A 144,179-nucleotide genomic window follows, 5' to 3' on the forward strand; every position below is an offset into this window, starting at 1 on the left:
AACACCCAAAAGAAAGTATACCAAAATGTTAATGAAGGTATTCATGCACAAGTTCTCATGAGTGATCATTTCTTTTTTGTAAAAACAAAACAAAATATAGGTGGGGAAAAAAAGGAAAAACAGTCCTGCCTCCATGGGTTCCTTTAGGCCCCCACATCTGAATTTCAGAAAGATAAGACTTTTCCTTTTCTCATGTACTTGGATGCTGGCCAGAATATGAGCACGCCTTGTACTGTGTTGGACTTCCTTCCTCTTTCTCAAAAGCTCCTCCACTCCCTTCTGTACAGTGTGGCTGACACCCATGCCAGGTTAACTCAGGCAGCCTGGCTTTTATCTGCAGTGAGCCTTTGTTCCCCTCTCTTCTCTTCTCTCCTCCTCTGAATAGCTGTTATGGTTTACAGCTTGCCTGTCCTGGGGGTTTGGTTTCTGTTCCATTTGGTTTTTCTGTTTTTAACTCTGATAAAATTGTCCTCAAGTTTAAGATGATTGGCAGAATGAAGGAAGGAAGAACAGAAGGAAGGAAAGAAGGAGGGAGGGAGGGAGGGAGGGAGGAAGGGAGGGAGGGAGGGAGGAAGGGAGAGAGGGAGGGAGGAAGGGAGGAAAATAGTTCTTGACAGATCTAGAATTCTGGATGGCATGTCACTCAAAGGGGCTCAAAATTAGCAGAAGATTCTCGTTATACAAACCACTGAGCTCACAAAATCCCTCTGGCCTCTCCCCAGTGGTGCAGTGGTGGCTTAGGAGTCAATTCCAAGGATTCTCTTGTTTCTGTGGAGGTCCCTACCTGCCTTCTCTCTGCTAGCAGTGGTCCTTCATATTTTTCTCTTATACCCTGCGCAGAGCTGTCCCGCTGGCTGCCTCCTCCATTCATCAGAAGCGCTTCAGTGCTAATAGAGCATTTGGCTTGTTTTGTTTCACTTTCCCAACCCCACTGAACTACAGAAGCTAAAGATTTATAGGTAGCCAATGCACATTTAAAGCCTTGGTAAATGTCAAACGTGGTGCTAAGATTTGATTTTAAAAGCCACTTTTTATTTATGTTGTGACTCTTGTGGCTTTGGATGAGTGATCTTGAGCCAATGGGTCTTAACTGGAAAAGCATTCATTTTTGTGGCATATTGTGTGGGGTGACAGCAACGTTCTCTGACACCTGGTTTTGATCTTTGTTTGAGACTCGAAGTGGGTCCTGTTTTGTGTAGACTTTGTCGTGAGACATGCCCTAGTGATAACTTTTAGCCTGCAGTCTGTGCTACCACTGGACACTATGGCTTTGGGGATGAGACAGTGAAATGGTGATGAACTGTGCTCCAAATTCTCTTTAGCAACTGCATCATCAGAGGACCTAATGTTGAAAAGCACAGCTCCACAAGATGGAAGCAATCAGGAGTCCTGGGTCACCGCCTGGATGGGAGACATTGTAAAACTGCCGAGCCTGCAGCAGATAATACTTGAACAAGGAATGAATTCTTACACATGAAGCCACAGAGATAGGAGGATTTATTTGTTCCTACAGCACAGCCTGAGCATATCCAAATCCGCTTGCCATTCTTCAAATTGAATTTAATTGAAAGCTTTTTAAAATTCCACTGTCAAAACGCGTTTACTGGCATAACTCGGAGCACCTCTGTCTTTGCTTTTCTTCTGCATGTTACAGAAGTTGCTAAATTTATCTTTGGGGAACATAGCCTCTTTTATGCCAGCTGCTCAATCACCATAGCCAAGAGGTTGGAGAAAGCTTCTGAGCCGGGCTCTAGGCCTCCTGCCTCATTCCAATGCGGCAAAGCATTTCTGTCTTACTGCCAGTAGCAGCATTCTCCAGTCAGTTTGCGGCGCTGCACTAAATGCAGGGCATTCCTCCAACCCCTGGAAATAAAGAACGAGGCTTGGAGCATTAGTTTAAACAGAAAGAGAACGGACATAAACAAGTGCTTCAAAGGTACTTATACAATTATTGGGTCAATAACTGCAGGACTTAACGGCTAAGTATACACAGTCATTCATCAGTCCCCACAAGAGACTGGTTCTGGGAACCCTTGTGGATAACAAAGTCCACAATAGTCATAGCTCTTACATAGCATGATGTATAATATGTACATAGCCCCAGTGCATGGTTTTCTACCTATTTAATCATCTGAAATATAATCTAATAAAGACACTGTACAAATATTATTACAGTATATTGCTTAGCAAATAATGACAAGAGGAAAGTATATACATGTTCAATACACATAATCTTTTCTCTTGAATATGCTTGGTCTGTTACAGTTGAATTCACATATGTAAACATGAGGAGGGCAACTGTAAATATGTAAATACATAAAGCTGTATGAAGAGTATTCCTTTCATATAAAAACTGGCCTTAGTCATTAAACTGTGGTTTTGCCGTAGTAAGGTATAACAGATATCCACACACTTATAAACCTAAGCAATCACCAGTGTGTGAAAATATGTGCTTGAGAGCTGACAGGATGGACAACTCAGCTAAGGAAATCACCTGCCACAAAAGCCTAGTGACGTGAATCAGATCCCTGAAACATCACAGTGGAAGGAGAGAGCTGACTCTCAAAGGTTGATAGCTGATTTACACACCCACAGGCAATGGCACAAACTTGTCCACACCTATATATGTCACACACTAATAACAATAATAATAATCATCATTATTATTACTACTACTAATATTTGGTGTCTCTGTGTCTCAGCATGCTTGAAAACCCTTTTCTCTGGGACTCTGCATTTCTAACCTTACATAGACATTTGACCCTTTCTACTGCATTGGTGGATTTATACACCAATTACTAACTAGGTGACTATCTGAAATTAGTTTGCTAATTGATTCATTACCAGTTAATCTAGGCAAAATGATCAAACAACTTGTTCATTTCAGCCTTAGTGGCAATAAAAGTCTATTGCTTCTTTAGGAACACAGTGTCTATAAGCACCCTACATTTAGTAACTAAATTGGGTACAATTATATATTTCAGGGTCTGTCTCCAGCTGCCTCAGCATCTGTTCCAATTCCCTGCTTTTCCCTTTCCCCTCAATTCTGTGATTTTTTGGGGAAAAGGTAGGTTTTAGCAGTGCCAAATCCTATGTTCACTTTTAGAAACTGTAACAGCATGAGTTTGCTAAATTTCACCTTCAGGGGTGTCATAGATGCTTGCAGCATCTCAGGTCTGTTCATCATCTCCTCTGTGGTGCCCTCACTTAGGCTGCCTGCTAAGGTTTGACAAAGTAAGTGCTTAATCTTAGCACATGGCCAAAGGGATGAAAGCAGCTCCCTCTCATTTTTTAAATATCTAAGTGATTCACATTAGCACCACGGAAGGTCCAGCTACATTAACAGGTGTTGCAGCAGATTAATCTCAAATAGGGCAAAAGAGAGTTTAAAGAAACAGCTTCCTCCAAACCAAGTCTAAACCAGAATACAGACGGAAGCAGAACAATGACTTATGATTTCATGTTTTAAACTTCTCATATCCTCTTTGTGGATAGGGGTTTAAAACACAGGTTAAAAAAATTAAAGCCAAAAAAAAGGTCACAGTAAATGAAAAGAAAGAGAAAGGAGGCATTTGTATAAAGGTTAGAGACGTGTCCTTCCATCAGAGAAGTAGATGTGTGAATGCAGTGGTGATTGTGCTGGAACTTAAAGGGTCACTGTCCTTTTAACATGGCCCACTTTTAGAACTCTGTAGCCCAAAATACTCTGTGCTGTTTATCCACATAAATTCTACTCCCAAACTCACTACTTGGTCAAATGTAGAAACTTGCTAGTCTATTATTTGTTCTCCACAGATACGATCGAAAATGGTTGTATAAGACAATGACATCAGGGTCATGACATTACAATTCCAGTCTGGACATTAGCAACAAACCACAATATAGGTCTATAGGTCATTGCCAACAAGATTCATCTCCTGAAGGCTTGGTAAAAATACAGCATCTAGACAAAATCACCTCCGTTGAGTTTTGGGTTTTTTTTTCAGACTTTTCTTTATTAAGAAAATCTATTGGTCAAGATTGTACTGATGAGTAGAAATGCACAACTACTTCACCAACACCAAATACCTACCCTGCATCAGGTATGAAATCACAGTCAAATGTTACAAAACACTGCCACGGTTAAACCGTTCCTCACCAGCAGCATCCTTTGCTATTTTTCGGAGTCAACCTCCATCTCTGAGAGGCCATTTTCTTCACAAGTATAAGGGTGTATGGATTCAGTTGGCCATAGCTAGATTTTCACACTCATTCACCTAATTAGAATAAACAATCCACAGACAGGGAAAAAGAGAAGCTGGAAAGCTGAATGAAAATCATAATATCATGGCTGGGGAAATGGCTCAGTGGTTAAAGTCTTTGCTGCCCAAGGATGAGGACATGAGCTCAGATCACCAGAGCACATGTAAAGCCTAGAAAAGTGGTGTGTATGTGTGTAATGTCAATATTCCTATAGTGAGGCAAGTGGTAAAAACAAGAGTGGCCCAGAATCTCTCATGTCAGCTACCAAGGTGTATGCAGAGGTGATTAACCAAAAGAAAAGAGAGACTCTATCTCCAGTAAGATAAAAGGTACGGACCAGGCTTCAAGGTTGTACCCTCACCTTCACATGTACAATGCAAGACCCATACCTGTATTCAACACACGTGCACACACCTATACAAGTACTCATATATGAACATGTACACATCCATACAAGCAGATTAAAATATTAAATAATAAAATCACAAGACTACGTAGAATGTCCCTGATGGAAGTAGAAGATGCATTCAGTTTAAATGTTTGGTCCATGAGGACGCTTGCTTATTCAGTCTCTGTACTGTCAATCACCTTTGCCCAGACTTCCCTTCTCTTGTATCAAAGCAAAGCTTCCTCACAACTTCTGCAAAATCCCTGTATTTGCTTTCTTAAACACATGACCAAGCACAAGGATGGGCACCAAGTTACTCAGGAGTTATGCAATTGAAACCCACCCAGGTCTGACGCAATATGATCCATACCACTATGGTTGAATACCTAAACTCAGAGATCATGAAAAACAGTCCCCAAATGAATTATAGTAAAGTAGCGGGGATTTTGTGATACATTCTTTTTGACTTTTTTTTTTCCTGATGACTGATTTTGTTTTCAGAATTACTAATCTAACTTTCAGTTCCAAAATCAATTCAGTAGAAGGAAACCTATTTGGCATCATTCTGTAGATACAGTTAGCATCTTCTTTTTGTGGTTCACTATGACAGCTAGTGTATATAGGATATCTCCCAAGGGACTGAAATCTCCATACCATACACCAATGTACCTGGATCATGAGTTAAAAGGAGGTTTCTGCTTTATTTATTTTCAGAAGAAGACATGAACAGCTACTGTACCACTCTACCTGAGACTTAGAATGGATAGGTGGTTCAATTTGGTCCATCATATTCGCAGTCATGCCTGTACCTGGTTGAAGGACACAGTTCTGTAAGTCAGAAATCCAGGCAGGATTAGTTGGCTGTTTTTTACTAAGCAAAGGTATCAATCAGGTTGTTTTTCATGTCTATGGTTCTGGGGATGGGCATGCTTCCACAATTCAGTGTGTCCACTCTTAGAGCCCTACCTGTTGGCTGTCTCCTCTAATCAAGCAACACAGCCTCAATGTCCCACCATTGTGATTTTCTGTGATTTTTTGCTGTTGCCACCAGTTAGTGCGAGAGAATTGTCTATATTTTGTCAATCATGTTTTAAATAAATGCTGATTGGCCAGGCAGGAAGTATAGGTGGGTCAACCAGACAGGTGGGGCGATGAGAACAGGAGTATTCTGGAAAGCAGGAAGCTCCCTCCACTGTTCTGCTCAGATCACCGAAGAGGCAAGATGTGAGCTGCCCCACTGAGAAAAGTACCGAGCCATGTGACTAACATAGATAAGAATAATGGGTTAACATAAGTTACAAGAGCTAATACAAAGCCTGAACTAATGGACCAATCAGATCTATAACTTATAGAGACCTCTTTGTGATTTTCTCTGGGACAAAATGGCTTGGGGACTGGGCAGGACAAAAACCCCAGCAAGCAGCCTGGCCCTTCATGTTACAACCAGTAGAGTAAGTTCTTCTTTTAACATGTTCAGGTGATTTGATTGGACTGATCCAGGTAACCTGTCTTGCACATTCACTGGTACATGGTTCTGATCCAAAGCCCAAGACCACACCTCTCTGCAGTCTTCTTTTAAACAAAGCCCTCCCCATTATGTCTCTTTTGTCGGGATTCAGATATTTTCTATAAAAGATGACAACATAGACTTGATTTTATGACCTTATTCATTAAGAATGCTCAGGTCCTCATCCAATCAAAAACAAAAGACCTTTTTCCTTTCTACATTTCAACAGCTACATTTTCCTTTCTAAGTTAAAGGATGTAATATATACATACATCGTTTGTTTCACATCTCCTCTTCCCTTCCTTGTACCTGTTCCTTCTGGAAGATTTCTTTCCACTTCTGTTTGTGTCAACCTTCTTTTGTAGGGAGCTTTCTCAAGCAGACAACAGACAAGGAAGAATAATAAGACTTGGTCAAGAACATTTAATACTCCAGATGTCGGAGACGAGGTTGTGAGAACTGATATGGAACCAACCAGTTTTCCCCACCACCCTGGGACTTCTTCCCTGCCCCTCCATCTCAGGTTCATGAAACATTGCTTGAGTCACAAGAGTATATTGAGTGCTACATGCAATTAAACTATTTATTTCTGGCAGGGGAAGATGGCTCAGTGGATAAATCACTTGCCATGAAAGCATGCAGACTGGGGCTTAGAGTCTCCAAAGCCACACAAATGTTAGGTCAGTGTGGATACCTCTTTAATCTCAAGACTGTATGATAGAGGTGGTGGAAGGCAGAAACAGTGGAACCCTGGGACAATTAGGCAAATTCTGGATTTGATTGAAAGGCCTTTACTTGGTATAAGGAGGAAGAGGAGGAGGAGGAGGAGGAGGAGGAGGAGGAGGAGGAGGAGGAAGAGGAGGAGGAGGAGGAGGAAAGAAAACTCCCTATGTCAATCTCAGGGATCTACAAGCAAGTGCATATACATGCACACGTGCCACCACCACACACACATGCCAACAATCATGTGAACACTAATACACATGCACACACATACACCAAAAAGACGTTATTCTTCCTTCCCAAGCATCTACTTCAAAAAGTGTTTAGAAAAATAAGTTTCAATATACGACATATACACACTCAGACACAAAGGCACAAATACAAGTTCATTCTATGAGAGTTTGAATCCCAGCTATTCACACTGTCAGCGATTGGGCTTCAGTGTGTTAGGCTGTTTGGCAACAAATGAAGGACCTTGAAAATTAATTATGTTAGGTTTCTTAAAGAATCTTTTTTAATCAAGTTGAAAGGCAATTCATCCCCGAATGACCATTTTATTTCATATTTCATTGAGCTATAAGCTTTTTTGTAAGATTTTCTGTCAACAATGGCAGCTTCAAGAAGGCCCTGGCAATAATGGCAGTGTATGTTACAGGTCATCTCACTCTGTGGGCAAAGACAATCTTGTAGGAGATGAAACACAATATTGCAATTAGAAATAAATTGATTCAAAAATATCGAGCAGTGAAAATAAATATTATTCATTTAGTTCTTTCCTTCTCAGCAAAATTTGCAATTCGGGCTCATCCTAATATCTGACCCATGAAATTCAGATGATAAGCAGTTATTGAGAATAGATATAAAGCAGTTGCCAGGCACAGCTTTTTGAAATTCCAATCTATTTTTGCAACTGAGAGGTGTTGCTTCCCTCCTGCCTCTTGGTGGTAAGCAAGACAAGATAACTGGCAAGCAGAGGAGGCAACGTACATAGACCACTGGGCCCCATTTTTAATTCTACAATTTATCATTCATTATTTTGATACAATCAAGCATCAAAATCAATTGTTTCATATCATCTTAATAAGCACACACATTCTCACCCATGTTGCTTCTATTTCCTTATTACATCCAATCTATTTGACTGATTTGAATGTTGGATCTAATTGAATTGGCTAATTGGATTGGGTTACCATGAAGCGTTCTGACCACCCGACTGTTTTCTGCTAAAGAAGGCTTCCTTGCCTCTACCCCAACCACAGAAATTTCAATATGTTCTATCTTTAATCAAGCCCATCTAGACATCCACCAGTCTCAGTTTCGCCTCCAGGCAGCCCTGAGCAGCAGGCACTGAGCCCAAGTAGCTCTCTGCTAGCTAATCTGATAAATTAATCTGACAGATGAGTACATTTTAGGGAGGTTACTGTTCACATTTTGGAAAATAGTTACTAAAGGCAGCCTTGGGGTATCCAGATTATTTGATCCCTTTTCACTGAAAAGTTGATCTTGCATGGTTCTTAAGAGCCATTCTTCAAATGCTTTCCGGCAAAAAAAAAAAAAAAAAATAGCAGTGATAACCATAACATCTAACTGCTTCTTTGTTATTATTTTACCACACACATACACATAAAGGAACCCAAGGCATTGTATATATTTCTTAACCTAGTTGTGAAAGTCTCATTCAATTTTTCAGAATTCTGCTGATAGATAGATACTGTTATGAAGCTGATAAATCACCAGATATTTTTTTTTAAGGCTTGGTTAGGGAATTGCTCTCCTCTGTGAGTGGCACACTTATCCCTCATTGGAAACTGCTCTCTTCCCAAACACTAAAAGCATCCCATGAGTATGTCCCAAACAGACAGCTAGCCTCTGGGCTTCTGATGTCTTTTTATGTCTAAAGCAACTCTGCTCTAGAGGCTTTCAACCAGGCCTGCCCTTGAGCCTCGGTTGCTGGTTGCTGTTCCACCTCTCCAACTCGAAGTACAAGGTCTTTCTGGCCTGGCTAAGAAGAAATGCTGGTCCCCTTAGTTTTAAGACCTTGGGATGCAGGTTTTCAAGATAACAGTTTTTGGATGCAATCACACTCCCAGTATCCAACAAAACTCGAAATGCAGAAGAGAAAAACATCAGATAAAGTTATGTATTAGGTAAACTGAGCCAAATTCAGCCTCAATAGGAAAAGATGAGTCAGGGAACATACAAGACTCTACCCTGAGTCTGGATGAATCAGGAGTCAAAACTGGACACATAGAAGCAACCCCAGGAAACTGGAGGTATGGGTAAATTAAATTAAAAGACCCACATTGGAACACTGGACTGAGCCCCCAAGGTCCAAATGAGGAGCAGAAGGAGGGAGAACATGAACAAGGAAGTCATGACCGCGAGGGGAGCCTTCAACCACTTATACAAGGGGACTGATCTAAGGAGAACTCACCAAGACCAGCTGGACTGGGATTGAACGAGCATGTAATCTAAACAGATTCTATGAATGTGGCTGACATGGGGGCTGACTGAGAAGTCATTGACAATGGCACTGGGACTTGTTACGTCTGCATGTACTGGTTTTTTGGGATCCTGGTCTGTTTGGATTCTCACCTTCCTGGACCTGGAGGGAGGGGGGAGGAACTTGGACTTCCCACAGGGCGGGAAACCCTGACTGCTCTTAGGACTGGTGACAGAGGAGGAGAGGGAGTGGTGGGAGTTGGAGGGTATTGGGAGAAGGGGAGGAAGTGGAAATTTTTATAAATAAATAAATAATTTTTTGTGTTTTTTTATTTTATTTATTGCTCCAGTCCCAAGAGCAGTCAGGGTTTCCCGTCCTGTGGGAAGTCCAAGTTCCTCCCCCCTCCCTCCAGGTCCAGGAAGGTGAGAATCCAAACAGACCAGGATCCCAAAAAACCAGTACAAGCAGACGAAACAAGACCCAGTGCCATTGTCAATGACTTCTCAGTCAGCCCCCATGTCAGCCACATTCATAGAATCTGTTTTGATTACATGCTCTTTCAATCCCAGTCCAGCTGGCCTTGGTGAGTTCTCCTTAGATCAGTCCCCTTGTATAAGTGGTTGAAGGCTCCCCTCGCGGTCATGACTTCCTTGTTCATGTTCTCCCTCCTTCTGCTCTTCATTTGGACCTTGGGGGCTCAGTCCAGTGCTCCAATGTGGGTTTCCGTCTCTATCTCCATCCATCGTCAGATGAAGGTTCCCTCTGGTTCTGCCTTCCTTGCTCACGTTCTCCCTCCCTCTGCTTCTCATTTGGACCTAGGGAGTTAAGTCCAGTGTTCCAATATGTGTCTCTGTCTCTATCTCCATCCATTGCCAGATGAAGGTTCTGTGGTGACATGCAAAATATTCATCAGTATGGTTATGGGCCAAGGCCAGTTCAGGCACCCTCTCCTCTGCTGCCCAAGGAATAATCAAGGGACCTCTCCTTGGGCCTGGGAACCCCTCCAGAATCAAGTCTCTTGCAAACCCTAAAATGGCTCCCTTAGTTGAGATATATACTTCCCTGCTCCCATAACCATCCTTCCTCCCTTCCCCTCCCATTCCCCCAAGTCATCCCCAATCCTCCCCCTCTCCCTTCTCCCTAACCATCTCCCCTTACTTCCACCCTCCCACTCCCCCGTGCACCCAAGTTTGCCTGGCAATCTTGTCTACTTCTAATATCCAGGAGGATAACTATATGATTTTCTTCAGGTTCACCTTCTTATTTAGCTTCTCTAGGATCACAAATTATAGGCTCAAAGACCTTGAACTATGGCTAGAACTCATTTATGAGTGAGTACATACCATATTCCTCTTTTTGGGTCTGGGTTACCTCACTCAGTAAAGCGTTTTCTATTTCCACCCATTTGCATGCAAAATTCAAGATGTCATTGTTTATTACCGCTGAGTAAAACTCTAATGTGTGTATGTTCCACACCTTTTTTAATCATTCTTCTATTGAGGGGCACCTAGGTTGTTTCCATGTTCTGGCTATTACAAATAGTGCTGCTATGAACATAGTTGAACAAATACTTTTGTAGTATGATAGGGCATCTCTTGGGTATATTCCCAAGAGTGGAATTGTTGGGTCCTGAGGAAGATTGACTCCCAGTTTCCTGAGAAACCGCCACACTGATTTCCACAGTGGCTGCACAAGTTTGCATTCCCACCAACAATGGATGAGTGTTCCCCTCACTATACATCCTCTCCAGCATAGGCTATCATTGGTGTTTTTGAGTTTACTATTCTGACAGGTGTAAGATGGTATCTCAAAGTGGTTTTGATTTTTTTTTAAAAAAAATAATTTTTTTTAAAAAAGGTCTGAGGAAAGATGAGTGTGACGGGGGTTAGGAAACCTGGACCTATTCAGGACCTCAGTTTCTTTATTTGTAAAGTGAAGTCTTGAAATCACATTATTCAAACACTGTGAGTCTTTGGAGACATGAATCGTGTACAGTCAGGCACTCCAGATAAATAAAACCAAATTAAGAGATCAAGCTTGCTAGCTGCATATATGTGTGTGTGCAGGGGAGGAGTTTTAATGTTTGTGTTCATACATGTTTCTGCATGTGAGTGTGGTCTTAAGTATGCCACAGCCTGATTACAGAAGTCAGAAAATAACCGTGATATCAATGTTCCCTTTTTGCCTAGTTTGAAATAGGGTGACTTGTTTGCCTCTTCATATGGTAGGTTACCTGTCCCACAAGCTTCTGGGAATTCTCCTATCTCCCCTCTGACATAACTGTAGGAATGGTGGGATCACACATGCAAATGCACACAACCATGACTCGTTTTATGTGGGCCCCAGTGACCTAACTCAGATCATCACGCTTGTGTGACAAGCAGTGTACCCACTGAGTCGTCTTTCCAGTCCCAAGAAACAGATTTATTACAAAGATGAGCTCACATGAAATGATGGAGTCTGGAAAGTCCCGCAGTCGATTCGGTCAGCATCTGTAAAACGGAACCCTAGAAAGTCAGAGGACCAAAGGCCTGAGAAAGGTTGAGGGAAAGAGACAACAGTATAAGCCCTAGTAAGAGTCTGAAAGTACAAGTTAGTTCACTGTGATGATCTTATCGGCCACACTGTAAATTACTCAAAACAATTTACTTAAGAGAAACAAATAATAAATAATGAAATGTAGGCTGAGATCCAATGCAAAATGCAAGAGATAGAGAAATCGACATTAAATGAATCCCTGATTTTGACGCTTGTTACACAATCCTGGGAAGCTACATTCATTTTACTTCATTCTCTTAGGAGGTAAGTTAATAGCAGCTTTACCCTAACACATATTTTTTAGGTCACTGAAAGGAGAAAATGTAAGGTATAAAAGTATTCATTGTTTCTAGTTTCCACCCCAAAGTGACAATGTCACATCTGTTTGTGTTACGCTAGGAACAGCAAGTCAGAAGGTTGTGACTTCATCAACTGAGAAGTGAAATCTTACCTGCTATGTACCTACATGGTAGGACAGTGAGGGGGGGATGAGTGTCATGCCCCATTTGGGATCTTTACCTTCAAAGTATAAAAATTGAAAATTTTTTGCACCTTCCAAAGTTACATACACACACTCCACAAACACATAAGCAAAAAGTTCAAACCAAATTCCGGCAAACCCTTTCCCCAACTCTTCCACATACAAACTTCTTGAACGAATTATCTGTCCTTGTTATCAGTGCTTTTTCCTCACAAACATCATTTATGAACTTCCCACTCTTCTTTGAAACTGTTTTGCTATTCATTAATGACCTATGTGCTGTCAAATCCAATTAACACTTCTGTGCTTGTATTATCCCTCCCCCCGCCCCGCCTTTGTTCTCTCTGCTTGTTTCTATGAAACCTTCTCTAACCTCCCCATTTTCTCATTTCAACTTTCGCCCCGGCAAGCACCATGGCTTCCCTCTGATCTCTTTATCCACTCTTATTTCCTCCCCTCTTAGGTTCACCCATCTGAACTTACCCTGACTCATTTCACCTGCTTCCTTGACTTCACAATTTTCTATATTCTGAGGAATCCCCAGTAGCATCTCTACCCTAGTTCCCCTCCCAATCTGAACATCAATGCATACTAGAGATGTCCACAGAAAAACCCTATAAGACCAGTAACTGATGGAAACAGATGCAGAAATCCAAGGCTAAGCACTGGGTTGAGTTCTGTTGGGTCCAGTAGAGGAGAGGGAGCAGGGATTACATGAGCAGGGGGTCAAGATCATGACATGATGGGGAAAACCACAGAGACAGCTGACCTTAGCCAGTAGGAGCTCAGGAATTCTGGACTGATAGTTGGGGAGCCTGCATGGGCCTGAACTAGGACCTCTGCATGTGGGTGACAGTTGTAAGACTTGGTCTGTTTGTGAGAACCTTGGTAGTGGGACCAGGATCTATCCCTGACACATAAGCTGACATTTTGGAGGCCATTCCCTATGAAGGGATGCCTTGCTCAGCCTTGATGCAGGGGGGAGGGGCTTGGTCCTGCTATAACCTGCTGTGTCTGGCTTTGTTGACTCCCCATATAGGTGGCCTTACCCTTTCTGAGGGGTGGAGTGAAGGATGTGGGGGGAGTGGGAGGAAAGAAGGAATGGAGAACTTTGGTTGGTATGTAAATGAATAAAAAAATTTTAAAAAAGTAGTTCATTGAGAGGAACACGCAGATGTGTGTATAGACGTAGGCTAATGCATGTATGATGGCTCTACCAGAAGTCTGACTCATGAGTAGGGGCTCCTTCTAATGGATCTCTGAATATCTCCCACTACACTTTTTACCTTGACCCCTCCCTCTTAGCTTTCTTTCATCTTATATTTTTTACATTTGAATAATCATTAACTTATTTTAAAGTGCTCCTATTCTTTATAAAGGTACCAACTTGTTACAAAATAAATGCAAATCTGTTTTAGACCCTACTTTAGTTTCTCTGGAGACACAAATATCCCATCTAAGTGGAATTACAGCCTCTGCAAAGAACTACGTTCCAGGCTGAACTTATCACTTCTGTGTACAAATGTGTAAAGCAAAAGCATTACAGAGGCAGGCACAAAGACCTTGAATATTGAAGTTTGTACTTCTCAGCCTGAGACCTATCTCTCTAATACCACAGGGAAAGCGACAAACATTGACAGAATATAGCTTTTTTTTGTAGTTTTAATTTTCTCACCAAAAAAATGTATAAAAGGGTAAGGTAATTTAAAATAAAAAGTGATAGCAATTGTAATTATGCATACAAGGTTTAACTGATATAAAATCATTTCATAATAATAGCTATTAAATAGATAGAACATAAACTTTATATTCATATCTTTATTTCATTCTCACAACAAGTCAGGAGAGCATTATCGTGTCCAAAACACAGGTGGAGAAAGTGATTGAGAAAAACTAAGTAATTTATGCACCACATAACCAGGGAGGAATAGAACCACTGGTTAAAGTTATATTGATATCACGCAAAGGCAAACACTGTTAGCAACTAAGCTGTCTGCTTACATCACATAAATGTACTTGCTAATTCAGTTGTTTATATTAAACAACTACAGTGAGACAATAAGAAAAAGTTTCCAGTTGACCAAACTGTCAGATTTTTTTCACCTGTAAAGAGTAAGAGGTATCAAATGACATTGTAAATCAAACATTCTGTATAGTCTATGATGCAAAGCATATCCAAAGATGCTGCATATCATGATTGCGACTCAGCTATTGCTAAGTTCTTCTCTCTAGAAATTTTCTATAATTCAATACTTCATACATAATTTTATTCAAAGGGCTAAAGCAACACAGTGGGAGATCTATATAGGGAGATAACACAAATATAGATTGGGCAGTTATTTATGGATTCTTTGAAAACAGAGGTAACTTTCAGGAACAGTAGGGCACTCATGTTCAGACAAGCCATTACAATGATTTGGGAAAGTACTTACTATTTTGTACCATTTTGCAGATCCTAAGGGTCTGCTGCACTTCTTTTAAATAGTTTAGGATTCGATTTCATTCTCTAGTCAATTAGGAGCCCAATACGCTCATGTATTTCTCACTAGAGTTAATGGTACCCAGGTAATTGCACATTCTGCTTTATCTTGTGGGAAGATGGCTATGGAATTGGCCCAATGAAGCCAAGCTAGCTCACAATTACCAGAGTACTTTGAAAAGCACAAGCCTCAAAATTCTCATTCTCTGTAAGGTCACTGACACCACTGTTCTTAGTGAATCCAGCTTGGATTCTGTAACAAAGCCAGGGGAACTGGATATTGCTCTGTACTTGGGATGCAAACATGACAAAAACACAAGGAATAAGAAAAGTGTTAGGGGGGATGAACTTGAACTTCCCACAGGGCTGGAAACCCTGACTGCCCTTAGGGACAAAGAGGGAGGAGGAGAGGGAGGGGGGGGGAGGGGGAGGGTGTTGGGAAGAGGGGCGTAAATGGAAACTTTTATAATTTAATAAAATTACTTTCAAAAAAAAAGAAAGGTGTTAGGGTTTTCTATACAATAAAATCTAGGGCACACGGGGTAAATCATTATGAACGCTGAGGCAATAAAGATAAAATCTGGAAATAGAGGAATTAAAACACCATGCTTCATTAATACTACAACCTTGGGGGCAAAAGTATGATTGACATCATTTAATAGATGAAGAAACTGGCCTTGATAAAATTCAAACGGTACATTAGAGGCTGCAAAGTTATACATTTCAGAAGGGAGACAGATAGCGAAGAGTAGAAAAATGAAATATTTAACTTAATAAATGTTTAATCTCAGTAAAATGACAGCGCAGTTGCGTTGAGGGTAATAGTGAGTAGATAGTGACAATTACTTATATTCATTTTAAAGCTCCCACAAATTTAGCAACTTACAAAACACACTTATAATTTCTATGACCCAGATACCTACACATAGAGTATATGGGTTTTAAGATTGTACAATAGGAACCATGCCATCAGCTGAGTTATATATAGTCTCATCAAGAGGTTTAGCTGGGAGCTAGCCCTGTTGCCCTGCTGAGCAGTTCTTCCCAGAGAGGTGAGTCGGTGCTAGCCTGGGCAGCCTGCCTGCCTGTCTGGGAAGGGAGCACAGCCCTCCCCGCCTCAGCTTCTGCGGCAGGGTCTTCGGTGTTCCAAGGGACCCCTCCCCTCCCCCAATGCTGCGGGCCCTTTGTCTCCTGAGTCCTGGGAAGACCAGCTAGCCCTGTTGCCCTGCTGAGCAGTTCTTCCCAGAGAGGGCTGAGGAGCTCTATCCAGAGAGTGCTGTGAAGTCCTACCCAGAGAGTGCTGAGGAGTTCTATCCAGAAAGTGCTGAGGAGTTTCATCCAGAGTGGAAGAGATGGGCAGGCGCCAATGCAAGAATTCCTCCAACAACCTGAAAGGCAACATGACACCGCCAGAATCCAGGGAGCTCGAAACTAGAAGAATTGAACACCCTACGCCAGAAGAAATAGAAGAAATTGACTCTAAGCGCTTCTTTATGAAAATAATAGAGGAAATTAAACAGGAGGTGAAAATCTGCCGTAAAGAAATGGAAGATAAGTATAACAAAAAAATTGAGGAAATGAGTAAAGAAATGGAAGAGAAATATACCAAAAAGTTTGAAGAAATGAGTAAATCCGTAAATGAAATTCTGGGAAACCAAGAAAAAACAATCAAACAGGTAATAGAAACAGTTCAAGATTTGAAAACTGAAATGGAGTCAATGAAGAAATCACAAACCGAGGGCCGGCTGGCTATGGAAAATCTGGGTAAACGAACAGAGACTTCAGAAACAAGCTTAACCAATAGAATACAAGAGATAGAAGAAAGAATCTCAGACTCTGAGGACACCATAGAGAAATTAAACACTCTGTCCAAAGAAAACAGCAAATCCAACAAATTCTCATCACAAAACATTCAGGAACTGTGGGACACAATAAAAAAACCAAATCTAAGAATAATAGGAGTAGAAGAAGGAGAAGAATTGCATTTCAAGGGTCCAGAAAATATACTCAACAAAATTATAGAAGAAAACTTTCCCATCCTAAAGAACGATATTCCTATGAAGGTTCAAGAAGCATACAGAACACCGAATAGACTGGATCAGAAAAAAACATCCCCTCGTCATATAATAATCAAAACACAAAGCATTCAGACTAAAGAAAGGATATTGAAAGCTGCAAAGGAAAAAGGTCAAGTAACATATAAAGGTAAACCTATCAGACTTACACCAGACTTCTCTATGGAAACCATGAAAGCCAGAAGGTCCTGGACAGAGGTACTGCAGAAACTAAGAGACAATGGATGCAAACCCAGACTACTTTACCCAGCCAAGCTATTGTTCACTATCAACGGAGAAAACAAAATATTCCAGGATAAAAACAAATTTAAACAATACGTAGCTACTAATCCAGCCTTACAGAGAATACTAGAAGGAAAATCACAACCCAAGGAATCCAACATTCCTAACACTGCCTACATTAACTCAGACATTTAGCGACCCTCCACAAGCACAACTCAAAGAAGGAAAACACATACACGCTACTACCCAAAAAAATGACCGGAGTCATCAATCACTGGTCATTAATATCACTTAATATCAATGGTCTCAACTCACCTATAAAGAGGCACAGACTTAGAGATTGGACACGAAAACAGGATCCAACATTCTGCTGTCTACAAGAAACACACCTCAACCACAAAGACAGACACCTACTCAGAGTAAAGGGTTGGGAAAAGGTTTTCCAAGCAAATGGACCTAAGAAACAAGCGGGTGTGGCCATTCTAATATCTAACAAAATCGACTTCAAACTAAAATCAATCAGAAGAGATGGAGATGGACATTTCATACTCATAACAGGAACAATTCATCAGGAAGAAGTCTCAATCTTGAATATCTAGGCCCCTAATATAAAGGCACCCACATATGTAAAAGAAACTCTTCTAGAACTCAAGGCAGTCATCAAACCACACACACTAATAGTAGGAGACTTCAACACTCCTCTCTCACCAATGGACAGGTCAATCAGACAGAAACCTAACAGAGAAATAAGAGATTTATTGGAGGTACTGAATCAAATGGACTTAACAGACATCTATAGAACACTCCACCCAAATAGGAAAGAGTATACCTTCTTCTCTGCAGCTCATGGAACCTTCTCGAAAATTGACCACATACTTGGTAACAAAGCAAACTTCCACAGATACAAAAAAATATTAGTGACCACCTGTGTCTTGTCAGATCACCATGGATTAAAATTAGAATTCAATAACAATGGTACCCCCATGAAGCCAACAAACTCATGGAAGTTGAACAGTCAACTACTAAATCACCCCTGGGTCAAGGAAGAAATAAAGAAAGAAATTAAAGCCTTCCTTGAATATAATGAAAACAAAGACACAACGTATTCAAACCTATGGGACACAATGAAAGCAGTGCTAAGAGGAAAGTTCATAGCACTAAGTGCCCACCTAAAGAAAACAGAGAAAGCACACATTGGAGACTTAACAACACACTTGAAAGCTCTAGAAAAAAAAGAAGCTGATTTACCCAGGAGGAGTAGAAGACTGGAAATAATCAAACTGAGGGCTGAAATCAACAAAATAGAAACACAGAAAACAATTCAAAGAATCAATGAAGCAAAAAGCTGGTTCTTGGAGAAAATTAACAAGATTGACAAACCCCTATCCAAACTAATCAAACGGCAGAGAGAGAACTTGCAAATTAATAGGATCAGAAATGAAAAGGGGGACATAACCACAGACACAGAGGAAATTCAGAGAATCATTAGATCTTACTACGAAAGTTTATATGCCACAAAGTTGGAAAATGTAAAAGAAATGGACATTTTTTTAGATAAGTACCATATACCAAAGTTGAACCAAGACCAGGTGAACAATCTAAATAGACCTGTTAGTCATGAAGAACTAGAAGCTGTTATCAAAAATCTCCCTACCAAAAAAAGTCCAGGACCAGATGGTTTCAATGCAGAATTCTACCAGAACTTCCAGGAAGAGCTAATACCTATACTCCTTAATGTATTCCACAATAGAGAAAAAGAAAAGTCACTGCCAAACTCCTTTTATGAAGCTACAGTTACCCTAATACCAAAACCACACAAAGACACAACCAAGAAAGAGAATTACAGGCCAATCTCACTCATGAACATCGATGCGAAAATTCTCAATAAAATACTGGCAAACCGAATCCAAGAACACATTAGAAAAATCATCCATTATGATCAAGTAGGCTTCATCCCAGAGATGCAGGGATGGTTCAACATACGCAAATCTATCAATGTAATCCATCATATAAATAAACTGAAAGAAAAAAATCATATGATCATTTCATTGGATGCTGAAAAAGCGTTTGACAAAATTCAACACCCTTTTATGATAAAGGTGTTGGAGAGACTGGGGATACAAGGATCATACCTAAATATAATAAAAGCAATATACAGCAAGCCGACAGCTAACATCAAATTGAATGGAGAGAAACTCAAAGCCTTTCCACTAAAATCAGGAACACGACAAGGCTGTCCACTCTCTCCATACCTCTTCAATATAGTGCTTGAAGTTCTAGCAATAGCAATAAGACAACATAAGGGGATCAAGGGGATTCGAATTGGAAAGGATGAAGTGAAACTTTCATTATTTGCAGACGATATGATAGTGTACATAAGCGACCCCAAAAACTCTACCAAAGAACTCCTACAGCTGATAAACACCTTTAGTAACGTGGCAGGATACAAGATCAACTCCAAAAAATCAGTGGCACTCCTATACACAAAGGATAAAGAAACGGAGAGGGAAATCAGAGAAACATCACCTTTCACGATAGCCACAAACACCATAAAATATCTTGGGGTTACTCTAACCAAGGATGTGAAAGACCTATTTGACAAGAACTTTAAGCCTTTGAAAAGAGAAATTGAGGAGGATACCAGAAAATGGAAAGACCTCCCCTGCTCTTGGATTGGGAGAATCAACATAGTAAAAATGGCAATTCTACCAAAAGCAATCTACAGATTCAATGCAATCCCCATCAAAATCCCATCAAACTTCTTCACAGACCTTGAGAGAACAATAATTAAGTTTATATGGAAAAACAAAAAACCCAGGATAGCCAAAACAATCTTATACAATAAAGGAACTTCTGGAGGCATTACTATCCCTGACTTCAAACTCTGGTGCGGGAGAATTATCTGTATTCTGTCAATCATATTTTAATAAAACGCTGATTGGCCAGGCAGGCAGTATAGGCGGGAAAGCCAGACAGGAAGTAGGGGTGGAGCAAAGAGACTGGGAGTATTCTGGAAGCAGAAGCTCTCTCTCAGCCATTCCTGCGCAGACCACCAAAGAGGCAACATGTAAGCTGTCACACTGAGAAAGGTACTGAGCCCATGTGGCTAACATAGATAAGGATAATGGGGTAATATATGTTATAAGGACTAACAAGAAGCCTGACCTAATGGACCAATCAGTTTATAACCTTATGGAGTCCTGTGTGTGATTTTCTTTGTTGCTTGCCGGCTGTTGGGGTACTGGGCTGGACAGAAACCCCAACAAGCCGGCCCTCATGTTACATATGGCGCCCAGACGTGGATAACTGAATCCACAAAAAGACTGAGAAAGCTTGGAAAAGAATAGAGTAAAGCATGGCTTCTTGGTGGCAGCAATTTCTCAGGTCTACTTTGCTTGCTAGAGGCAAGCAAGCGCTCTCATCTGAGAGAGGCTTCCTGACTCAGCTTTAGCTGCAAAACCTTGCAGCTCTTTAAAGAGGTCCTGCCACAAAACACTTAAATGTTGTTGATGACAAGCTGAACGCATTCTTTTCAGTTTTCAGCTGTAACAGGAGAAAAGCTGTGCTGTTTTAAAATGCCGGCTATCTGGGCTGTCCTGCCAGAGCAAACTCTGACTCTTTCAGGCAGGAAGTCCAACTGAGTGTGGTCTGTGAGCAGAATGCTGCAGCTTGCTTGCTAGCAAGGACCTTGAAACACCATAGAGTTGTGGCAGTGAACACAGCTCTGGCTGGTACATCAGCCTTGAGGCTGAAAAGCTAAGGAATGAGCTGAATCTAGCCGTCAAAGCCACGGCTCTCCATATTGCTTAGTAAATTAATGGCTCATGTGGTCAGAAAAAGAAAAATATACAGTAAAGAGAGATTCAAAGAGGAAGAAAACCTCTAAATGGTTTACAGTGTGTATATGCAGGCTAAAAGTTAAAGTTCTTAAAGTTAAAAGGAAAGAAAGAGAGTAGTTGGGTGTGGTGGTACACACCTTTAATCCCAATGCCTGGGAGGCAGAGGCATATTGACCTCTGTGACTTCAAGGGGTAGAGGTAGATTGACCTCTGTGACCTCAAGGTGTGGTAGTACACGCCTTTAATCCCAATGCCTGGGAGGCAGAGACAGAGCTCTGTGAGTTCAAGGTGTGGTAGCATACACCTTTAATCCCAGCACTGGGGAGGCAGAGACAGGAGGATCTCTGTGAGTTCAAAGACAGCCTGGTCTACAGTGTTATTCCAGGACAAAGATATACAAAGATCCTGTCTCAAAAAGTAAAAGTAAAAATAAAAGAAATAGAGGTTAAAATAAAGCCACATAAAGATGGAAAATGCACCGAGAATCTTCATACTGTATGCTATTATACTCTCTTTAAATTGTTTGATTGCTGAGGAAGGAGCAACAACTGCTAAAAGACTTTTGTTTATAAATGCTGCTGAACTAACCCAAGATAGGAATTTTGAAAATACCTTGGCTTCAAAACTGAAGTCAAAAGGTATGTTACTTTGGAGAAGAGATTTTGCTTTTGTTTCCACAGAAAACGAGAGACTCTGGATTTATTCAGAGTTAAGAATAATTACCTTTGACCAAGGGAGGCCACCTGAAAAATCTCCGATAGGAACAGATGGCCCAGATGACAGAGGTCTACATCCAGAACTGATCCAAGACTGCTGCCTGAGATGATCGAGACTCACAGGATACTCCAGTCATGACTTGATTATAACTCTAAATTTTCTTTAGGTCCCCTTAAGACTATCAGCGCCCCCAACCAGCAGGAAGTAGCCTGAAATACTACGCCCACATTCCCAACAAATGGATTATGGGTATTTTCCTTTGTTTAAAAAAAAAAAGAGGGAAATGGTGCGGGAGAATTATCTGTATTCTGTCAATCATATTTTAATAAAACGCTGATTGGCCAGGCAGGCAGTATAGGCGGGAAAGCCAGACAGGAAGTAGGGGTGGAGCAAAGAGACTGGGAGTATTCTGGAAGCAGAAGCTCTCTCTCAGCCATTCCTGCGCAGACCACCAAAGAGGCAACATGTAAGCTGTCACACTGAGAAAGGTACTGAGCCCATGTGGCTAACATAGATAAGGATAATGGGGTAATATATGTTATAAGGACTAACAAGAAGCCTGACCTAATGGGCCAATCAGTTTATAACCTTATGGAGTCCTGTGTGTGATTTTCTTTGTTGCTTGCCGGCTGTTGGGATACTGGGCTGGACAGAAACCCCAACAAGCCGGCCCTCATGTTACAAAACTCTATTACAGAGCTACAGTATTGAAAACAGCTTGGTATTGGCATAAGAACAGAGAAGTCGACCTATGGAATCGAATAGAAGACCCAGATACTAACCCTCAAACCTACGAACACCTAATTTTTGACAAGGGAGCTAAAGGTATACAATGGAAGAAGGAAAGCATCTTTAACAAATGGTGCTGGCATAACTGGATGTCAACCTGTAGAAGAATGAAAATAGATCCATATCTATCACCATGCACAAAACTCAAGTCCAAATGGATTAAAGACATCAACATCAATCTGTCCACTTTGAACCTGATAGAAGAGAAAGTGGGAAGTAGTCTACAAGATATAGGCACAGGAGGCCACTTCCTAAGTAGGACCCCAGCAGCACAGACAATAAGAGAAACAATGAATAAATGGGACCTGCTGAAACTGAGAAGCTTCTGTAAAGCAAAGGACACTGTCAGTAAGACAAAAAGGCGGCCTTCTGACTGGGAGAAGATCTTCACCAACCCCTCATCAGACAAAGGTCTGATCTCCAGAATATACAAAGAACTCAAGAAACTAGACACTAAAACTCTAATTAACCCAATTAAAAAATGGGGTACTGATCTGAACAGAGAATTCACAACAGATGAACTTCGAATGGCCAGAAGACACTTAAGGTCATGCTCAACCTCCTTAGCGATCAGGGAAATGCAAATCAAAACCACTTTGAGATACCATCTTACACCTGTCAGACTAGCTAAAGTTAAAAACACCAATGATAACCTATGCTGGAGGGGATGTGGAATGAGGGGAACACTCATCCATTGTTGGTGGGAATGCAAACTTGTGCAGCCACTTTGGAAATCAGTGTGGAGGTTTCTCAGGAAACTGGGAGTCAACCTCCCTCAGGACCCAGCAATTCCTCTCTTGGGAATATACCCTAGAGATGCCCAAACATACTACAAAAGCGTTTGTTCAACTATGTTCATAGCAGCACTATTTGTAATAGCCAGAACCTGGAAACAGCCTAGGTGCCCCTCAATAGAAGAATGGTTAAAAAAAGGTGTGGAACATATACACATTAGAGTTTTACTCAGCGGTAAAAAATAATGACATCTTGAATTTTGCATGCAAATGGATGGACATAGAAAACGCTTTACTGAGTGAGGTAAGCCAGACCCAAAAAGAGGAATATGGTATGTATTCACTCATAAGTGGATTCTAACCATAATTAAAGGTCTTTGAGCCTATTATTCGTGATCCTAGAGAAGCTAAATAAGAAGACGAACCTGATGAAGATTATTTACCTATCCGCCAGGAGGTAGGAAATAGTCAAGAGTCCCAGGTAACCTTGGGTGCATGGGGGGGGGGGGGTGGGAGGGTTGATGGAAGGGGAGAGGGTTAGAGAGAAGGGAGTAGGGGAGGAATGGAGAAAGCTTGGTTGACCGGGATGGGGGGAAGGGAGGAAGGATGAATGTGGGATCAGGGAAGAATATATTTCAACTAAGGGAGTCATATTAGAGTTTACAGGAAACTTGATTATATATGGGATCCCAGGTCCAAGGAGAGATCCCCAGATTGTTCTCTGGACAGAGGAGGGGGTGCCTGAACCGGCCTTGGCCCGTGACCATACTGATGAATATTTTGCTTATCACCATAGATCCCTCATCTGGCGTTGGATGACGATACAGATGGAGGCCCGCGTTGGAGCACCGAACTGAGCCCCCCAAGATCCAAACGAGGAGCAAAAGGAGGAAGAAAATGACGAAGGACTGCCAGGGATACTATCACCCACTGATACAAGGGGTCGGATCTAATGAGAGTTTACCAAGGCCAGATGGACCGTGACTGAACGAGCATGTGATCCAACCAGATTCTCTGAATGTGGCCGGATTTTCTGAATGTGGCTGGCCTGCAGTCTTTCCGAGAAGCCATTGACAATGACACTGGGACTGGTTTCCTCTGCATATACTGGATTTTTGGGATCCAGTCTGTTTGGATGCTCACCTTCCTGGACCTGGAGTGAGGGGGGAGGAACTTGGACTTCCCACAGGGCAGGAGACCCTGACTTCCCTAGGGGACAAAGAGGGAGGAGGAGAGGGAGGGGGGAGTGGGAGGGCGTTGGGAGGAGGGGCGTAAATGGAAACTTTTTATAATTTAATAAAATTACAAAAAAAAAGAGGTTTAGCTGGGAAGGGACTCTATTTCCTAGGCTGTTGGCAGAATTCGTCTTCTGACAGCTATAGATTAGAACATGAGGTTTTCTACTGACCATTGTCAGAAAGCTGCCTTTGATCTTAGAGCTGACCACCCTTCCCTGACAAAAGGCCTCATGAGTTCGTGTTTAGAGTTTGATGCCATGTAATACAGCCATGGTACACACATTCCATTACTTCAAGTGTATTCTACTGATTACAAGCAAGTCATGCCCACTCACGGTGGGAGATGGGATAAATTAGGCAAAGATATGTACATCAGTCGGCAACGATCTTGGAGGCCACTTAAGAATCTGTGTGCCACATTGTGTCAGTGAGGACTTATTCAAAAAGAACATTATCTACAAAGGAAGCTGCACCAACCAAGTGAAATTCTCCCTTTCCATGGGATCCCTGCCACCAGTATCCTTAGAGTGCTCAGTAAGGGTTCTCTAGCAAATTAAGAGGAGTCAGACATTGCTCTCCACTTGCTGGAGCAGGAAGAGCAATGGGAAGGGAGCCTGGATTTATGCTGCATAGGAGTAAACAAGAAGGATGCAGGCTGCATGAGAAAAGGTGAGAGAACTAACTGAAAGACTAATCCTGTGTGTGAGTTCATCCGTAGGTACCCAAGTCATATTCCTAACAATCTGTCGATATTTTTCTGTGTTTTAGTTTGAATCTTTCCATAAACCCACATGTATTAGGAGTATTTCCATCAACCAACGTTGTCTATTATGGAAAGGCACTTTTCTTAATCCTACTGAAGCATGTATCCCACACAAGGCAGAAGAGTGGTATTTGTGTGAGCTAATCATTAGCAATAGGAAAGGGTGTCTACATTCAGGGAAACGTGAAGTATACCCTGCCCTCAAAGTGTGAGAGTTAGTAGTAACAGACCACATGACACATGCCTTCTGTCCATTGTGAACTATGACCCTTGGAAGTAAAAACCTGACTTTAAAACAACAAAATGTTTATCACAATGAATATAGAATTCAATGATTATAGGCTTTATCCTACTTTCCACTAAAAATTTTGTTGTGGGATTCCCCTCTGTATGCTGTGAATACCATTGGTTAATAAAGAAACTGCCCTGACCTGTTGATAGGAAAGAACTTAGATAGGCAGTGAAAACTAAACTGAATGCTGGGAGAAAGTAGGTGGAGTCAGAGAGAAGCCATGTAGCCCCCAACAGAAACACGCTGATGGAACTTTACCCCGTAAGCTACAGCTACGTGGAAACACACAGATTAATAGAGATGGGTTAGTTTAGGATATGAGTTAGCCAGAAATATGCTTAAGCTACTGGCCAAACAGTATTACAAATAATATGGTTTCTATGCTATTATTTCAGGGCTGAGCATCTGGGAACCAACAAGCTGCTCCTTATAACAAAATTTATAGACACAGGAAGCATGATTAGTTCATTTCTGATTCATTTTAGAATGTTTATAAACTAAGTCACATATTTCTATCTTTTCAGTTGCACAAATAGTATGACCCACACAAGCAACTGATTAAATATTTTTGACTATTTCATCAGCATGTTTCTATTATTTTATATATAATACATTATAGATATTTATATTACATTATAGCAGGTACTAGCTTCTAAGACAAGGTCACAATTCTGTGAAGTTCTCAAGTTATTGCACATATCCATAACTGAGACTCAACAGCAATTCCCTAACCTGATATATCTACTATTTTCTTATTACCACTGGATCATTCAATAATTAAATTACTCGAATGGGACACCAAAGAACTCAAAATCTCCAATGCAAAGATTTTCATTCTGAAAAATGCATTCTAAAGAGTGTTCTTTAGAAATAAATAGATTTAGAAAAGGCATTTGGGATTTTAGGGACAGCAGTGTATTGATTTTCTAGATATAGAAATAATCTTTTACTAGAAAGCTGCCAAGGTTTAGAGACTTTGAAGGAGAGTTTGAGATTTGAGATTAGATTAGACATGAGATGCAATTCTAAACTTTTTGACCTTGCTCAGTTTTTGGGTTTTTTTTAAGTATGATATGTTCATAAATACTCATAATTGAATGTTTTTGGGATTTATATTTTGCTAGAAATTGAGATTTAAATTTGAGGGCTGGAGAGATGGCTCAGTGGTTAAGAGCACTGGCTGCTGTTCCAGAGGTCCTGAGTTCGATTCCCAGCAACCACATGATGGCTCACAACCATCTGTAATGACATCTGGTGCCCTCTTCTGGTGTGTGGGTGTACATGGAGGCAGAATGTTGTACACATAATAAATAAATCTTTAAAAAAAAGAAATTGAGGATAATAAATAGCAAATGTAATAACAATTAAATAGAGTACATACGATCAAAACTGAAAACAAGTAAGACATTTTGAAGCTGTAATTGAAGCTCTTTATGACCTGAAGCTCTTGAGAGACAGACAGAAAGCCCTGTATCTGACCTGGTTTTTTATTCCTTCGCCTCTAATTGTGACAGTTTCTATGACCCTCCCATACTTGATTCGACCCAGTCCATCTCCAGATTCCTCTCTCTCTCTTGTTTTCCATAATTTATAATTATTACTATTATCTATTAAATTTTTGATTAACATAAAAATGAAAAAGTTTTATCATGATATTTTCACACATATATGGCATTTTGATCTGTTCTCTTTTTTTCACTCCTACTTGCCATCCTCCTCTGGATTGGTCCCTATCTCAACTTTCATGATATGTTTCCTCCCCTTTCCTTAAGATATCTTCTCCTTCCTCATACTTCACATTTTACTTTCATGTTGTACCTTTAAGTCTATTCCATGTAATGGAGAAAATATTCAGTATTTGTATCTCTGAGTGTTGTTCATTATTCTTAACATTATGGTCTCTAGTAATATCAATTTTCTTGTTCAGGTCATAATTTTATTCTTCTTTACAACTGAACAAAATTCAACTACATATGTGTACCACATTTTCTTTATCTATGTAACTATCGAGAGCCTTCTAGGCTGATTCTATGCCTTGGGCTATTATGAATAGTGTAGAAATAAACTTAGGTGTTCAGGTCATTGTTTTGGGGATATGACCAAGCGTGATATAGTTGTACCATATGGTAAATCTATTTTTTTAGCGTTTTTGAAGACAAACTGACTTCTATAGTATCTACTGGCTCACGTCCCTACCACCAGTGACTAAAGGTCTCTTTCCCCGCATCCTTGCCAGTATTTGCTTTTGTTTATTTACTTGGTAATTACTATCCTGCTGGGGTGAATTAAATAATTTTAAAAAGCAACTTTGGTGTTCATTTCCCTGATGGCTAAGGATGCTGAACACTTTTCCAAATGTTTATTGACCATTTGAATTTTTCCCACGGAGAATTTCTGTAGTTGTCTTTTGGGTGGCCACCTCCAAACTCCCAAATAAAGACACAGAGACTTCTTATTCTTTGTTACAAATACCTGGTCTCAGCTTAGGTTTATTTCTAGCCAACTTTCCTAACTTGATTTCAATTACCCTGTTCTATCTATTTTTTTGTCTTGGGGCTTTTTGCCTTTCTTTCCTTCTTTCTGTATTTCTTACTTTCCTACTTCCTCTATTGCTGGCTTGCTGGTTAGCTGGCTGACTGGACGGCTCAGTGACTGGCTCCAGGCATCCGCGCCTCCTCCTCTTCCTCTCTCTTTTTTCTCTCATTCCTCTTATTGAGCCTAGATTTTTCCACCTCTTTATTCCCTCTGCCCACCAGCCCCACCTATTCTTTATCTGCCTATCTATTGGCTATCCAGATCTTTATTAGCCCAATCGGATGTCTTACGTAGGCAAGGTAAAACAACAACATATCTTTATATAATTAAACGCACATCTTTACATTGTTAAAATATGCTGTGTATACAAAAGTAACACATATCTTTACACAAAAAGTAATATTCTGTAGCATAAACAAATATAGCACCTCTTTGCCCAGTTAACATAATATTCCACAACAGATTTTTCCCTTGTTCATTCACACATTTATTGCTAGCATTTACAGTTTACATCATGCCCAAACCCAGGAAACCAATGTTGCTCACCTAAGTCCTCTTAAAGCCCTCTGCTGCCCCCATCAGTCAACATGAGGCAATTTCATAAACTCTCCCTCCCATTGAGCCAAGATTAGGATTCCCTTGGGTTGTAGAAAAAAATGAAAATTAATCTGAAAAATTACAATAACATAAACCAAGGAAACCTATTACCTTGTGCAATTACATCAATGCATTGACATATTAACCTGAATCCTGGGTTTAAGGTAGCAGATAAGGGGTACCAAAGAGAATGCTAATTCATCCAAACCATTCTACTGCAAGGCATACATGGAGTCTACTTTGGTAAATTCCAAGAAGAAATTCTAGAATAGCCTTGGGACTACAAGAATGTGCGAAAAGAAAATGTGAAGCTCTTTGAATTTTTAGGTAGCTTTGTCCTTCACACACAAGAGATCCCCAAAAGGGGGTGAGATAACAAAAGGAGGAATAGTAATTAATAAATTTACAGTCAATAGACCTGAGTTTGGTCCCCTGAATAACTAAAACTTTGGATCTGATATTTAAAGTACAAAGATTCTGATATTTACTGTCTTCAAACTAGAATTCCTTACAGTAGATAACAAAGCAATCTCTCACCATTATTGTAAATATTAAGCAAGTTAATGTAGTTCATGGCTTGCAGCATAAGAAGAAAGATAGCATTGTTTCTATTTTTAGTAGTCTAGTGATTTTTTATAGAACACTTGTGGAACTTGATGAATTTCATAAATAATAAGAAATTGCAATTATAATGAGAAAGGCCTTGAAGATACACTATGTTTATATGTTATATGTAAACAAGGAACAAACACAGGGCATCTTATATATTGTAAACTCGCTATTCATTCAAAACATGACACACAATGAAAAGCTCGTCATGTAACAAACAGAATGATCTTTTATTGTGATCAGACCAGAATGCCTATTTACAAAGAAGCTGAGAAAATACTGAGACATATGTTTGCTTTCTGTGTGTACTCTGTTTACATATACCCCTTTTCACACAGCAAAGGCGTTTTGAATAAGCAAAAAACAAAGCTTATAGACCGGTGACTGATTAGAGCCCCTATAACAGAGTTAGAGGAGGTTTTGTAGCTGTAATAATGCTTTAAGTGTTTTTCCACTACTCGGTGTTTCTTCACACTAAATTCACTTACCAGTCACCAGATTCAGACAAAAGCTTCTTGCAGAATCTAAAATAGGGTAGCCATTTACACAGCCCCTCTCTCAAGTCATGTACGAGCCTGCTTTAGTCCCGTCACTGTTTGCTTCCAGCTCTCCTATTTTCTGTGCATTACTGACATTTGAATTCTCATCCCTGGACTTTGTCATATTTCCTCCCCACATCTGGACTTGAACTTTTCTACTTATTGTTGACTATTCTAAACCCCTAAGTCCCAAGACTTAGGACTCCCACTTCCACTCAAAGACAAGCCCATTCTCCCCGTCATCTCCCTTTAGATTTAAAAAAAAAAAAAAGTAAGCCAATGATAGCATTATTAAATGCCGTATGTTAGATTCAGACAGAAAATAATTGCAAGTATTCCATTTCTGTCATTATTCCCTATGCTAAGAACTTTCTAAGTTTATAACAAAGCTTACAGTGTAAGTTCAAATGGGCCTTTTACTTTGGAGGAGTTTACCAGCTTGTTGAGGAAATTATATATAAGCATTAGGAAGTTGAGAAATTCATACAAGATTCAAATAAGAGTTCAGTACTACTGGGAGTTTTTGCTCTAACCCAGAATTATGCTTGAGCCTGAAACAACAGCAAAACAATAATAATTTTAAAACTATTTTTCAGTACCTTCATTATCAGGTGATGAAGGTACAGTAACCCAAAAAGAAAAAAGAAATTGTCCCGGCAGTTGGTCCAATTTATGTCCTTAAGAGGGTCTCTGAGCATAGGAGAGGAAAGGGTGCTAAAGGAAGCCTAACACCCTCTGGCTAGGGGAGAGGGAACTAAATGCTGACGGAATGGGTAGCTGCAGCACAGCAAATTAGAGAGTAGAGTCCTGAGAAGAGACGTAACTAGCATTTAAAAATGAACCCATCTGTGTTAAATTGAGGCTAAGGAAAAGGTAGCATGAAGGATAAGAAACAGTATGTCACACATACACACACACACACACACACACACACACACACACACACACCATGCAATGGGGGCTGGGAGTGGATAGAGCCTGTTCCCACCAGTCACTATTGAAAATTCACATTCACGATCAATGACTCTACAGAGCAGAAGGATTATGTCTTAGTAGTGAAATTAGCAGAGGAATTCCTTAGAGGAATTCTTCTCCAAGTTGCCATTACTAAATATGTTACTTATTTTCTGATGGCTGTGACAGCATCCCTGACAAAGGCAGCTTTCAAGGAAATGTATTGGCTTGGACTGAAATTTTGAGAAACGTCCAAGATAACAGAGAAGACATGATGGTGGGAATATGTGGGGAAGGCTCCTTCACCGTAACTGAGCTGGAGGAGAGCCTAGACCAGAACCAGAGGTGGGTAAAACCTTCAAAGCCTTGTTCCTCGAGGCCTACTTTCTCCAGTCAGGCCTCAATTCCTAAAAGCTGAACAACCTTCAATTTAACTCCACAAGTTGGGTAGCAAACGTTCAAAACCAGATTGCATAGAAGACTCTTGAGAGCTAAATTATAATACACTCCCCCTTCTCTAAAGATTCATTGCTGCCACATAATGCAGAATATACTAAATTAAACCTTTAACGTCCTTGTAGTCTCACAGTCCCCACACCATTTAAAAGGTCAGGGTTCAAAGTGCCTCTTGAGACTCAGGCAAACTTTCTGCTATGAGCTCTTATCTAACAAAAATTCAAAATGCAAAAGGAAGAAAAAAGATTGCAAGAAAAAGCTGGCCACAGGAAGGTCTAACCTTTGTAGGGAAAGCAGTGAATGCTACAACTCTGCACCCTGCACCCAGTGACTGTGAGGACACCATCCAAATGTCAACAGCCTTGGGCAGCCACCACTCACTGTGGCCTTCACATTTTCAGGTCCCCTGGTCTTTATCTTTAGTTGGTGTCGTTCATTGTCTTCAGGATTCCTCAGATAATCCATGTTCCCACTATGGTGCAAATCCTGAAGGCCTCACTGCAACCTGGGCTCAGATGTTGCAGCTTCACTGACTGATAGCTCATTCACAAGCCCCATGACATAAACGTGACCCCACTTCCTACTGACTGACGACACAGACTTTTAACTGGAACCTTATGCAAGGCCCCATGATAAAAATTCTTAAATTTAGTGTGCCTGAAAAAAAAACAATATCATATGAATAATATCCATGATACCAAATTGTGCTGTCAGTGTAAGAGGTAATCAGAGTCCATTGGATCAGGGCTGTTGTAGTGTTTGAGTGCCTTTTTGGGTGCCTTTGTAGTTGAGACAGAGTGAGAAGATTGGGGAAAAAATTCTCTAGAGTTTCTTTTTTATCCCAATCATTCTTTCCAATTGTTCTCTTTTCAAAAGTGAGTAGAGTCTAGTCCTCAAAGAACCTTCTTTAGCATATAAGTACACAATCTGTGTTTTCTCTCTAACGATGCTTGTTTCCTCAGAAACAACCAGAGCTTTTCAGAAAACTCTCCACAACCTGAAAAATATCAGCCCGTTTTCCATCCCATCTTTTAAATCCTTCCATTCTGATTTTTGAACCACACAGACCTCACTATGATCCAAGCGGAAAGCAGCCAATAATAAATAATCCCCCACCACCCAGATGCTAAGTTGTCTTCAGGTTTTCATACAAAATTAATTAGCCCATTATTTTTAGAATCAATTTCTCATATATTTTCATAACATGGGAAAAATATAGTGAGAATATAATACAAAGGCCTGTTGTTCAATTCTCCAAAGAGTACTCACTCTGTCTGAAACTTAATAAATAGTACCTACTGTCCACATTGTTATCAGCATTTGGATCTCTAGGTTTCTACCAAAATGGCTCATTAAGCTGTATTTATTGTATTCTGGGATTCCCATAGCCCATTTTCCCAATATCTTTCTACATTTTTCCTACAAACCAGCTAGCCTAACAACCACAGGGTCATATTTATCACAGCACCAAACCCACTTTTCTGGTATCAATTTTTCATTTAATTAGTCTTCTAGTTATTGTGGCAGAATATCTAAGCAATGAAAGGCTGGAAGGATTTGTTTTAACTCATAACCTCAGAAGATCTTAGTCTATTACTGCAGCAAAGATGGATGAGGTGAAGCCCATGACAGATCCTCTTTCATTGTGGTAAACTGGGAAGCAGAAAATGTGTGCCAGAACCAGCTGGAGGTAAAACCTTCACAGGCCTGCCCAGAGGGGTGTCGTTCTATCAACCAAACTTCACAGCATGCAAGCCATTACACAACCTAAGGACCAAGCATTCAAAAAATCAAATAAGCCTATGGGAGAGATTTCAGATTCAGACCACAACAGGAAAGTTCCACCTAAGAAACCTTGAAGTCAAACTGAACAAAAAACAAATCAAACTTTTTAAAATAATTTAAATGCATTCCAAGCAATGGCAATGATGTTAATAAAAATAATTTTAAGTGTACTAATCAAAGCAAGATAAAATTCATGACATATGGTATCCACTAACAAATTCCCCGACAGATGAGAAGGAAAATAAAACACAATAAAGAAAATAATTCAGTCAATCAAAACTGACTCAGAGTGGGTACAGAAGTGAGACCAGAAAGCAGAAGCACTGAAACAGATGTTAAACTATATATCATGCACTCAGAAATTTATGCAGAGAGCAGTACAACACGTTTTTAAATGCCCAAATCAAACCTTAAGAGAAGAAGATACATTTATACAATTTCTGTAGGGAAAAAACACTTCCACATATCTCACATATACATAATTCCAATTTCTGATCCCTTGGTGATCAAATTGACAGTTGAGGGACTTCTCTATACACCCTGAACCTCATAAGGCATCAGGAGCCCTCTGTGCATTCAGAATCCCAATTGCTACTCAAGGGGCTCCTAATCCTCCATCTGCTAATTTCAACTACAAGGAATTTACACAGGACCGTCTTTTTTGGCCTTTGAAGTGTTCACAAGAGTCTTGTGCTTTGTTTAATGATTTGTTGACAACAGCTTAGAACTGTTAAAGATCTCTTCTTTGAATGTGTATTTTGTAAGAGTTTCTGGTAGACTGTTGGCAACAAATGTAAGTATAAATTGGAAATAAAGGAAACAGGTAGGGCCGGTGAGATGACTGAAGAGTTAAGAGCTTTTACTATTCTTGTGGAGGACCAGGATTTGGTTCCGAGAATCCAAATGGCTGCTCACAACTGCTTGTAGCTCCAGTTCCAGGTGATCTAACAGACGGTTCCAGCCTCTGTTGACAACAGGCACATAAACTGTGTACAATACACGCATGCAAATTCATATACAGAAAACAAAAAGAAAATATATAGTTTTGATAAAGAAAGCACAATATGTGAACAGAAAATAGATTAAATTGGATTGTCTGCAGAATAGAACTGCACAAGGACACTGAAGAGGCTTGAATAAAATTGGAGACTCATGAAGCTATTGCTGGTTTTTCACATGGGGATGAGGTATCTGAAACCAAGTCCTCATGCTTGCTCAACAAGACATCTGGGTGAGTCCTCTTCCCCCGCCTCACATGATCTTATTTTTCTATTTTTTATATTACTTTTGTTACAGAAATACAGAAATAAATGTTCTCTTTCTTTTTCAATAATAGCATTATATGTTAAATGACAATTGGTTTCGGTCAGAAGACCCAGGTTGTGAATGGAGCTGTGTCAGCAGCTCTATTACTTTGGGGAAAATCCCTAAAAGACACTCCTCATCCATGCTGACCTATAAATTATGAAAGTTGAACTCTTCTGCTCATATATTTGGATATTCTATGAAATACCATTAAGTTTTCCTCAAAAAGGTTAACCACTTACTGATCATCAATGTGTTGAAACTGTCCTCAAATACACCACCTCCACCGCCACCATCATGACTATCATCATCACTATATCATTATACCATCATTGCCTCCACCACACTAAAATCCCTATCTCCATGACCACACGGCACGATTCTCCTCTCTAGTTTTAATAAGATGAACTCAAATTCCTCATACAAACAGAATCAAGTGGTATGTACGTGTGCTTGGCATCTATCACTTACCATGGTCTCTTCTAGGTTCGACTGTGTTGTTAGAGTCTCTTGGCCTTTCTCTTTTGAGAGTCAAGATAAAAACAACTTTTCAATGAGAGAGTCCAACTACAAAGAGAGAGGTACACTCTGAAGACTTCTTTTTTTTAAATATTTATTCATTTATTATGCATACAATATCTGCCTACATGTGTGCCTGCAGGCCAGAGAGGGCACCAGACCTCATTACAGATAGTTGTGAGCCACCATATGGTTGCTGGGAATTGAACTCAAGACCTTTGGAAGAGCAGGCAATGCTCTTAACCACTGAGCCATCTCTCCAGCCCCCACTCTGAAGACTTCTATTGCTATATGGAACCTTAATTTATATATGCCAATGCTTCATTTCAAATAGTGACAATGACCAGGAAAAAAAAGCAACAATTTTTATCCTGGATCTACTAGTTTCTCTTCGACTTCTAGTGCTTGAAGTAACCTGGCCAGTGTCAGGGGAAGGGCAGTCCCTTAACTGCTGCATAAAAGGGGAATCATACAGCAATGAAAAGAAAAGAGAGATTTGGATAAATAGGTCATTTCATAGAGAGGCACCATTTCTGACTCTACTTTCTGATTACTTCTAAATTGTTCTCCTCAGTAAACACCCATGGGCACTGAGAACCCATCAAGTTTCACACAAACACTCTTGCCATAACAAGTGTATTTTGTAGAAACACAACAAATCCTTCTTTGTCTAAGAAAGAAACAGTTGGACTCCGACTCAACTCTTGGTATTTTTTGTGGTAGGAAGGGAGCAGGAGGGATTTTATTGTTTTGTTTTTTACCAAACCCCCAAACAGAAAACCTAAAAGATGAGACAAGGATAAATCCCATTCTGGAACACAACCAGCTGGATATAAAGAAGAAATTTGGGGTTCAATAAACACCTCTCTAGGCTCCAGAGAAGCACACTCTGAAGCTCACTGGACTGTGGAAGAACCATATAGGGAAAAACATGTGGCAATGGATTTTAAACATTTTTCATAATTATAATTGAATAGGGTCTAACTGTAGCTCACATTAGAATCTATTTCATTGTTGCACTTCTCTGTATCTCCAGCATAGTTTGAGATAGCATCATCACTGGAGACAGAAAAGAACACAATTCAGAGAGTGAGTGAATAGCATGGTACACTTTGTAATCACTAGTCTTGTCTGGGAGACAATTCCTGCATAAGAGAGCAGAGAACTAAACTGTCAACAGATCCTCTCTCCAGGCATACAGTACCTTATGCACTTAGCATGTGGAATCTGAGATACCGCTCTCAGCATCACGACGGAAAGCCAGAATGACATGCATAGTCTACAAGATTTTCCTCCTAAATCTGTGTGGAATCTGCCAGGGTGCTTACAAAGGAAACCGCCATGTCATCCCTAATGGACACAACAGAGAAATGAAAGGATAAAAGCCTGCTGGAGAAGGGAAGGATTCAGATAATCTCCCATTATTCAGGGATGCCTCGCCAGCTGGCCCAGCCAAATCCTGGCACATCCTCTGCCAGTTCTCATCTTTGGAACTCAGTGAAGAGAAAACAAAGGGATCAACCTGGATTTCAGATTCAGTCAAATGTGCAGCTCACTTTCAGTGTTCCCAGACCTGCCTGGGGCCTCCTGCATCAGAGATCTGGGCCTGATGTCTGAACATCTAAAAGGACACTGCGAAGAGGTGGTAGACAAAGATGAGTTGCTAGGACAAATGCATTCAAAATTGTAACGGGAAGATCTGGAGATCTAAATATAGAAGTATCAATATATGGAAAAGGTGAATGTTGTCTCTCGAAAGACACTGTAATATCAGAATGGTGGTTAGTTAACCATATGATAACTGTCTTGTGAAACATTACAAAATCATTGGAAATATTCAGATAAAAAAGAGATACACGTAATTCTATAATATTGTGCCAAGTTATTGAGAGTACAGACAAATTAAAAATAGCACATAGAAAGACAAAATGTTCCAAATTAGTCTGACAAAAGTATCGTTTTTTTTCCACTGCTCCATTTCTCTTATTTAAAAAACAAAGTTTATAAAATATCTGTTACTTGCAATGTTAAAAGTGAAAGTTATTATTAGGCTTTTCAGCCAGATTTTGGGCTAAAGAGAAATGAAACATGACATTTTTAAAATACATTTTGAATCAGCCTGCAAAGTGTCTAGGGCACATGGCATTGGATACTTACAGATCCCTGGATGAAAATTCTTCCTTTAGTCTATGCAGCCTGCCCCAGCAAAGAATATGTCATGTGCTAAAGATGCAGCTCCGTGATTAAGAGTGCTGGCTCCTCTGGCAGAGGACTGGAGTTTGGCTCCCATCATCCACAAAGAGTAGTTAGCAACTGCCACTAGTTAACTCTGTGTACCTAACTCTACATCCAGGTATTCCAACAATCTCTCCTGACCTCTTAGAATGCACACACACTAGAATTTATCTTTTGCAAAAAACATCCTAAGCTTAAAAAGATTAGATTGCTATTCATTGTATCAAAATAATATTGAATAGTACAGGGCCACTTCAACCCTAATGGTAAGCCTTTGGTTTCATAATTTTGGAATAGTACACTTTGGGTAAGCATGCTTCTTTGACTTAAATGCTGTTACAAGCGAGCAGTGACAGGAACAAAAACCTAAGGGGAAAAAAAAGAAAAAGAAAAGAGAAGAAGGAAGGAAAAGAGAAAAACAGAAAGAAAAAGAAGCCCCAATAGAACTGGCAGGAGAACAGGACTTGTGCGCTATGAGGATTTAAATGTACAAACCTACAACTCATAGGGCTGACTTAATGAACCAGCCTGAATTCCAATGACTGAATCTCTAGGTTGCTTTTAATTTTACACCATTGTATTATATTGACACAGTCAATAAGCCTGGTACTTAAACCATATCTAATATGGCCATTAAGTTAGATAATAAAGGCTGTGTTTTAATTCACTTGACAACCAACGCTATAGTCAGAAAAAAAAAATCTTGTGTAAAGGAGAAGAAATATCCAATATGATCTGCCTCTTTCTTTTTCAACTTCAAAGACTTAGAACAGCGCTAGACGGTGTGAGTGGGTTTACCGTAGCTTGAAATAACACAAATGGACTGTAATAAAATCGGAATATTTCTTATAAAGTTGAGTGTGGCAGATGAGGGTGACCCAACACTCCCTAAAGGTACTTGCCTGGGGGCAAATCCCTGTTAAATACTACTGAAAATGATAATATTTGAAAAGGTTTTATCATAAGCACCCTTTATTTCCCTTTACACTAGTTCAAGTGTTGGGAGTTAGACACTCAGCCTCAAGAGACACATGACAGATATCTTCCATATATCCAGCTATCTTAAGCAAAGAACTTTCATTCAGCCAATGTATTGTTTGACAACCAGCACGAATGACCATGAGGAAGCCTCCTTCGAATGCTGCCCCTTCACCCTGAGGAAACTCCACTCTGTTTGCAAATACAATAGCAACTTCAGCTTCAGTTTCGGAGGCCTTGTTCCTGTCATGGCTGCTCCAGGCAGCATGAAGGACTGTCTCACTAGGCAGCTCTCACTTCTGTACAGGAGCACACTTTCCTTCTGGCTGAAGAGAAGCCAGATTGGTGTACAGAACGGCTTGTGATTGGCTTTTACATGAGGCTTGTGATGGGTGCACATTCAAAGCTGATGAGAAGTCAAACTATAGCCTGTGCACATGCAAAACTGTGGTTGGCTGGGTGACAATCCAAACACAAGTATGCCCTGCCAGTTTTTTAGGTAGAAGTAAAGGCTACTTCTTGGTCTTGTCAGGTAGTCTAGGAGACTTCTCCTGAGTACTTCTCCCTGATATTTCAACAGTGAGCCCAATTAAGGCTTCTTGTAAATAGTCTTTCATTGTCTAACTGTGCTAGAGAGGGCTAAGATGGTGCACAAAGATGAGCAGAGCTGTGGACTTAGCTCCATTCCCATCTAGAAGGATCGAAAAGGCAACTGAAGAGTTCCAGACCGTGACCAGGAACCATAACTGTGAAAAGCTAAGATACTCTGGAAAAGCCCAAGAAAATAGACAAAGGCAAGAAGCTTTAAGCTTCAGCCAATGGCAGAGTTTTTAGAGGTGACAAGAGTTAAAAGACGAACTTTCAGAGTCCCAAAGCTTTGTGCCTTCACTCTTGCTACTGGGTGTTGGGCTGCTGATGTTCAAAGCCCAGGAGCTCCCGGTTGGAGAGCCCAGCCCACAATCCCATATGTTCACAAACTTAAAGCTATCCACAGCAAAGAAGATGTTCCTCATCTATTTGCGATCAACACAAACACAGCAAAGGGTTCTTCATTTAGATTTTATGACATGAAGCTGTATTATAAATGAAAGAAAAGCAGTTAGGTCACAGGAAGAAGTCAGAAATCATCAAGAACCCAAGATGGTCTTTCTATGTTAGCTTGGATTTTCTATAGGCTTCTGCTCACATTTATATTTTTTTCTCTGCTTTTCTTATTTACTAAAAAAGCACTGCACCAATAACTGTATTTACTGTTACAGACACTTATAAAAGGATAGGTTCCCAGAATTGTCTAAATTTCATGCTCCTTTCCTCCTTCCTTCTCATCCTGCCTCCCTCCCTTTCTTCCTCTACTCCCTCTTTCTTTACCTTCTCCTCCTTCCCCCATCTCTCTGTCCTCTTCCTTCTTTTCTTCCCTCCATTTGCTGCATTTCTAAGCTTCTTATATTAAGTCTTTGCCTCTAACTGTATATCCCATCTCCAACTCAGTCCCTCAGTCCTCTGGCATCACTATGATTGAGAGTTGGGGGTGACTGAAATTAATTTTGGTTCCTGCCTTGAACCAGTCAGCTGTGGCCAAAGTATATACAGTCACTTGTAGCAACAAAGCTGCCAGTGCCTTTGTATCTACAGTTACATAGATGGTCAAAAGTAAACAAAATGTAGGACAAGGGAATGGAATAGTATCCTTCGAAAACTGCATTCATGTTTCCTCCTTGTGATTTTAACACTAGACTTTCTTTGTTCAAAGTTTTATAACACTAAGAACAGCACGAATATTATAAACTTGACCTTTATGAGTATTTCTGGTAAATCTACCAGAGAATCTACTAATGGAAGAATGAATAGAAAACAATAGAAGGACTCTCAATGAGTTGGGCATCTGTGCAACCATGGAACAAAGGCAAAAGGTACAGTGGGGTTCCTCTTGTTAGAAGAAGGCATACAATTCTTAACAGCAACAAAATGTTAGCAAAAAGGTGTCAGAAAGACTGCAAGTGTCCTGATTTACTCTTCGTCACTGAAGATCCAATTCTCTTAAATTGGAAAAAAAATCAAAAATATAAAAAAGAAGCCTATTTAAATAGAAATAATAAAAAAGAGATAAAATAATTTTAAAAAAATAAAGAGAAATAATAAAATATCATAGATTATAAATCAAAGAAGGGAAAAAGAAAACCATATAATTACATCACTATCCATCATACAAAATTAATAAATACTACCTACAGAAAAAATTAAAACACTGTAGATAGTTATACCTTATAGGAAACAACTATAATGAAAAATACATACCAGGCTGGGAGATAGCTCAGTGGTGAAAGAGTTTGCTTTTCAAAAATGAGGACCCGGGTTTGGATCTTCAGAATCTATGTAAATAGCAGCTAGGTGTGATGGCTTACCTGTAATGCAGCATTTGGAAGGTAGACAACAAGATGGGATCTCTGGACTCCAGGTGACCAGTCAGACTAGCCATATGTCGGGGCCCAGTCTTAACGAGTTGGTATGTTCCAGGGTAGGGGCGTGTGGATTAGAAATGTTAGGCAGAGGAGCAGTTCTTCCCAGAGAGGTGAGTGGGTGCTAGCCTGGGCAGCCTGCCTGCCTGTCCGGGAAGGGAGTACAGCCCTCCCCCCCTCAGCTTCTGCGGCAGGGTCTTCGGTGTTCCAAGGGACCCCTCCCCTCCCCCCACTGCTGCGGGCCCTTTGTCTCCTGAGTCCTGGGAAGACCAGCTAGCCCTGTTGCCCTGCTGAGCAGTTCTTCCCAGAGAGGGCTGAGGAGCTCTATCCAGAGAGTGCTGTGAAGTCCTACCCAGAGAGTGCTGAGGAGTTCTATCCAGAAAGTGCTGAGGAGTTTCATCCAGAGTGGAGGAGATGGGCAGGCGCCAATGCAAGAATTCCTCCAACAACCTGAAAGGCAACATGACATCGCCAGAATCCAGGGAGCTCGAAAGTAGAAGAATTGAACACCCTACGCAAGAAGAAATAGAAGAAATTGACTCTAAGCACTTCTTTATGAAAATAATAGAGGAACTTAAACAGGAGGGGAAAATCTGCCGTAAAGAAATGGAAGATAAGTATAACAAAAAAATTGAGGAAATGAGTAAAGAAATGGAAGAGAAATATACCAAAAAGTTTGAAGAAATGAGTAAATCCGTAAATGAAATTCTGGGAAACCAAGAAAAAACAATCAAACAGGTAATAGAAACAGTTCAAGATTTGAAAACTGAAATGGAGTCAATGAAGAAATCACAAACCGAGGGCCGGCTGGCTATGGAAAATCTGGGTAAACGAACAGAGACTTCAGAAACAAGCTTAACCAATAGAATACAAGAGATAGAAGAAAGAATCTCAGACTCTGAGGACACCATAGAGAAATTAAACACTCTGTCCAAAGAAAACAGCAAATCCAACAAATTCTCATCACAAAACATTCAGGAACTGTGGGACACAATAAAAAAACCAAATCTAAGAATAATAGGAGTAGAAGAAGGAGAAGAATTGCATTTCAAAGGTCCAGAAAATATACTCAACAAAATTATAGAAGAAAACTTTCCCATCCTAAAGAACGATATTCCTATGAAGGTTCAAGAAGCATACAGAACACCGAATAGACTGGATCAGAAAAAAACATCCCCTCGTCATATAGTAATCAAAACACAAAGCATTCAGACTAAAGAAAGGATATTGAAAGCTGCAAAGGAAAAAGGTCAAGTAACTTATAAAGGTAAACCTATCAGACTTACACCAGACTTCTCTATGGAAACCATGAAAGCCAGAAGGTCCTGGACAGAGGTACTGCAGAAACTAAGAGACAATGGATACAAACCCAGACTACTTTACCCAGCCAAGCTATTGTTCACTATCAACGGAGAAAACAAAGTATTCCAGGATAAAAACAAATTTAAACAATACGTAGCTACTAATCCAGCCTTACAGAGAATACTAGAAGGAAAATCACAACCCAAGGAATCCAACATTCCCAACACTGCCTACATTAACTCAGGCATCTAGCGACCCTACACAAGCACAACTCAAAGAAGGAAAACACATACACGCTACTACCCAAAAAAATGACCGGAGTCATCGATCACTGGTCATTAATATCACTTAATATCAATGGTCTCAACTCACCTATAAAGAGGCACAGACTTAGAGATTGGATACGAAAACAGGATCCAACATTCTGCTGTCTACAAGAAACACACCTCAACCACAAAGACAGACACCTACTCAGAGTAAAGGGTTGGGAAAAGGTTTTCCAAGCAAATGGACCTAAGAAACAAGCGGGTGTGGCCATTCTAATATCTAACAAAATCGACTTCAAACTAAAATCAATCAGAAGAGATGGAGATGGACATTTCATACTCATAACAGGAACAATTCATCAGGAAGAAGTCTCAATCTTGAATATCTAGGCCCCTAATATAAAGGCACCCACATATGTAAAAGAAACTCTTCTAGAACTCAAGGCAGTCATCAAACCACACACACTAATAGTAGGAGACTTCAACACTCCTCTCTCACCAATGGACAGGTCAATCAGACAGAAACCTAACAGAGAAATAAGAGATTTACTGGAGGTACTGAATCAAATGGACTTAACAGACATCTATAGAACACTCCACCCAAATAGGAAAGAGTATACCTTCTTCTCTGCAGCTCATGGAACCTTCTCGAAAATTGACCACATACTTGGTAACAAAGCAAACTTCCACAGATACAAAAAAATATTAGTGACCACCTGTGTCTTGTCAGATCACCATGGATTAAAATTAGAATTCAACAACAATGGTACCCCCATAAAGCCAACAAACTCATGGAAGTTGAACAGTCAACTACTAAATCACCCCTGGGTCAAGGAAGAAATAAAGAAAGAAATTAAAGTCTTCCTTGAATATAATGAAAACAAAGACACAACGTATTCAAACCTATGGGACACAATGAAAGCAGTGCTAAGAGGAAAGTTCATAGCACTAAGTGCCCACCTAAAGAAAACAGAGAAAGCACACATTGGAGACTTAACAACACACTTGAAAGTTCTAGAAAAAAAGAAGCTGATTTACCCAGGAGGTGTAGAAGACTGGAAATAATCAAACTGAGGGCTGAAATCAACAAAATAGAAGCACAGAAAACAATTCAAAGAATCAATGAAGCAAAAAGCTGGTTCTTGGAGAAAATTAACAAGATTGACAAACCCCTATCCAAACTAATCAAACGGCAGAGAGAGAACTTGCAAATTAATAGGATCAGAAATGAAAAGGGGGACATAACCACAGACACAGAGGAAATACAGAGAATCATTAGATCTTACTACGAAAGTTTATATGCCACAAAGTTGGAAAATGTAAAAGAAATGGACATTTTTTTAGATAAGTACCATATACCAAAGTTGAACCAAGACCAGGTGAAAATCTAAATAGACCTGTTAGTCGTGAAGAACTAGAAGCTGTTATTAAAAATCTCCCTACCAAAAAAAGCCCAGGACCAGATGGTTTCAATGCAGAATTCTACCAGAACTTCCAGGAAGAGCTAATACCTATACTCCTTAATGTATTCCACAATATAGAAAAAGAAAAGTCACTGCCAAACTCCTTTTATGAAGCTACAGTCACCCTAATACCAAAACCACACAAAGACACAACCAAGAAAGAGAATTACAGGCCAATCTCACTCATGAACATCGATGCGAAAATTCTCAATAAAATACTGGCAAACCGAATCCAAGAACACATTAGAAAAATCATCCATTATGATCAAGTAGGCTTCATCCCAGAGATGCAGGGATGGTTCAACATACGCAAATCTATCAATGTAATCCATCATATAAATAAACGGAAAGAAAAAAATCATATGATCATTTCATTGGATGCTGAAAAAGCGTTTGACAAAATTCAACACCCTTTTATGATAAAGGTGTTGGAGAGATTGGGGATACAAGGATCATACCTAAATATAATAAAAGCAATATACAGCAAGCCGACAGCTAACATCAAATTGAATGGAGAGAAACTCAAAGCCTTTCCACTAAAATCAGGAACACGACAAGGCTGTCCACTCTCTCCATACCTCTTCAATATAGTGCTTGAAGTTCTAGCAATAGCAATAAGACAACATAAGGAGATCAAGGGGATTCGAATTTGAAAGGATGAAGTTAAACTTTCGTTATTTGCAGACGATATGATAGTGTACATAAGCGACCCCAAAAACTCTACCAAAGAACTCCTACAGCTGATAAACACCTTTAGTAACGTGGCAGGATACAAGATCAACTCCAAAAAATTAGTGGCACTCCTATACACAAAGGATAAAGAAACGGAGAGGGAAATCAGAGAAACATCACCTTTCACGATAGCCACAAACACCATAAAATATCTTGGGGTTACTCTAACCAAGGATGTGAAAGACCTATTTGACAAGAACTTTAAGCCTTTGAAAAGAGAAATTGAGGAGGATACCAGAAAATGGAAAGACCTCCCCTGCTCTTGGATTGGGAGAATCAACATAGTAAAAATGGCAATTCTACCAAAAGCAATCTACAGATTCAATGCAATCCCCATCAAAATCCCATCAAACTTCTTCACAGACCTTGAGAGAACAATAATCAAGTTTATATGGAAAAACAAAAAACCCAGGATAGCCAAAACAATCTTATACAATAAAGGAACTTCTGGAGGCATTACTATCCCTGACTTCAAACTCTATTACAGAGCTACAGTATTGAAAACAGCTTGGTATTGGCATAAGAACAGAGAAGTCGACCTATGGAATCGAATAGAAGACCCAGATACTAACCCTCAAACCTACGAACACCTAATTTTTGACAAGGGAGCTAAAGGTATACAATGGAAGAAGGAAAGCGTCTTTAACAAATGGTGCTGGCATAACTGGATGTCAACCTGTAGAAGAATGAAAGTAGATCCATATCTATCACCATGCACAAAACTCAAGTCCAAATGGATTAAAGACATGAACATCAATCTGTCCACTTTGAACCTGATAGAAGAGAAAGTGGGAAGTAGTCTACAAGATATAGGCACAGGAGGCCACTTCCTAAGTAGGACCCCAGCAGCACAGACAATAAGAGAAACAATGAATAAATGGGACCTGCTGAAACTGAGAAGCTTCTGTAAAGCAAAGGACACTGTCAGTAAGACAAAAAGGCTGCCTTCTGACTGGGAGAAGATCTTCACCAACCCCTCATCAGACAAAGGTCTGATCTCCAGAATATACAAAGAACTCAAGAAACTAGACACTAAAACTCTAATTAACCCAATTAAAAAATGGGGTACTGATCTGAACAGAGAATTCACAACAGAGGAACTTCGAATGGCCAGAAGACACTTAAGGTCATGCTCAACCTCCTTAGCGATCAGGGAAATGCAAATCAAAACCACTTTGAGATACCATCTTACACCTGTCAGAATAGCTAAAGTTAAAAACACCAATGATAGCCTATGCTGGAGGGGATGTGGAATGAGGGGAACACTCATCCATTGTTGGTGGGAATGCAAACTTGTGCAGCCACTTTGGAAATCAGTGTGGCGGTTTCTCAGGAAACTGGGAGTCAACCTCCCTCAGGACCCAGCAATTCCTCTCTTGGGAATATACCCTAGAGATGCCCAAACATACTACAAAAGCGTTTGTTCAACTATGTTCATAGCAGCACTATTTGTAATAGCCAGAACCTGGAAACAGCCTAGGTGCCCCTCAATAGAAGAATGGTTAAAAAAGGTGTGGAACATATACACATTAGAGTTTTACTCAGCGGTAAAAAATAATGACATCTTGAATTTTGCATGCAAATGGATGGACATAGAAAACGCTTTACTGAGTGAGGTAAGCCAGACCCAAAAAGAGGAACACGGTATGTATTCACTCATAAGTGGATTCTAACCATAATTAAAGGTCTTTGAGCCTATTATTCGTGATCCTAGAGAAGCTAAATAAGAAGACGAACCTGATGAAGATTATTTACCTATCCGCCAGGAGGTAGGAAATAGTCAAGAGTCCCAGGTAACCTTGGGTGCATGGGGGGGGGAGGGTTGTTGGAAGGGGAGAGGGTTAGAGAGAAGGGAGTAGGGGAGGAATGGAGAAAGCTCGGTTGACCGGGATGGGGGGAAGGGAGGAAGGATGAATGTGGGATCAGGGAAGAATATATTTCAACTAAGGGAGTCATATTAGAGTTTACAGGAAACTTGATTATATATGGGATCCCAGGTCCAAGGAGAGATCCCCAGATTGTTCTCTGGACAGAGGAGGGGGTGCCTGAACCGGCCTTGGCCCGTGACCATACTGATGAATATTTTGCTTATCACCATAGATCCCTCATCTGGCGTTGGATGACGATACAGATGGAGGCCCGCGTTGGAGCACCGAACTGAGCCCCCCAAGATCCAAATGAGGAGCAAAAGGAGGAAGAAAATGACGAAGGACTGCGAGGGATACTATCACCCACTGATACAAGGGGTCGGATCTAATGAGAGTTTACCAAGGCCAGATGGACCGTGACTGAACGAGCATGTGATCCAACCAGATTCTCTGAATGTGGCCGGATTTTCTGAATGTGGCTGGCCTGCAGTCTTTCCGAGAAGCCATTGACAATGACACTGGGGCTGGTTTCCTCTGCATATACTGGATTTTTGGGATCCAGTCTGTTTGGATGCTCACCTTCCTGGACCTGGAGTGAGGGGGGAGGAACTTGGACTTCCCACAGGGCAGGAGACCCTGACTTCCCTTGGGGACAAAGAGGGAGGAGGAGAGGGGGGGGGAGTGGGAGGGCGTTGGGAGGAGGGACGTAAATGGAAACTTTTTATGATTTAATAAAATTACAAAAAAAATAAATAAAAACACTAAAAAAAATAAAAAATAAAAAATAAATTCAGAAATATCAAAAAAAAAAAAAGAAATGTTAGGCAGAATAGGCAGAGATACAAAAGAAATACAGAGACATGGGATAGTACCTGGAGGGCAATCCAGTGAACATGGAATACTAAATCCACCCACATTTATTTTCTATACACTTGTATATTCCAGTACAGAAGCGGGAAAAGAAGGCAAAAGACTGCTTTAACGTGACATAAAGGACAACCAGAACAGTTGAATATTTGAGACATCAAGCCACTGTTTCCTGAGTTAAACAGTCTGATGTTTGGGGCAGGAATATACAGCAAATACACCCTAGATCCTGTAGGCAGCCACTCCCTGGGTCAAACCTCTTATTTTAATATGAAGGAGCAGGAATAGTATTGAATTCTCTGACCAGATCCACTTCTACCATCCATGTTGATGTCCAAAACACCAAGTAATGACACCCAAGGTCAAGATATCTTGTTTGTATCCACACCTGTTGTCAACAATTTTGAAAAAGTAAAAATAAGCTCAAATTCTCTGACCTTTTTTTAGTCAAGGTGGAACAGAACTCACGTTGTGGGCCCTCACAGCCATACACACAAGCTCTGGGTTAAACTCTTGAGAGTCTGCCTCAATGAATAAGGTGCTCAGAAATCACAAAAATCCTGTGATGTAAGCCCGAACCCCACCACAAGCATGCACACACACACATACACACACATACACACACACACACACACATTCACCAATGAAAAACCACACATACATATGCAAATATTCACACGCATACATGCATGATCTTATCACATACATCATACATACAAACATACATATTGGAGGAAAGCAGATGCTTTTATAACCACTAGAGAAGACACATACATGAGTCAGAGAAATCAAAACATGGCCTGGTGTATTCTAAAAAAAATTGTAAGGATAAAACTTAAAATAAAGTAGTCTGATAAAAGTAAAAGGAAAAATATATTTGCTATTTCAGGAAAAATATAACTAATCATGTCTTCTATGAGAAAAGATTTTATTCTATATATTATCACAAAAAAGTAGAGATTATAAATGTAAATCAAATAAAAAATTAATTCAGAAAATCTGAAAATAAATAAGGACAAAATGAAATTATTGGTTTATTAAAGAAATAGAAGCTGGTCGGTGGTAGTGCACGCCTTTAATTCCAGCACTCAGAAGACAGAGACAGGTGGATCTCTGTGAGTTCAAGGCCAGCCTGTTATACAGAGTGAATTCGAGGATAGACTCCAAAGCTACAGAGAAACTTTGTCTCAAAATTCAAAGAGAGAGAAGTCAGAATTCATGATTACAAAATGTGGATTGAATAAACGATTAATAAGTGTAATATAAGACAAAAGAAAAAGGCTTTGAAATGATAAATGATCAGAAAATGCCAATGACAGGGAAAATCTATTTGTGGTGAAAAACAGCATTAATATTTACAAACAAAATTAATGAATATTCAAGAATAAACAGAAGTATATTAGAAAGAGAATATGAAGATCCAAATTTAGGTATGTATGATTTTAATATAAACTAATTAAATACACACAAATCAGTACACAACGTAATATTAAAAGTTAATATATACACAAGAACTGAATAACAACATAAATCAAAGGAAAGATTAATAAAGAAGAAAACGCATTTGCTGAATTAGAAAGCAAAAATTAACACTACTGTTTAAAGCTTATAGAGATAATTTAGGGGAAAATGAAATTATTTTTATAAACAGAAATAATATAATAAGGATGAGAAACAATACAGAAAACACAAATGAACATGAAAATCAGAAAACAAGATTTTTGAAAAATCCACTTCTAATTGAGAACAACCAGAATGTACAGAACAGTTATTTTTTCGATAGATTTGAAATTATTTAACAGGTTCAAGCAAGTTTTTTTGACAGAAACACAGTTCTAATCTCAACGTGAACTTCAAATTTGATGCTGTCTTTTTCCCTCCAGGCATTTTCCAACTCATAGGTGACACCAGTGAACAAGGAGCAAAGAGATCGAACAAAATGTCTGCATTTTCTTAGGCTGCTGATACAGCAGCTGGAAAACAGAGTGCAGCTCTGAAAAGATCAGTGTAAGGATGCCATGTTAGCGTCTGAGCCACTTTCCCCTGGCAATGTAGTTTAGCGTACAGAGGCTGAGAAATAAAGAGGCTAAACCCTGAGACATTAGACCGCATTATCTTCAGTTTTGTGGTGCTAGGGGAAAATGGAAATCAGAACACAAAACCAGCATTGCATGCAAAATGAGGTTTAAAGAAAAAACCATTTAAAGAACATTTTAAAATCACAAATACATAAGGATCGGGTTTATCAAAAAATGTATAGAAACTCATGAAAGGAAACTAAGAAAATGAGAAGAAATTAAAGAAGGACTAAATAGGAAAAAAGAGAGGTAATATTCATGGATTGAGAAACTCACACCAATGTTTTCCATGTACATGTAAGGTTTCACTGTGATCCCAAAGACATATCACCAAGTTTCTTTCTACATTATATAGAGTTTGATGAGTTGGTTTAAAAGTGAATATGGATAAGAGCCTTCAATAGTTAAGACAAGCTGGATGATTTATAAAATCAAATATCAAGAATTATTATAAAGCTATAATAACTAAGACATGATTTGGTAAATAAATGGAACCGAAACAGAAATTTCAAGAACAGATTTTCAATTTAATGACCAAATATATGACAAAGTGGTAATGTATCTTGTTCTTTTAGGAAATGGATGTTTCCATAATAAATTGTCTAGGTCTACTGGATGTTCACATGAAAAATTCTCTCCTAAGTTACATAATACACACATGTGCGTATGCACACACACATACACACAAAAGATCAACCCTCAAATGAATTTGTAGTCTGAAATGTGAGTTATAATTTTTAAAAGGATTTAAAAGGTGGGAATCTGAGAGCTGCTTGTTTGAAACTGATGTAGTCAAAAAATGTCTTGAAACAGAGCTCAAGCAGTAGAAACAAAGTATCATTCAATTTCTTGCATGAAGTTATGAAGTATCCATTGATTTGCCACATAAAGTTAAGAACAACTATACACCAAACATCTTCAGTACAGAGCCTGATATGTGTTTCTATCTCCATAACTACATGGGATGATATCTCATTTCCACAAAATTCGTCATTTCCCTTCTCAAGACACTCCCAGGATTTTTTATCTATGTCTCTCCTATGTGTTCCCCAAATCAGAACTTTCAATTTCAGTAGGACCCAAATCCAGACAGTTGTGGTGCACAAAATATTCTCACTGCGTAAGTCTAATAATTCAGAGAACATCCGAGAATGTTTGTCCACTGTGTTCCACTTCTCTGCAATTGCCTATAAACTTTAGAACAATCCTCTGTATCCCCATTGTCATTTATTAATGCCCCCCAAACTTAACTCTGTGCACGTGATCAAGGGCCCAGACATCTCAACTTCTCCCACCCATGGATTTCAGCATTCTATCTCTTTCAGCCTTCCCAATGACCCCAAGAGAGGATGGAAAAAGAAAGTTGAATTTTCCACCTGGGTCCAGTTTTTAAAGCTCAAGGGAACTTTCTAGAAGTTCTCTTTTAGAGTATGAACAAAGGCACTACCTAATAGTCTTAACTTTGGGCTCTAGCCAATGCCTGGTAAGGAGATACAGTCTATGTCTCATCCTGTTACACTAGCTGACTTCACCCTCAGTTGTTCTGTATTATCTACCCGTTCTTGCATAGAATTCAGTTGTTTTGTGTTAGGAATCAGGTTCTCTAATTCTCTTGGCATTCCCAGTCTTCCCTGATAAACTACCATAGTACTGGGTGCAAACTGCTTAATTAATGAACACACAATTACTTGTCATATTACAGATCTGTGGCGTTCAGGACTTACACATCACCTGATTAATAAATTACTTGATCACTAAATGACTTGAATAAGAAATGTATAACTCCTTGGCATATTATAAAGTCTTAACTTAAAAGGTGATGAAAGTTGACAGCATATATTCCCCAAAGTGCCCTGACTATTTCTCCCAGATACCCATATTTTCTTTACATAGCTATGTACAGGCTGGCATAGCTCTGGGTTTCTCCACCATCTGGGAGATGGTGTTTGTTTCAAAGCTCCTTACATGACACAATTCAGAACTGATTTCTGAGTCCTCTGTTGGCATGTCTCACTTCCACAAGCTCAAATCTACCATGTCTTCCTTGAGCCCCGATTAAAAGCTAGGTATTGAGAATTTGCTACACACCCATTCCCACAACTGTAAGATAACTAAGATGGGGGATCTAAACAAACAAGATGAAACATTGGAAAAAACAGGTAAGAAAATTACTCCTTCATATTTTACGGAGTGCAGAGTGTTGCACACATAATGATACAATCAAATATGAATGGCTAGATCATCAGAGAGAAATATCCAAAGTGGGCTTTGATTGGTTCCAGAAAGGAACAAACTGAGTTTCTTTCTCCCAAACTAGAAAGAACTACATAAAACTAAAGAGGCAAGAAACACAATCCCTCCTCTGATGCCCACGTGCAGCCCCTCACTTATAGTTAAGTAAAAAATCAAATAAGAAGTCCACAGTGCAGAAGGCACACAGGCACAGGATGGCATGAGATCTGCTCTTTGTTTGTAGTTAACTTTTTTGTTCTTATGTTTATGTTATCACCAAATCCAGTTTCTTTTTCTAAATAAGACACAGGTTATTTAGGAAGCATATTCTTACATTTTGGCAAGTCTATTGAGTGAGAAAAGATTTTTTTAAAGGTATTCTCCAAGGATTGTATATTTAGGTATTCTAAACTCAAAAATTTGCCAAATGATTTTAGTCAAAGCAAATAATGAAATTGGAAATTTAACAAAAAAATATGCAGAGCAAATTCCACGTCTCTGGAAATAACTTAGCCTGCCTTTTCCATAAGCAATCGAAGTTACAGTGTTTTCAATTATTTAAAACACAAGATACAGGAAAGATGTCTCAGTAAAATTGATAAGTTAAAACCTGTCAAGATTCTTCTCAAAACTAGAAAATCAGGTTTTACACAAACTCATATATGACACTAGACTTTTAATTTACCCAAGCAAGTGATAAAACGAGAGATGGCATTACTTCCATATCTTTCAAAAGGGGCTAAACCCGAACAGAAGTTCTTGCCCATTTCCTCTGAGAATCCCAGACTTCACAGATGAGTGCACCACATGCACAGTCAAGTTCCAAAAGACTCTCGCTCTTCCAAAGACAGCATATTTCTTCGACATCTTCTTTCTAAACTCAGGACTCAATGTGAATGTTAAGTAGGGATAAGTAGAGGCTGAGAAATGTGGGGAAATTGGATACCAGCTGCCTAATCGTCAGGTAGAAGAAATTAACTCTAGTGTTTATAGTACAGTAAGATGACTATACTTCACAAGAAATTATTGCATATTAATATCTAGAAAATAATTTTAAAATACAAATGAATAAAGAGATGTAAACTCTAATTACATTGTGGTAAATGTGATACATTGTACATTTATACCAAACAAATGCGACCTCAGAATTTGAAAAGTTTATATATTAATCAATAGTATTTCCAAGACTGTTAAGATGTTTTCGTGGGGTAAAGATTCCTGCTACGAAGCCTGATTAGCTAAATTTGATTCTTGGAACACATAAATGCTGAAAGGAAATCATTGGTTCCAGGAAGTTTGGCCTACAATCTCAACATGTATTCTATCACACACATACATGTACAAACACACATGCACTCACACTCACACAATGCACTTACACACAAATTTACACATGCACACACACATACAAATGAAATCAAATATAACAAATATAAATATATTTATTTGAATAAACTATTTTAAATGTTTCAGGAGATAGAAGTGATAACTACTATGATTTGATCATGACACTTTATGGACATAGTCTCACACTGCAGCCAAACACAGTATCACACTCTGTAACTCCAGTATCAAAAAGAAAACTGCAAGTTTAAGGCTAGCCTAGGCTATATATGAGATCTTGTGTTGGAAAAAAAGAGATGCTATATAGGTAGGTAGATAGATGATAGATAGATAGATAGATAGATAGATAGATAGATAGATAGATAGATAGATAGATGATACGTAGATACATAATAAATAAATGATAGATAGGTGGATAGAGAAATATTTTATTCCAGCCCATACATAAATGCTCTATTAAAATAGCAAATGTACATTTTTATTCAAAAGATTTTATGTTCTTTATAAAAATAGAAAACTGCAATGGATATCAGAAAATGAATACCTCAAGAAGATAGCCTCCATTTATCTTTTAACAGTTAGCATCTGTTCAGCCACTATCACAGTCTAGAATGCAAGGATATAGTTTAAAATTTAAAAACCTTGATAACAATTGATGGTATTTACCTGTATTCCCAACATGAATGGCATCAGCTCCTTTAATCCTCACAACCACCTTATTTATGAAGCTGTTAAATGTTCACTACTTATTGAGATCCTCCTGAAACTGAGAAAGAACCCGCAGAAAACGTAAAGTCACTTGCTCAAGTTAAGTGTGAGTCATACACTCTCCAAGTCAAGTTTCAAAGTCTATGGTCTGAACTAAATTTTAATAACTTTCTAACGTAAGTTTAAATGATGAATTTTAATTGTTGAAGCAATGCATGATATATGACTCTCTTTTGTCCTCTGCAGGTTCTCCCTCAATAAGCACAGCAATCCTGCAATGTGTATGACTTTCATGCTCATATGCATAAGAGTACCAAAAACATGGAGGGGAGGAGGGATCAATTATCCAATTTCATAAATGTAAAATCAGACTAAAGGGAGCTGGACACATTTTTATAAGATTTATAAGAAAGGTGAATTCTCCAACAATCAAGCCCTTTGGGGTACAGTCCCCAAATATCATGGTCCTCTTCGTATTTCCATATCATTGCCAGCACCGCAGAAAATAAAATTCTAGCTTTCTTCCCTGCACTCTCCCAAGTAGTCTATGGTCTTTGGGATTTACTTCTCTTATATTATGTCTGCTCTGGAAATGTCTATTTTGGTAGGCTATCAGTTTCATTTCACAAAACTCCTTTTTTTAAAGATTGTCTTTATTGAGTACATATATTTTTCTCCAGTGCCTTCCTTTTCTCTCCCCTTCCTTTCTACTCTCTCCAGTGATCTCCATGCTAACAATTTACTCAGGAGATCTTGTCTAATTCTACTTCTCATGTAGATTAGATCCATGTACGTCTCTCTTAGGACCCTCTCTGTTGTCTAGGTTCTCTGGGATTGTAAATTGTAAGCTGGTTTATGTCTAAAAGTCACTTATGAGGGATTATATATTATATTTGTTTTTCTGGGTCTGGGTTAACCCACTCAATATGTTTTCTACATCCATCCATTTGCCCGTAAATTTCAAGATGTCATTAATTTTTTCTACTGTGTAATACTCCATTGTGTAAATGGAACCAAATTGAAGGCCTGGATATCAACCCACACACCTATGTGCTGGCATAACTGAATATCAACATGTAGATGAATGAAAATAGACCCATATCTATTGACATGCACAAAACTCAAGTCCAAATGGATCAAAGACCTCAACATTAAACCAACCACACTGAACCTCATAGAAGAGAAAGTGGGAAGTACACTTGAACTCATTGGCACAGGAGACCACTTTCTAACTCCAGCAGCACAGACACTGAGAGAAACAATTAATAAATGGAACCTCCTAAAACTGAGAAGCTTCTGTAAAGTAAAGGACATGGTGAACAAGACAAAACGACAACCTACAGAATGGGCACACATCGGGCAGAGGGCTGATCTCCAAAATATACAAAGAACTCAAGAAATGGGTAATCAAAAACAAATAATATGATAAAAAAAAGTTGGGAACAGGCCTAAACAGAGAACTGATGGAGGAGGATCATCGGTCTATGTGTTACTCTCATTGGTTAATTAATAAAGAAAACTGTTTGGCCTGATATGTCAGAATATAGGTAGGCGGGGAAGACAGAACAGAATGCTGGGAGGAAGAAGGCAGTGAGCAGACGCTATAGCTCTCCTCTCCAAGATGGACACAGGTTAAGATCCTTCCTGGTAAGCCACCACCTCATGGTGCTACACACATTAATAGAAATGGGTTAATCAAGATGTGAGAGTTAGCCAATAAGAGACTGTAACTAATGGGCCAAGCAGTGTTTAAAAGAATACATTTTGTGTGTTGTTATTTCGGGTGTAAAGTTAGCTGTGCACGAGCCAGGTGGGAATGCAGCCCGCGGCTCCCCAAAACAGTGAACTCTCAACAAAGGAATCAAAAAAGGCTGAAAGACATTTAAAGAAATGCTCAACGTCATTAGCCATCAGAGAAATGCAAATCAAAACAACTCTGAGATTCCATCTTACACCTGTAAGATTGGCCAAGAACAAAAACACTGATGGCAGCTTATGCTGGAGCGGATGTGGGGTAAAGGGAACACTTCTGCGTTCCTGGTGGACGTACAAACTGGTACAGTCACTTTGGATATCAATATGGTGATTTCTCAAAAGATTAGGAAACAACTTACCTCAAGACCCAGCAATACCACTTTTGGGTATATACCCAAAGGATGCTCAATCAGACCACAATAGCATGTGCTCAACTATGTTCATAGCAGCATTGTTTGTCATAACCAGAGCCTGGAAACAACCTAAATGCCCCTCAACTGAAAAGTGGATAAGGAAAATGTGGGACATTTACATAAAATTCTCTTATAGCAATACCAGAAAACAGGAAGGAATGGGTAGCACCTGCTTTTCAACACTTCTATCCTAAACCTGCAGGCTAGGAACAATTCTCCCTTGACATTCATGCCCTATTAACATGGTACTTAGACAAACTTAATGATGCTCAATACATAATATTGAAAGAAATGAAGGGGTTTTTTTGACAAAATATTCTTACTTTTGCAAGTTTTACAACCATGTGAAATCACAGGAATGTATCGCTAGTTCCACCCAACTTCCTTTGTCATTCACTTGTTCAGAGCTGGGGTAGCTGCTTGGAAGGCTCAACTTCATCCTAGCTCAAGGTCAGTCCTCTGCTCCAATTTTCTTCCATTTGTCTACAGTGTCTATTCAATCTTCTTACTTTTGCTGTTTAATCTTCTATTAGTCCACCTTCCCCTGTAGAAGTCTGCTCCACCTCCTTGACACCCCATCCAGTTAGGCTAGCATATCTGCCTAGCTCTCACTAGGCCATGAAATCTTCTGACCTTTTGCTACAACTTAGGTTGCTATGGAGACCTCTTGACAGGCTTCTCTCCTGGGGGTCTCACAGTTGGTTTTCTTTCGTGGCATCACCTGTGTGAACCCCATCTGGCACAGACTCCAAGGCAGTAAACTATGTTGCAGACAAGCCTTCATTTTTTGCCTTGTAGCCTTTTTAAAACTGTAAATTCTGCTGTCTTCTTCCCTTTCAGTTTCCCATATATGTGCTTTCCCACTGGCATATTCCTTGTCACGGACTTTGCTGGCTTTTATGCAATATTCTTAATTTGTTATACCTCAACATGGGTATGGTGATATTGTCTGAAAACAATTAAACCAATAGGATCCTAGATTTTGCTCTATGTTCCTTAAATGTCAATAATATTTTAAAAATGCCTATGGTCCATGAAGAGCTCATCCCCAATGCTGGTGACCTCAGTAATTTCCTCCCATTCTTCTGTGCTTATTAGTGTTTATTATTTGTGTCATGACAGTCCAGTGCTCTCCCTTTTCATCCCAAAATTTTATTCTTAGAAAGCTGTTTTATTCCAGATTACCTTTCCAACTTGGCAAAACCACCTCAAGCCATCACTGTGACTTCTAAGGTGATGGTTCTTTCAGTAGAGTCTCATATATGCTTACTGAATATATTACTGAGACAGGTAACTGATTCCTTTTTTATTCTCCGCAGCGTAGGAATTCCTCAGATCCAAAGAGTCTGGTCCCTTCTCTATGGCTGTAATTTTTACTTTTCTCAATGTTCAGCTGGTCCAGTAACCAAGGTACTTATTCTATGTGACACTTTTTTTCTTTATTTTCAAATACCCTCAGAAGGGACTCTCAAGTTCTCACTTCTCAGTCACAGGTCAGATCAGACAGTTTAGTGTCCACTCAGACCAGCGTTCTGAAAAGGCTTTTGTAAAGGTCAGAGCTCGACAGTTAATTGGCTGAGTGGCCTTTCCTTTAGTCTTTAGCTGTCTTAACTGTATTATGTTGCTACTCCTGAAAGTCTTTCTTTTTTAAAAGTATTTTCTCCTTCATTTTTTTAAAAGCCTGCCCCCTGATTTTTTTCTCTTGGTGTCTTGTACTTTGTCCTCATTTCAAAGAGTGTTGTTGCTGAAGACCTGCCCTGAGTCCACTTTCACTGCCCTCTAGTTTGTCTCAAGGGAGATCTCTTTCCTTTCTCTGACTTTAACCATGACAGATATATAGATGAGTCACGAATGGATTTATCAGGCTGACTCTTATTCTGAGCTTCAGCCCTATATCATGGAGCTCTACCTGAATGTACTAAAGGCAGCTGGAAATCGCCGTACAAAGCCTATGTTTTGCAGTTTATTTAGCTTCAAAATAAGGCTAATTGAATATTTATAGCCTAAGTAGGGTAATATTTGTAGCTCTAACAAGGTTACTCAGAAATTTTATGTAATGAAAATGTATCCAACTCATTTCAATTTTGGTAACAAGACATAATGAAGTTATTCCTTTTCTGTGGTTTACTCAGGGACTAAAGAAAAAAACTGGCATATGTACTATGCTACCTGTAACACATCATACATATCAACCTCAATTTGTAAAGAAAGGTGAAGGTATCCTAAAGTTTGTATTTGTATAGACCAAACCCAGAGCTTCATACAATTCAACCAGGAAAAAAAATAGAAAGCCATGTAACAGAATTGAAAATCTGGCTGGAAAATATAGCCCAGTTCAATGCATAGAACAAAAATCAATTTAATAGATAGGCAATCAACCTCTGCTAATCTATGCTCTTGAGTGAAGAAATCTCCAAGATAGGCTGGAGACCCAGAGAATTTGTTCATGGTGATTCACATCTCATCTGCTGGCAGAATTTCTTACTGTTAGGGAGAAGCCAGTCTTTATTTCATGAAGACTTTAAAAGGTTGAGTAAACCTCACCTTTGTTATGCATGGCAATTTGATCAACTCAAAATCTACTGACTTAGATGCGAACCTCATCTTAAACAGAAATGAATAATTTGGAGCAGAAAAGAACTCAATGGGAGAATTTTATTGTGGCTTGATAAACAGGAGTTCTTAGTATGAATACATGTACTATTGCATGCAATATATTTTCTATTTCCTAATGTGTAAAAATAAAAATAGACAAAGAACACCTAGAGAAGTAACATTATATCTCTGCCACTCTTCTAAAATAAATGTGTATTTTTTCTCTTGGTTCATTTTCGTATTTGTGTGTTCTTGTTCTCCACTGACACTCTATTAGAGCAAACACCTGCCATGAGATCACTCTCATTTTCATGGGTTCATCACTATCTCCTTCTAAAGACAGTAATGTAAAGCTCATAATCAAATACCCATCTTCTCAATACTTTTAACACACCTATGTGGCATATAATATTTCTTTTTGAGTAGCTTAGAACTGTCAATTCATTAGCAGTATTTCAAGGCCTCAACTCTTCACAAAGAATTACAAGCAACTAAAAAATATTGAGAGACAGAGAAGTTGTCGTCTATACAGACTGAGCAGGTTATAACTAGGAATACATATGTATATACATTTATTCATAAAACAGTGATTAATGAAAAAAATCAGCCATAAATTTAAAATAGAACAAGAATGGGGGTAAATGGAAGGGCTTAGAGGGAGGAAAGGGAAGGGGGAAATTATCTAATCATATTATAATCTCAAAAATAAAAGAAGTATGTACAAAAGATGACTGCTTTAATTTTCTTCAAAGAATAGAGAAATGATGAGGTTTATGCTTCAAATGATGGTACCATGTTGATTATAAAAGCATCAAACATTTTGATGACTCAGACACCAGGAGGGTTAGTCATCCCTTTCAAGTAATTCTGCACCTTAACTATGCAGGGCAATACCAGCTGCTCTGACTTATTTACAGGAATGGGGTGTGCTCTCTGAATTCATAAAAGTTGTCAAACAGTCGATTCAAGCTGACTCATTCCATCCTTCCTATGTTGTGCTTTGCGGGAAAGTATATAAAAACAAAGGACAGGAACAGGATGGTGTTTATTTCTTAATGTTCTCTGACATCAAAACAAGATTTTCAATGTCTTTTACTTACTTTGCTTAATGTTATAGTTGATGTTTTTAAAAAATATTTGTCCTCCTTTTTTTAACCAGCTTTTGGGACCCTCCTCCTCATATTGGGTAGCCTTGCCCAACCTCATTACATGGGGAGGTGATTAGCCTTACTGCAACTTGGTGGGCCATGTTTTGTTGATGCTCATCGGAGACCAGTCCTTCCCTAAACAGAAATGGAGGAGTGGATGGGGGGGGTAACAATAGAGGGAATGGGGGAGGGACTGAGAAAAGAGAAGGTAGTGCAAACTGTGGCCCAGATGCAAAATAAATAAATAAACTAACTAAAAACATATTTGTCCTCATTGGAGAGAAGATGTAATCCTTGCTCGTTGTTGAAGCTACAAGGCTTGTTTCCAACAGATTTTTTTTCCCTGTTACACAGATCATGTTTCTTTTGGTACATGGGGAACTCTGAGAAGAAAATAAAAAAAGAACACAGAACGTGCCGCTTTGTGTTTTCTCATTTTCTCTTAAGGTCTCCCCAACTTCTCTCAGAACACAGCTCTTCATCCTTAGAACCACCAAGCCCATGTTTTCGCTTCTGGAGATGTTTATATTGCATTCCTAGAAAAAGACCAAACAACCCTGCTATTGTATTTATCAAACTTGGAGTGATCAGACTGTTACAAATGCATTCTTAGAGGTTGGCATAGCCCAAGTATCTGTAGCGGTTTTTATCTTGCAAAGACATGGATGTTACTTTCTAATATGAAGGTTCAGAGAATGTGAATATTTCAAATATGTAATTGCTGGAAAACATGAGCAGCCAGAGTGCCTGAATCTCGTTCATGACAGATAATGATGTTTCAGATATTTTAGCTAATTAATTTTGAGAAGATAAAGTATTCTGTGGAATAAGTCTGAAAGACTAGCATTAGAAAAGTTAAGTAGTTGAGTTAAGCAACACTTACAAATGTCAGTGTTTTTACAGTCAGTTGTCCTGTTGGTGTTAAGCATTTACAAATTCTTGAATTTACTGATTTCTGGTTTTGTTGTTTGTATTCTTTTTTTTTACTTGGAGATCAATAAGACATCAATTCTCTTGTAAAATAAAGATGTAAAACAGGCACTTCGTGTCATCATTGCTCTATATCTTTTTTCAAAAACAGAAGTAAATAGAACATATCCTAGGAATAAAGGCAAATGTGGTTAATGGAATGAGCTTACTTTTACAAAAAAATCTCACAACATTGATTTTACTTTTCATAGTTTCTCTACTGACATGAGAAAATCTAATCACTGCCTTGCTCCTGCCCACAAGGAAACCCTCACCAGATCATCTTTTTAAAGTGCCAGTTTAAAGTGAGAAAGTATCTTCCCCCAGAGAGCAATAGACAGACAAAAAATCTGAGCAGGTCAATAGTCAAAAGATGAATGGCTTTCATCATAAAGATATTAAACACTGGGCATTATTTGCCAAAATGCCCAGTGCAGCAAAGCTTCCAGTTGCTTTGTGATCATGAATCTAGTGACAGGTTAAGGATGTAGCTCGTTTTTATCCCCACCAAAATAAGTTTATTTGTTTTATTGCTAATTCTTTGTCGTGTGTAATCAGTATTATTTTCCTGATATAACTACAAAACGTTCTTACAGAAACTATTTCAGCACAGACATGATTTCACGGTAAAATAAAATTTCTAGCATTAACTCTGAAAAACATATACATATAAATTTATGCTCTTTGATGGTAAGTTCTGGGGCTAGTGGAGACAGAATTCTGACTAGTTAGATGAATAATTTTCCAAATATAAAATAAAATTTAAAAAATAGTCAAGGTTTTCGTATGTTTCATCTTAAAAACATTCCACTCAACCTCAATATTCAGGTAAGATTTTTCTTAGTATTCCTCAATTCAGGGGCAGGATAATTTTTGCATTAATTTGAAATTAATTAATTGTAAATGTATTTCTGTGGAGAAGCATAGAATTCTATCCTTAAAGAGAACTGACCACTTAATTAAAGTAAATTGCATAATACTCACAATTACATTCATGGTGAATCACTTACTCTTCTTTGTTACAACATTTCCTATATTTAGAGCATTTTTTTATTCATTTCTTAAACTAAACCTATTGTCAACCAGGAAAACTTCAAGCTATCCCCTTCCCTCAGTTCTCTAAGTTGGTAACTTGTCACATACCATCATCTTGAACATACTTGAGCTAATCCAGGTTCCTTTCTATTACTGATATCAAACACACAGAGACCAAAAACAATGTAAGAGAAGAAAGGGTTTATTTTATCCTAGACGTCTTGGTCACAGTTCACCACTGAGAGGGGTCAGACAGGAACCTGAAGGCAGAACTGCTTCCTACTTCACAGAACATTACTTTTGACAAGGGAATCCACTCAGAGTCAAGAAGAACAGCAGGAGTCATGGAAGAGGACTGCCTGCTGGCATGGACTCATGCTTTGTTAGCTTTGTTATATAGCCCAGGACCACCTGCCTAGAAATGGTACTGTCCCCTGCATCAATTAATAATCAAGACAATATTCCACAAACATATCCACAGGACAATCTAATCCAGGCAATTCCTCAGATAAGACTCTTCTCTCAGACACGTCAAGATGACAACTAATGCTAACTAGGAAAAGTCCCTGATGTGTCTTAATCAGTTCAGAAATGACTTGTATCGAATCATCGCTCATTATGTTTCTATTTTTCCCTAGTTCTTGGCATGCCTTTCTAAATCACTGTTCTTTATTTCCTTCCCCTTAAAATAAGCCTTAGACAGAAATATTCCGAAGGGGGCTGTGCTAGCTATCTTAATTTTTAGCACAATTAGTGAAAGACTCAAGAAAGCATCCCCCAAAAGGACAACTGCAGCAAACAGCAGGGAGGTTGGGGGCTAGCTTAAGTCATCCTAGTCTATCCACAGATTTGGTGCCTAAGCTACATGCATGAAGAGGTTACATAGCCTTAACTATTCTACTTTAGCAGTAAGAACTGCAGCACTATTTTAGCTGTCGATTTAAATCTATTGAAGAATTGAATCATGTTTCTATTGGATTGGATATGTTACCATATACCACTCCTAAAATTCCACAACAACCACTCAGTGAAAAGGTGTCACTACACCTTGTCATACACCCATAGACTGATGAATGGAGAGAGAGGCAGATCTCAACATGTCCTCTTTCTCAGTCACTGTCCTGAATGCTCTCTAGCTATTTATTATATTTCCTGAACTATATCTTCCCTGACAGTTTTCTTTCACCTTGGTGAAGAGTGGGGAGGTACAAATGTCTTTCCTGTTATCATGTTCAAGCCCCAATCCATCTGGAAGTGTATATTTGTAAGAACCCTTTTTCTTTCTTTAAGTCGTAACTTCACAACTTTATTTATTGTTCTTAGTTTTTAAATTGTAGTCTCCAAGGTCTGTTTCATCTCTTCAGCTATCAATGGGTGAGTTGCAATCTTTCCCCAACATTTTTGATCAAATTTCTTTTTACTTTTCCTATCTTTTCTTCCACTTGGTTGAAGTAAAGAAATGGATTATCATTAATAACAAAACTGAATGAAGTAGGATATGTCCAGAGTTATTTTATAAGTAACATTTTGAAACGCAATTCAACATGGCTGTGATCATGTTCTGTCCTATCTACAGGTTACCTGCTATGCCTAATCCAAATTACCTAACATTGACCTTAATCATTTGCTATGTCTCCGTAGCCTAAATGTACAAAGATTTCATTCATTAGGCACTGTATAATAGCACTGAAAGTTTTGCTTGTCACATTGTCATTAGTAAATGCAACATTTTAGTATGAAGTCAATCTAAGCAGGAGCCCTGTTCAGTCAGAGTCTGTTTCAGTGTTCTGTGACGGGTGGGGTGCTCCATATTGAGACTATTGTTTATATATTCTCAGATGAGATTAGAATTAAAATCAGTAGATTTTGAGTAAAGCAGATTACTCTTCATACTATAATCGAACAGTGAACAGACAGATGCTATCTTCGGCTTTTTAAAACTACTGCCTTGGAACTATTAAGAACAGAATATTGTCATTAACTTGCTTTGTTTAATATTTCTTTGCAATATTTGGGCATCTTCCTTATCACTCTCAATGGGGTCTCTTTGCTTACCACATCCTCTCATTGACTTAATAATCTTATTTCTGTCTAAGGAAGACAGTCATCTCTACAACAGTAATGTACGTAGGTTTTGATGTGGATCACAAACATCTTAAAATCTGCCAGTCACTGAGTCCTTGTTTTATACATGTGTCATGTGTTTTGATGTTTGACTCAGAAAGGTTTTAATGATCAACTTTGTTAGAAATTCTATAACTAAATACCACGTACTGACCACTTTAAGGCAAAACTATGATGTCAGTGCTGAAGGATGGAAATCCAGGACTGAGGTTGGGCAGACTTGGCTTTACCTGTTTCTTCTCCTGGGCTCATGATTACCAAATTTTGCACTATCCATAGCATTGCCTTCCTTCCCTCTGAGCACAGGTATATCTGACATCTAAGTTTCTCTAAAAATCTTATTGAATATATCATTTTAACACAACCCGTCTGCCCCCTCTTCCATGGATTTCTTTTAAATGATATGAAAACCAAAACCATGACTGATAAGGTACTGAAAATTTCTTTTTAGAAAAAAAAAACACCTTGTCTTGTCTGTTTAATTGCTTGCCTTTACATCGACATCCACATGAAAATTCAGGTTTATATTTGTGTTTATCCTGGGAACCTGGAAGTTGCTTCTTCCTTTTTCAGGCTCTCCCTCGTCTATATTCTCCTGCCACTATTTTTCCATACCTTTTTAAATACTTTTTCTCTAATTATGAATGCATTCTTATACACTGAGACATAGAGACTGAATGGGCTTTAGTGGATGCAATTTAGCCCATGACATAGACATATACCGCCATACGTCTAGAAGCAATTTTACATATTCACTTGGCTTAACCACAACGCCCAGATGTATAGTCAAACCTTATTCGAGACGCATCTGTAAATGTAATCTCAGATGAGATTAGCATTTAAATCGGTAGACTTTGAGTAAAGCAAATTACTCTCCATAATATAATTGGTTCTCACTCAATCAGTTGAAGCCTTAAATAACAGAGGACTGACTTATCCAACATAAGAGAGAATGATGACCACAGATTGCCTTTGGATTCAAAGTGTATCTTTTCTCTGGGTCTTCTGCTGTTGTCCTATCCTATAAATTTTCAGCATATTATACATGGTAGATTGCAAAACTGCAAGATAGACGAAACACAAATGCATGCAGAGAAAAAAAGACATTGATGGTGGACTTTGCAATTTGATGAATGCAGAGTCTATTAAGAAATATATACTTGGGTTTGTAAATTTAATAGAGGCCAGAGGGTATGAACAGTCTCTAAGAGAATAAAATCCTTAGTCATTCCTGTATTGTTTGCTGTTTTGCATTGTTCCTGCCATTCGGAGCATTGCCATTTGAATATCATATTCAAATCAGATGCAGAGTTATAAAAATTCAACATAAAAATACTCGCTCCAGAAGACCTGTATATTTCTTCACTACAAACAGTATGGGTTTCCTGTAAAAATGCTAGCAGTCTATGGGCAGGGATGTCTCCTGTGTCAGCCACTTACAATCAAGCTGTTGTTTACCCCAGAAATTGAAATATTTCAATTGCCAATTTTCAGACAGGCTGGTAAGAGTCTGTCCATTCAGTAATACATCAAGTAATCACATGGAACAATCAAACAACAGCCCGGGAAGATCAATGAACTTTGTGTCTTTTCCAGTATGGTCTATAATATTGAAGTAGATGGTGTCAGTGTGAAAGGATGGGACTTGCACTTGTTCCTGTTCATGCTGTTGATAGGAAACTGTTTCTCATCTGTGTTATTGTAACACTCCACCATGGATTTCTTTGAACTATAGTATAATAAAAACATTCCTTCCTTCCCTTTTCTCTCTCCCAACCCTCCCATAACCCCCTCCCCATTCTCATGGCCTCTTTTCTCACAATTTGTGTGTGTGTGTGTGTGTGTGTGTGTGTGTGTGTGTGTGTGTGTGTGTGCGTGTGTATGTTTTCCCTTGTCCCATTTGGCATATTCATTGGTGTCGTCTTGGGTCAGTTCACATTTGGACTCTATGTTAGTAATACCTTATGGATGGAGCTTCCCGTATTGTAAGGAGACACAATCTCACAGAAAGCTCCCTGTTCCTCTAGCTCTTACAACCCTTCTGTCCCCTCTTCCATGGATTTCTTTTAAATGATATGAAAACCAAAACCATGACTGATAAGGTACTGAAAAATTTGTTTCAGAAAAAAAAAATACCTTGTCCTGTCTGTTTGACCACTTGCCTTTGCATCAACATCCATCTGAAAATTCAGGTTTATATTTGTGTTTATACTGGAAACCTGGCAGTTGCTTTTTCCTCTTCTGGGCTCTTCCTCATCTATATTCTCCTGCCACTACTTTTGCAATTTCTCTTAGGACACAAAATATGAATTTATATTTATCAATACAAAAATCACAAGAGCCTGAGCATTTTAAAATTTGTATCTCTCAATACCTCTATAATTTGTTGTTTTATTTTTCTGTTTTAACACTTAGACATTTTGTGTCTTTTGTGGTAATACTATCAACTCATTTTCAGAGAGTAAAAGCATCAAGTGTAAATCAACATATACTTAATAAGCTGCTATAGGAAATCCTTCAGCCAGTAGCCTTTAAGTTATCCACCCACTTGGGCGTGGCCTCTTAAACTATAAATGCTGACGTAAAGCATGTGTTCTCTCTTTCTCTCTCTCTCTCTCTCTCTCTCTCTCTCTCTCTCTCTCTTTCTCTCTCTCTGTCTCTCTCTCTCTCTCGCTGGATTCAGTTGCTATTCCGCGTTTGAGCAGAGGACTGTGATCTATGAGTCTATCCCTAAATAAATAACCCTTCTTTATACTCAATTCTGAGAGAGTGTGGGATTTCTTTTTAGCATCTATCTTCATCTGGCACCCCACGTGGATCTCAACTCCACACCTTTCATGTGAACAGGTCTACAATGCCCAAATGGTCCATGGCCCAGATGATCTCCCATCCCCGTCCGCCTGGCTTGCTTTCATTTACTAAATAGTTTTTGGTAAAACCCCGCCACAGTGGAACTAAGCACTACAACTTGGAAATTTCCCAGCTCATGCACATTCCCCACCTTCACTGCTGCTTTCCCTGCCGCTCGGCAACTTGCATAGCTTCCAGTTCATGCTCCTTGCTCGTGAGTTCTGGACTCCTTGCTCCGTGTACAGAATTGATTTAATTGTTTTTAATTTGTCAAGCAAAACATATTTGTCAGTATTTAACCAACACCAAGGTGGAAAACCAAAGTGGTGCAGGACTGTTCATACCTCCAATGGTTGCACAACTGTAGATCGTGACTCATGTTAGGAACTGTCTGGTATGGGACAGAATGAGAAAAGAATTTAGAAAAAAATTTACTTTTCTTCATACCTATTTTTGTCTTTATTATACCTTTCATTGAATATATGTCTATATAAATAATATTTAAGTTTTTCATGATGAACAATGAATTTTTCTGCAGTAATCTTTGAAGTTTCCAGAAAGAAGATGGGGCTTCACAACAACAGCTCCACCTGGTTGATATGATGTCATGATGCTGATAATGCTACTAGAAGGCTGGTTTTGGGTACCAGCTGCTCAAAATGGTTTCAACTTGGTTAGTTGAAATGGTACACCGTTTTATAACATTCTGGCCAGAACTCCTCAGAAAACACTACCAAATACTCAGAGATTATTTGTAATTATACCAGACAGTAATTTTGGAATTTAGCTATCATTTTATTTTCACATGATCTCCTAGAAAGAATATCTCCCCCCCCCCGACAGCTAAAAGTAATTCTAGAAGACAACATCCCATCTCCCAACAAAGTTTGTCCTCAGGGTTAGGGACATCAATTAGGAGTTGATTATAATTGGTAAGGGTTGGGTTTTGGGGTGGAAATTATGTAGGCTCAGGGATCTCTTTGATAAAAAAGAGGAAAATTGGATGGGATAATAGGTAGATTAGTGTGAGCTTACTCACACTAACAATAATAGTGAGAAATAGAGTGAATACTTGTGAGCTATTATTGATATGCAATTTATTTGGTATAGATTCTTGTATATTGATACAAACTTTAATTATATTGAATATGTTCCTATTTTCATCTACAGTATTTGGACACCTAAGCAAAGTTATTTTCTCATATTGTATGAATGCATGCTTCTACCTCTGTTTAAGACATTTTGTATATTGATATCATTTTAGGATATAGTTATCATATTACAATATATAGTTCTACCTCTGATCAGGATCCTTATACACTGTTTACATTTTGAGGTTATTGTCCTCATTTGTGCACAATTGTTTAAAGTTTGCTTAACATTCTAATATGAAGTCTTATTCATTATGCTATATCGATATTAAGAATTATAAGTCAATAGTCTTCCATGTTTGTCATACTTATAGTTAGACTAATCAGGTTTTTTGGATACATAGAAATTGTATTCTGCATAGAATACAATAGGTAATCTTCAATCACTTCAAAGAGCTATAAAATAAGGCATTTAAATAACTTAGAATTCTGCTGAAGTGAGACACGATTGCTTCTGGTTTCACCGATTTATTCCTGAGAAAATGTTGAACACCAAAGACACTCTACTTGGAGCTTGTTTTCTTCTTGGCAAAACTGACCGTTGGGTAAGGAACTACCCATGTATTGACCATTGACAAAATGCATAATGTTGGAACAGGACAAGCAGGATACAAGAAAAAAGACTGTCAAATCTTGCCAAGACAGGATAAAACAGTTTTGAAAAATTTCCTAACTCTAAAAATAGTGTCAGTTACTCTAGGCCTTCGCCAAAGTTGACTGCTCCAATGTTGCAAATGAGACTTTGGCTGATTGCCCAGGTAGCCAGTTGTCTCCATTATTTGTTGCACATTTAGGAAGTTGCTTGATTGCACTTCCTTCGTACTCAAGTAATATTATTTCACTTCTCGGGTCTTCAATGAGATTGAAGACCAGATAGTCATAATTACTTTCCTCTCATGACTTGACCAAGTTATTTATAATATAAGACTTAGACACCTTAGGATAAGATAATTATTGAAACATTTATCACATGTTTCTTGCTTGACATTGTTTATTCTGGTTGTAATTCTAATTTTTATACTTGATATTTGTTCTTATTGTATATAATTTTGTACTAGACTTAGAACTCTCTTATTAAACAAAAAGAAAGAGGTGTTATAGGAAATTCCTCAGCCAGTAGCCTATAAGTTACCCACCCACTTGGGCGTGGCCTCTTATACTATAAATGCTGATGTAAAGCACTCTCTCTTTCTCTCTGTCTCTCTCTGTCTCTGTCTCTCGCTCTCGCTCTCTCTCTTTCTCTCTCTCTCTCTGTCTCTCTCTCTCTCCTGGTTGCTGGATTTGGTTGCTCTTCCCCATTCAAGCAGAGGAATGTGATCTGTGAGTCTATCCCTAAATAAATAACCCTTTATTATAGTCAATTCTGAGCTAGTGTGGGATTTCTTTTTAGCATCCATCTTCAATAAGCAAACTCTCTGTGATGGTAGTGGAGAGAGTTTTTTTCTTATTTCCATGTTAAAGAATTTCATAGCTTCATTCTTTGAACCATAATTTCCATGGTTCTTTGTTTAATTCTTTGTGCCCTACCCAATGTTTACTGGTCCTATACTGGTTACTGACTTCCTGGCCTCCTGTGCAAACTTTTTCTACTCCTAGTTTTTAGCTGAGATTCTTCTGAGGAATGGCTAGAGCTGCTTTGATAGCTAGCATTGAGTTAGAAGTACTTAGGAATGTACATGCCCTCGGAATTGCCCTTACTAAATGACTAATTAGTCCTCAGTTCCTTTGCCTTCAACTGGTACATGATGTGGTGTCTTATTCACACGCCAGTGGGTCCTACTCTGGCTGACTGAGCTGGGGCAGCGAAAGTAAGGCTGGAACTTAAGCTGAAATAGTACATCTCCATGGTTTTCTCATTTATTCTCACTTATTTAGGTCACTGGGTGATTATTCTTGAGACATGTAATAAATCTGTTGCATGTGAATTCACTCAAAGTTTCAGTTCTGGTGAGCTTGACCCAAAATAACATTTATTGAGATTACACCCACACACATACACACACACACACACACACACACACACACATTTTATAATGTTAATAAGCATAAAAGGGAAGAGAAAATTTAAAGGTTTGTAGAATTAAATAGAAATTAAAATATAACATACCAGAACCATTGAATATAGCTAAGCCCGTTAGGAGAGGAGATTTTTGTGACTGTGAGCATGTACATTGGACAGGTCACAAATAAATAACCTACCTGTGTCTCCAGTTTCTAGAAAGTCAAAATAACTAAAGCCCAAAAGAAATAAAGAAAAATAAAAGTAGACATTAATAAAATGAAGACTGTCCTAGTTTGCCTTTCATTGTTGTGATAGATGCATTAGCAAAAGTTACTTGAGAAAGAATTTGTTTGGATTTCATGTCCCAGTCTTAGTTTGGCACTGAGGAAAGTCAGGTAAGGGTCCTGGAGGCATGGATTGAACCTGAGATCATACAGGAGTGTTGCTTACTGGGTTTTCCACATAGCTTTCCTAGTCAGCTTTCTTATACAGCTCAAGACTTGTCTACTTTTGGCATCACCCACCATGGGATTGCCTAACCCACACCAACCGTTAACAAAAATATGTTCGACAGATTTGCCTGTAGGCCAATCTTTGGAGGCATTTTTCTCTATTGAGAGTTCCACTTCTGGAATGACTCTAGCTCATGTCAAGTTGACATAAATACTGGAAACACAACAATTAAAGGAACAATATATACAATTAACCCAACCCAAATTTGTTCTTTGAGAAACTAAACAAGACTTAAAAATGAATAGCAAAAGTTCCAAAAGGAAACATACAAATGACTGAGCATTCCAACAAAATACTGAGAATCAATAAAGAACACTTTGAAAACTAAAGTTCTAAAAACCTGGACAATATAAAACTGAAAAGTCTTCTAAACACATAGGACATTAAAAAGGTCAATCAAGAAGAAATAAACCTCTTATATTCAGCGGGAATGAATGGATAGATAACTTGAATTTTACCAGACTAACATGGGTGGCAGCAGGAGCAGGCATTGAGAAATATTCATAGCACAGATTATTTAAAGGTAAAATAAATGTTCCCTAAGAAAACACCACTAGAATTAGAAAGACTGAGAATTGAGAATTACCCAGGAAGGTTTCACCATGAACAAGTGGGAGAAAGCAGGAGAGAGGGATGGGGAAGGCTGCATCTTTAGGTAGTAGGCACATCAGTTTGATTTTAGACATATTGAGTTTGAGTGATTGGTGTAATATCCAAGTAAAATGTCAGATAATTGACTGGAATGCATAATAATCTTGATTTTAATAAATGAGTCAGCCCCATTTGCCTGCACAACTGTTCAATTGTGAAGCTCCTGAGTTCGCGACACTGACGTATAGGACAAAGGTTTGTTGGTACTTGGGAATTAAAATTCAAAATATTAAGGTTAAAATGACTATAAGTATCATCTTTCTGTGAGCATATGTTCAACTAAAACACTCTTAAATTGCTAAGAATGTGAACTGATATATTCATTTTGTGGAAATATTCCATGGTACTTATTAACTTTGAATGTTTATTTCATTTATGACCCTGTTATTGTGATCTTTGAATATTTATTTCATTTATGACCCTGTTATTATAATTCTAGATAAACACACAATAAAATTAATGCTGTATTAATACAACAATAGAATTAATGTTGTGTTAATACAATATCCAAATACTGCAATATTCAAATACTGAAACAGTAGCAAAACAAAACATAAATTCCTATCAAAATAGATTAAATGCATAATATATCTTCAAAACAAAATTGACTCAGCAACAAACAAGGGTAACTACTGAAACATGAGACACAATGGATGAATCTCATGAATCTAAACTGAATCAAATAAATCAAATAATTATGAATATACTATCATTTCTATTGAAGCAATCAGTGAGTGGAGCAGGGATAATTCAGCAACGTGAAACCCACCACACTGCATCAAACTACACACACTCAAACACACACACACGGAGAGAGAGAGAGAGAGAGAGAGAGAGAGAGAGAGAGAGAGAGTCCAAACAAAGCAGCTGGTCATTCTGCCCTAATAACTCCCTAGCAACAGCCTAGCAACACATCCTGGAATAAAGGAAGTGAGCCAATCCAGCCTGGCCAGTTTTAGGTGAATATGCAGTTAGGAGAACTGTATCCTTGAAGTTTTAGAAGAAAATCTTCTACTTGTCACGCTATTCCTGTGCATGATTGGCCTGTATCCCGTGCATCACAGCAAAGGATACACTCAGTGAACAAATTTTTATGTGACTCAAGACTAGGAATCAAAGGAGAAAATAACCACACCCTAGCCCTAGTTTTCCTCCTTCCTGAACCCACAGAACAGAAGCTGAGGGGCTCTTAAGAAAATCTTTGTTAGGCCTGTTTCCCTTACAATATACCCACTCTATCTATACTTTCTCTTTGCTTTTCAGTAAAACCCCTTTTTTTTAAACCTTATCTTATTTTTACTTGATGCCAACAACCTGGAAATTCATGATCCAGTCAGCAAACATCATTAATACTTTGGTACTATATAAGTATCAGACATGGTTGATTTGAGATGGCCATGGTTATAATAGTGGTTAAGCGTTGTGGCGTTATGAGGAAGTAATATAGAGTCTTTATGTGACTGTTTGAGATCTTAATATAAATGTTAATTACTTTAGTTTAGCAGCACCTAAAATCTTTTAAATATGAGTTTGCACACATGTTATCCCTTGAAAGATCAAAGCAAAAAAAAAAAACTGAGAAAATGGAGATTCAACAAAAGTCACTTAGAGCAAGTAAAAAGAAATAAAGAAAGATTACTGCTTACTGGAAGCCAAAGGAGATATGAACAAAAAGGAGGACGTCATCTACCAGCTCATAGCATGGATGGAGATGGCAGTTTAGAACTGATCCCTAGATGTAGCCATGGAAGTCATTAGAAACTTTAGTGAAATTCCTTTGATAGAAGAAAAACCCTTGTTTGTCATGGGTTTCTAGAGAACTTTGAAATAAATGAATTGAGATTACAAAGATGTATGATTCGAAGACTTTCACAGAGCAGGCAAAAAAAAAAAGGTGGAGGAGAGTCAGAATAATAGAAACATGAACACTAGGCACAGGGTAAAAAGGCCAGCATTGGTGAGTAAATGTCATGAGAAGTCTTATTCTGCTCTTATTGCTCTTCTTTTCCCAATTACATTATTTACTTTCTTATTACTATGATGTAAATATAAAAGTAACTTTTAAAGAAAGTTTTTGTGCTGTAGTCAAAAGAGGGTACATGACTGATGGGAAACATAAGCTGGTAGGACCAGAAGTCTAGCTGTTCACCTTGTGGCCTTTCTCAGGAAACAGAGAAGTTGAACCTATAAGTCTTCAAGGCCCATTAAGTGTGACTCACTTCCTCCAGGAAGGCTACACCTCCCAAATGTTCCACAACGGTCTTGACAACAATAACACCTGGGGGAAAATACTCGTTCAAACTACCACAACCACAGAACAAAAAGCAAGGACGGATGCTGGAAGTAAGACGTGATTGTAAGAGATGATTGGTTTGGGGAGAGAACGCAATATGAAATATCATCAGGGAGCAGAAAAGGTAAGTTGAATTATGGGGTTGGAGAGATTGTTTGTCAGTTGAGAATATTTGCTGTTCTTGTGGGAAATCTTGAGATTTGATCCTGGCACCTACATCAGCCAGCTCACAGCCACCTTTCCTCTGGCTCCAGGTGATCCCACACTTTTTTCTGGCTTCAGAAGACACCTGTACTCACATGCACTCATCACACTTGGACACACATGCTTATACACAATGTTTTAAAAAAGAATAATTAAAAGGAAGAAGAGAGTCGGTGAACTGAGTAAGAACATTCTTAACACCAGACAACATTAGAGGCCAATGGAGGTTCTGAGGTGTGAATTTGGTCTGAAATCAGCTAGTATAGTTGAGCAGAAAGAGTTGAAATTCAACCAGAGCTGTAACTTTGTCAATTAATGCCTAATAGTGCATAAGCTCTCAAAGTTTATGAGGCCCTATGGTCTGGAGCTGGTTGCCAGAAGGAGCCTCTACTATCCTCCAAAACATGATCGCTGTGGGATAATGCTCTTGTACACTGTAAAGTTTTGTCACTTGTATTGGTTTAATAAGATGCTGATTGGCTAGTAGTCAGGCAGGAAGTATAGGAGGGTGTAGCGGGGACCAGACTATGAGTATTCTGGGAAGAGGAAAGGCAGAGATGCAGTCATAAGAAAGACACTGAGGAAGTAAGATGAGAATGCCATACTGAGACAAGGTACCAAGCCACGTGACTAAATACAGATAAGAATTATGGCTTAATTTAAGTAAGAGTTAGAAATAAGCCTGAACTAAGAGGCCAAATAGTTTATATTTAATATAAGCCTCTGTGTGTTTCTTTGGTATTGAACAACTGCGGGACCAGGTGGGACAGAAACTCTGTCTACACATGCTGGCCTCCTACCTCCTTTAAAACTGCCCCAACTCAAAGTCCTCCCCTACTTGTCATTTCTCTTATTTCAACTTGAACTCTTCCAGTTGGTTTTTCCACCTCAGCTATCATGCTCCGTCCTCAGAGAGACCTTACCACACTACCTTCCTTCCTGCCTGTGTCCCCTTCTTCATCTCTTACAAGTTGTTACACTTGGAACTGTATTCTGTCCTTCATTTGGTTTTGTGTTCCCCTTGTACCATGCTGAGAGCAAAGACCTTAATGGTAACATTTGTTTGTTACTGAACTCACTACCTAAAATGCTAGGTGGGATCTGCTAGTCTAAAGATAAATGTTAAGTTCATGAATTATTACTGCCTTTATATTCAATGATGTTATATCTAGCCAAGTGAATAAATATTCACAACTGAAATAAGATTTCTAAAGCTTTATGATTCATTGGGGAATTCTTATATGATGCTGAAAATAGGGTCAGATCAGGGAAAAAATGGAGGTTTCTCCCAGAAATTCTTGGGACCCACACATTGTACTTATAACTTGTCTTATTTCCTTTATGATATTCTATAAAGGAAAATAATATCAATATTTACCCTCTTCTTGCCCATAGAGACAAAAGCTAAATAAAAGTGAAAGCAATTATATTCACTATACAGGCTTCAGAGTCTTCCTCCTCTGAGACAGTTAAAATACAACACACTTCTCTATTTTTTAAAAAAATATTATTCATTTTAGAGTACTGTTCCTGTTGGCTGTTTTCTCAATACCTTTATTTAGCCATTTTCCTGTTCAAAATTCTAGCATTTCCCTGATGTGTTAATTTTAGCTGTAAACACCTAATCAGACCTTTAAGAATAATTTGTAGCTTGGCTAACTTTCTGGAGGAAGTATGAGTGGTGTTTCCAAGAGGCTGGCATGTCTCTAATTATAAAGATGGAGAAAATAAAAACAACAGGATGGTAAAATGCATCAAGAAGCAGATTGCATTTTATAGGGGAAGATAACGTTGTTTAGTTTCTGACTTCAGGTCTTGCAAATATGCTCAGTACCGCAGCATCCCATGGGTCCCAGCATCAATATTTATTTGCTGGGATACTTCACTGCCTCATAAACTAGGAGGAAATGGACCATTTTTATTCTCAGGGGTTGGGAGTCGTGTCCTACCACTGAGTTTCCCAGAGTGCCATATCTCCCCCACATTTCTGTGAATGGGTTCTCACAAAGATGCAAATGGATCAGTAAGAAGCATTGGCCTGTGTGTGCTTGTCCCTTGGCTTAGCTATCAACCATTTCTAAATCTCCATTAAATGTAATTCAACTCAAATTGGGGATTTGGTTATCAAAATTTTAAGGCTGTCTGGTTTGGGTTTCATATAAATTTCTAAAATCTTTATAGGGAGGAATCATAGCATTTAAAACATTAATTTTTAAACCAGTGCTCTTGCAAAATGTAAAAAGAAAGATGTCCAAATATACAATATCTTTGGGGCCTTTAAAACTTGCAAAGAAATCCTACACTAAATAACCAGAAGCAGTGAGTGCATCTCATTGTTGCATTAAGCCTGCTTCATGAGAACAAGCGTCCTGTGGAGCCCACGGTGGTGTTTCCTTTCTCAATTTCTTAGACTTCCTAGGACATAAAAAGTTATGTATAAATGTATTCCCTAGAAGAATTCTAGTCTTTGCATATCTTCTCTCCAAGTTACCTAGATACTTCCCCTCCCAAACGTTTTATCCAATTCATACCTTTTATCTCTGCTGCACTGCAGTACAGAATCCAGGCACTGGACCAGAAACATCTCAACCATCAGGTTGTTAGTCATGTATTTCAACAAGCAAAATCTCTCAGTAAATGGGCTGGTTCGCACATTATGTTCCGTAGTACTGTGTTTTATAGGGTGTGTGTGTATGTGTGTTTCTGTCTGTCTGTCTCTGTCTCTCCATGCTCCTTTTCTTCTCTCTATCTTTACCCCTCTCTATACTCTCTCTACATGCACACATGCACGCATACATACATACACACTTACTACTTTTATATCACCCTCTATTATTCACACACATACACATAAGAAGTCAAAAAAGATACAGACTGAATAAGAAACTGTTTATATGATTTCCCAAAGATTCTGATATATTAGTATGCACTATCCATAATAAAGAACATGATATAGGGTGTAGTGTTTTCCAAATAGACATGGCCACTGGCCTTGTTTAAAAAGAAAAATCCTTCATTTCCACAGTTATTGAACCCTACCTATTATGCACCATCTCCTGGCTTGAACAGCACACAGCAAGATGAGTAAGATATTTCCCCTACCCTAAAGAAGTTTTACTCCAGAAATCACATCTTATTCACTAGAAATGTACCCTCCAGAAAGATAATAACTATCCAGACAGGGATCCCTAAGTTGGGTTAAGTAAAGAAATAATGTTAAACACTCTTAACTCCAATAGAAAGGAGACCCTGAGAGAGGCGGAAGAACTGCTTGTTTGTTTGATTGTTTGTCTTTCCTCTTGTCCTCCCAGTTCCTCCTCCACAGTCCCCACCCCCGTTTCCACACACCCCCATCCAGTCCTCCTCTGTTTCTGTTTCCTCCTGAGGGCATCATCAAAGCACAGCACATCAAATAGCAGTAAGACAAAGCACCTCCTCATGTAACCCAGTATGAGGAGTAGTATCCCAAGCCAGCCAAAGATTAGAGTCAGCTCCTGCTCCCACTGTTAGGAGTCCCACAACACAGCTGTCACATATGTGGAGCATCCTAGGTCAGTCCCATGCAGGCTCCCTAGTTGTCAGTTAAGTCTCTATGAGTCCCTATGAGCCCAGGTTAGTTGATTCTGTGGATGGATTTTCTTGTGTTCTTGATCTCTCTGGCTCTTATAATCCTTTCTCGCCCGTTTGATTTCCCAGAGCTCCACCTAATGTTTGGCTGTGGGTCTGCATCTGTTTTCTTCAGTTGCTAGATGAAGGCTCTCGGATTACTCTTGAGATATTGGAAAGGAGGACCAAAGGCGAGAATAATGGAGTACATGGAACACAGAAGCAAAAAGGGGCTATTTGAAGAAGGGCAGAGGGCCAGAGAGAGGAGGGTTGGGGGAATGGTTAATGGTAGTGGAGAGTGGAGGAAAATGGCAAAGCAAAAGTGTCATCTAATTAAGGAAACAGCAGAATCAACCCTGTTACTTTCTAGACTTGCAAATTTTATTTTTTGAAAGTTCTCAGCTCCTTAGAGGTACTGTCATATTATGAGATCTGAAATAGCCACATTGTGACCAAGAGAGACCATATTGCATGGTGCAGATAGTATTTCCCCCCATTGTACTATTCTCAATTGAACAGAATTGTTCTAGAACATTCTGTTTCATCTGTTAATCCTACACTAGACAATATGACCCTTCATGCTTTATATAATTGTTATTTCAAAGAACACGAATGTTTTCCACAATTTATCCAACTATTTTCTGTATTTGGATACAACACATAAAATCTTAAGAAACTTCTCTCTTAATAGGTGAAAGTATCATAGTTCTATTAATTTTTGCTTTATTTTCTTTCTCTTATGAAAAATAGATTCCTTTTAATACAATGTGTCTGATAATGATCTCCCCTCAACCCAACTCTTCCAATATCCTTTCTCTCTCCTTTCCCATCCAAATCCTTTCTGTCTCTCATTAGAAAAAAAGGAGTGCATATAATGAGTAATAAAAAAATAAACAAAAATAAATCAGAATTGGACAAAACAGACAGAAGGAAAAACACCAAAGGAAAAAAACAAAAGAAGCACATACAGACATAAAGATATATGCATGTTTGTGTACACAGAAATCCCAAAGAATGTGTTTTAAAGATAAAAAACCTGAGTTTGAAGAAATTGAGAACCATGTATTTCTGAGTCAGGGAGTATTCAAACACCAAAAATCAAATTCAAATCATTTTATCTCTAAACTTGATGTTCTTCCTACCACAAGATACCTGTGTCCCTTGTAAAACCATCATAGCATATCATACCAAAGAATATATCATTTTTGCAGCTCCTAAGGTATATAAAAATAACTCATCTCTAAATCTTTGTCCAGTGTTGTCCAGTTGTGTATTGATGACTCTGAGAGTGTGTCATAATTTTCAGAAGTCTCCATTAGATGTTGGGCCATTTCATTTTCTGTTTGATTCTACATACTTTCTCCAACTATCTTTGTCTTCAAAAGTAGAAATATTACAAAACAAGGTTTCCCTATATTAAACATTGAATACACAGAGTTCCTATCACTATATCTCAATAGAACTCTGAATTAAGAACAAAATTGGAATTTTCCAATAAAGCTGAAGATCACAGTTGCAAGGATAGATATGGTTTTAAAAAGAGTACATTTTTTAATCCATTTGGACTTGAGTTTTGTGCATGGTGATAGATATGGATCTACTTTCATTCTTCTACAGATTGACATCCAGTTATGTCTGCACCATTTGTTAAAGATGCTATCCTTCTTCCATTGTATACCTTTAGCTCCCTTGTCGAAAATCAGGTATTCATGGGTTTGTGGGTTAATATCCGGGTCTTCTCTTTGATTCCATAGGTCGACTTCTCTGTTGTTATGCCAATACCAAGCTGTTTTCAATACTGTAGCTCTGTAATAGAGTTTGAAGTCAGGGATGGTAATGCCTCCAGAAGTTCCTTTATTGTATAAAATTGTTTGGGCTATCCTGAGTTTTTTGTTTTTCCATATAAAGTTGGTTATTGTTCTCTCAAGGTCTGTGAAGAAGTTTGATGGGATTTTGATGGGGATTCCATTGAATCTATAGATTGCTCTTGGTAGAATTGCCATTTTTACTATGTTGATTCTCCCAATCCAAGAGCAAGGGAGGTCTTTCCATTTTCTGGTATCCTCCTCAATTTCTTTCTTCAAAGACTTAAAGTTCTTGTCAAATAGGTCTTTCACTTCCTTAGTTAGAGTTATCCCGAGATATTTTATGCTATTTGTGGCTATCGTGAAAGGTGAAGTTTCTCTGATTTCCCTCCCTGCTTCTTTATCCTTTGTGTATAGGAGGGCAACTGATTTTTTGGAGTTGATCTTGTACCCTGCTACATTACTAAAGGTGTTTATCAGTTGTAGGGGTTCTTTGGTAGAGTTTTTGGGGTCACTTATGTACACAAATGTTTTCCACAATTCATCCAACTACTTTCTGTATTTGGATACAATACATAAAATCTTAAGAAACTTCTCTCTTAATAGGGGAAAGTATTCATAGTTCTATTAATTTTTGTTTTATTTTCTTTCTCTTATTAAAAATAGATTCCTTTTAATACAATGTGTCTGATAATGATCTCCCCTCAACCCAACTCTTCCAATATCCTTTCTCTCTCCCTTCCTGTTCAAATCCTTTCTGTCTCTCATTAGAAAAAAAGGAGTCTCAGGAATCGGATGCAGAAGGAGTTTCTGATAAAGATTCAGGGGGCGTTTGTTTCTTTTGGATGTGTGTATTCGTTATTTTTGTTTCTTCCTTTACCTGACATCAGATGATCACCTGCACCACTTGGATTTTACATGAAACTTCAGGACATTGACTTATAAATATGATGATAGATAGAACTTTTTAGTCTTTTAATATGGAAGGGAGAAGTCTCCTCCATAACACAGGCATGTAGATAAGAGAGTTTTATTATTTCTTTTTTTGAGATTATACTATATTTACATAGTGTAGACCTTTGCTTTCCTCCCTTCCAACCCTGCTATATATCCCTTCTTGCTCTCAATGGTCTCCATGGTCTCAAATCCATCATCTGTTTTTCATTGTTACTATATACATATGTATGCACGTGAACACAGGTATAAAGTATTCCTTAATAAATAAATACAACCTGCCTATGATGTTACTTGTATCTATGTTTTCAGAGCTAGCCGCTTAGGATTAGATAAACAGTTGACATAATCCTCCTGGAGAAGGCTACTTCTCCTAGTCTCAGTGTTTCCTTGGTTGCTTGCAGTTCTTTGTGCAGATTTGGGGCCCCCTGTGCCCTCCTCTGTTTACTTTAACATGCCTATTGTTGTCATCATTGTCCAGTAGACTAATTGAACTAATTGGACTTAAGATCCACTCAACAAGAAGGAACTCATGCCTGGAACTGGAAGTTATCAACCTAGGCAGAGACAATGAAGTCATGGATCTAGTAGACAAGCTACAACTGACACTCTACTAAACCAGCATACCCCCTAATTACCTTCTAAACATTTGTCCTTGTGCCCACAAATAGGTGTAGTCCTCTCCCCTCAGCAAAGAAACTTGGCTTTGTGACAGACAGAGACCAATTTAGAGAGTGTTTAAAAGCCCTTCTTCAGTGTGCTGAACCTGTTGGCACAAGACAAAGCTGAGGTGGAATGAGTATTGTCAGTTATCTGCATCTCTGCATTTCCCAATGGGAATCTCAAGTCTTCAAAGGAAGACACAGTGGCTTCCATTTGAGAAGGCTGAGTTGAAAAGAGAGAAATGGGTCCCTTGTGGAGATTAGCAAGCTTATAGAAAATCTGCACGTAAAATTCCATTTGTCTCAGTTAGCGGGATTTTTTTTACAAGGTGGTTGTAGCATGAATGTATTGCAAACTCTAACTGGTCTTAATAATAAAACCCAGAGACAGATATTGGGGTAAATGCTGAAAGATGAGAGAAGTAGAGGAGTCAGCCTCTAGAGAGACCTTTACCTCTACCAAATCCTCAGACAAAAGTGGGCAAGATCCTGTCTCTACAAATCCTCAAACTGAATGCCGTGAGATCCTGTCTCATCCCTTCTTATATTCTTCTCTCCACTCAGCCATATGCCCTCCTGTCTCCACCTCCCTAATGCTGGGATTAAAGGCATGAGACTCCAAACTACTAGGATTAAAAGTGTGAGCCAGCACTGCCTGGCTGTTTCTCTTTGAGACTGTTTCAATCTAATATAGCCCAGGGTGGTCTTGAACTCATAGAGATCCATCTGTCTCTGCTTTCCTAGTGCTAGTATTAAAGGTATGTGCCACCACTGCCTAGTTTCTGTGGCTAACTAGTGGCTCACTCCACACTCTGATCCTCAGGCAAACTTTATTTGTTATAGCACAAACAACATATCATCACAGGTGGTGTTTGGACCTGACACATGGCTCAGTCATAGAGCACCGAGCAACATGTACAAGGCCTTGATTTCTGTCCCCAGCACCAAAAGTATAAATTATTGAGTTCTTTAGAAACAGGTACTTACAGAGTTTTAGAGTTACTCATTGCGTTAATCAGGGGTCTCTAGAGGAACAGAACTGATACAATGAGCATATACTACGAAAGAAATTGTATTAGTTTGGCTCACATAGTGTGTTCTGAGTAGTCCAACAATAATGGCTGTCTTTGCCCTGGAGAGACTGAGAACTGAGCCTGCATGTTGAAGGATTTCCAACCTGGCAGTGAAAGTTAGAAACTTCCTGAAGGAAAGATGTTTTCAGTCCATGTTGAGGGTGTCCTGATGTTCATGAAGGACCAAAACAGCAGCAGCAATAACACATGTAGTAGTAGTTGTTGTTGTTGCTGTTGTTGTTGTTGTTGTTTGCTCTTCCTATTTCCTCTTTACTCTTTGGGTGGCCTGCCACCCACCTCCCAAATAACCACACACATGGGCTTATTCTTTCTTATGAATGCCTGGCCTTAGCTTGGTTTATTTCTAGCCAGCTTTTCTTAATTTAAATTATCCTGTCTATCATTTGCCTCTGGGCTTTTACCTTTCTATATAATTTCATTTACTTCTTACTCCATGACTGGCTGTGTAGCTGGGTGGCTGACCCCTGATGTCCTCCTCTCCTTCTCCTTCTTTTGCCACTCTATTGATCTCTCCTTTTCTCCTTATATTTATTCTCTCTGCCTGCCAGCCCTGCCTATTTCTCTCTCCTGTCTAGCTATTGGCCATTCAGCTCTTTATTAGATCAATCAGGTGTGTTAGGCAGTCTAAGTAACACAGCTTCACAGAGTTAAACAGATGCAACATAAAAGAATGAAACACAGCTTTGCATCATTAAACGAATGTTCCACAGGATAAACAAATGTAACACTTCAGCTAATATTCCACAACCAACACTTACGTCAAAATGAATTTGATTCTAGAGCTAATCCAGTTGACAATCAAGATTCACCTTTCCAGACACACTTTATAAGATTACAAAACAAGATCCAATAAATAAACAGAAAAGTAAAATGTAAAAATGTAAAATGTAAAAGTTTAGGCCAAGAGACTAAGGACAAGGCTTGTGGCTCAGTAGTAGAGTGGTTTCCTCCCATTTGTAAGGTCCTATGTGAGATCCCCAGCAGCAACGTGGGGGCATGTGTGTTAACAACATAAGGTTATTATACAGACAATCTGGAATGTATTTCCTAAATGTATGTTTTCTCCAGCACCCTTCCAGATAGATGGACCCAACAGTATCAAAGACTAGCCCATCAAAATCTCCTGCAAAGTTCTATTTCCCCTTTGGTGAACTGGGATGTTAATGACTGCAGCAACCATGAGGAGTGCTTTGTATCAACACATCCTGATCTGCCACAAACTCAAATAATGTCAGAGCCTCCACCCTCTGTGTCCTCGAAAAGGAACCTGCGCTGCTGACCTAGTCACACCTACCTATCAGAGACTGCTGCATAGACAAGGAACAATTTTTTATTAGCTCAATGCCATTGTCTATAAAGGTCTGATTGGTGCAACAATCAGCGTGACCCTGGCAAATACAGATACGTGCACACAGGAAAAAAATCAGGGTTGATCCTTCCTCAGCTCTAAGACTTGCATGCCATCTTTCAGGCATTTTTAATTCTTTATCTAAAGTTTTGAACTGCTGGAAAAACGTTAAGCTTTCTTTTACTTATGGTGTTTCATGGGGAACAATAAAAAGTGTAGGATCAGAGCATGACTAGAATTTTATTGATGACCCAAGGCAAAATAAAATTCAGCCTTCTCTTTTGCGGAAATATTAGATCTGCTGCTCTTTGGGCAGTAAAATCTTGTTTTGTCAGCAGCTACTGAGAGTAGATATGACTCAGAGGACACATAAGAGCTTGCATGTTAGGTAACTAGCTGTTATGCTTGGAAAACTTCTCTTTTCTTCTTTTGCAATGTAAGTGCACTTGGAATAAATAATCACATTGGCTCTCAGAATGGAGATGCTCCAAAATGGTATGCACCTTTTTCTGTGTCCTAATTCCTTGTGGTAGATGACTGATATAAGACACTATAAATAAATGACATGCATCAGGTCACAAGCGTTAGATAGGTGAAGGACTTAAAGATCACTGAGGGTGACTCCATTTACTACAGAAGAAAGAGAGGCCCAGAAGGATTGAGGAAACTGCACAGAGTTCGAGCTGGGTTCAGTGGTTCCTTCAGAAAGCTTGTTTTCCAGGCAACTATCAGCTCTCAATGCTTTAGAACTGTGGTTCCCAGTCTGCTGCTGTGACATTGTTTTTTATTTTTCCTTTATAAACTGATACTAGAATATGAAGATTGCATGACATTAGGCTAGCAAAAGTAGCATTTCCAGGACCTAAGAATAGCTGTTACATAGATGATGTTCAACAAATGCTGGTTAGTTAAGGTTATTTCCTTCACTTTTCGCATACTGGCGTAATGGCCTTATGGTCTAAAAGCTTAGAATTTTTATTTTTTAAGTATTTAGAAAGAGAGACAAGAGATAAATATGAAGCATATATTAGAATTTAAACATACTTTTAAAGGCTTATTCTTACCGTCTTAATAGGGATGTGTGTGGATTTGTATATAAGTGCAGGTGCCCATGCAGATAGCCCTAGAGCTAGAGATACAGATGATTGTGTGTAGGGCCCGGTCTACCCTTGCTCCCTGGGGTGTGTCTCAGGACAGTTTTGGTCAGCCAGCTAAGTTTCCTGCTAGTTCCTGTGCTCACTCTGCCATAGCCTAGTGATTTAGCTGTAGGGCATTGTTTCATCTTTGGTATGGCAATTTCCCACCTTCCCCGGGAGGAGTTCCTACACGGTGCCAGGTTCCCCCCTACCTGGGAAGCAATTCCTTACGGTGCCAGGTTCCATATGGCGCCAGGCTCCCCCTCCCTCCCCAGGCTGGGAGGGAATTCCTTTACTGGGGACAAAGTATATTAGTTTGGCAAAAAGCTGAATAAAGTGGCATTCGGCTGTTCATCTTTCGAATGGTCTCTTGTGTGTGTTTTTTTCAATCTCCAGGCCTTTGCCCAGACTCGGATCGGTACAGAGGCACGCAAACCTTACTGAGAGGGTAATGCAGAATCAGGTGTTACAATTGTGAACCACCTAACATGGATGTTGGGAACTGAACTTGGGTCCTCTAAAAAAGTAATATGCACCATTAACTGAACCATCTCTGCATCCCCAAACATCATGTTTTATAATACAACATAAACTAATCACTACTTCTATTTTAAACTAAAGCCAAATAATTTTAAATGTGGCCATGATAACAACCATAGACTTAAGGTTTATTCTGACCATAAAATAAGAATATAATGGAATAGAATATATATAAGCAATGGTTTGGGGGCACTAGACGATTCACAATGCAGATTATGAGATGTAGACTATTGAGCAAAGCAAAGAGCAGGAGGTGGAAACAGTGTGTCTGCTTCCAGACTGGAACTTGGGAGAGCAAACAAAGACTTCACTTATAGCAGAGGAAACAGCACAAACACCTCACTAACCATAAAGCTGTAGAACAACACTTTTAAAACACTGAAAACCGAACACGGTGGTCCCAGGTTTTATGTTTCAGAATAAAGAAGAAAGAATTAAAATTTCAGAATATAAACAGAGTTAGAATACTTGCCACTCATTACAAGGCACATTATAGAATGAGTTTCATATTGAGGTTGCGTGACCCCAGCTCTGACATGTGTCTATAGTAGAGCTCTGTACCTTAGAAACTGAGAATCAAGGGCATTACTTTATTGTTCAGGAGCCAGAATGATTTCCATTTACTTATGTGATTTGGAAAAATCAAAAGAATGACATTTTAAAATGAGCCAAAATTCAGGGTTTAGTAAAAACTACATAAAACAAAATTATTTATTTATAGGTAAAGTTTTATTGGAAAAGAACCACTATAATTTTCTTTAAAATCATCCATGGCCCTTTCACTTCTCATAGTCAGAGTTGGCCCTTGTGACAGGAACGGTACCACCCATAAGGCCTGACATATCTACTTCTAGGGCTTTGCAGAAGCACCATGCAGAATGAACAGCACCACCAGTAATAAATGTGTGTTTCCTATCTTGATATGTCTTAAATTTTATTTAAAATACGGCTTAAAGCAAAATCAATGGCAATATATTGTATGTTTAGCCTACGTAGATGTAAAATACATAAAAGAAATAATAGGAGGGGGATAATAGAACCACAATGGCATGTGAAGCTTAACTAACCTCTCAAGGACGTTCTATGTTTAAGGGTGCTGTCTCAGATAACATGAAGAGCTTAGGAACCGTGATCTGAGTGGCTAAGATAGTCAACGTAAAGTGTCTGTCAATTTAGGCCATGAAGAAAGCCCCGGCTCTTATTTGCTAACAGACAATTTATCGGTGCATTGAAGGAGAAAAGGGGTTGTAATCACATCTCTTCTTTTTTATAATTTTTATTTTATTTATTTATTTTACATTCCCTCCCTCCTCTTCTCACTTTCCCTCCCTCCCACTTCCCCTCTCCCTCTGTACACATCCCCCCAATCCACTTCTCTTCTGTTTCTGACCAGAAGGACTAAGCACCTCCCCTGCTGTTAAGACTGGGCAAGACAATCCAGTATGAGGAATAAGTTCCCAAGAGCCAGCCAAAGTGTTAAGGACAGCTGCTGTTCTCATTGTTAGGAGTCCTATAAGTATACCAAACTACACAACTGTTTCATATGTGGTGTGTGTGTGTGTGTTTGTGTGTGTGTGTGTATGTATGTGTGTCTGTGTATGTGTCTGTGTGTGTGTGTGTGTTTGTGTGTGTGTCTGTGTGTGTGTCTGTGTGTGTAGAAAGCCTAGATCAGTCCCTCTCTTCAGCAGGATTTCCCAAGCTCGGCCTAATATTTGGTTATGGACCTGCATCAGTTACTGGATGAAGGCTCTCAGATGATAATTGAGATAATCGCCATTATGATCACAAGATATGGCCAGTTCAGGTTACACATCCACTATTGATAGGAGTCTTAGCTGGGGTCATCCTTGTAGATTCATGGGAATTTCCCTGAGTACACATCACACAAGAGTATTAATTTCAGAATAAGCATTCTGCTATCATGACTTAATTATCTTCTAAATCTGTAGTTACAAATATTATCACAACAACATTAAAAAAACACTGTGATATATGAGTTATAGGAAAGTAGTGAGAGCACAAACATTAACTATTAGGATATAACATTGCATAAAGCTAGATTTTATCATGTTACAATATGTTATTTAATATTTTAATATTTAAGTTATATATACAAAGAAATATGATAATAATAGAATACTAAAGGACACTCAAAAAGGAAAATGAAATCATAGGAAAGCAAGAATGGTTGTACTATAAAAAAGTGAGTCTTAAACTTAACTATATCATTAATTTCATTAAATATAAAAAGATTAAACATTCTAATTAAAAACAGACTATTGGACTGGACAAAAAGTCAAGGTCAATACATGCTGTCTATAAAAGATGTTTTTGATTATAAAAAGATGAATTTGATTATAAAAATGTACATTGATTGGAATTTAAATGATGGCAGAAGATATAACACACACAAAGTATGCATTAGAGGGCATATTGATTATATTAAAAATTAGATAAAAAGAGCCTCAATAAGAAAGCTAATTAGTATTATAATTAGAAAGGTCATGTATAAAAGATGAAAGAATCAAAAAATGATAAAAAATCTAAAGTATACTAGCAAACAAATTGGAAACACTAATTGGAACCACAGTACAATTTACATTAAACTTTAATTTTTTTGCATATTTTGTGTGTGCATTGTGAGTTTCTGTGGTCATATGTGTGGAGACCAGAAGACAAACCAAGTGCTAGGGACAGAGTTCAGATATCTAAAACCTATGTAAATTATTAAGTGGTGTGGTAGCCTATCTGCAATCCTAGTGTGCAGGAAGAGGAGACAGGGGATTCCTGCAGCCACTTGGACAACAACAGCAGCCAAATCACTGAGCTCTAGGTTCAAGTGAGAGACTATGCTTCAGTATACAAGGTAGACGATGACTGAATAAGATACACAGCATCAAATCTCCACAGGCATGTATACATAGTTGCATACACATCCATGAATTATGTGCACATGAACATGCAGACACACTATGGATACACACGCATGCCAAAAGAGGGAACAAACGATAGATTAGAAGGCAATTCATGAGAAAAACTTATGTTATGTGCTAATCATAAACTACAGTGATGATATTGGCATTAGACAGGGTAGACATTAAAGCAAGAGATATTACCAAGGCTAAAGATAAATAAATCATAATGATGAAAGAATTCATTGTGAAAACTTAAAAATGTAAGTGCACTTAAAATCAAATCCTGGAAATAAGTAAAGCAATAACTTACAGAAACTTTTAAAATCAATAAATAAATTAAAGGAATTTACAAGTAGAGCGGGGGATTTCAAACCCTCCTAGAAATCCATAGATAAAGAGAAAACTCAGTAAACAAAAAGACTGAGGGCCTATGGGCTGACCTTCAGAAGCAGAAGCATACACATCTGTTTTGAGAACACATGGTGTATTTACCAAGAACGCCCATGCACTGAGCCGTAAATCACGTCGCAGTAACGTTAAAGGATTGAAAAGCTTCAGTTTCTGCCTGTTCTGTTGCTGATTTAAAACAGGTTTGAAAGAGGCCTCTGTCACTGCTCTCTACAGAGCCCATATCTTTGTCCATAAACATAAAGCCTAGCTTTAAAAGATATTATCAAATGCATTTTAAAAACAAGTGTTCAGTTTTTTCTTTCATCTTCTTTCATAAACCAGATGATATCCCAGGATATACAGGAGAAAACTTTTCTGCAAAAGTTATTTTTGAACAATCGATTGGAGATAAATGCTCAAAACCCAGATACCCTGAAAACCCATCACGCTGTAGTTATGTTACAAAAATGTAGCAGTCAAAAGTTCTAAGTGTGGTCTTTCAATTAGTTGAAAGATTTTACATTGAATGAAAGATTGTTATCTTAAAGACAAAAATTGTGCTATCAAGAGTGACTCTTCCTTAGTTCAAATAAGACTTAATTATGTAAGCCATGTATGGCTGTCAGATGTGTCGCTTTCAGAGATGTGTGGAAAGTGTATCTAGGTGAATAGCAATCTGTCAGAGGGAACTGGGTGAAGCTCTGACGTCAGTACATATGAGACTGCCCTGATGCCCAACCCTCTTTTCTTTAGCCCCATGACAGTGTCCTGGTGCTGTTTCTTTGAAAAATGTGGTTTGGTCTTTGGAGTAGGGACTGTGCATATTTTTATTTTATTTTGCTTTCAACGGTTCTTGGACTCAAATCCAGAATTTCCTCATGCATGCCGGGCAAAGGCTCTATAACACCAAACCTCGCCCTCGGCCCAAATTCTTGCTTTTTGTTTGAATATGGAAGACTTCCAGTATTGACATCTAGTCATGTTTTGACATAAGAAATGATAGAGGTATTCTTGAATGTCAGAATGGACGTAAAAGATAAACAAGGGATATTTCTTACCGAGATATTTTATGTGTTGTTAATGGAACTAGATATCTAGGAAGGACAAGAAGGAGAGAGGAGAAGGAGTCCAGGGGATGGGGCATGGCATGCAACTAGATGAAAGAATCTCTACTCTGTAAAAGGCAGAGAAGGAAATGGATTGGGAGTGATGATTAAATTGAGGCTGATCCCACAGGGCCCAGTAACAGGGCAGATAGTGGAGATGGTTGGAAATACTACAGACTTCTCAGAAATAAAAGGCAGATCAAGAAAATAAGTTCTGTACAATGGATCCCAAGCCTGCAGTCTGCACAGTAATGGAACTGAAAAATAGAAACAGGATTTGTGATGACTTCAACAGAACCACAGGTCAGAAACCGGACCTCGAGTTATGCAAAAGTAGATACTCAAATGCTTACTTAGGGCAACTAATTTTAGCCAGGGTAACTTAGGAAAATTAGGTTAGCTGACATCCGAAAAGGTGTAATGACTGAGTTCTTGCCCTGGGAATATGAATATAGTCAGTGAGCTGATCCGCATGGTGAGCGGTAACACAGGAAACCTCACCAAGTGCGTAGACAGGCAGGTTAGTTGGAGAAGGAGCACCAAGATGGGCTTAAAGTTCAGACTCATACAGAGTTACTATACGGCAGAGCTAAGGCCAAGAAAAGGATAACACTGTGGGCATGCTCAGTTATCTAAAAGTAAAAGTAAGTCAAGTAAACACCAGACCATTTTCAACAGAGAAATGAGTTTCAAGGAGATGTTAATTTTTATATTGTTTTTAAACTCATGTGTCTCTGTATCATTGAAATGCTGATAGAATGTCAAGCACAAACTACAGAAATGAAACTAGACTGATAGCAGAAGACACTGACTGACCATCTGGTAACCCTGAGAATTAAGCCTCAAACACATAGAAAGCCACTTTAATTGCAATCGAGTTAGCACATTGATAATTGGGATTTATGAAAAGAAATAGCATTGCCTGCTTTTGCTCACTAATAAAAGTCACTTAAAGAATGCCAGCTCCAGATTTTGTGAAGAATTTATTTACACAGAAGCCCCAAAATTTCCAACTTGAAAGTCTCTGGGAAGAAGGTCAACATCAGGCCCGGGGACCAAGCAAAGGAAGCAGGTCATGTTTGCTGCTGAACGTCGTCTGCACTAAAATAACAGGTGGACCCTGCTCGGCTCACAGTCCTGTCTGTGCTAAGTCCACTTGTGGGGAAGGTCGACTTCATCACAAAGTTTTCTCCCCGGTGCCAAGGAAACAGATGAAAAAATGAACTTTGGTTTTAGGTTTTAAAACTGACTTAATATGCTTTTATTATTGTGTTACAATGGACTTTGAGACCCTTTCTTCTCTAGTCTCCTCTTTCCCTGTTGTAGAAAAATGTCATTCTTTGTCCCCCTCTACTGTCCACTGACAAACCAAGTGTCAATACTGGGACTCTTCCTAAAGTTTGGATTCCGCATCAAACCCAGCATTTAATTCTCCCACTTTATGCAGACCTCCCTTACCAACCTTGTTGTTACAATAAGTCCAGAATAGCAGTATCTCAGGTTCACTTGCCAACAAAATGTCACTTCCTGAATCCGGTACCTCCATCCCATCATTACTCTGAGTTCCCAAATCATTTAGTCATTGGGATACCTTTACACCCAGAGGGTACCTACCCAGCCATGTTTACAGGAAGGATTCCTCCAAAATACGGTTACCTCCACTCTTCCAAAATTTCTAAGAGTACACACATATCCCTGTACTTTTTCCTCTTAATAAGGGCAACGATATTATGCTAAACTACTTTTGTTAGCCAAATCTAGGCCACCATCTATGAGATAAAGCTGTTGAAACAACCTGCTTTGGCTTTCCTAGTCTCCCTGGTATATTTACTAAGGAGACTGGGTCCATAGAAGAGATGCTGAGAATGAATTTGTCTCCTTTACTGACCATTGCTGAGCAAGCACTCTTGAGCGTACAGAGGAGAACTAAGCTCATTATGGAGGGGAATGGAAACAACACACAGCTAATGACAAAACTAATGAGTTACAAAGTCACTTCCCTTTCATTTCCATGGGGTGTAAAAATGGGAAGCCAGGATACATCATCTCTGAGGCCTCCTCAAGCTCTTACCGTCTTTAGTCTGTGGAGAGCAGCTATATGTAACAGGACATTTAATGTTACACCGACAAAATCTCCCTGACTACAGACCATATTTCCTGTAGTACTAACATAGATCTAGTTTAGCATAAACACAGGATTTTTGAACGAAGGTGGAAAATTCATAGTGTAGGAATTGAGGAGTCACACTTAAACTTAACAATCTGTAGAGCATCTATAAGGGCCCCATCTAAAGAGTATTTGACAAACCCAAATTTATGACCGCTTCTTATTCATCAGCTTGTTTCCAGAGCTGAAAGCGAGGAGGAGGCTGTGAATGTGGTATTATGTGGAACTTATCACTCGGGAAATGATGTCATTGAATAAGAAATTGAAAGAATTTTACTCAACGTTTTGCAATCTACAGCCATGGATGAGCAAACACCTGTCAGAAAGGAAGACATGACGCTCCATTCCTCTGGTTTCAATTGAATGACCCCAATTTTCACTCATTGGTGTTTTGAAGATATGATTCTCCTTTGCAAAATATCTTAATAGTTGTAAATGGCTTGTTTTCAATATCAATACCTAATGTATTTTTCTATCAGATTAGTTCGTTATGGAATAATGTACATCAATTTCATGCATAATTTGCCCTCTTATAGCTGAAACATCAAGTGGAAACATTATCATTAAATGTTGATCTATGAAGCAAAAGAAAAAAGAATGTCATTTTTAAAATTTAAACTCAGACCCATGTTTACTGAACCAGCAAGAGCCAAAGAACTCCGCAGAGAAATCATACCCCTCCCCAAGGAGACTTCTCCTCCCAGCAACAGCGCCTCACTCTCACAAGCTGTTTGCTGTTTGCTGCTTATGGCACCGTTTTCAGACAAAGAGGGCTGTCACTCCCTCAAAAGAGCAAAGGTGGTGTTAGATCTCAGTGCTTGGCAGAAGAAGACCTGAGAGCCACACCAGACTCTGCCTGCTCTGGTTCAGCTTATTAACCAAGAATGGTCGCTGCGCGATTACGTTCTAGAAACACGAGTGAAGATAGGAAAAAGAAAGACACTTCAAGCCAGAGGGAAATGATAGGAAGTTGCCATTCCAGTGTCTAATAAACAAGTCCCAGATCATAGTCAGACTCATCAACTCGTATATTGCTTAGAACTTCTGCTGGTGCATCAGAGAGCAAAGCTTGCAAGCCGTGTTTGCTAGCTGACCCTTAGATAGAAAGTACGTCAACCCAAGAAATTGCCTTTTGCCAAATAGATGGAACATCGGTATTCTAACCAGCAAAGACAAACATTGGTATTCTAGCCAGTAAAGACAAACCCTTTGATTCATGCTTGTTAGCACAGATAGAAGACAGACAGACAGACAGACAGATAGGCAGATAGATACATAGAGAAATAGATGATAGATAAATTCAAAAGGAATCCCCTTGATTTTAACAATTGAAGTTCTCAAAAAAAAATCTTTTTCTTTCTATAACTTCTCCCATTTGTCTTCAGGCTGAGTACTTAGTCAACAAGGTCTCTACTCCCTGCTCTGGCCCTTCCTTTGCCAGGAGTCCACCAGTCTGATCACATTAAAGTCATTCTCTTTTTGGTCCTTTGTAGCTGCTCCAGCTAGATTTCTTCACAGCTCTTACCTGGCTATGAGCATTTACTCTTCTCCCTTTGTGTGTCCACTTAGAGCATAAACGCACTGTGGCTCAAGGCCATGTGTGTTCTGTTCACTGTCCTGCCACATTCCTGTAGAATATTTATTACAGTTGCTACTAAGAATGAATAATGAATACAAAAAAATGTGAGTAAATTAGTAAATGAAGACACAAGAGATGGTAAAGGTAAGGAAATGAATTTTTGGAGACATGTATTTATCTGCCCCAAAATTCTATTTCATTTGAAAAACAAAGTCACAACATATAGAATACAAACCCCATACCAGATGCTATACTGTTCTTCATTTCCCATGGCTACCATAACATGTCAAAAGTGACTAAAAGGGTATAAATAAGTTCACCTGCTCCGAAGACCATTAAATCTAAGATAAAGGAACTTTTTTGACCAAATAATTAAGTCACATTTCCCTAGAAACTTCTAAGAGATATTTCATACATTGCCTCTTCTAGTTCCTGACTGATGTTGCTGGATTCCTTGATCATAACTGCATCATTCCAACTCAGTCCAGTTTATGTGTCATGTGTCACAAGGTTTCTCTCTCTCTCTCTCTCTCTCTCTCTCTCTCTCTCTCTCACACACACACACACACACACATCTCTGTCACTGCCTCTGTCTCTCTTTGCCTCTGTGTGTGGATGTGTGTACTGACGTACACATACTTATATGTGCGCACACATTTGTCTGAATGCAATGTGTATATGAGCATGTGTACTTCTTTGCGCACATGTGTATATGTGTGTGTTCCATTCCTCTCTGTCATTGGGTTTGAGCTCCTTTAGGCAATTTCAAAACCCTTAATTATATCTGCAAAGGTCCCTTTTATAAATTTGGTCACATTCCAATGTTCCAGGAATAAGAACATAAATATTTCGGGGAACCTATATTCAACCCTCTGCACTTAACCTTTGAAGCCTAGTGCCTGCATTATTTCTCTTGTTACTTCTCGGGCAAGAAAAATTCTAGTAATAACATAAAGAGACTCACAAGTGAAAGTGTATCCCCTTAATGAGTATGTCATTGTGCTGAGCAGGGTCACTTTCTAAATTGTTCAACCTGCAAGCTGAATACAAGAGAGTCCCAAGTCACCTTTCCATCTCCCTGCCACCTACTTACAGATCCACTTGATACACAGAAACAGAGGCTGTGTCTCGGGTCACCAGGAAATCCCCAGTTACCCTCAGAGTTAATCGAAGACCATCAGACAGGCTCTGTGAAATTAACTTCTTGTTTCTCTTAAGGCAGTTTTGTTCAGTGCTTCTTAATGGTTCACAGAAAGTTGAATGCCTCCCATAGGCAGAACTGACCCGCTGGGTGTATAAGACATGATGAAGGGGGTCACGCTGTTTTCACTTCACTCTGGCAATCATAAGTGCATGCATACTTTTTTAAGTTGGGATGCAAAGAACGCTGGAGCAACTCTCTTTGTGACAGAAGAACAATAATTCAAGAGAACAATAATAAAGAAGTGTCAGGTTACTTTTGTCAGACGTGTTGATGTCACGAGCAAACACAGCTGTGTATCTGTTTCCCCACCCCTTAGGATGGCCTGGCCTAAAATTCAAAGTTAGTGCATTGTGAACATTCCCTTCTCATGGCATGAGAAAACGAATGCCCTTTCTAAAGAAAACAATTTGCCCCTCTCTGTAGCTGAATCAGACCTGTTATAGATCATCTGAGTCAGAAGAAAAAAAAATAGAGGCAAGGGAATGGAGGGGTGGAAAGCCAAACACCTAGAAATTTATGTCAGAATTTATGCTTACTCCCTTCTACTACAAACAAATATTACACTTTAATACCACAGAGGTGAGCAGAAAACCTTTGACTTGTGTTTCCACAGACCAGGCAGGATGAAAAAGCAGCCTCCATCCAACAGGCAAAGTCTGCCCTTCACCTTGGTGAAGAAAGAGAAGGCTTTATTCTGTTTCTTTCGCTGCTGCTGGAACTTGGTCTCTGACTGACATTGTGAACAGGAAACTAACAGTGACTGAGTGGCTTTTGTTTACCTGATCATTCCATGGTAATGACATCATTTTCGTGCTCACAACCACCCTTGAAGGGAGAGAAATTGCCCTCATTTTTTTAACTGAAGAAACTGACGTTTGGAAAACCTCCTATCTACCCAGACTTCAGCCAGTTGATTTGCAATGGCACAAGGAAAGTCCAAACAGGAAGCTCGTCTAAACCAAGTTCGTTCCTCTGCTACCGCCAGCATTTATAAACATATGCATTTAACATAATGACAGACTAAATCTTGCAATCAAGTTATTACAGCGTTGGGAAAAGGCTGCAAGTGGCATGTTGTTCTTACTGAGGACAACCAGGATATGACATTGTCTCTTTCCATTATGCACGGCCAGCAGGCTGACTGTCAAATGCCAACCACTGTGATCTACTTAGCAAGGTCGACTGCTTGATCGCTATGAATAATTGGATGCCATTAATAACGGTCAGCTCCAGGATACAGGAAATTGGTCAAGCATGATAATTGTATTTTGAATTCCAGCAGATTATTTCCTGGGGAGGAGAAAGAGATTGTATGAGTTACAGTTTTTCTAAGCACAATAGAGATAATTGCTTCCCTAGAGGTGAAAGGGACAAACCAAGGACTCCTTTATCAAGTGAGAAACACAGAGGTCAAGGTTTTGCAAGTCATGGCTGACAAAGGGAAGTCTGATCCTGGCTACACAACGTGAGTCCTTGTTTCCTTGCTCCCTCATTTGGATGGGCCAGAGCTTTACATGCTAATGAGTCTCTGTCCCAATAAGTCAGACCAGTGTCTAATTAGAAAGCCTACTATAATTGACTTCTATCTGAAAATGTCCAGCATCCTTCTTTTGCTTTTTTTTTTTTTTTTTTTTAGTAAATTTTATTAAATTATAAAAGTTTCCATTTCCGCCCCCCCTCCCAACACCCTCCCACTCCCGCCACTCCCCCCCTCCTTCCCCTCCGTCCCCCAGGGCAGTCAGGGTTTCCTGCCCTGTGGGAAGCTCCAGCTCCCTCCCCCTCCCTCCAGGTCCAGGAAGGCGAGCGTCCAAACAGACTGGATCCCCAAAATCCAGCATATGCAGAGGAAACAGGTCCCAGTGTCATAGTCAATGGCTTTTCAGAAAGACCCCGGGCCAGCCACAGTCAGAGAATCCGGCCAAATTCCGAGAATCTGGCTAGATCACGTCCTCGTTCAGTCCCAGTACGGCTGGCCCTGGTAAACTCTCATCAGATCCGTTCCCTTGTATCAGTGGGTGATAGCATCCCTCGCAGTATTGATTTCGTTTTTCATGTTCCTCCTCCTTCCGCTCCCCCTCCGGACCTCGGGGGGCTCAATCCGGTGCTCCAATGTGGGCCTCCGACTGCATAGCCGTCCTTCGCCAGAGGAAGGATCTATGGTGATAAGCAAAATATACATCAGTATGGTCATGGGCCACGGCCGATTCAGGCACCCTCTCCTCTGTCCAGAGAGCAATCTGGGGGATTTCTCCTTGGACCTGGGATCCCATATATAATCAAGTCTCCTGTAAACCCTAAAATGGCTCCCTTAGTTGAAATATATTATTCCCTGATCCCATATTCATCATACCTCCCTCCCCCCCCCATCCCCGGCCACCAAGCTTTCCCCGTTCCTCCCCTACTCCCTTCTCTCTAGTCCTCTCCCCCTCCATCGACCCTCCCACCCCCCCATGCACCCGAGGTTACCTGGGACTCATGTATATTTCCTACCTCCTGGTGGATAGCTAAATAATCTTCATCAGGTTCATCTTCTTATTTAGCTTCTCTAGGATCACGAATAATAGGCTCAAAGACCTTTAATTATGGTTAGAATCCACTTATGAGTGAATACATACCGTGTTCCTCTTTTTGGGTCTGGCTTACCTCACTCAGTAAAGCGTTTTCTATTTCCATCCATTTGCATGCAAAATTCAAGATGTCATTGTTTTTTACCGCCGAGTAAAACTCTAATGTGTATATGTTCCACACCTTTTTTAACCATTCTTCTATTGAGGGGCACCTAGGTTGTTTCCATGATCTGGCTATTACAAATAGTGCAGCTATGAACATAGTTGAACAAATGCTTTTGTAGTATGTTAGGGAATCTTTAGGGTATATTCCCAAGAGTGGTATTGCTGGGTCCTGAGGGAGGTTGACTCCCAGTTTCCTGAGAAACCGCCACACTGATTTCCACAGTGGCTGCACGAGTTTGCATTCCCACCAACAATGGATGAGTGTTCCCCTCACCCCACATCCTCTCCAGCATAGGCTATCGTTGGTGTTTTTGACTTTAGCTATTCTGACAGGTGTAAGATGGTATCTCAAAGTGGTTTTGATTTGCATTTCCCTGATCGCTAGGGAGGTTGAGCATGACCTTAAGTGTCTTCTGGCCATTCGAAGTTCCTCTGTTGTGAATTCTCTGTTAAGTTCAGTACCCCATTTTTTAATTGGGTTAATTAGAGTTTTAGTGCCTAGTTTCTTGAGTTCTTTGTATATTTTGGAGATCAGACCTTTGTCTGATGAGGGGTTGGTGAAGATCTTCTCCCAGTCAGAAGGCAGCCTTTTTGTCCTACTGACAGTGTCCTTTGCTTTACAGAAGCTTCCCAGTTTCAGTAGATCCCATTTATTCATTGTTTCTCTTATTGTCTGTGCTGCTGGGGTCCTACTTAGGAAGAGGCCTCCTGTGCCTAAATCTTGTAGACTACTTCCCACTTTCTCTTCTATCAGGTTCAAAGTGGACGGATTAATGTTGATGTCTTTAATCCATTTGGACTTGATTTTTGTGCATGGTGATAGATATGGATCTACTTTCATTTTTTTACAGGTTGACATCCAGTTATGCCAGCACCATTTGTTAAAGATGCTTTCCTTCTTCCATTGTATACCTTTAGCTCCCTTGTCGAAAATTAGGTGTTCATAAGTTTGTGGGTTAATATCTGAGTCTTCTATTCGATTCCATAAGTCGACTTCTCTGGCTCTTCTTTTGCTTTTTAAAATACATTAGACATCCACTGTATATTAAGGGTTGTAAATACCACATGTTCTATGAAACAATATTACCTTTTCAAAAGATACCTTAAAAATAAAAGCATTTTAATAATCTTCAGAAATGAGATACTAAAGAGATTGTTTGAAGATACACTTATAATCTTGTGGAAAGGGGTGTGTTTGAAAGTGATTTAAAATAAAATGTAAAATTAAAACTTTTAATTTCTTAAAAATGATTTTAGAGATAATAGTATTTGTGTAGCAAATAAAGAGAGGTTTGTGTGCACGTGTGTGTGTGTGTGTGTGTGTGTGTGTGTGTGTGTGTTGTGCATGTGCACACGTGTGCATATATGTTGGAGGTCAGCCTGGTCTACAAAGGGAATTCCAGGACAGCTAGAATTGTTTTACAGAGAAACCCTGTCTCTAAGAAATTGAAAGAGAGAGAGACAGAGAGAGAGAGAGAGAGAGAGAGAGAGAGAGAGAGAGAGAGAGAGAAATTTCTAGAGCCAAATACAGTGACTCTGATTCATTCAGGAACACAGTCCCAGGTTACCCCAAATTCCATACTCTAAGGTGGAAGTATTTTAAGGAAGCTTTTATAGTAACTAAGCAAATGAAGTAATAAATGAAGGATTTTTTAAAAACACATTGGTGGAAAGATCAGATAGGTGAGCTACAGAAACTCTCAGCTGCAGGCTTCAAATGCTAACGAGTGGCATTCTTAGCCTTTCCATGGGTGGAAGCTAGTGGTCTGTTTGTACTTTCCAAAAGATGTACCTAACGGTCACAGAGATATTAGGTCACATATAAAGTAGAGTAACAAATGCCTATTAAGAAGCTAAAAGAGGCCCAACATAAATTGTAATTAGACTCTAACCCTGCAACATTCCAACTCCTCCAAAATCTTTGAAGTTTTTATCAGTTAATCAATAAATCTTGGAGAAGGTTCAGTGTAAGTATGAGTCTTTCCAGGAAAACTCATTCACCACAACAAAAGATTCCTGTCTTCGTATAAATAGCTAGCAATCAGAAATATCCAAATACTGCCAACTGATGAGTGTATCACTAAAATTTGCATTGACTCCTAGGATGAAATATTGTCCGGCCACAAAAGAAGGAATGAAATACTGGCACGCCAAAGATGCTTGCACCAGAAGCTATTACACTAAATGAAAAGTCTTGTCACAAATGACACCATGCTGTGTGAGTCTGTTTCTGTGATATGCAGAAAGAGCAAATGTCTGGAGAGAGATGATAGACCATGGCTTTTTAGCACTGAAGCAGAAGTAGACAGGATAATGTAAAAAGTGGTTATTGATGTGTATAGCACTTCTTTTAAAGTAAATGAAGATGCAATGTAATTAGATTATGGTAGTTGTCTGGTACCTCCGTATGAATATGCTCAACAATATTTAAGTACATACTTTCAAGGACAGAATTGTATAGTGTGTGAATTATACTTCATATTTGTTAAGCTATTTAAATAGATCAAATGCAAGCAAAAGCTGCATTGGGTGTCATTTGCTTCCTATATGACCAAATCATGTCTTCAGAATGCAGATCCATGGGAGTGTTGAAGACTCTGCATGACTCGGCAGCTAGACAAGTTCCCTGCAGTTTCTGCTTTGGAGTCTCCTCGGTCCAATGATTTACAAACGTATGAACTCTCTGCAGCCCAACTGTTTGGTATTCCTGTCTTTTTTTCCTTGGTGACTGACATTTTCTTTTGCATTTTTACAGATACATCCTATTAGTTCACACACAGAAGATGCTGTAACCTACAGGGAGTGGGAATACAAGCCTTGAAAATGCTTGCTTTCCTAGGCAAACACCAAACAGCTACTCAAGGATCCCAAAATGTGACCAAGGTCTAAATGGACATCTGAAGAGTTTTACATGAAAGGTTGCATTGCTCAGGGCATGAGAAAAATTTCATAAGTAGGTGATGGTCTATCTGTAAAAGTGAAGACCAAGATCTCTAATTCCCTGATCCTTAAATATGCCTGATATGCTAAGCATTCCACAAAAACAAGTACAGAGAGTCAATTCTTTGCCTTTTCCTTTTACAATCAATGCCTTTGAAGAAAAACCAGCCTACAGTTCACAGACCACAATCCTGGAGCACCTAGACAACAAAGAGGATCCTAAGAGAGATATACATAAGAAGGAGAAAAAGACAAGATTTCCTTAGTAAATTGGGAGCATAGTGGTCACAGGAGAGAATAGAAGGGAAGAAGAAAAGAATGGAGGGGACTGGGTGGGGGGAATATATAGCACAATAAAAGGAATTTAAAAAACAATTAATGCCTTTTCCCAATAGGGAATACCTATTATCTTTTCTTTTATTAATAATATTTCTACTTATTCTCCAAAAATTTTGTACACATATACATTTTGATCAAATACATCTTCCACTACCTCCCTCCAACTCCCCATGGAACCCTCCTTCATGGTCTCATTTACTCTTCTATTATTGTTATTAGTCTTGTGTCTAATTTGTGTTGACTACATGCACATGGGTGAGGGTTCTCCACCGAGGGCGTGAGCAACCTCCTTCTCCCCTCAGCACCTCTTAGCTTCTGAAAGATTAGTAGCTGTGAATAAGGTCCTTGGGCATCCCTGCCCTCTCCTGGAATTTTCACTGTCTTAATCCTCTGCAAGTAACAACAGTTGCTGTGGTTTGACGTATATAACAACCATGTCACACTCAGAAAACATTTCAGAGCATTTCTCCTTCTATTCTCTGGAGATTACAAATGTCCATTTTCTTGAAAAGCCAGCTTGAATCCCATATAGGTCTGGTGACAGTAAAAAAGGGAAAAACAGGTCTCATCTCCACCTCTATATTCACAAAGTCCTCATGAAACCCATGATAATCAGAAGACGTCTCACATACCTTTTTCAGTGGGGCAGATCACATTCTGCTGCTTCGGTGATCTGGGCAGGAGTGGGAGGAATCAGCTTCCTCCTTCCCAGAATTCTCCTGTTCTCATTGCATCATTTCTACTTCCTATCTGGTTTTCCTGCCTATACTTCCTGCTTGGCCAATCAGTATTTATTTAAAACATGATTGATTGACAGAATACAGACAATTCTCCTGCACCAATTCCCCCTCTTTTTTTTTTTTAAAAAAAGGTACCATTCTGTAACATGGAGGAGGCCTGCTTCTTGGGGTTTCTGTCCTGCCCAGTACCCCCAGTCAGCAAGCCCTAAAGAAAATCACACAGAGATCTCTTTAAGTTATAAAGCTGATTGGCCCATTAGGTCAGGATACTTATTAGCTCTTGTAGCTTATATTAACCCATTGTTCTTATCTATGCTAGTAATATGTCTCGGTTCTTTTCTCACTGGGACAGATCACATCCTGCTTCCTCGGTGATTTGCACAGGACTGGGAGGAATCAACCTCCTCCTTCCCAGAATTCTCCTGTTCTCATTGCATCATTTCTTCTTCCTGTCTGGTTTTCCCACCTATACTTTCTGCTTGGCCAATCAGCGTTTATTTAAAACATGATTGACAGAATACAAACAATTCTCCCGCACCACATGACATGTGTGATGCTTGTGTGGTGTGTATATGTGTGGAGTAATCTGTGTGTATATGTGTGAATTGTGTGTGATGTATGTGTGTGCATGTGTGTGCCTGAGCAGGGAGCAGACATGAAGAGAGGACTTGGAGATTATTTTTAACTGTTTCCATGAACGAAGGAGATAGAATGATTCCCTGTGATTAAAAAGGAAGCATGCAAGAGATGAATAGTAAAATATGCACTTTTGTTTTCTTCTGCATCCCAAGCCTAAAATGGAAAATCAGTGTTTGTTTTGTCCGTACGCCAGTTCTTTCATCTGTGATCAATTTGTGGTTTCTAAGCTCCCATTGTTCCCATTGTCTTATGCTTCTAGTTGAGTTATTTTTATTCTTCTTCCCCTTCACACAGTAAGCATGCCTCTCCACAAAAGCACTGACAAGCCCTTGAAATCGAGTGAATTTGAAGCGACCTTCTTACTGTCTTTCCAACTACTACAGGTCTACCTGAGCAAGAGAAGGAGGAAAGATGAGAGAGGAGAGTAAGAATGTACAGCACCCATGTTTTATTCATTTCTCCGGAAAGCTGTGGATATTAACTAATTACCCAACTCAGTGCATCCCTGCAGGATGAAGAAAGGTAATCCTGCTGTGCCCTACTTTAAGAAACACTGAGTCAAATATAAATTATTAAATGAATCATGAGGTGTATTTAGAGAGGGGTTCAGCAGAAGGTTGTATTTTTAAGAGAGTGTTCCCCTAGTGCATGTAAAACATGCCTTCATTTCTAAAACTTGAGGCATTTTTCGACAGAATGCCATTATTAAGAGCTCCAAGTCTGAAAAAGCAGGTGTGTGCTAGGGGTTTAATTGTTAAATCCATAATAAGATTCCTTTAAATAGCATAACGCTTCTGCAATGCAGCTCCTAGTGCTAAAATATGAATTGGTCCGCCAGCAATTGATTAAATGTAAATTTCGGGGAAACACAACTATTGTCAGAGCTAAATATGCCTGTGTTTACCTTGTTGTTTCTGTGAGTAAATGGGAAAATTGAATATCTGAGGGGGGAAAGGGCAGTTATTTTTGTTTAAGTTTTGTAATTAAGTCTCCATGCTCTTCTCTCTAAAATCTCTATGTACAGTGTTAATACACATAAAGAAATTACTCAAGATAATGGAGAAGACAGAGAAACATGGGACTTAAGAATAAATAATTTCAAAATTATTTCATCTTCCCTTTTGATCAAGTTTTCTGTTTTAAATCTTTGCCTCCAATTTCTGAGTGGTTCAAAAGAAGTCAGTGAAAATCTAATGTTTGAACATGTGAGTCGAAGCTATGTGATTTGAAATAGAACGTCTAGAAGTCCACATGGGAGTGTCTACACAGAGGAGTAGGTTTCCCACACATGTCCTGATCTGAGGAAAGATCCCGATGCCCTCTGCTGTTAGCTGATCAAGGCAAAACAAAAGCTTTTAGGAGCAGACTGCTCTGCTTTCCAAATAAGCACATTGTGTTTCCAAATAGAGCCCTCCAAAGATATCTCAAATCCGGAATCCCTTTGCCTAGACTGCAAATGGATGTTGCCGTTGTTGTTGTCACTGTTGTTACTTCCTTTTTTGTTTTGTTTCTAAAGCACTACAGTTTGCCTTCTGCTCTGGGCGACAATCCATATAGCAGTAGAACAGCCCTCTCCAGTCTAACTGACCCAACTGCTGTGTAGACCCCTAAGAGATCATACTTAAAATGGTTTAGAAATGTCTACTTCATCTCCCAAAAGAAAAGTAGAATGCCAACCTGCAGGAGATATGCACACTATGAATGTGTCCCAGTGGACTATTGGAAACCTCAACAACCTGAACTGGCAGTAATACTGCTGAGCATTCGATTCAAAATAAAATAGTGTGACCAATTTCAAACTGAACATATGAATAGTGTTCCAGATAATTTCAAGGGCAGACAAAAATCTGAGCTCACAGAGGATTCTAATCTTGACTAAGGACTTTATGTTATTAACGTACACCCTTGCTCATGATCAAGTGACAAGGCCAGGTAAAAGGAAATATCATTCTTGATAAAATAGGAGCTTGGGATCAAATTACAGGAGGGAACAAAATTGCTTCTAACAATCTATTTAAAGATTCCATTAAAAAATGCTGGTTCGTTCTGAATCTTGAATGGAGCTACATGAGTTCCACATGAATTGAGATGATTAAAAACAATGCTCTCAGACAATGAGCATTAAAGTGAGTTATGCTTGCAAAAACAGATAAGGGAGCTTCTGGCAAAACCAAAACACCGGGTCTGAATATACATATTGGGTATTCTAGGAGAGGGAGGCTATGGTTGGATGGAGAGTCTAAAGAACAAAACCGTGCTGTGAATAGGGACGGTCATGCATGTAATTTTTGTCAAGACAAATTGGCTGATTAGAGCTGTTAGATATTGTGATAATACAAAAGGGGGAGCTGGTGAGAAAATTCACTAAGCTCAAATGAATAATAAAACTGAAAATGAGCAGAGATTATAACATCACTTCAAAAATTGGAACTGAGAATAGTGCCTTTGTGTCCATAGCTCTCTTATCTTAGCAGCGTTTCATGACATCAGTAATTCATAACTTTTATACTTGAAAGTGGCCAGAACAGATGATCCAGTCCAAACACATGTTCAAGACTTCTGTTCTCTGGAAAACATCCTGCTCATGGTCAACCTGTGTGAACATTCCAGAAATGCCATTTCCTGCTGAGTGGACCATTCCAGGCTTATTAGGAGTGACAGTGTAGCTGTCACATCACAGGACAGGACAACGTTACTTGGTGACTGTGGTGACTCTGGGACAAACATACATACCGAGATACCAGACATATAAATGCATAATTTATACAGCTACTACAGGACAAAAACCCTTGGTAGTCATAATAAATGACGATGTCACTGGTATATGCATTTGTTATACTTTTGCTGTTATTTTAAAGGCTTTTCAGCTCTATTTTTGGCCTTGAGGTGTCTGCTTCCTTCCTTGGAAGGTGAGAAACAAGTCTCAGATGCATGCTTTGGTCACCACAGACTTTGTCCTGCTTTCCTGCTACCATGAAGGGTTCCTTCTCAGATTATGAAACAGAGTAGACTCTTCTTCTCTTCAGTTTCTTCTCTCAGGTATTTTATCATAGAGGACCAAAGTAACCCATACAATGTCCGAAGTGGCAGACGTGCCAATTGCCATGATCAGACCTCTAAATGCCATATGCATATATGTGTATGTGTTCACTAAGCACATATAATGACTATGTCAATTCAAAATTTAAAATGTATCTTAAGATAAAATTAAAAAGGATGGTCATATGTTGGGAGGTTTTAGCTGACTGGTATAGGTTGCAATCTGCCGTAGCTTAGCAGCTTTCTCTCTAAGCTCAGCATTATGAAAACTCCCTCCCTCCCCAGAGAAGCTTCCTGCTCTCCACCTGCCCTTATCTGGAGGCTGTCTCTGGGCTTGGAGGACTGAGCTTATCTGAAAGCTGTCTCTAAACTAGATGCCTATCTCTAACACCAGATGCCTGACGTATCTAAAGCTTGAACCCTGAGATAGATGCAGACTAGAAGGCCCCCTTGCTGCACACACTAGGAGCCTTATGATTGGGGCTTGCCTCTTCTTGCCTCTTCATGCAAATTAGGTGATGTCCCTGCCACTATCCCCAGCCTTTATATTAAGCTTTCTTCCTGGAATAAAGGGAAGCTGTAACATTTAACCATCTCCCTAAAGAGCTGTCTCCACCAACTCTCTGGTCACGGGACTCTGCTCACTCCTCAGCTCCCTCCCCCATCACCAAGGATTCTGAAAAAGAGGCTCAGAGCAAACCACAGTCAGGAACGCGTTCCCTGAATTGACAGTTAAGTAACTATCTAAGAAAACTCAGGTGGATGTCTAGGTCATGAGAGCCTCCATGAGGAAGGAGCATTCTCATCACTGGGAACAGAAAGGGCCAAGGCTCACAGGTGACTAAATGGAGGTTGGAATCAATGCACCTAGAAGGCAAGGGTATGATGAAAAAAAAGGCAGATCAAGGACCCTCAGGGATACTCTCTGGCCTTGAAGAAGTTTGGTTTTTCTCTTCTTCCTAAGAAACTGTTGGCAAAGTTACAGGGAAACTGGTCTGACTTCTCCACTGTGAACTACCCTGTAAATTTGATCTAGCCGATCTCTTGCAACAGAACATCCCCTGGGCCAGATGCTGTCTAGTGGGACCCTCATGCCTCCATGCCAGCCAAATGTGCTCTCACATGAGAGGTAGGAAGCATTTTGTACCTCTGCAATTCCTATGAAACCTCATTAAGTCTCTACCCAAATCTGGGCATGCTACACACCTGCAATCTTGAGATTTGGGAGACTGAGGCAGGAGGATCATAAACCCTAGGCCAGCCTCTGCTATATACAGATGACACCTTGACAGAGGGACTACCTGTTGCTTATTACCCTTAAATAGCATGTGTATTACCATGGCCTAATATTTACAAATGAAATCTGGTCCTGAGCAAGAATTATCCCAACAGGCAGTGAAGAAAATCCATTTTACTTCTTAAAGAAACTGCTTGATCTGTGGAAAGTATTCACCTGGTCTGAGAGGCTACAATCAGAGCCACCCCACTGCCATCCATTACCCTGTGGCAAGGAGGAATTACAGCAGCCCAGGATCACCCTGCAAGGGGTGTCTGCCAAGTACAAGTTTGTGGGTCGCTGGGGCAGCAGGCTCTGGCACAGGTTGTTCTGATACCCAGGGCAGCCATGATTAGCCAATGCATCCTCACAACACGTGAAGCTCCTGGTATCATACAAACCTTACTATTTCCTCAAGGATCCTTTACATTCACAAATGAAGCCTGGAATCAGAGTATGTCTTACCAGTTGGGGATGTATAGGTCACCTGATCTCCCTGTCTCATGGAGGCCTCCAACTGCAGATTCTTAAATTCCATCTAGAGTCTAAGGCTGGTGGATAGAGTTGAGGTGGCCTTTGGTGTCGATGAAAAAGTTTATCTTTGTTTTTTACTGTCAACTAACAGAAACTTGGAGTATTATTTGTAAATAAGCCAAAAAATTACATAGTTAAATCAGTAGTATTTTTTTACATATAAATCTAGCCTGTTACAGTTATTTTCTGGAAAAATCTGCTTAGTCACAATGGATATGCTAAATTTCTGGCAACTGTTAGTAACATGAATGTTTGCTTTGTCACCAACAGAATTTTCATATCATATTTTAAATGATCTAGATTCCTCATTGCATGCTTACAATGCTTCAATAGGATGGAACTAAGAAATCTCATCATTAGCTCATATATATATATATATATCATATATTATATACATATTATATATAATATACATATCATATATTAATAAAGTATACATATTGCAAGTTCCATTTGCTATATGTTGCCATTTTCAATATAATATTAATGCACTGCTATACATACCTAACATATATAACTAACTTTATTTGTAGCTCTATTTATTTTAGATAATAAGTGCCAAAGTAAGCATTGTATACAAGGGAGACCCACAGTACCAGAAGGGGAATAAAACAGCAAAGAAAATGGAATAGGATAAGGAGGATACTAAGCCCAGAGGCATGCCTCAGTGTTGCCAGGGTTTCTGTCCTGCCCAGTTCCCACAATTGTTAAGTCCCAAAGAAATCACACAGAGATCTACGTTAGTTATAAACTGATTGGACCATTAGCTCAGGCTTATTATTAACTCTTATAATTTATATTAGCCCATTATTCTTGTCTATACTAGCCACATGGCTTAGTATCTTTTTCAGTGAGGCAGTCACATCTTTCCTCTTCTGTTGCTGGGCGAGGACTGCAGAAAGAACTTTCCTCTTCGCAGAATTCTCCTGTTCTCATTGACCTGACTCTTCTTCCTGTCATTGTCCCACCTATACTTCCTGCCTGACTACTGACCAATCAGCATTTATTTAAAATATAATTTACAGAATACAGACCATTTTCCCACACCACCTCAGGACTGAGGAAGTTCAGAGGGTGTAACATGAGGGGGGCCTGCTTGTTTGTGTTTTCTGTCCCACCCAGTTCCCACAGCTGTTTAGCCCCAGAAGAAAATCACACAGAGATCTTTATATGTTATAAAGCTGGTTGGCCCATTAGCTCTAGCCTCTTACTGGCTAACTCTTATATCTTGATTAACCCATTTTTCTGATCTATGTTAGCCGTGTGGCTCAGTACCTTTTCCAGCTGGGGCAGATCACATCCTGCTGCTTCAGTGATCTGGGTAGGAGTGGGAGGAATCAGCTTCCTCCTCCTCCCGAGAATTCCCCTGCTCTCCTTGCATCATTTCCACTTTCTGTCTGGTTTTCCCGCCTACACCTCCTGCCTGGCCAATCAGCGTTTATTTAAATCATGATTGACAGAATACAGACAATTCTCCTGCACCAGAAGGGTATTTTCACAGGTTGGTGTTTGACCCTACAAGATAGAGAACAATATAGGGACTTTTATGAATAAGGTCCTCATCAAATGCACTGCTTCAGGGGACCAAGAATACCTGCTAGAAACTGTTACCTGGTACACAAGAAGCTCACTTCCTGAAAGGTATACAGACATCTGAGAAGAGGGGTGTTGACTCATGGACACATCACTGAGCAGACCCAAGTGAATTTGGCCTTCACTGTCTCTGATCTCACTGTTTCCTGGTTATTTTTTATGTTAAATAACTACTCCCCAAATCTGCTATCCTTCTAAGGTGCCTTTTGAAGAAAAAAAAACATTGCATCCCCATTCCTTGATTTTGATCTTCATATTTTCTATCATGTGTCTCAGGTTATTTCATTCATGTATTGCCTTCTCCACTGTGAAGTTTGGAGCTGTCAATATCTCAGTGAACACATGCTATTTTCAAAGCTTCAGATGTCTTCATATCACACCAGATGTACTCCAACAGGTGCAATTAGAGCAGGGAGACAAAAGAGCTGGCAGAGAGAGGAGCACAGCCCTCTCAAGTGTTCCTCCAGTGAGTAAGTTTGACTCCCAGCAATGACCTCAGGCAACAGCAAATGACAGCCAAGTTCAGATTCCTTCCCACTGTGGCTTTAAAATTCAACTAACTAGAAGAGTTCACAAACTGACACACACACACAAAAAAAAATCAGTACCTGGGATATTTCATTGGAACAGGCTGAATTTGAGTAGGAAAAGGAGTGCCTTGCCCGTGAGGAGGAAATGTGGAACCAGTCCCTCCTTAAAAGGTGAGAGAAGAATTGGTTCCAGGAGGGGAGGATAAAAATAAAAAGGACTTTCTGTAGATCCCTTCTCCATAGAACATCATCCTATATGTTAGGTCAACAGCAGAGACCTGAGAAGGGCAACTACACAAGGCCAAGCTTCTGTGAAAGCAAACAAAGCTTTAAAAGAGGAGACTTGGGTGTTTTTTTCATTTGTTTTTCAGTTGCAAACTGACTCTGATTTATTGACATGGGTATTTTTCATAAGCAGGTTTTTAATCAACTGCTCTGCAGAAGGTGTTACCTCCTTCTGTCTCTTAGGAAGTTGTTACGGAGGGTGAGATTGAGAAGTATACTCATTCCCATATCCATTGGCCTTCCTTGGGTTTCCCAGATGGAACTTCTCCTTCATAACCTTAACTGTAAATACTCATTTCCCTAGACTGTTGAGCTCCAAAACCTTTCTTTCACAAACCCCTTCTCATCCATCAAGTTTTAATGAACATCATACCAAAGAGGACTCTCCTCACCAGAGAAAGAGGATTGCCCCATATGCATCCCTCCTGTCCATCTCTCTTTATTTTGCCTCAGTACATAAATCTTGTGTTAAAACTTTATTTCTTTGCTTACCTCTCCTGTTTTCTCCATGAACTTGTCAATCTTTAATTCTGCCATATGACCAGCTAGCCAAAGAGCACCCACCATATAAGTACTCAAGAAATACTCATGTGGATAAAGTCAATATAAGTGAATGCTCAGGATAGGAGTACATCTATTGAAGAATCTGTCTGCAAAGTTCTAATTTTTGGAGTCTGAATATGAAGCGTGTCAGCCCATAAGAATTCACATACTGGGTTGGAGAGATAGCTCAGAGGTTAAGAGCACTAACTGCTCTTCCAGAGGTCCTGAGTTCAATTCCCAGCAACCACGTGGTGGTTCACAGCCATCTATAATGAAATCTGGCGCCCTCTTCTGGCATGCAAACATACATGGAAGAAATGTTGTATATATAATAAAATAAATCTAAAAAAAAAGAATTCACATACTCAAATCTTTCTAGAGATAAAATGTACTAGAATGATTCAAGTGTTATATTTTGTACCAGTTAGCTCAGCTATTCTTAACCTGCCACAGTCTGGGAAGGAAGATCATAGTTAAATTCCTAACTTGAAAAGAACAAAATCCCATGATTGCCATTTCATATACTGACTTCCTACATTGTAATTGTTAAGTATCGCAGAATAGCCATGAATTTTAATGCAGGTAGGCTTAATTCTGTACCCAGCATTCACTTATTGAAGTGCTAACAAGATGAATGTTTTTGCTTGGATGTGGGACCTGTATGGAGATGATTAAGCTTAATAATTAAGATGATTAAACTTCAATGAAAGCAACAGAGCATGACTATCATCTGATAGAACTGTTGCCCTGTTGATAAGAGGACGACGAGGAAACAGAGATAAGCTCAGCCTCTCTCTCTCCTGTCCCAACACACGTTCATGGACGAGTGCCATGTGAGGGCAGACAGAAATAACACATCACCTGCAAGCCAGGAAAAGATACCCATCCTGCCAGCACCTTTTCCTTTCTCCAGAACTATGAAAAGTAAGTAGATCATTTGACCCACCCAGTCTCTTATTTATGATCACAGTCCAAGAACAATATGAAAGCTTATATAGTACCCTCTTTAAAAAGCCATTAAACTTTTTGAATTTTTCCTTTTTGATTAATACCAAGGAAAGAAAATCCAGTTTAACCTGAGTATTAATAATGATACTGTATGTACACATGAAGGCCAAGATAAAAATCAAGACACCATTTTGAATATATAGCCAATTAAAAAAATCCAGTGTGCACAACAACTGAGAAGCCTGGGGATCATTTTATGCAGAACTACACGGGAGGTCATGATAGAGCCCATTGTATTATATTGGCCCTTAGGCACCTATTAACATCCTACTAATCACTGTGCATCCTCACCTACACAAAGACAGTTGAACAACTAAATAGAAAACCAAATGGCTTCTCAGTACCACAGGACAAACAATTTAGTGATGAAACAAATACACTATCAAATAATAAGCAAATAAATACAGGGAAGGTTTTTCCATTGTAACCAATTTATCTTGATACAGAACTATGCATCTATTAGAAATATTCAAGGAACAGATCGAATTCTCTTGTAATAAATATTCAATAATCATCTGAATTCCAAATAGTGTGATTTGAAAATAGATAAACAACATTTATTTGGGTAACTCACATTATGTGTCTGGGTCCCTAATTCCTCTCATGTCCAAAGGGCTAAGGCCATTTTTTATTGTAAATAGCTCTTTTAAGCCTCAGCATCTAATAAGAGAGATACGCCTTGAGCCTGGTCACTCCACTTGACAACCAGCTATGCTCTCACAAGTAAGTATCCAAAACTCAAGTAGTATAATGTAGATTCTTTTCCTTTTATTGAAAACAGATTTTTTTCTCACATAATATATCCTGATCCCTCTACTCTACTCCTCCCTCTACTCATCCCAGTTTCTCTTCACCTCACCTCCTATTCAAATCCAATCCTTTCTGTCTCTCTGAAAATAAATAGGCATCTAAAAGATTATAATAATATAATAAAGTAAAATAAAACAAAATCTTATACATTGGAATAGAACAAAAAAGTGAACAAAAGGAAAAGAGCCCAAGAGAAGTTCAAGAAAGAGAGACCTACTTGTTCACACACTCAGGAATCCCATAAAAACCCTAGGCTGGAAGCCATACTATACACACAAAGGACCTGTAGGATAAAAAGAGAGAAGAAAACAAATATAAATATATATATATATATGAATAAAACAAAATTTTAAAATAAGAAGAAACAAATTATAAAGAGAAAAGCTATGACAAGACATTTTAAGACAAGAAACCTCAAAGATGTCCTTGAGTTCAGTTTCTGTTGGCCATCTACGGCAAGGAATAAAGCGTATACTTAAGAGTAGTTTGTTTTCCCAGTAAGATTCCCATTAAGAAAACAAATTTTCATTTGCAAGTGGTTATCCATTGGAGTTAGCTTCTGGGTTACGGATGGAAGCTTGTGTCCTCTTCTACTTGGAGCTCTATGACCCCATCTGGTACAGACCCGTGCAGGCCCTGTGCATGCTCAGTTTCTATGAGTTCACATGAATACTGGCCTTGTTTTCTTGATGTCCTCCATCCCTTTTACCTCTTAAATTCTTTCTGCCTCTTCTTCCATGGGTTCCTTGAGCTCTGATGGGAGGAATGTGATGGAGAAATTCAATTTAGGGCTGAGTGTTCCAAGGTGTCTCACTCTCCTCATAAAGTCATTGCTGTGGGTCTCTGTATTTGTTCTCATCTGTTATTGGAGGAAACTTCTCTGATGATGACTGAGCAAGGCATTGAGTATTGTTTTTGTCTTTGAATAGTAGTATTTGGTTTTACTCTAGGTTGCTTTGGGGGAAACATGAAAGAAAAGGGAAGGGAATAAAGGGGGGAGGAAAAGCAAGCACTAAAAACATTGAAAGCCTTTGTAGTTTTGAAGTTGGACAATTCCTTGTGACAATAGATCTCTTAAACATACTTAAACTTACACAAACACTGTATCCTTTGACCATCACCTTCCCATGATTTCACTGAAATTATTGTTATGGAGAATTTTACCATACTCATTTGACCACACGCATACACGCTATTGCCATTGGATAGGCACATGTTTCTAGAAAGATTCATTGGCTTGAAATCTCTTGCCGAGATGTATATAAAACAAGCACTCAAGAGATTTTTGCAATAGTATTTTTCACAATATACATTGAATAAAATATTAAAAATATGATGAAATTAATGCATTAAATTGATTAATAATTTTTATTCTGTTCCCCATTTTCCTTGTTAGTTTTACTGTGATAAACAACATATATTTTGGCATATCTTTCCAGATTTTTCCCAAAAAACATATATGTGCTTAAAATATGCATGTGTTTGCTTATGTGGATGTAAACATACATTTGTGTATGTTTTGGTTTTATTTTGTTTTGTTTCTTGGGGGTTTTTTGGTTATTTGCTTGTTTGTTTTTGAAAACAGGGTTTCTCTGTGTAGCCTTGACTGTCCTGGAACTCACTTTGTAGACTAGGCTGGCCTCAAACTCACAGATATCCGCCTGCCTCTGCCTCTTGAGTGTTGGTATTAAATGTATGTGCTGCCACCACCCAGTACATGTGTGTATGGTTATGTACATATATGTAACGATTAACCAGTTCTTATGTCTATGTTTTTCTGCTTTGTTTATTCTTTTTATTGTTTTTATTAAGCTATCTCATTACTATGTTCAAATTCAATCACATAAACTGATATTTCTTTAAGAGCCAGAAATAAAACCATTCTCTTTAGATCACGGATGGATTTTCTTTGTAAGACTTCCAGCAACAAAATTTAAAAATAGAGAAATAAAAAGTAAATAATGTATTAATTTGCCTAAGATCAAATAGTAGTAACCACTGTTACTATTTCAGGAATTGCAGGGCCAACTATCTGAATTATTGAACCATTTTGTTAGATATTTGACTTTGAAAGAAAATGATAAGTGAAATCCACATTATCTTGCAATATGTAGGAAAAGAAAATGGAAAATAAATACCTTGCTAGTATGACTGGGTGTTAAGAATTCTGGAAGTGAACTTCCCTTGCAAGTAATAGCATGGTGCAGTTTCCATGGCTTGCATCCCCCAGTAGGTTAGAAGCGATTTTCTCCAACTTTGTGAATCTTCCTTTCTATATTGCTTTTCCTGGGCCTACAGTGTTTCCCAAAACCTTAGGTTGAGACAGGTCAGTATGACTTTCTTTTTTCTGATGCCTCCTCTTTCTTCCTGATGTTCTCCTTTTCAGCCACTCACATGATACAGATTCTTCTCTCCTCCTCCACTCTCCAGCCTCCCACCCTAAGGCATCACTCCCACCAGCTCTCAACAAAGGTTTACCTCCCTGGAACAATTATACTAGAAGGTGATGCGGAAATGGTATTCTGCCTGAAGAAGGGGAGTTTTCCAGACTTTGACTGCTTCTGCATTCCCATCTATCCTAAGAATGGGAGATCAATAATCTGTAGAGGATAAATCCTTGTCCAAACATACCTGGAGCAGGGCAGTGAGGAAATGGAGGGGCACCGAAGAGGAATAAAATGATGTAACTTGCAGAAGGGGCATAAATATTTGTGAAAGCGGTTCCTCGAGATATAAGTCAAAAATTCAGAGGGACGTCATCAATTAAAATATTCTTCTTCTCCCGTAGAAAACATGACTACACAAGCAAACCCCAGAAAAGCAATGATGTATTAAGTTATATACTGCAGTATATACACACATCCTTACTTCCAAGAAATATACAGAGAGCCCAAAACCAAAGCAAGAGAAAATCATGAGGGTACTAGCAGCACTTGAGGTTCTGATGCTAGCGATAACAGCAAAAACTGAAATATTTCAACTGTGGGCCATGTTGACAAAGACCAGCACACCAACGGCCTACTTACTTAAGTAGCTATTAGCCACACAGTATCTAGCTTTCAACCCAAAGTTACAAAGCATGACAAAGAAAATGAAGATACACTGGAAAAGATTTGAATAGAATACAAATATTAGAATTATTCATGGCTGCTTCAAGGAATTCATAATATCTATGCTTAAAATACAAAGGGGGGTAATGAAAAAGAAGCTGACAGACTAGTGTGGTCAGGTCAGAGGAACAATGAAAACCTCCAGCAAAGAAACCAAAAAGTCAACATACCCAAGAAAACAATTCAAATCTGAAGACATATCACTGGGAATTTTCAAGCCCAAAAGGAAAAAAGAAAAGGAAATAAAAACTAAACACAATATCTAAGACTCACAGAACAACATCAAAAGGAGTGGTCCCCAGAAAAACAAAAGGTAAAGAAAGAGAAGAAAGAATAGATGGAATGTTTAAAGTAATAAGAAAAGCGAGCCTTCCCAAACTAATGACAGAGCCAAACATCCCAAAGACATCAATTGCAAACAAAAGAAAATTGCTCTTAAAACAAGATAAATATAAACCTCAGAAGGCCATATTTAGAATGTGAAAAACAATGGCAAAGGGAAATTTTTAAGGAAACCAAGAAAAATGAAACATCTTAACTATAGCAGAAAAGAACAAAAATTATAACATATTTCTCATTTGAAATAACTCAAGGATAGAGTAAAATATTTGAAATGTTCAGATGGAGAAAAAAAATTCAATCCTAAAATTCAATAATCAGCAAAAAAAAGAAAACCTTTAAAAACAAAAGCACTCTCCAAGACAAATACAAATGCAGAATCTATCGCTAACAGTTCAACCCAAAATGAAATATTAAAGAAAACCTAGAGAGATGAATACGTGGATGAGAGTGCTTGGCACACAAGTCAGAAGACCTGAGTTCAAACCCCCAGCATCCATACAGAAGCTAAAAGTACCTGCAGCTCGAGAACAATGGGGAACAAAGACAAAAGAGCTCCTGGGCCTGCTGGCTGCAAGCCTCACTCCAGGTCCAGAGAGAGATCCTGTCTCCAAGGAATAGTAGACAGCGACAGACAAGGAGTCCCAATATCCTCTCCTTTAATTTGCTCTCTGTCGCTGTGATAAACACAGTGAGCAAAAGCAACATGGAGGAACAAAGAGCTTTTGTGACTTATGGTCCCATGTTCATCCTTAAAGGAGTCAGACCGGAAACTCAAGCAAGATACTGGAAGCAGGAACTCAAGCAGAAACCACAGAGGAATGCTGCTTCCTGGCTTGCTTACTTCCAAAGAGACTTTCACCAACTTTTTTTTTTTATCAACTTTATTTATTTTTCATTCTTACAGCAGTTTCCCCTCCTTCCTTTTCTTCCAGTCCTTTTCTCACATCACGTCACGTCATGTCACATCACCTCACTTCACCTCACCTCACCTCACCTCTGTACTCCTCCCCAGTCAACTCCAACTCTGTTTCTGTTCAGAAAGGGGAAGGATTCTCATGTACATCAATAAAACATGGCATATCAAGTTGTGGTAGGACTAAGCACCTCCCCTTCTGCTAAGGCTGGTCAAGGCAACCCAGTATGAGAAACAGATTCCCAAAAGCTAGCCAAAGCACTAGAGACAGCCCATGCGCCCACCCTTATCAGCCCACAAACAGACCAAGCTACACAACTGTCACATATATGTAGGTTGGTCCCATGCAAGCTCCCTAGCTGTAAATTCAGACTCTGTGAGTTTCTGTGAGACAGCCCACACCCACTTGCCTAGGGATGGTACCTCCCACAACAGGCTGGACTATCTCACATCAGTCAAGACAGTCTTGATACCCACAGATATGCCCACAGACCAGTCTTACAGAGCTGCTTCTTCAACTGAGGTTCTTCATCCTAGTTGTGTCAAACTGACCACCAGCATTAGCCATTGCATCCTCTGCTGACCTCTGCACACACAGAATATACCATGGGAAAACTTGTGACTCTATCTTAAGCCTACCTCAGGGACCCAGCATACGTCTCCATCTCAAGATTCTGAATTTAGAATGTCCATGCAGTCTGTGAGGTTTTATCATATAGAGAAACATTCATGGGTTCCAAAAATAAATACCTGGCTGTCTTTGGGCCATTATTCAGCCTATCACATGGGGTACCACTTTGGTGCCACCATCTGCTTATGAGCCTGATCATTCACATGTGGGATGAGCTTGTGAAGTTGCTTCACATCAACAACACAAGATGTCAGAGGCCTTAAGGAGAAATGAACTAAGACGTTTGGTTAGACTTAAAAGTGTTGGCAAGCATGGGCCTTCTTTATTTTACAAAATGAAAAAGTCAGCTGTCGTAGTTTTGCTTACACAGACACTTAACTGCAAAACAGATATTGTTTTTGTGGACATCCACATTAACTCATAGCAGGAGTTTAGTTTTCAGTGTGAGGGTTTCGTTATTAAAGAAAGGAAAAAAGTTTATTTCCTTTCAAAGTTGACTGGGCTTGCACAATTATAGAAAAAACAATAAACTCATACTCATATATGCGTGTGTGTACATGTGAATTCATATGTGAAAATACAAGTATTCACCTGTATGTGGAAGTAAGAGTACAATCAGGGTCATTTCTCAAGAGTCACCCACCTTGTTTTTGGAGACAGCCTCTCTCACTGAGAAGAAAGAAGACAGTTTATTTTTGGTTGGAGGCTAGAGAGGAAAGAGAGTAGAAAGTTGTGGGATTAAATATATACATATAAGAAGTTTATGAAAGCTTAAGGACTGGTACCATTTGTACAAATAAATGGCACTAACAGGTGTAAAAGTGCTTCAGGTCATTACCTGCCTATGCACACTGTTGTTACAGGAGTCAAAATTACACACACACACACACACACACACACATGCAAAAATAGTAGCATGTACTCGGTTTTTTTTTTCAGACACTGCAGTTGCCAAAATTATTCTAAATAAGTTTTTAATCACAATTTTAATCTTTAAAACTATCAGCGTGGGAGAAACATAAAGCTTCCTTTTGAGACTAGGGAGAGAGGCTCCTGGAGAGTGCACTCAGATCCTCACCTTGCCCAGGCTATGTAAACATTCTACACTGAGAAGTAACCAACTAGATGTGTTTGTCATAGGCTGACAACATCGGAATGTTCTCATCAACTGTTTCCTATACCAGGGCTGAGCAATATGGTAGACACCAGGTTCATCCCAAGGGAATAAGGACTGTATTTCAGCAGTGAATGCAGCCTGTGTAGTGAAGACTCTCAAACAACGTTGCAATATTTCCTGGCAATAAAGCAGAAGATAAGTTGTTAAGACAAAGAGGTGATGCTAATGCCTTGCATCTGTACCAGGCTGTACAGTTTGGAAAGCCTGCTCACCTCTTTCCTCCGGTGACTCTTCATCAGAATTATCCTATTAAAAAGTTAGAATTAAATCCTGTTGTTCACTAGTGAATAAAATGAGGCTTGGGCTTTCTTCTTTTCTCTTTCCATTTGAGTGAAAAGCATCTGTGGTTGTTCAGTCAGTCGATTTGGCCAATTCAGTGAACCAAGAAACCAAATGGAAAAATTATCAATAACTGATTCTGAATACTCAGTCTGGTCGAACTAAGCAATTCAGAACCAGCATGGAAATGGATTAAAATGTCACGGGGCATGTGCAGTGCCAATGACATCTACACCTGCACCACCATCTCACCAGCCACCTCCCCCATCACATTAGCCCATGCCACTGAACACTTAGGACTCATGCCATGTCCTTGTGAAACTGGATGATGGCACTGCTAATAACAAATGCAGGCAGGCAATAGCTAATTGACAGATGAAAGATGAATTAGAAGTTTTAATGCATTTTGCAAACTTGGCCAGACCAATCTCAAATAACAAAGTCCTGAAAAATCAATAGTTTTCAATATATCAACGAGGATTCATCCTTTACCTCGTGGACATCTGGCAGCTTACTTCTACACGCTTCTCTCTTATAAGACACAAACTCACATAAAAACAGCAAAACTTAATCGGGTCTCCACATCCTGACACACACCTCCCACCACCCAAGGAGTTCGGCAGATGTCCCCAAGTCAAGGAGCACAGACTCACTGCTTCAGTTGGTCAGGAACAGCACGTCTACATGACAGGTCTACATGACAGGTCCCAACACATTCCAGCTGAAACTTGGCATTAGTGTGAAGGTTCCTTATGTTCAGACACAAGGTCAAGCCCACTATCAGTGGGTCCTGTGCATTTCTGATTAGCTTGATCTCCTCAGAGGAACATTTTCCAAGTTACAGAGGAAATATTGGTCTTACAACCACTAAGATTAGTAACAGGGCTAGCACCTACCAGGTGCATTTAAAATTGACTCAGTTCATAGCAGAAATAATGGAAAAAGCAACACTCTAAATTCCCAGATTTTGGCAAAGAGTCAAGCAGCCTCAAGACAAAACTTTGTGTAAGGGGAGTAGATAGGCATTATTAGGTGGCTTCCTCAATTTCTCCATCCGTATTTTCTTAGACACGGTCTCTCACTGACTTAGAGCTCACTGATTAGCTATAAAGTCTAGCAAGCAAAACCCAGGGCTCCTTCTGTAACTGTGTCCACCATGATGGGCACTGGACATCCAAACTCAGATCTTTAAGCTTACATAGCAGGCCCTTTACCAAGCAAGCCATCTCCCCAGCCCCAAGCAGTCTCTGGACTGCTTCATACTCATCTTCATAAGCCCTGAAAAGAAAACCCAGGCATGAATTCAAGATACCATTAGCATACAGCTGTTGCACACTGTGTTCAAATGTCACAGGATAATTTGGTGATCACTGAAATGTCCTGGTGCTGACTGAGCACTGATAACTACAGTAAGGGAAACCCTATTTCTTCCTCACAAAGTTCTGAGACCTAACTGTTGCTGCTCTTTCAGCTCATGTCTCAAAGTCACACGGCTAGTGTAGTAGTCTGAGTTAACAATGTCTCCCATAAATTCAGTAATTTGAGCACTTGGTCTCACAGCTGGTGGTGTTGTTTGGCCAAGTTATGGGACATTTAGTAGGTAAAGTCTTGTTTAAGTATGTCAGTGTCCCGGGGCTTTGAGAGCTTCACCCCGGTTCTAATTTGCTTTTTCTGTTTCTCCTCAGATGGACGAATGTGTGAGATCTCTCAGCTTCCTGCTCTAGTTACCTGTTGTATGCTTCCCTTGACCTTACAGAAACTCCCTTTACTAGTAGGCGGTCACTTGTTTGTTCCTAGCCGCTTAGTCCTGAAATGACCACAAAGAAACTGTATTAATTAAATCACTGCTTGCCCTATTAGCTCTAGCTTCTTATTGTCTAGCTCTTACGTCTTAACTTAACCCATTTCTATTAATCTGTGTATCGACACATGTATGTGGCTTCCCGTCAAGTTTCTATCCAGAGTCTGTCTCTGGCGGGGGTACATGACTTCTCCTCACTCTGCCTTCTTTCTCCCAGCATTCAGTTTAGTTTTCCCTGCCTAGCTCTATTCTGCCCTATCACAGGCCCAAAACAGCTTCTTTATTAACCAATGGTATTCACATCATACAGAAGGGAATCCCATACCACCCTCTAGAATAGTAATCCAAAGTAGACTCATATTGCTCTAAGGTGACTGCTTATGGTGTTCCATCACAGCAATAAATAATAATTAATCCAGCTAGTGACAGGCTTAAAAGTGTCCTTAATTTCTGTAGCATATTGTTTCCTACCTATCTTCAACTTCTAAGAAACTGAATACTGACTGCCGTAAAGCTTCAGTAGAATCAAGTGGTATTTTTTGGATGTCCTGAATGCTTTTCAAAAATGGAATTTCCTTACATCTATCAAGTGCACTGCTATCTCTCAACTACTTACCATCATAAAAGTATATTTATTTGAGAATGGTATTAAGTACCTTTCCACAAATTTCAGCAAATCCACTTGTTGCCTTGCTGTCCAAAGTTAGCATGCTGAGAATGGTGGTTTCTATCCCCCTGGCCTTCTTCTGTCCTGCTGACACACGTTATCATCCTCAGGTACAACATTTACATTCATCAGGGAGGCATTTGCATCCTCTGGCCAGGTTCGCTGTGTGATTTCCAATTCCTGTGGTTAAGCAGAGGCGCATCCAGAGCTCTGGTACCTAAGTTCCTTTTGTCTCCATTCCCCAAATTCTACTTTCTTCCAGATGCCCACCTTAAACCCTTTGTTTTAATTTAGTCACATTGACAGACAGTGTCTGGAATGGAAGAAGAAATCTAGGTGAGGAGGCTTTTAAAAAAAAAGAGTAAAAAGAAGGCTTCCATATTCTGAAGGTGTTAAGATAAAGCAAATTCTTTTAGTCTAGGAATAAGAAATAACACTGTTGTTTTTTTTCCATCATCTTAGTAGCTAACAGGTATAAAGGATTGCTGTGTGCTGTTTATTCCAGATAACATATCTCATCCAAGTCCCAAAAACAAACCTGCAAGTTGGATATCATCTCAGTAGGGATGGGGAGATTCTGTCACGATATCCCTACATCTGTGATGTGTGGCTTAGCCTCTGACAGGCTTAGGGCACACAGCTTGTCCTGCGTTCATTATATCGCTGTGTAATTCAGCATCTTTTTCTAGTCTGCTACATTTTGAGCTCAATAAAGCAGGAGTCAAACTTTCTAGACCTAGTTCTTTTTAGATTTTTTTTCAAGATTTCAGACCAGTATGGATGTAGATTCCAGACTTTCCAGTAGCTTATATTATAGATAAAGCAATGATCTGAGATATAGCTCAATGATATAACATTTTCCTTATGTGTATAAGGCCCTGGGTCCAATATCAAAAGCTGGTTTCGAAGGAAGTTAAGAATAGAGGAAGGGCTGGACAGTGGTGGTGTACATCTTTAATCCCAAAACTTGGGAGGCAGAGGCAGGTGTGTGTTCTGTGAGTTCGAGGCCAGCCTGGTCTACAACGCAAGTTCCAGCATAGCCAGAAATATACAGAGAAACCTTATCTCAAAAACAACAAACAAACAAACAAACAAGAGTAGAGTAGAGGAAAGAAAAATAGGGGGGAAAAAGTAGAACAATTAAGAGTACATTTGGGGAATTTGGGGATTTGAAAAACAGCCTATTCTGTTGTAATGAGAAAACCAGCCCTGAAACAAACCGCTTGTGGCTAAATAAAGTCTAAAATAGGATGCAGATTGTTTTTGGATGCAATGAACTTTGTTCACCAGTGTGTTCCTGCAGCTTGATGCATAGAAGATATGTAACATACCCTGTTTTAAAATGAATGACAAAAATGGAATAAAAAATACACTCTCAATCTGTTGATAAAAGCTTTGTGATCTAAGGGCCCCAACTGCATGCTGCTGTCTTTTAGTACAGAAGCTGAGAGCTCCATGAACCTTCTTCATTTCCATACCTCCAGCCATCTTCCAGTGTCTCACACTCACAGTCAGTACGGTAAAACACAATATAGCCCCCCCCCCAAAATGAATCAGGTCATAGCTCCATCACACCCCTCCTTTAACAAGAATATTAATTTCCAAGCATATTCAAGTAATAACCTATACTGATTATCATCATGAAATTCATTTTCTTTAATTACTCAGTTCTATTATAGCCAATTAGCATTATGGAAACTGGAGCTATAGAAACAATGCATGCCTGGGCATCTTAGATGAGCCACACAAATGAATTACTAATTTTATCTTAAATAGAAGATATCATAAGGTCCTTAACACTGATCCCAACACTTATGGGGGCCAATCATCCTGATCTGAAGTTGAAGCTGGAGACATGGAGTATGTAAAAGTCAGATCCTAGGCCTCTTCCTTATGAAGGTGGAGATATGCAAGTCCTCAACTTGGACAAGAACAGAGATCCAACTGCACGCACCCTGGAAGCTGTATCAGCTACACACATATAAAAGGCTACACACAAAGGTTCCAGGTATTTCGGGGACAAGCAGGGTGGTGAATGGTGCTTCTTGCTCACTGGGGACACTTAGGAGGTCTTGGCTTTCTCATCCTAACAGAATGACTGCTAAGGTTTTGACAAGTGTGATGTTAGGCTGACTGCATCTTTTAAATTTTGGACAGGAAACATGAATTAATGAGATAGATAAGCACATTTTTGATCTAACAATATCATCTTGAAAGTAAAAAAAAAAAAGGCTCTAAGGCAATGTTTTTTCTGATTCCAGGATCTGCAGCAGCCTCCTTTCTGAATTAGAAATGGAGTCAAGGGGCAATGAGTCTACCATGTGCCTGCTTAACCAAGCTGGGAGATATGCTAATTAATAGAACTTACTGTTAGCAAAACCCCAGGAAGGCCTCATTTGTGAAGATAAAACTAATAAGCATTAATACATGGTTTTTTTATTAGAGCAGATAAGTCATAATCTAATTTTGTGGTACATACATCTATTGGTGCACTCATTCCTATCTCAGGAGCTATATAAAGTATATGAAATGTGGTGGGTATACAAGTGTCTGATTGGATTACCAGTCATTCTTAGGGAACAAATCTTATTCTTTAATAGCATCAACATTAATGGCTCCTGCTTAAGAAAGAAGGACAATCAAGCACAGGCAAACTCTGAGTTAAAAAATACAGTCAAAGAACCATTACAAAAATAAATATTTGCCAAACACAGAGAACAGACTTATGAAGTCTAAGTTTTTGATAACTTTGACTTTTAATAAATTCATAGAAGGCATGGTGTCTGGATATTAATCCTCTCAAAGTGGCAACTACGAAGAGTTCACTGAGCCTCCCTCTCAAAGAAAGTTGGAGAGAGACAAAATATTGGTAAATTGCCTGCCATGCACCAAACCCTCTCCAAGGAATACACACAGAGCATTGAAACTCATCCCCACATCTGTGATTATTTCATAATTGAACCACTTTATGAAACAATATTTCATAAATATTTGAATACTAATATGTGATATATATCATTTAGAAAAGAAACATTCAGATTATATATATATCTAATTATATAATTAGATAATTATACTAAGTCTCTGTTCCCATGGATATGGCCAATCAATATCAAATAATAAGCAAATGAATAAATTATTGCAAACATTTAGTAGGACTATTTAACACAAAGAAAAAAAAAGGAGTCAAAGGGCTGATCTCCAAAATATACAAAGAACTCAAGAAACTGGTCATCGAAAGAACAAATAATCCAATAAATAAATGGAGTACAGACCTAAACAGGGAACTCTCAACAGAGGAATCTAAAATGGCTGAAAGACACTTAAGGAAATGCTCAACATCCTTAACCATCAGAGAAATGCAAATCAAAACAACTCTGAGATTCCATCTTACACCTGTAAGAATGGCCAAGATCAAAAACACTGATGACAACTTTTGCTGGAGAGGATGTGGGGAAAAGGGAACACTCCTGCATTGCTGGTGGGAGTGCAAGCTGGTACAGCCCCTTTGGATATCAGTATGGTGATTTCTCAGAAAATTAGGAAACAACCTTCCTCAAGACTCAGTAATACCACTTTTGGGTATATATCCAAAGGATGTTCAATCATACCACAAGGACATGTGCTCAACTATGTTCATAGCAGCATTGTTTGTCATAGTCAGAACCTGGAAACAATCTAAATGCCCCTCGACCAAAGAATGGATAAGGAAAATGTGGTACATTTACACAATGGTGTACTACACAACAGAAAAAAATTACATCTTGAAATTTGCAGGCAAATGGACACTTATTATAGTTCCTCATGTTGTGATGACCCAACCATAAAAATTTTTCATTCTTATGTCATAACTGTAATTTTGATACTGTTATGAATCATACTGCAACTGTCTGATATGCAGGATATCTAAAATGTGACCCATGTGAAAGGGTCATTAGACACTACCCTCAAGATGTCTCAACACAGAGGTTGAGAACCACTGGTCTAGAGGCAAGGGAAACAACTTTTAAAATAAATACATACTTCAGCAAATTTACTTTGAGTGATTTCTAAAATTGTACTATTTTAGGTTCTATAAAAAAGAAGCCAACATTAAATATGCATGTTTAGTGAAATTCTGAGATCAATAACATAATTATAACTACTTGACAGTACTTAATTTATCAAATGGTACACTATTACTTGTTAGAATATAGTATTGTTAAAAGGGGTAGGGTATCTATGTAGGTGTGTGTGTGTAAATACAGGCACACTTGCCCATGCATTGGAAGCTAGAAGAGGATTTCAGGTATCGGGTACTCTGCTCTACCGCTCTCAACCTTGTTCTTTTCAGTCAGTGTCTCTCACTAAACCTGGAACTAAGCTAGTAGACATCAAGCCCAAGAATCCTCCTGTCACCCTCCTCCATGTTACTGGTCTTTCAGACACATACATGGTAATTCTCAAACTATTATGCAGGTAGAAGACCTGAACTCAGCTCTTCATGGTGACACAGGAAGAACTCTTACCCACTGAGCTATCACACTAATCCCATGATATAGTTTTGAAATCATCATTAATTAATTCCCTTTCAGGGGGGCTTAAGGAAAAGCAGTAGGAGAGAGTGATGAGTTTGAACAATGTATAATGACATATTATGAAAATGCACTAATAAAGCATTTCTTTGTATATTAACTAAAATTAACAAAAAACAAAGTACAAAAATATTCCTCATTGAAATCTAAAAATTGCACTGCTGTTCTAATACACGATGTGCAAGATTTGCATTGTATTTCATAAAAATTTTTACACCACATCATAATTATAATAAATGATGATTCATAGTGGTATATTTATTTCTTGTCATTTATCCCTTGATTTTCTCCCCAACTTTAAATTTATTACTGACATTAATTAAAGCTAAAGTAGTCAAAACCCTGGAAGCATCTGCAAAATGAAAAGCTGTGTTTATATTTTTAGAGCAGTTTTCTCTGAAAACTTTCAAAGTCTGAGTGTGGTTGATTTTGGATGAGAATACAGCCAAACAATGGTCATTTTTCAAGCAAGATCATTTTTGCAAACAGATCTAAAATGAAACAGTACAATGGCTCAGTGGGTAAAGGTGTTTTGCAATGAAAAATTGGCACATGAGGTTCCATCCTAGGAATCCACATATAGGTGGAAGGAGGTTATCTACCCCACAAAATGCTTCCCCATACATATGCACATCCACACATACCCACAAATACCATACACACTAATAATATTTTTTAAGTAAATGAGCTTGAGGTCTTTATTACTGTGATATGTGTGTGTGTGTGTGTGTGTGTGTGTGTGTGTGTGTCACATAAGGAGTTGGAAACAGATTGAAAGGGCAAAACTAGGCATTTACAACAAGAGACGAGGGGTAAAATTGAGCTCTGTGGTATAAAAGCTACAGTCTACACTAATGAAATGGGACCAATTAAGAACTAAACTCTGATGACAACTAGTGTCTAAATCCCATAAAACTAAAACTACCTGTATTCCCAGTGTGCCTAAATCCCATTCACATAAAAACTACCTGTACTCCCAGTGTGCCTGAAGCAGAGAGATGGGATAGCGGGCTCCAACTCAGACTACCAGAATTAGTAATCTCTGCCTTGAATGACTCCATGTACAAGATGGAGAGCAGTTAAGGAAGACACTCAATGTCAATGCATACACCTATGCATTCACACACATGTGAACACACATACACACACACACACACACATAGGAAAGGTACTAACAACCTAAAGGTTACTTTTTTTCCTCAGTTAAACTTTTTGAAGGGGTAACATCATTTGAAAAGTAGTTATTATCTTTTGATGGGCTATCTTGTATTACTTCTGTTTTGTTCCCCCTGTGAAAAACATGTTAATGAGTGTTGTCCTGATAATGAGCTAATAGAACCTTTCACTTGATTTAATATTCATCTCCTCAATATGGAAATTTTCTGTTGAAAGTAAGTTTCTTAAATCTGGCCTGAAGAGTTAATAAGACTGATCAGCAACAAAATGGTTTAAGCAGAAAATCTTGAGATTCTTTCTTTCAGAACTTCCACAGAGGTATAAATCCAGTACATGGGAGAATTTGGGGTTTTTTTTATTTATTTGTTAAAAATTTCCACCTCTTCCCCACCTCCCTTTTCCCGCCCCCTCCCCCCCAACTCCTCTCTCTCCAGTCCTAAGAGCAGTCAGGGTTCCCTGCCCCTTGGGAAGTTCAAGGTCCTCCCCCAAGGAGGAGGGGGGAGAATTTGGAAGGAATAAGGAAGGAGGAATAGATATATTATAGTCTGAAAAATGCAATATTAAAATATGTATTTGAATAAGAAAAAAAAGAGCCCTGCATGAGTGACTAGCCTAGAAGACTTCTAAGACTCCTTCCCAAGCAGCCAAGATTTCAGTGGCTGGATCAAAATATCATGACAAAAGCAACATAGAGAATGACAGGACTTATTTGGTTTTTATTTTCAGGTTCCAATGTATCATTTTGATGAAGTCAAGGCAGAAACTTAAGCATGGCATCCACAGTCAAGAGCAGAAAGAGACAAATGTGCCCATGCTGTGTGCTTACTCTCAGCTCAGCCTTCTCCATTCTTATACATCTCAAGATTCACTGCCCAGGGAATGGTGCTACCCACAGAGGGCGGAGTCAATAAACAATATCCTCCAGACATGCCCACTGGCCAATCTGGTCTAGATAACCCTCTAACTGAAAATGTATATTTCCTTCTTGGGGAATACATGCTGTTGTGGTAAGTTGATATTTAAAATTAAGCAACACAATGAGAGAGAGTCTGTACTCATTATAGAATTATTTAAATGGAGATACTGTTGTCCTTTCTGCTGCCATTTGATGTGTCTTCTGCACCCTTGACCACAGTCTGTCTATCAAATCTCACTCTCATCCTCATCTTTCTTTGTATACCATATCAGGGATCTTCGTGTCTTCTCTCTTTCCCTATAACACTCTAAATTCATAGGCACAGAGAAATGATATCTTAAATATATATAATTCTTTTCCAAATGTTTAATTTCTAAGAAGCCTACAAATGTATGTTAAATGTTTGCCATATCTATCTTAATTCTTTACTTTGAATCCCCAAAGACATCTCTTTACTACTCCGGATAAGGCTCTCTTGGTTCCGGCTCTTGGTTCCGGTGCTCGGTCTCGGCTGTTGCTCCCGGCTCCTGCTCCAGCGACTAGGCTTCCTTCCTGACGGTTTATGGTGTATGTAAGTTTTACCCCCCGCCAAATAAATAACCCCTTAAAACATAACTGGTGTGGGATTGATTCGTTAATAGTAAGCAAATAATTTCTCTACTAGAACACTGTGTTCCTGAACTCTGATATTCAATATACTAGGTACAGTAAATACACTATTAAACTATAGAATTTTAATCCATCATGGACAGGAAAGGGGCAAGCAAAATCTCCAACAATGTACATCAAATATATTAGTCACATAGTCTGACAAATCCTTGTTGATATGTGCTTATTGTGATGTTTAATTTTAGGTGAACTTAACTGAACCATGGGGATACTAGGTACTTAGATAAACATCCCTTGGATGTCTCTGTAGGACATTTTACAGTGAGGTTTGCATTTGAGTTAAGGGCCTAAGCAATCCTGTTGACATTCCTAACCAGGGTGTTCCTTTCTCCTCAGTTAAAGGAATGACTGAAACAAAGAGACTCTAAGACAGCCCTTCCCTGATCTTACTGCTGAACTGGATCACTGGTTTTCTGCTCTGAGTCTAGAATTAATATGATTGTCTCTGCTGAGGGCCCAGCTTACCACCTCTGGAGATCTTGGGATTTCTTGGCCACCATAAGCAAATGATCCAATTTTGTTTTTTATAACCAGCATCTCTCTCATTCTGTCTCCATAGAATCCTGACTAATAACATCACTATCATAACCATTATGAAGGTCTAAAAAATATTCTTGTGGTTTCCTTTCATTTTCACTCTGTGCTCAGCACCTGACTATGCTGTATCATATATATACTGTTAACTAAATGCACAGAGAAAGAAAACCCACTGTTGCAATCCCTTACTGAGAAGATAATGTATCAGTGTAAGCAATATTGATCACCAAACCCATCAGACAATAAGAAGGCATTCCTCTCCTCTCAGCAGAGGACCCCTGAATCAATTCTTCTGAGGGGGATCCTGAGCGCTTTCTTTCACTACAGAATTTCCAAAATGGTCAGGAAAGATGTGAAGGAGCAAAAGCCAGAGTTCTACTGGTCAAACCAAAGCAGAATAAAAATTAAAGAACAGGAACATTGTGGAGCTGTTCATTCTCAATACAAAATTTCATTTAAAATATATTTATATACACTATATACCAATTCATTCATTCATTCGTGTGTGTGTGTGTGTGTGTGTGCCAAAATACATGTATGAAAGCCAGAGGACAACATGCATGATTCAGTAGTTCTTTCCTTTCACTGTGTGGGAAAAAGCTTTGTTAGAAACAAAGCTCAGGTCATCAGGCTTGGTGGCTTTGTTTTTATGGATTGATCCATTTTGTCTCCTTTTTTCTTTCTTTGCACAAGAATGATGAAGGGAGAATGCAGTGGGTGCAGAGGCTCCATATGGAAGGCATCTACAGGTCTTGAGCAGAGACTTAAAAAAAAAAAGCAAGAATCAGGCATGCTGGTCTTCAAAGAAAGCCTTGCTAAAGCAATTGTGCCACTTCTTTCTCTACAAACTTTAGGAGCTGGGTTACTCGGCCACAGCCAAGATCATTTTTCATAAAATATTTCTTCCATTTGACCATTCACTTGGGTGAAACTTATCCTGACCTTGGAACAATTAAGATTGTTTTTCACAAAATTAATTCCAAAACTTGGTTCCCAAATAACCTTCAAGGAGAGCCTGACATAGCCTTGACAGGCCTCGGGAAATTTCTCTACTCCCACTTTCAAAAAGCAATGCTGTTTAACTGTGTAAACAATAAGCCACCAGGATTCCAAATTTAAAAAGAAACCTTGAAACATCCTGATACAAGTGCTAAACATCCTGCCTCTTGGAAAAAGCAACCTAGAACCTAAATATAACCTGGAGTTGGCACAGCATGTGAACATTGATTAAATCTCGAAAAATCCTCTGTGCTCTTACCTTGGAGCAGAAAGCGCCAGGTTCTGCGACTCTAAGCAATTGCCTTCTTGCCAGCCATTAGATCACTCCTTGTGAGCTTACGTGGATAACTGAGATTGATTGCCTCTCCTGGTTTTTGGTTTTGCTTACTTTTTATGGGGTGTCATTTAACCTTGTGACTGCAGAAATGGTTCTGAGTTAATTGAAATAACTATTTCCCATCAGTTTTGACTATTTTAGATTTTTTAAATGAAATTGTGTTAAAATCTGACTGAGACTTGATACCTTCATAATCAAAGTCAACATAAAAATCCAAAGAATTGAAAGGGGTGTTTAATGCTTCATGCAAAGAGCATAGCTGATTAGTGTAAGCTAGTCTGTTGCACAAAATTAACCCGTTCTTTAATCCAAAATTAACCACTAGGATAAGAGTTTCTGCATAGATTTGCACAGGTTGAAATACATCCATACCAAAGTAATTCTCTGCTGTTTGGAAAGACCGAAACATTTACATAATAAGAGTTAGGAGTGAACTTAAGAACAAGTCGTAAGAGGAAGGCCTGTATGTAATATAGGATAAGATCTCATCTAGGGAGTTCCTGTGGTGTCAGGGCTTGGTCGCAAATGTAGCACGATCACATTCCACATGAATGCGCACAAAACACTGAAGATGGAATCTCGAGAGTGTTGACAAGCACAATCTGAAACTGTGCACAGAAAGCAAATCGTAAGCTTCAAAATTATTCTAGCGATAAATAGAATAAAACGCAAATCCAGAGGTGAAATATTAGTCAGATTCCAAACTGGGGAGTAGCCAATAAGAACAAAGTAGATGAATACAACAGCACATGGCAGAACACATGTGCTGGCAGAACACGTTTTTAATAGTGCACTCATTTTCCACCAGCATAATGGTGTGTACTGTGTATGGGTTCTGCTATTCCCATGCTTAGTCAAGGTCATCACGGTTAGAGTCACATTAGTGGCATCATGATTAGAGTCACAGTAGTGGGAAGGGTTACATGTATCTAAAACATGGGAGGAAAAGCTTTTCTCTATCCAACCAGAAGACATTGTCTCTAAAATATGTGATTCTTTCAATCAAATTGAAGGTTAAAAAAAATAGAAAAGAAAAGAAAAGCCAGACTGAACCTTTGTATCTTGGCCCCAAATGAAGATACATTGGAAGGGAAAATACAGGCATGTTGTATGATGTGTGTCTGTAATTTCAGACTCAAGGTCAGGGAAGATACAAGAGAATCCCTGAAAGTATTAGTCAGTTACTCTCTAACTGAATTATGAGCTCCGGGTTCAGTGAGATGCCTTGTCTTAAAAATAGTAAAAATACACAATGGAGACTAATTGGTGAAGGCACCGAACACTGAACACTGTCCTCCATAAGCACATACACACACACGGACCTGATGCACTTGCACACACAAACATGCACACACACTTCAGAGAAAAATAAAAGATGTAAATGAACAAATAATGGAAGAACTTACATGCAGATGCCCACAGCAGTATTAGCAGAAATAATTGAGAATTACTGAGCAGATGAGCCTCTTGGGAGTCTGTAAAGGATCAGCTAGGGCAGTGGTTCTCAACCTTCCCCACACAGCAGTCCCTTAAGACAGCTCCTCATGTTGTGGTGACCCTAGCCATAACATTATTTTTGTTGCTACTTAACTCTAATTTTGCCACAGTTATGATTCATAATGTAAATGTCTGATATGCAGATCGTCTTAGGCGACCGCCAAGATTTTGTGGTCCACAGCTTAAGAACCACTGCCTTAAACACCATATCATTTCATGTAACCACAAGAAAAGGAAATACCATAGGATATCAGGGGAAGAGAGAGAGAGAGAGAGAATGTCACATCCACTTTTACGAGCATGTGGTTCGAATTACCCTTCTTTATTGGTCACTATTCATTCTTCACTGTGCTTAATTTGTCATTTAAAATTGGGAGTTGAAGAGATAGGTCAGTGAGCAAAATGTTTGCTGTAAAACCATGACCTGACGAGTATGATCCGGAGTACACACGTAAAAAGGTGGGGATGGTAGCATACTTCTAGCCCAGTGCTGAGGCAAAGGTAGGAGAATCCGTGGGGCTTTATGACTTGGCAGCTTAGCCTACTTGCCTAGTTCTAGGCCCCAGTGAGAAACCTGATGCAAAAAAGCAAGACAGACCTTCCTGATGAATGATACCTAAGGTGACCTCTGAACTCCACACACACAGGCTTCCACAGATATGAGCACATACACATACCAAATACACACAAAAATAAATCTTATTTATTTATTAAAATTTATCACAAGAATGTGCATATAGGGGGAGGAAAAGAGCATTTCCAGAGTTTGGCAGTGGATGAGGTTTCAAACCTCACATGAACATCAAGAAATACAGTCCTTGTGGATGATGGGGGAGTACTCAACTTCTATTTACATTTAAAATGCAGAACACAAGTCCACTCAGGTGCCTGTATGCTTCATACCTCAATGTGGCCCTCCCAACAGAGTTGGGACACAGACTTATAAAAAGGCTAAAAATGGTTCTGTTTTCCTAAACATTTTGATGACTTCAAGATAATTTACATAATATGATATTAACGACAGCAGTGCTTCCTCAGGAAATCTTAAATCCTCCTAATAGAGGAATCTTGGCAGTTTCTTCTTTACAAATGCCTGCCAAACAGGAGCTGTGGGTTATTTAAATTTCCTTACCAGGCTGAAGTTGTGGCCAACAGCTTCAGCATTTTAACACTCTCTTCTGCTAACTAGACTCAACACTCCCCCAAAAGGTCTCCCTTTTTAACTGTTTTCTTTTTCTGTTTCCTGAAAGTTGACATTTCTCTGGAGTTTTGCATTTAACAGAATTCCAACTTTTTTGGTGAAATTTTAAAGTGGCATGGAGAGCAAAGAGTGTGAACGCAGACCTGGGTTTGACCCAGGTGCAAAGCTTCCACGCTGTTTGACCTTCAGCAGAGTAATTGTTTCTTCATCTAAAACATGGTAAAAGTTAACGTGATGTGTGGCGCCATTCTATTTATCGAATCACCCACACGCTACATAAGTAACTAATAAACCAGCAGACAGAATCTTTAAAACATGGGTGCATTTCTCATTGCAGCTATTTTAAAGGGAGGTGTTTATTTCATAATAAAAATGCAGTACATTTATGACTTTTTGAGACAGCCTAGGGTGACTTTGAACTGTGATCCTCTTGCCTCAGCTTCCCTGGGTGACTGTGGGTCTATATCCCTGTACTTTACATTGCTTGCACAATCTTGTTTATAGCATGTATAATAAATTTCAAATCCACCCTGCTGGGGAGAAAAATGGAATTTAGCAGAATCTAAACTCTTGATCCTTAAATTAAGTTTGGCAAAATAATTGTGTGCCATTTTATTTTTATCACATATTGATAAATTAATGTACATGTTTTGAGAGTACAAATTTATGTTAAAATTTTTGGTATAATGTGGAATGATTAAATTAACTAATTATCATATACAATTACCTTAATTATTTACCTTTTAAAAAACAATGTTTCTACTTACTCTCTGAAATGCCTTACATTTATATAATATAATTTGATAGATCCATCTTTCCACTACCACTGCCTTCCTCCAATTCAGTTCTGCCTGCTGCACTCCAGCCCAGTTCCGTGCTGACTCCTGATCTCTTTTGCTTTGATACTAGTAACCACATGACTCTAATCATCCCACAACTTCTTTCATTAAGACCAAATTTTTCTATGAAGTCCAGGCTGGCCTCAAACTCAGAGTCCTCCTGTTTCAGCCTCCCAAGGACTAGCTGTACAGACGTGATCCACCATGCCCCACAAATATTTAACATGGTTTGCAGAGAGAACACTTAAAATGTACTCTCCTGCTATACTGAAATTCACACAACTCAGTTATTAGTCAAATTCACCACTGTGCAATAGATGTCTAAATAAGAACAGAGAAATGGAAATCAAACTCACTCATCCTCCGTAACTGAAGAGGTCTGCATATACTTAGTCCCTACCAAATAGTAATCCACTCTCCTGTTCATAGTGATTCGACCTCAAATACATAGTGATTTCCATCCAGGCAATACATTATCATCCTACTCTTTCTGTTGAGTCAATTGTTTTAATTCCACAAATCTGAAAATGTATCTTTCTGTATCTGGCTTATTCCACTTAGTACAGTCTTCTCCAGTTTTATCATTGTTTCGATGAATGATTAACTTTTTCCTTTTTAAGAGCTGACTGTGTGTGTGTGTGTGTGTGTGTGTGTGTGTGTGTGTGTGTATGTGTGTGTGTAGGTTGATTCTATAATCTGGCTGTTATGAACAGAGTTATAGCATTTGAGAGACTGAAAGCATCTCTGCAAGAAAACATCTCTTCAAAATCAGCAAGTGAGATTCCTGAGAAATAAAGTAATTCTTTTTTTAGTCTTTAAGGACTTTCATGTTGTTTCCTGTCTCTTGTCCTACCTCCTTCAGGAATATGAGCTCCAGTGTGACAATAAGGCTTGTTCTTTCCTTCACACCACTGGGGTTCAGAACTGTGAAGACCATGGAGCTCTCACCAAAATAATCATTTGCCACACGCTTGCATGGACGAGTAAATACAAACAAACCTGCACTATCATATTAAACCTGTACCAATGACTTGCTTTCAACTTGTTTCCTTTTGTAGGATGGAAACCTGACAGAAGCCTCTAGAAACAGAATATATCTTCACAAAGTGTCTATTTCTAATGTATAATTTAATATTGACAACAAGAGCAAAATAATTGTGACTTTAATAAATTTCTTAGAACTCTACCAGTCTTATCTTCTGTAACATGAGGGGGCCTGTTTGTTGGGGGTTTTTCTGTCCTGCCTGGCCCCCCAGCTAATTAGTCCCAGAGAAAAATCACACAAGAGATCTCTATAAGTTATAAAGCTGATTGGTCCATTAGGTCAGGCTACTTATTGGCTAACTCTCACATCTTGATTAACCCATTTTTCTGATCTATTTTAGCCATGTGGCTCAGTACCTTTTTCAGTGGGGCAGCTCACATCCTGCTGCTTCGGTGATCTGGGAAGGAGTGAGAGGAATCAACTTCCTCCTCCCAGAATTCTCCTGCTCTCCTTGCATTATTTCCACTTCCTGTCTGGTTTTCCCACCTACACCTCCTGCCTGGCCAATCAGCGTTTATTTAAAACATGATTACAGACAATTCTCCCGCACCAGTCTTTCACACTGCATAGACTTTATGAGAACAGAACCTGAAGATGACGATGAAGAGCTCTGAGCACTGAGTTGAATTTTGCTTCCCTATTCTGCTAAATTTAGTGAGTGAATCTAGTTATAGAATGACTAATAAGAATACAAATCGATTCTAAGCTAGAAAGTGGTAACTCAAAATTTGTTTCAAAATTCTGGAATAACCAGGGTTAGCTCCAGTGATTGCTAATCTAGGAACTAAATCTTACTGATACTTCCTTGCTACCATGTAACAAAGAAAAGTGATGCTACAGTTATGTATCTTTCCCATTTACCCCACAGTCCTGTGGATAACCCATAGGCAGCTGAACAAATCGAGCAGATGTTACGGAAACAGCTATGAGGGCACATGTCAGATTGAATATTTTTAAACAAATGCCTTCAGGTTTTGGATAAATGTAACTGTCTCGGTGGTCTCCAGCCTCCTGCTGTTTCCTACCAGTCCCTGTTCTTCTGACTTGCAACACTGTCACAAAAACCAATCTAGCACACACACACACACACCCCGCCAAGACGCTGAACCCCCACCCTCTCCACATGACAATCTCAAGAGTCAGACAGATTGGACTCCTGTAAACGCCCTTATCAAAGCTGTTCTCCCGCTGCCACCTACACTAGTTCAGAAGAAACAGATGAACCAAAGACAAGAAATTAAGATGAGAAATCCAGCAGGGAGCTCATTCAAGGACTGATCTTTTCTTGTCCCTCTCTCTTTCCCTGGTGTCTAGGTGCTGCTACCAAACACTGCCAAGCTGGAAAGACTGGCACAGCCTTGATGAGTCAGCCAAGACTGCAATGTTTTAATGAGAAACTTGAAAATCTTGGTATTAGCATGTCACCAAAAATATCCCAGCAGAGCCCAGACATGCCTGTTTCCCTACTGGGAAATGGAAGGCATTATTATCCCACCTCAACTAGATAGATGTTTCGCTGAGCCTCGGGAACATGTGTTATAGCCTGCACTAGAGTTCTACACATTCGATTATAAGCCAGAATTTCAAGAAGGACTGTCTGAAAGTAATAATACAGGTGTGACTGTAAACCCTTCTGAGCGACTTGGCAAAGGGAATCTTCATTTCCTCCTTGGTGAGAAGGGGGCAAGGACCCCTCATAAAGTCTGGAATCTACCCATTCTACAGACTGTCCTGTCATGTCATCTGTTTGCTCTGGCTGCATGGAAGAGGACGGAAAACTGTCCTCTTGTGAATAAAAAGAATGCCTGAACTCCTCCTACCAAAACTTGACATCACCCCTACAAAATGTCAGCACCACTGTCAAAGTGTGAAAACCTTCTTAGGATGGTGCACGTTTGTCATCGTGTTATTCTGAGTTTAAGCCAGTAAAGAGCAACTTTACTGCTCTTTACAAAGTTATCAGTGGATAACTGTAGTGGGGATAAGTAGTACCAACCCAAAACCTAAAAAGGGGACCTCTTCTGGAAATATGGTCTTTGCAACTGTAATTGGTTAGAATGGGGTCACACTGGACGAGGGCAAGAGATATAAATCTACCTACTGACGTCTATAAACAAGAAAACACATAGAAGAACGCTGTGTGAAGAATGCATCAGGGACTGTTGACATCTATTAGAATCCAGAAGAAAAGAAAGTTTCTTCTCTAGAGTCTGTGGATGGGGCACAGAGGCTCTACCAACCGCCCGCCCAGGTGACTAGAAGACTAAGTTTCCTTTGAAGGTGAGAGGATGGGTTTCTTGGATTTGGGGTTATTTATATGTGATTCTTACGGCAGCCCAGAAAAAATGCATGCAACAGCCAGCATGGACTATTCCACAGAAGTCCCTAGCTTTATGTGGGAATGCTTTCGTAAGAAGTGAGTTTGTAGGAAGAAATAAATGATGAGCATTTAGATGACCCTGACAGCCCAGTCTTATCAACAATGCATTACCAGAGAGGTGGTGTCTCAAAGTCTGGCTACACCATGTTCAGTATCAGGACCCAGCCACGCAATGAACAGATAAAGCAGCCCCAAGCTGGGTTTTCTGTAGCTAAGACTAGTGAAGGATGAAAGGGGAAGCAAGGCTCAGAAGGAGCAGAACAGGGAGACTCCTGTTTTCCTTAGACAAGGTGTCTCTGAAACTGCAGGATCCTTTGTCTTGGTTGCATCCACTCTAGGGTCAGTGGCTGCTGTTTTTCCTTGGCAGACTCCAAAAAGCTGGCTTCCTGGAGCTTCTAGTTCAGTTGAGAGCCTTGTCTCTTGACATGGAGTAAGGAGTACCTTTAGTTTTTCCCTGGGATGGGAGTTTGAAAATAAATAAATAAATAAATAAATAAATCGCTAAGAATTGGAAAACTAACAGCAAAGTATTTGGGGTTTGGGTTTGGTTTGGATTAGTCATATCTTTGATTTCGTTTAATTTTGAGTTAGGGTCTCATATTGTCCTGGTTGGCTTGAAACTTTCTATGTAGTTGAGGCTGACCTCACAAAAACTCCCAAGTGCTCAGACCACAGCATGGGCCATCACACTCAACAAGTATATTTTCTTGTTTGGGAAATAAGATCTCAGTGCATAGCCCAGGCTAGCCTTCAACTTCTTCTTGCTTTAGACTTCAGACTGCTAGGACTACAGACAAGAGATCGTTTAACCACGTCACGGTTTAAAAAAAAAAAAAAAAACAAAAAAAAAACAAGCAGGTTATGGCCATATCAAATGGGAATGGACAGCCACCTGTTCAGCTGGGAGAAATTTCTAGCTGCAGTTACAAGTCTAGGCCTTACTGACCCTCATCTAATTCTCTCTCACTTCTCGTCCTTCATTTTCTCTAATGCCCGCAGTGTAGTGTGCTACCAATCGCTCGTCAAATGGAGACAGGTTTTTGGCTTTCATCCTCGAGACTTTATTGTCAGCTCTGGAAAGCAGTACAGTTCTGAAGAGGTACTCAGAGCTTGCGACCCCTTGAAAATTCCCAGGTGTTATTTTGTCAGTGTGTTCCAGAAATGAGGAGTTAGCCCGAATTAAAGGAATTGCAGGTTAAACAATCTCTCCCAAAGTAAGGTGGAAAACCTTAAGAGAAATGCAATTAAGTAAATGTGAGACTTTGTTTACATATAAAGTAAACATCGTGAAATTGATTCTGCCGGCCAAGGGTAAGGTGTTTGCATCCAATTTGTAACTCTCAGTGAACAACAAAAAAGATAAACTACAGGCAAAAACTCCACCTTCAAGAGCCTGTCTCCCCAGGGCAGTTGCTCACTTACTAATGGCTCTGAGAAGATGCTTCTGTGTGTGCACTCTGAGCACAGCCATGGGTTCCAGAAGCCATTTTAGCCACAGAAGACAGTCATGGCATATTCTGAGGCTGGCATCTCACAAAGAGAAAAAAGGGAGAATTATGTTGTTTTTATTCATGCCCGCCTTTTTTTAATGCCAAAGTACAGAACGCAGCTTTCAAAGGAAAAGCACAACAAAGAAAAAGATCAATAGTAAGAGCCAACAAATGACTAGCCATCAGTAAAAGTTTGCTTGCACAATACCAAGCAGCTGGAAGCAAAGTGGAGTGGAAGGATGAGAGGGGAGGACAGAAGAGGGCAGGGTGAGGCAGGGCTGGGTAGGGCAGAGCAGGGCAGGGCAGGGGAAGCAGAGAACTCCTCTCAGGGGAGCTTCTTCTGTTAAAAGACAGAAGTGAGACCAGAATGGCGTGACAGATTTTATCCAAGGCCCTGCCCAGTGGTTGGACACTTTTGAAGAAACAAAGTCTTGGATTCTCCCTAAACTTCTCTTGGGTGTGTGGGTGGTGGTGGAGGGGGGGGGGGGGGGGTATGGCGTAACTTTATCTTGTCTATCCATAATGCAAGAATGGAGGGACAAAGCATTTGGTTTTGCTTGTTATGGTTTTATTTATTTTGTTTCGTAGCTTGGTGGTTTTTGGTTCGTTGGTTGGGGTTTTTTGTCTTTTTTTTTTTTTTTTGGTTGTTTGTTTTTCTGCACTTAGTTAGTAGCTCAGACTTAGTGTAAACTGTATCCTAATAGTTTCCTTCCTGTGGTTTGGATATGGTTTAAACATATCATCCCACCCCAAAACTGGAATACTAGAACCTTATTGCTTGATGTAACAGTAACAGTATTCATAGGTTGTGTCTCTTTAAGGGATAGAGTCTCATGGAATTAATTGGGTAATTGGAGGGACATCTTGAGAAGAAACTCACGTTACTCTTATAGGATCAGATTTGTTCTTTGTTACTATGCATAGCTACCCCATGTGCCAGGCCCTTCTGCATATGGCCAGCCCCTTTCCATTCTGTCACATCACCACACTGCCAGGAGAACTCTAGTAAAATACCAACAACATTGCAGCAATTATGCAAATTATTCTATTATGAATACAAATTTGGGAGTCAGTTATGGGATTAAAACCTGATTGATCAAACAAAGAGCAGAGAAGTGACCAATGAACTCCACTCTGTCTCCTTCCTAAATTCAAAAGGTCATAGATTTTCTAAACTCCTCCTACTGCTTCCTGTGTCTCTCTATATGTCCTCAGTCCTCCAAAGTTTTTGTGGCTAATTTTGATGAGCTCCACCTTCTGACTCAACATAAACTTTATTGGCACAGCAGAGTGCCAGTGCAAATAATTCTCCCATAACATTTCCCCCCTTTTGTCAAATTAAAAGGAAGGTTTTAACTCTAACATAGTAAAATTGTATACAATAATAACAATTATCCAGTAAGAAATACATTTACAATGTCCAGTCCAATAGTATTTGACAAATTCAGAGAAAATACTCCATTGTTTATCTTGTCTTGGTGAATCTAAAGTTTTCTACCTGATTTACTTCCTATCATAACTACAGAAAATTATAAATTTAATTATGTAATCTTCAATCCCAAAAAACACTCAGAACGGATATAATACTACCTGATTGAACACTTTACTAGAGATATGTACTGAAGCATTGTCAGTCTTAATTTGTACAAGTATCTCCATGATGGCCTTAACTTCTAATAAATGTGTAATTACAGAATCAGCTTTTCAGAATTCAGAGCGTTGCCCATTGAAATACTGAATAAGTGTGTGGATTAATGTCAGGGTCTTCAATTCAATTCCATTGGTCCACATGTCTGTTTTTGTGACAATACCAAGCTGTTTTCATTACTGTGGCTGCATAATAAAGCTAGATGTCAGGGATGGTGATGCCTCCAGAAGTTCCCTTATTGTGCACGATTGTTTAGACTATCCTGGGTTTTTTGTTTTTTCATATGAAGGTTAGTATGTTTTCTCAATGTCTGTGAAGAATTGTGCTGTCTCAGGCTTCCAATCAAGGGAAGCACATAAGCACTCTGTGCCTTTGTCTGCTATTCTCACTTCAAGCAAGAAAATTGATTGTCAATTCTGATAATTCCTCAAATCACTACTCTAATGGTAATATTTGAAATGATATGGCCAGTTGATGTGATATTTGACAATGTGGCCTGTGGTGGTCTAAACTGACAATATCTTTCTTTTACATTCCTTAGATCTTTTCATATGCCACCAGATAGGCAATGGTAAGTCTGGGGTAGATGTCTATTCATGTCAAGATACACATATGCCTCCCAGAGCTACTGACATCAACGTAATAACTATTGCTAGCTCTATGAAGACCCTTCCCCTAGGGAATGAATATAAGAGGTATCTGTTGTCTTTGTCTTTTCTTCCTGGTTCTTGTTGGTATCCTGTGCCTCAGGGAGTTCAAGAGGTATACATTGATCAAGAGCTCATCTTCACTTTACCCTTGGATAGTGTCTGTTCATTTAATGTGGAGACCACATGTGGATTCAATCAGCTTCTCTCCCTGGAAGGAAGTTCTTCTGGAGGGCATTCCCATTTCTGCTGTGACTTCTATAATCCTGTATCTCATATGATCCTTTTTAGTAGTCTAACTTTCCACTGTTCAGCTAACCTACCATTGGCCACTGTCCAAGAGTTGACAAAGTCTCAAACAGAGATAGTGTTTTTGGAAAAATCTTTTATATTTTTTATTTTTCAGTGTGTATGTGTGCTTGCACAAGCACATGAGTCAGAGCAGGGGTGTTATATGTCATGGCACAGTATGAAGAGTGAAGGACAGCAGGAGTATTCTCTCTCCTTCCACCATGTGTGCCCCAAGAATCAGGTTGTCAAGCTTACAGTGTGTACCATTAATAGCTGAACCAGCCCACTAAAGGAGTAAGTCACAAACAATCCCACACCAGTTTGGAATTGTGATTAATAAAAGGGTTATTTATTTAAAGGAAAAACTTACAGATCACAGTCCTAGACAACAGCACTCTGTATGACCAGGGAAAGAGTCTGGTAGCTGGAAGTGGAGTTCAAAGCAAGAGAGGGAGCACATGGCTACTGCTACTTTTTCCAGCCAAGGAGACCACACCCAAGCGGGCTGGTATCTTAAAAGCTTTTGGCTGAAGGAGCAGAAGGAACTCCTGCAGCACCCCACCAGCCCCCAAAACATTACAACTATTATTATCACTTACTTTTCCCACCACTCTAATAAAGACAACAAGCATAAAACAATCAGCTATTTATCAGGCAATTATACTGGCATCTGTCTACCTCCCTTGGAGTTGTCATCCATAAATCAAGTGGTGGGTTTGGGTTAATAGAGAGCTGTCTTTTGGGGTACTGCTAATATAAGATCCATCAGCAACTTCAGAATTGGCCCTAACCATAAAGAGGCTGCCATCTCCTGAATAAAATACACACTTTCTTACATTCTCCCAACTAGAATGCTTTCATGTTATTGTGAATCTCCTAGAAGAATGATTTTCTGACTAAAATGTCTCTGTGATATTATCAAACATTTTTTGTCTTTCCACATTATTTTAAATCCCTGGTCATATAGGCAATTTTGGTATATGTAAATGTAGAATGTCTCTCAAATGCTCTATACCAAAGTATTGCATCTAGAAGAATCTTTGCTGCACAATCCAGACATTTCTACTGGTGGTACTAATAAAATGACACCATTAACTGGAGCTGGAATAAGTGTCTACTATAGATACTTTCAACTCATATCTGCATGTGGACCACAGCATCTGGAGGGATTGAGAACACTATGACTGCATTATTTTCCCTTTTATATTCATTGACAGTTTTATACACAGATAGAATGAATGTTGGTCATTTTCACCCTTCATTACCTTCTCTTTTCCTGCTAAAAGCCCTTCTCAAAGGAGTCCCATTCTACTTACCAGCTCTTTCTAAGTGACCATAGGGTTTATGGCTTCCATGAGCAGAAATGGTAGGTTATTTTCTGGAACCTGAGCAACTGAAATTCAGATAGTCATCTTTGTTAGAGCAGACACTCAAACTGACCTTTCTTTGGATAGTTTTATGGACAGAATCAGCAATATTCTCAGATTGCAATAATAATCTCCAAAGTCCAAACTGAAAGAGTGTTGTGGTTCTTACTTAGACCCAAGCACAATCAACTACAGCAGTTGATTTTTAGGCATTTCTGAAATGTCAGTGATGGCTCTTGTCTAGGTAGTTCCCAAGAATTTCATTATTTAAGCCAAATGATCTTTGCTGACTTTATCACTCAGATTTATTGGCAATATGTGCTCCCACTGTGTTTAAGCCATTCCTGGCTTACTCTTTACTTCCTGGTATTTTCACCTCATCCATATATTATATTAAACTCAAATATCTTCTAAACAAATTATGAAAATAAGATAATTAATTCAGATAGCCACATAGGAAGTAAATCAAAATGGAGAATATTCAACAAATTTCAGTCAACTCCCTTCTGAGATTAAAAAAGGGGGGGGGATAGAAGCAGTGTTCTTTAGCATGCTCTGGTGTGGGAGGTCCTTCTCTCTATGTGTTGCTTTTATTGGTTAATGAATAAAAAAACTGGCTCAGCCTATAGCATGCTAGGAGAAGGGTAGAGTCAGAGAGACACCATGAAGCAAGTCTCCCACTTAGCCAACTAAATCCATTTAAAAATCTAAGAGAGCTTGAAAAAATTCTATACACAAAAATACAGAGCTTCTTGCTGTTTTCTGGCTTCAGTAGCAGCTCCTTTAAGAGAGGTTTTAGTGACAGCTTCAAAAGGGCAGCTTCCCTGCCCATGGGTGGTGCTGCTAGCACAAACTCTGGCTCTTTATGGAGAGCATTTGGATGGAGTTTGTGAGCAGACTGCTACAGTTTGCTTAATGCTGACAAGGACTAGTTGTGTGCCTGGAAGTGGGGCAATGTGTGCAACTCAGAGGCACAAGTGGCTGCCATACTGGACTGGGTGGGGGAACAGGCAGGAAGCACCATATATACCATTGTAATGGCACAGCTTAAGTTTTAGACCAGGCAGTCAAGCAGGTCTAAATGTATTTTATATGCCATATTATTGGTGCAGCTTAAGTTTTAAGAAGCACTTAGAATTTTAAAAAGCACTCCTGGACAGTAAAGAATTACAGATATGCAATAAAGACAAATACAGATGAGTCATAGTGTTAGATAAATGTATGTAGGCTTGGAAGAGAGAAGAAAAAGAGTATAGAGAGTTGGAAAAGAAGTAAATGGTTTAAATATAAAGGGGGTAAAGTCTTTAAAGAGACAGAGTAAAGATATTAAAATTAATATTAAAAAGTAATAGAGTAAAAACAAGTCATGTAAAAAATGGAGAATATACAAGAATATACAGAGAATCTGGATTATGCATATTATTGTATTTTCTTTGAATTTTTTGACTGTGAAGGAGCTAAGTACAGAGAGACATTTCATTGTGTGGACTGCTAATTTAAACCAACATAAAGGTATCTTGATTCCAAAATTTGAGTCTAAGGATATGTTGCTTTGGAAAAGAGGTTCTTCTTTTGTTTCCACAGAAGAAGGGAACCTGTGGATTGCTTCCAGACCAATATGGTTTGATGGAACAGTTTCAGATGGAACTGAAAGGTTGCTGTGAACACACCCAAAAAGAAAATATTTCACCCAATAAATAGTAGGAAACAGTTTGGAGAAACTACGCCCACATTCCCACATATTGTTTATAAATGTCTGTTTACATTTAACGGGGATTTGCTATAGAGATTTGCATTGGTATAGATCTTGGTTTATTGACACAAATTTAAAGTCAATTTTGTCATATGCATATTTCTGCTCTTGGTTAAAGTATCGTGTTTATGTATCTCATTTAAAAATGTAATAATTAAAAAATGTATAATTAAAAATATAGGTTAATAGAAACCATCTATAATAGTCAGGCTTGTGGTTATGTTAGCTACATTTTCTAGATGTACAGAAATGTATTTCAGATAGGTAGGTATTCTTCAAACCTTTCAAAGACTACAGAATATGGCATTTAAAATGTTTTAATAACTTAGGACTCTTCATGACAATGAGACACATCTGCTCCTGGCAGCACAAGCTATTTTAAGAGGAAGATGGGCACTGTAGAGGCTCCTTATGGAGTTGGTTGAAACTGGACATGCAGGACCTGCAGAGAAATGACTGCTAAACTTGCCTAAAGGTGACACAATTCTTTGGGTTTCCTGCTTCATGAAAGAGTCTGCCAGACATTCTGTAGGACACAGAAGAAAATGACTGACAAACTACCAAAATAATTGGAACTGTCTTTGAAATTTCTTGCTTTGTGGAAATGTCTATTGAATATTATTGGCCTGTGGGCTGAAAATGGATGCCCCAACAGTACAGAAGAAACTGGGGAGACTTCCCATGCAGTGACATGTCTCCGTTTTTTCTGGAGTTTTGGAAGTTGCTTGCAATGTACTTTCTGTTTAATTAGGCAATATTATATGCTTCTGGAGTCTTTGATGAAGTTGAAGTGTAGATGGTAATAATATAGTTTTCCTTAGTTATGATAAGAGATAAAGTAAATATAAATATTGTAACTGTAATTCTTGCTTGATAACTGTTTTGTTATATGTAATTTTACTATGTTAAAACCTTTCTTCTTATATAAACAGAAAAGGGGAAATGATTTGGAGGTCATTCTGTCTATGTGTTGCTTTTATTGGTTAAAGAATAAAGAAACTGCCTTGGCCTTTTGATAGGGCAGAACTTAGGTTGGCAGGGAAAATTGGACTGAGTGCTGGGAGAAGGAAGGCAGAGAAAGAAAGATGCCATGGAGCTACTGCTAGAGATACATGTTCTGAAACTTTGCTGGTAGGCCATGACCTCATGGTGATGCACAGATTAATGAAGATGGGTTAAATTAAGATGTAAGAGTTACCAATAAGAAGCTAGAGTTAATGGACCAAGCAGTAATTTAATTATTACAGTTTCTGTGTCACTATTTCAGGTCTTTGCTAGTGGGTGTCCGGGAACCAACAAGCAGCTTCCTCCCTACTACAATGCTCTACATTTTCACTGTTTAATCTATATCAATAACATTTCAGACCATACACAGCAC

The sequence above is a fragment of the Myodes glareolus genome, chromosome 6 (assembly GCF_982192425.1).
Source record: "Myodes glareolus chromosome 6, mMyoGla1.1, whole genome shotgun sequence".
NCBI lineage: Eukaryota > Metazoa > Chordata > Mammalia > Rodentia > Cricetidae > Myodes > Myodes glareolus.